Raw genomic sequence first — 144,179 nt, 5'->3', positions numbered from 1 at the left:
CCCGGCTGTACTTCCACAGCAAACAGTTGTCCCAAAACAGTTTTAGGAGGGAGCCAAATATCTGCGTTCAACATTGACTACTGGCACTGCCACAGAACCTAAGTCAATAGAGAGAAGGGCACGAGACATGAGTAAACCACCTGGTAAAGCATTTGCATGTGGTTCAAAAAGTGCAGATGACAAAACTGCTCCAAAGCTGGGATTGCACACAGCTGACACCAACTTAACTGAACCAGCTGGAACCCGTACGGCTGCTCGACCACGAACAGTCACCTGGCCCAGACACCCTGTAGAAGGTAAACACTCCAGACGATGACACTCCGTTAGTGCCTGTTTCCAAGGTTCATCAGCAGACTGAATAAACGAGCTCTGGGAATCACAGGAATAAACCCTGGTCTTTGAAGCCACCACTCGTTCCCCATCTTCCACCCAACGAATAACCTCACCACGAACGTTCTTCCTCTTCTTGATGATCCGGTGCCGCAGTGCAGCCGCTCTCCTAATTAACCACTGTTCTTTCCTTCACCATAAAAGAAGAGTGCCAACTCAAAATACTTGGACTTCACCAAGAGAACTCAAAGCCATCAAGATCCTAATTCACCTTTGAGACTCTGCCAACTACGCCAATAATGTAGGCCCTGCTACTAGCCGGGCCACACAACACACTCCTTTTATTACTTGGGATAAACTAAAAAATTTAATTAAATTAAGCTACCACACCATCTAATGGTTATAAAAGGTTAACCAATCCCACCAGTTCCCACTCAGGTTTGGTATGTAATTACCAGAGGTGTATTAAGATGATGATAACTTTGCACACAATATTCTTTTATTAGAACACTCAGTATGTAAAATTATTGCGCGTAAAAATGAGTAAAAATTAGACAGTGTCGTATTACAACCTCAAGTACCAATTATCCATTTAACTGGAAATATAGGAAGTCAGTAGCACAACCATGAAACAAACACAATGAGATACAAGAATTTAAAGGGCACAACAAAGATAAAATAAAATAAATTAATTAAATAAATAAGTGAACACTACACATTTCACTACAAAACCACCCAATTATAAATACATGTGAATCATACATTCCACAATGACCCAAACCGTTCGAATGAAGTATACCAAGCTGTGCTAAACTTTAACAAGAGCACTTCTCCTGCACATGTCTCTGGCAATAAACCAAACGATAATTGTAGCAGATGTCGCGAGACTTTTAAAGTGTCTTAACGGCGCAAAAATAGCTCCTCATGCTACCTGCACGCGTCCCAAACAATGAACCAAATGATAATTGGGCAAATATCACGAGACTTCGAAGACGGAACTCCTACAAGCCCACAACGTGCTGAGCGTCTTAGAGAGGTGTACCAGCTCTTCTTCTACCGTAATACCCGCAGTATGGGTCACATATTAAAAGATTAGGAGCTACTTTACATCAAGTCAATGAGTAGAATCAACAATAATGGTAATACTAACACTCTACAAAGCCATGACTGTTTTTGCTCACTGTTCATAAAGCAACATCACAGTGTTATTTGCTCAGACAAACAACCCGACCGAGTGGCAGCTCAAACAGAGGAGAGGTAGGCAGTAACGACTTGGTGTTAGGTTGGAGAAACACGATCCAGGTTAGAATGGAGCACAGTCTGCAGATCATCTGTCAGATGATCAAGATCTTTAGGGTGAGATGGGAAGGAGATGGTTAAATATGGAAGGTTATTAATGAAAGCGCTAGCTGTCGAGCCACATTACAGGATATACTAGAAGGCATGACAACAGAGAGGTACAGAGTCACACTGTAAAAGCTACTGAGCAGTTCTTGGCTGATTTATCTCCATATGGAACAGTAAAATGTATTTGTTCAGATAAGGGTACAGAGTTCACAGCAAGGGATTTGCAGTCATCACTCAGTGAGAAGGGCATAAGGCGCGAGACCTCTGCACTTTACTGACCACATCAAAATACAGCTGAGTGGAATTGGAGAACCCTCAGACTGACCAGTCAATGGCGGATGATTTCCATGGGGAGAGGTGTGTATCCCCATGCCAACAGCTAACCATGTTCATCAGACTCCAGAAAAGGTTCAAGAGTCTCAAACTGATGCTCAAGATGGCGCTCAAACAGAGGAAGACAGAGACACGCCTTAGCTGACTGAGTCAGATTTTGAAGACCAGCCACTGACCAACTACTGACTACTGTTCCAGGGTCTGTAATGTACCACAGAGCCAAAGACAACCATGTGTACCATTTGTGTCTGACACAGATGAAATCTGGCCTCCTCCTTTAACCCATCCATGCAGTGAACACACACATACACACCAGTGATCAAACACACACAGTGACAGTGCCTGGAGCGGTGGGCAGCCATTGCTGTGGCACGCAGGGAGCAAAGAGGGTGAAGGGCCTTGCTCAAGGGCCCAACAGTGGCAGATTGTCGAGCCCGGGTATCGAACCCCTGACCCAGTCATCAATAGCTTGGCGCTCCAACCGCTGAGTCACCATTGCCCCCAAAAGGTGTCTTTTGGCAGTGGCAGTTCAAACCCACGCTACCAAAGAGACTGGAGCCTTAATCCAGCCCCTTAGACCAATCAGCCACGCCAACAAAATCACAGCTTTGCATTGATGCTATGAAAGAGGAGAGGACTTCTCTCGGGCTGGAGTGAACGCATGAGTGAACACACATGGGTCTATGATTTAAAACGGTGTAGATGGGTCTGAAACGTACAAAGGGTTACAGTCAAGTAATGACCTTGAGCTCCACCAGGGCATGAAAAAAAAACTAAAAACTAAATGGTAATAAATTGAACCTAAACTCTGCATACAAGGGAAATATGCTGAGAGTAGAAACACTGTAAAGAACACAAGACCATGTCTGTTCTACGTGTGTTACAGAACACCAAACCCAGACTGACCAGGCAATGTCAGATGATGATGATGATTATGATGATTATGATTTCCATGAGGAGAGGTATGTACCCCCCTGCCGACAGCTAACCGTGTAAATTTAGGAGGAGAGTAAAGGAATTACACACTCAGATGAAATTCATTCAGTTAAAGGAAGAAACGCAGTCCGACATCGCTGTATGGAGCAGTTTGGACAAAGCTTATGAACACAAGTGAATCAGGCAGTGGTGGTGTAGTATTGTATTTGTACAACAGGTGGCGCAGTAGAGCTTCAAATGAACCACTTCTGCTTCAACTGGTTAAAAAGCCTCGTTCTGCTCATCCCTGATACAAAGATATGACTGGGAGAAACAAGCAGCAGGAGAGCAGCGCTAGACCTGTCAGCCGGAAGTGACGTGTCTGTCCAGTAGAGACAGATTTCTTCTACAGTGTTAAAGTTTTCATTTCACTTCATTTATTTTTAATAAATTCAATTACATCATGATTTCCAGTACTGAAGTTTACACTTTCTGTCTCTCAGTGTTTTCATCTACAAGCTTTAAAGGCGCTGAGAATTTACCTATTTAATAAAATAATAAAATAATAAAATGTTTAAATCTGTATGATTTACAGTTTTGTACTATAAATATGTATGATGTACTAAATGTGGATTTTAATGAGGCTCTTATTTTCCACGTTGTTGGAAAAGGTCCTGATAAAAACGGACTAACTTTTCTATATTGTTTCATCCGACAACACAGGCTTTCTGCCGTTAGCTGTTTTAGCTGGTCTTGTTGTTTCCTCCAGTAGGAATATTAGTTAGAGTTAATAGCTGATGCTGAGCTGCATTAGCTCTGTTTAACTCAACTTTACCTCACATATTTCATTAGTTCTTATTTAAGTGAGAATTGAAAACTTCCAGGGTCACATTTTAGCTGTGAACCGTAATGAAAAAGTACTGATTTCTTTACAGTGTCTGAAAGTAGTCCTCCTTCTAAGTAGCAGAATTAAACAGCTCCAGAAGCTGCTGCTTGTCTAGATGTTGGGAGGCAGGGGCTAAATCTGGGAGTCCTGCTCATACTTTGGCAACACAAGGTAAAATGAATTTGTGGGTTTTGTTAGATCCTGAAATGTTTTTGCAGAGACACTGAATTAATGTAGTTAATTAGCATGTTTCCTTCTCTGACTAAAATCATTTGGTTTAACCTTAACCTTACTTCTACCTGTGCTGTAGGAGGTTTCCCACGTGAGACTTCGAAACCTGAGCCATTTCCAGTGTCTACAGCAAGTCTGTTTATTTACTATTTTTATCAGACCTCCGTTTATACCAACCAGCCACTTAATGACCTCCCTCTTGTATCTACATGCATTGTCCATATAATCAGCAGAAGCGTCCAGCCAGCAGTAATAAATCTACATGCTTTTTTGGACATTTCTGGGGGGACTTCAGCCATTCTAAGGACAAGATTGTTGACTGCCAATCATCGCCCTCCTACTTTGAGATCCACCTTTCAGTGGCTACATTTGGTTTAGAAATTTGACACTTAGTTTGTTCCCACCCTAATAAGTGTACTCAAGCTCCTCTTTCTCAGGTAAAGTATGGAAAGTGATTCTTTCCATGTCTCCCCTCCCTGTAGCAGACATGGATTGATCCAGTTTATGATTGTGTATCAAGTTCATATACCTAAAACCAGAAGTAAAGAAGTAGTACTGAATTCCACTTGTGACAGATGTAAACGGACACTCACAACAACTGGAATGATTCATAGGATCCTTGATGTGGGTCTCTCCTGATTTGTGCAGTTGTCCTGTTCATTTCAACATTTGAAGGACTGGTAAACATTAAGGTTCAGTTGAAGACACTTCAGTTTTGTCAATTCTTTTATGATCATAATTAAATAAACCGAGCATAATGAATTGCTGAACCCCCTTAATGTTCTAACATTTAGCTTTATCTTCCACCTACAGGGACAAAATGGAAATAGATGAAGTCCTGAGAGGTTTGGGCTGTAAGGTTGTGTCCACATTCAAAGTTACCCCAACTAAGTGGCTATTAAAATAATAGACAGTCCTGATTTCCTGCGCCGGGAAGTGGACGTTCTCCGAATAGTGAACCACCCTCATATTGTTCACGTCCATGAGATCTTGAACGAGACGGGCAGGTGTTCATCGTGATTGAGTCTGACTCAACGGATCTCATGGGGATGTGATCTCCACAAATGGAGTTATGTAATAACTGAAGTTTGGGAGAAGGACCACGCCCAAACTCCTCCCCTCCATTTCTACACACTATAAAACCGCTTCTCTCCCTTCTCGTTCTCGTGATGAAAACTTGCACCGACGAAGCTGTACCCACCTACTCTGTGCGTCTCTCACCTTTGCCTTTCCTGTCATGGACCTCGACATTACTGCCTCGGATGACGAGCTCTTCTCTCTCGACCGGCGTTCTCTCTCTCCTGTCTCTCCTCATTCCGCTATGCAGCTCAGGTCAGTTTGTTTCTGTTCCAGCCACTCCTGCTAGCACAGCCTTGTCCGGCTCTTCTCGACGTGTCCCAGATGTACTGCACCCGCACCTGCTCCTATCGTGTCTCCGGCGCTTCCGGTGCTTCCACGAGCCTCTTCTTCAAAGTCCCGTTCCCCCCGCATCTCGGATTGGACCGCTGTCAAGCTGCAGAAGGTTCTCTGGGACCATAGGGTCTCCTTCGCTCACTCTGCTCCCAAGGCTGAACTTCTTTCTCTGTATCTCTCCTCCTTAGGAGGTAAACAACCCGCTTTTCCCGCCGAGCCTCCCACCTTGCCTCCCACCGTGCCTCCTCCTGGCTCCGCCTGATTTGTATATTCATAATTATTGTCTATTGATTGCTCATTGATTGATTTGTTGTTTGTTTGTGTTTTTTTAATTTCTCATGTATTTTCTTCAGCAGTGAAACTGAAGGATCATCTTTGACTAAGGCTAAAAGTTCTCTAGGGCACAATGTGGTTCAAATAATGGTCTATGGTCGCCTTATTGTATTGTGTTTAGCAATGTCTAAGCTTGGAGGTATCTTTTTGTATTAGTCTATTCTAACTAGCTGAGGTTTTCTTGGGTAAATAGCAAAGCACTTTGTAAGTCGCTCTGGATAAGAGCGTCTGCTAAATGCCGTAAATGTAAATGTAAATGTAAATAAAGACTGTAAGGGCTGCACTGAAACCTAACAGGACAGCGTGAAGTGTTTGGAAAAAAACAGCCGGTATGTTTTATTTTTTTTGATGTTAACACACTGTTTCTGATTTTATTTACTAAGCGCTTTATTCGTCCTGTGTGTATCTTGGCTCCTCCTCTTTTGCAATAATACTATTAGTTCATTACCAAGAGGTAAATAATCAAAGATGACTTATGTTCCACCTCTGTTCTGTCTCCTCTCCAGAATTATAGGCAGTTTTTTTGTGGTGGACGTCGATCAGCTTGAAGGAAACAGCAGAGCTTATTCTGATCGAGACGTCATCCTGCTCCAGTCCACAGAGCAAGAGTCTCAGTCTTCCTCTTTGTGCAGAGAGGCAGAGGCAGAGACTTCAACTGAGAGTCTCTAAAGCCTGAGCTGGAAGACGAGAGCAGTAGAGCTGGTGCAAGTTCAACTTGCAGAAGCGTAGAGGTTGTGGAAGAAGGAGAACGGTTGCTTCTTCTGTAGTCCACTTTGTGCTGCAGTTAAAGGGCAGCTAAGAATTATGTTGTAGCACCAGTTCTCAGAGCCTCCCGGACACTTTGAAGAATACTGACGATGTTTTTCAGGACGAACTCTGTGGTGCACAACGCCTTCTCTTTTTCCCAGCTGGATGCTCATCATTCTGCTTCCTCTGCAGAAGTTTGTGCTTCTTTGTGTTCCCAGCAGGCTTGTGAGGATGTGCTCTGTGGGCCAATGGTGGAGGCAAAAGCTGTTCTCCCACAGTCCACCATGAAGCGAAGAACCAGGAGGCTAAAGTTTAAGGTATGTGAGCTGAGTGCTGAGTAAATATATCTATTTGTTGTTTAATCTTTTTTTTTATTGTGTTCCTCCCACAGATCCTGACGAAGTCGACAAGGGTACACCCCTTGTAGTCCTCTAGCAGGGCTCTAAGTGTTGACCTACTGGGTGGGTTCAATTAGGAAAGTCCTGCTCCATGGGTCGTTGTTGAGATAGAACCTTTGCTCCCACAGTGATGCAGGAAACCAGGAGACCGAGCACGATTCCAGGTAACTTTCAGTGTGTGTTTAAACTGTGGTGAACATCATGAACCCTTTTAACCTCTGAAACTCCACAGGAACTCATTCCTCACTCCTCTAACTTTAGAAGGATTTGGCCAGTGTGTGCTGTATTCCATGTCATTGCTGAATAATAATCCTTAGGATGTCAAAGTATGGGAGTTTAAGAGGTGACGGAATAAAGGCCCTAAGAAGGTTCATGTCTTCTACGTGACACAAATGTCTTTCACAACAGGAGAGATGTCTAACACACAGCTTTCCATTTTCAACTTCAGTTCCAGGGAGCATCAGGTCCTCTCAAGAACCAATCCAGCTACCAGCCTTCATCAGAGAACATCTTCAGAGAAATCCCCCTACTGACATTTATAAGAACTAAATGTGTTGTTGATCAGCTTCACCACCCCAGGAGGTTTCATAATTTTAGAATAGAAAACCTTCAAAGGTAAAACCTGTGCTTGGGTTTGGTATCTACACTGATTCTAACCGTCAGTTCAGTTAGAAAATACGCAGCAACACAACACAGTCTAATCGCTGCTCCTGTCATTGAGAGAGGAGGAGTTGGATCTCAGGCTCTGATCGCTGTGGCCTCCCATGGATCAAAGAAACCTTTTTCACAACAACCCACACACTAACATGCTGTTTGAAGTTTCTGCACATGCTGACGCAGCATTTATCCACAACTGACTAAACTCCTCAACATGCAGTTTTTAAACCAGGAGACCGAGGTTTCCTCTCCTGTATCTAGACTAAGATTCATTTTTAAAGTATGTGAGATATTTCCTCTTATTGAGCATCAGTGTGATCTTCAGTTTAAAATGCAGTCAGTGCAAAAGCTCTATACTCATGCTGCTCAAACACTTGTGGTACTTTTTAATATCAGTGCTGCAATATTTTCATTTCTGCCCCATTGTTTTTTAATAGAAGCGTGTTAGTGTGCAGTGTGTAGAATACACCCTAAATAAACCCTCATAGTTGGAGATGGAAGTGTATGAAGTGTTTAACGTGTGTGTGTGTTTGTGTGTGTGTGTGTGTGTGTGTTTTATACTGTAGGAAGAGAACAGGCTGAGATCCTCCTTTTCATCACAACTCGTCCACAGAGAAGCACACGACTAATCAGTTTATCATTAATACTCACATCAGTGCTGAGCAGTGTCTTCATTTCTACACTTACTTTACACTCCTCCTTAATGCTTCATCTTTTCCAGTTTATATTATTAATATCATGTTCAGGAAAAGAGCCTGAATGATGAGCTGTTCCGCATTTCTGATGTGTTCTGTATGTTTATTTGTTTCTACTCAAAATAAAATCTAAAACTTCTCTCTTTATTTAGTCCAGGTTTATGTTTAGACCTGCTGCTCTCAGAACTGACCCAGAGTCTCTTCAACAGAAGAATTCAGCATTTCTAAGAAATACACTATATGACAAAAGTATTTGGACACCTGCTTATTTGTTGTTTCTTTTGAACTCAAGAGTATTAAAAAGGAGTTTTGTCTGCTTTTGTTGGAGTAACTGTTTCTACTGCCATGGAAGACTTTCTGCTAGATTTTGGAGCATTGCTGTGAGGATTGCATTTAGCAAGAGGAGCCTTGGTGAGGTCAGAATATTGGATGATCACCCAACTTCATCTCCAACTCAAAGTTAAAAGTTTCCCCAGCTCACCCTAGAAGTAAAGGACATCATGAGCACCATCATTCCAGAGAACACAGTTCCACCTCTCCTCAGCTCAATGCTGGGGGGCTTTATACCCCTCTAGCCCACGATTGGCATTAGGCATGGAGCCAATAGGTTCATGTTTATCTGTTCCAGAGAGTCCTATTCTATTGGCAGTACTTCTTTACAGGGACTGTGTCAGCAATGGGTGCAACTGATTGCTGAATGCATTGATTAAAAAATGGTGTCCACAAACATTTGGACATATAGTGTGTTACTGTCAGATAATATAAAGAAAATCTATAATAATTACTTAATAAAATAAAGCTCTGCTGAACTGAGGCTTTATAAAAGTCTAAAAACAGGGCAGATCCTTTATCACAGAAATGAGTCTGTAATCAATCAACCCTTTCATGCAGAAATGAGGGAAAAGTGGTTGGATGCTGCTCAGCTTCACAGCTCTACTGCGCCACCTGTTGTACAAATACAATACTACACCACCACTGCCTGATTCACTTGTGTTCATAAGCTTTGTCCAAACTGCTCCATACAGCGATGTCGGACTGCGTTTCTTCCTTTAACTGAATGAATTTCATCTGAGTGTGTAATTCCTTTCCTCTCCTCCTAAACAAAACAGCATGTTTGACACTATTAGATTAAGGGAAAAACAGCACTGTTGAATGTGCATGTAGACTGTACATCTGTTGAACACAGAAATAGAGCTGTAAAATGTTTTTATTCAGGTCATTTCACATCGTCTCCAGTAAAAAACCTTGAATGCTGAGGAATGTCAATAATTTGATCATGAAAGTGAAGCAAATTCACACATGTTCTGTATTTACGTTTTATTTAAGTACATATTTCAGATGATATGCAGCTCGTCTACAGCGGGACCGGAAACTCACGCGCACTGACCCGTGATTGCGTTCCAGTGACGTAACGAAGCTTCGTTTCCGGCGGTCACGTGATCGTAGGTGTTTTCAGGACACTCTGAGCTGCTGTTTCGATGCGGCCCTGCTTTCAAAGCTCGAGCCGTGATTCCACACAGAGCTTCGACCGGCCATCCTACTTTATAGTCCGTAATGTGAGCTTTGTCTCCTTCATCTTAGGCACTTGTTGGGATCCTTGTGCTGTCTGTGTTACTGTACAGTCCTCTGTCTCACTAACCGGCCTTTGCGTTTTTGTCTGTAGCCTCGAGAAACATGGCGACCGCGGAAAAACCAGCTTTCCAGCCGCTCTGCAAGGAAGTCGTCCAGCTTGACCCGTGACTCCTCCAACGCGGCGTCTGAGCTCCAGCACTACCGGCGCGACGGACACCGAGAGTCGTCGTCTCCACTCCCGCACCGGAGAGGGACTGGCGGCGTCTGCGTGACCCCGGAAAAGCCGAGGAGCTCCTCGACCACCATGGCCGTTTTTCCCTCTGCTAACCGGTTCAGTTCCTCAGTGGAAAGTATGGAGGAAGGACGACTCTGTGCTACACTCACACTTTAGTACTTTTGGGTGAGCTGCGTGATTCTTAGCTAGGGCTGCCTCTTAGCTACAGAACATGTGAAATCCCCACACAAGTTTCTATATGTTTAGTTTCTCTTTCTTAATATGAATAAAAGTATAAATGAGGAGGATTTGGGCTGTGCAGGACTCTCAACAACGTTCATACAAACACTGTCGGACCAAAATGCTTTAAAACTCAAGGGAAATGAGATGAAGTCTCTGAACTGAACTACATGAACTGTACATTTAACAGCATATTTATGAGAATAGCTTGACATTGCAGAATAACCTAAACAAATGCAAGATGCAGTAAATGACAGTAAGTTTAAATTCAGTCAGCAGATGGACAGGAGCTTGAACCGTGTCCTCTGAATGTGTGTGTGAATATTGTAAATGTGTACTGTATGTGTGTTCCAGATTCAGTCCTTGTATCTTGCTGGTGTTTTCACTTGTCTTCCTGACCTTGTGAAGAATGTCTCTCTCTGATGTGTCTCAGGTAAGTCTGATTGTTTTGCAATACCAGTTTCTGCAGGTGGACCAGATTCACTGACCTGCGGCTCGATACAGGAATCTGCAACAACATTGGGTGATACTGATGGAAACTCTTTCAGTCGTCCTGAGGAGGTGTTTTCTGTTTCTCCTACAGGTTCTTCCATCATGTCTCACGTCCTAGTATTGCTGGTACATCACTGTCAACAATGTGAAATTTAATCTTGCATTTTTGACTTGAGTTTTGTTTTAAATCTGATTTGTAGATCTGTGGTGTGATGACATTGTCTTCAAGTTGGACACTGGTGCTGAATGCAAAGTTGTTGTTATTTTCAGTCCAGTTATTCTATTCACTTTTGTTGTGACCGTGTCAATGTTTTTCTAATTTGAGCTTTTCCAATGAATAAACCTCTGCCTTTTGTTCAACTGCATGATTTCTTTTTTCCCTCATTCTGCTCTGATTGGTTTTGTTTTACACATTTTTGGTAAAGTGATTTTCTGTTGCAGGATTTACACACTTGGCCATAGGCAGGACCATGTTTCTCTTTATGTTCATAAACAGTTGGGTTTGAACACAAAAGCAATTCCAAACTAGCTAAGAATGAACAAGCAACAGAAGCAAGCTGCTCCAGATGTGGTTATTTTGTTTGTCGTTCTGTTTTGTTTTTCATTGAGCACTTTTTTCACTTTACTTGATGTCCCTTCATTTGTACAGCAGATATTCATGGTCTTTGTCTATGTCTGATCTGTTTCTCTCAGCAACCTTGCCCACAATTGGTCTTCCCTAATACCACAAGCACTTCTGTCTCTGATTAACGAGTCATGCAACTCACTGAATTCATGGTATATCTCCTTTTTCAGGTCTGTGGAAGAAGCCTCTCTGTATGCCTCTCCTGGATGTGACTCAGGTAAGTCAGGTTGTTTTGCAATACTGGCTTCTACAGGTGGACCAGATTCACTGACCTGCGGCTCGACACAGGAATCTGCAACAACATTGGGTGATGCTGATGCTGATGAGTCGTCCTAAGGAGGTGTTTTCTGTTTCTCCTACAGGTTCTTCAATCATGTCTCATGTTCTAGTATTGCTGGTACATCACCGTCAACAATGTGAAATTTAATCTTGCATTTTTGGCTTTTGTGTTCGCAGGTGAGCGTTAGCTTTCCCAACAGTGACATGCAGTTTCTAGAATATGTGAGCGGTTTTCAAGCTGAATTTTGGGGTTTTGTTTTAAATCTGAGTGACTTGTAGACATTTCATGAGATGACTTTGTTTTCAAGTTGGACACTGGTGCTGAATGCAAAGTTCTTGTTTTATTTTCAGTCCAGTTATTCTTTTCACTTTTGTTGTGACAGTGTTGATGTTTGTCTAATATTCTGTTTTTCTGATTTCAACTGTTCAAATGAAGAAATCTTCCTGCTCTGTCTTTTGTTCAACTGCATGAATTTTTTTCCTCATTCTGCTCTGATTGGTTTTGTTTTATATATTTTTGGTAAAGTGATTTTCTGTTGCAGGATTTACACACCTGACCATAGGCAGGACATCTGGAGCAGCTTGCTTCTGTTGCTTGTTCATTCTTAAACAGTTGGGTTTGAACACAAAAGCAAATCCAAACTAGCTGTTTTGTTTCTGTTCTGTTTTGTATTTCATTGAGCACTTTTTTTACTTCACTTGCTGTCCCTTCATTTGTACAGCAGATATTCATGGTCTTTGTCTATGTCTGATCTGTTTCTCTCAGCAACCTTGCTCACAATTGGTCTTCCCTAATACCACAAGGACTCCTGTCTCTGATTAACGAGTCATGCAACTCACTGAATTCATGGTCTTTCGCCTTTTTCAGGTCAGTGGAAGAAGCCTCTCTGTATGCCTCTCTCGGATGTGACTCAGGTAAGTCAGGTTGTTTTGCATTACCAGTTTCTGCAGGTGGACCGGATTCACTGACCTGCGGCTCGACACAGGAATCTGCAACAACATTGGGTGATGCTGATGGAAACTCTTTCAGTCGTCCTCAGGAGGTGCTTTCTGTTTCTCCTACAGGTTCTTCCATCATGTCTCACGTCCTAGTATTGCTGGTACATCACTGTCAACAATGTGAAATTTAATCTTGCATTTTTGGCTTTTGTGTTCACAGGTGAGCGTTAGCTTTCCCAACAGTGACATGCAGTGTCTAGAATATGTGAGCGGTTTTCAAGCTGAATTCTGGGGTTTTGTTTCAAATCTGATTTGTAGATCTGTGCTGTGATGACATTGCATTCAGCACTAGTGTCCAATCTGAAGACAAAGTTCTTGTTTTATTTTGATTTTCAGTTCTGTTATTTTCACTTTTCTTGTGACAGTCAATGTTTTTCTGATGTATTGAGTTTTTCCAATTTCAACTGTTTTAATGAAGAAATCTTCCTGCTCTGTCTTTTGTTCAACTGCATGATTTATTTATTTATTTTTCTTCATTCTGCTCTGATTGGTTTTGTTTTATATATTTTTGGTAAAGTAATTTTCTGTTGCTGGATTTACACACTTGGCCATAGGCAGGACATTGTTTCTGTTTATGTTCATAACCACATCTGGAGCAGCTTGCGTCTGCTACTTGTTCATTTTTGGCTAGTTTGGATTTGCTCTTGTGTTCAAACCCAACTGTTTGTTTTGTTTCTGTTCTGTTTTGTATTTCATTGAGCACTTTTTTTACTTCACTTGCTGTCCCTTCATTTGTACAGCAAATATCCATGGCCTTTGTGGTATTGGGGGGGGGGGGAAGACCAGTTGTGGGCAAGGTTGCTGAGAGAAACAGATCGGACACTGACAAACACTCCTGTCTCTGATTAACGAGTCATGCAACTCACTGAATTCATGGTCTTTTGCCTTCTTCAGGTCTGTAGTGTACGCGTCAGTGCTTTCAACAGACCAGAGAAAAGCTGAGGGCTCCTCGAACATCACTGCTAACCGGTCCCTCAGTGGTACAGTATGGACGAAGGACGACTCTGTGAGACACTTTATTGTGTTTAGTTTACATGCTTGATTATTACCTATGGGTGCCTCTTTGGTACCTAACGTAGGTGATATCCCCACACAATACTTTTTTTTTTTTTTCCTTTTTTTCTTGCATATATAAGAATGAGAATAGCTTGACATTGTGGAATAACGTAAAGAAATCTAAGATGCAGTAAATGACAGTAAGTTAAAATTCAGTCAGCAGATGGACAGGAGCTTGAACCGTGTCTTCTGAATGTGTGTGTGAATATTGTAAATGTGTACTGTATGTGTGTTCCAGATTCAGTCCTTGTATCTTGCTGGTGTTTTCACTTGTCTTCCTGACCTTGTGAAGAATGCCTCTCTCTGATGTGTCTCAGGTAAGTCTGATTGTTTTGCAGTACCAGTTTCTGCAGGTGGACCAGATTCACTGACCTGCAGCTCGACACAGGAATCTGCAACAACATTGGGTGATGCTGATGGGAACTCTTTCAGTCGTCCTGAGGAGGTGTTTTCTGCTTCTCCTACAGGTTCTTCAATCATGTCTCACGTCCTAGTATTGCTGGTACATCACTGTCAACAATGTGAAATTCAATTTTGCTTTTTTTATTTGAGTTTTGTTTTAAATCTGATTTGTAGATCTGTGCTGTGATGACATTGTCTTCAAGTTGGACACTGGTGCTGAATGCCAAGTTCCTGATGTTTTATTTTCAGTCCAGTTATTCTATTCACTTTTGTTGTGACAGTGTCAATGTTTTTCTAATTTGAGTTTTTCCAATGAATAAACCTCTGCCTTTTGTTCAACTGCATGATTTCTTTCCTCATTCTGCTCTGATTGTTTTGTTTTGCACATTTTTGGTAAAGTGATTTTCTGTTGCAGGATTTACACACTTGGCCATAGGCAGGACATTGTTTCTGTTTATGTTCAGACAGGCTGGGAATAAACTTGGAAAGGTACTGAATCATTACCATAAATTCCATGAGTGCCTGCTTGTTTTCTGGTGTAGGCATGTGTGTTACAGCTCTCACTGTCCCTTGATCTAGATTGAGACCTTCTGCAGAGAGCATATGGCCAGTGTACCGGATTTGTGATGATCTGATTTAATGTTTGATCTGCCAAAATCCTCACCACTGTGACCATGCTGCTTACCCAGTTGTTCGGTTTATGCTGTTTGGTGATTACACCCCTTTTCTCCATTTTGTGTAGCTCATCAATGATTGTTGTCTTTCAGGGCACTCTGGACTTTTCTTGGTGGATGAATCACTGGTGAAACCATGGGATCTACTTGAATGTGGTGATGCCCTGGTAGGAATCCAAGAACAGCGATCAGATCAATATCTTTCAGAATGTCATTTTGCGCTGTGATTCCATGCACTCTTTAAACCACACCTAACATCTCCCATGTCTCACGTCCTAGTATTGCTGATGCGTCACTGTCAACAATGAAATTTAATCTTGCATTTTTTGGTTTTGTTTTACACATTTTTGGTAAAGTGATTTTCTGTTGCAGGATATAAACAGAAACATGGTCCTGCCTATGGCCAAGTGTGTATGTTCATAAGCACATCTGGAGCAGCTTGCTTCTGTTGCTTGTTCATTTTTAGCTAGTGTGGATTTGCTTTTGTGTTCAAACCCAACTGTTTGTTTTGTTTCTGTCGTTCTGTTTTGTTTTTCATTGAGCACTTTTTTTTCACTTCACTTGATGTCCCTTCATTTGCACAGCAGATATTCATGGTCTTTGTCTATTTGTGATCTGTTTCTCTCAGCAACCACAAGCACTCCTGTCTCTGATTAACAAGTCATGTAATTCCCCAAATTCATGATCTTTTGCCTTTTTCAGGTCTGTGGAAGAAGCTTCTCTGTATGCCTCTCTCGGATGTGACTCAGGTAAGTCAGGTTGTTTTGCAGTACTGGCTTCTACAGGTGGACCGGATTCACTGACCTGCGGCTCGACACAGGAATCTACAACAACGTTGGGTGATGCTGATGGAAATTCTTTCAGTCGCCCTGAGGAGGTGCTTTCTGTTTCTCCTATCTTTAAACCACACCTAACGTCTCATTGAAATTCAATATTGCTTTTTTGGCTTTTGTGTTCACAGGTCAGCGTTAGCTTTTCCAACGGTGACATGTGGTTGCTAGAATAAGTGAGCGGTTTGCAAGCTGAATTCTGGAGTTTTGTTTCAAATCTGATTTGACACTTTTGTTGTGACAGTGTTGATGTTTGTCTAATATTCTGTTTTTTTTCTGATTTCAACTGTTCCAATGAAGAAATCCTTTCTGCTCTGTCTTTTTGTTCAACTGCATGATTCTTTTTTTCCTCATTCTGCTCTGATTGTTTTGTTTTACACATTTTTGGTAAAGTGATTTTGCTGTTACAGAATTTGCACACTTGTCCATATGTTCATAACCACATCTGGAGAAGGACAGGAACTTGAACTGTGTCCTGTGAATGTGTGTTCTGTTTTCTGTTTCTTCTATAGGTTCTTCCATCTGGCGTCTGGACTGTGAAGAATCGTGGCTGATCATTATAGCAGGTTGCCCTCTCTGAATTCTCACCTTGTCTCACATGTATATGCTTGGCTGACTCTTTGTCTGTCTGTCATAATAGCTGTTATGCTTGAGTTGTCTTCTCTCCAGCTTGTCTTGAATCTGTATTTTGCTTTTCTGCTTTGAATGTCCAGTATGTTTGGATTTTTCTTATTGGGCCATCCTTCCATGGTCCTTGTGTGTAGTAGCTGCATCTCTGGATCATTTACTGTTGCCTTTCGGAATGTAATTTAGCCACTGGTTTTCCCTCCTGCAGAACTGCTGCTCCGAAGCCTTCTGAGCTCGCATCTACAGATGCTGTACCTGGTATTTTTACATCATAGAGCTTTAGTGTGGGAGCATTTATCAGCAGAGATTTCAGTTTTTTATAGCTATGTGCTCGACTTGCCACGGAGTGTCCTGCTCGAGCAGTTTTCTGAGAGGTGCGCTGACAGTCTGGGAATAAACTTGGAAAGGTACTGAATCATGCCCATTAATCTCATGAGTGCCTGCTTGTTTTCTGGTGTAGGCATGTGTGTTTCAGCTCTCACTGTCTCTCGATCTAGATTGAGACTTTCTGCAGAGAGCATATGGCCAATGTACTGGATTTGTGATGATCTGATCTTGCACTTGTTTTTGTTGAGTTTCAGGTTCCACTGTCTTTCCCTTTTCAGCACTTGAATGAGTCTGCCGTCATGTTTCCTTGACCGTTTCACCCTAGACTAAGATATTGTTCGTAACGTTGACAACACCTTCCAGGCCTTCAATAGTCTGCAATTGACCTTTGGAATACCTCTGAAGCTGAGGACACCCCAAAAGAAGGTCAAAGGAATCTGTATCTTTCAATGGGTATGTTCAATGTTCAGAGCTTGGAACTTTCATCATGAAGTTTGATCTGCCAAAATCCTCACCACTGTGACCATGCTGCTTACCCAGTTGTTCGGTTTATGCTGTTTGGTGATTACACCCCTTTTCTCCATTTTGTGTAGCTCATCAATGATTTTTGTCTTTCAGGGCAATCGGGACTTTTGAATGAATCACTGGTGAGACCATGGGATCTACTTGAATGTGGTGATGTCCTGGTAGGAATCCAAGAACAGCGATCAGATCAATGTCTTTCAGAATGTCATTTTACTTTGTGATTCCATGCACTCTTTAAACCACACCTAACATCTCCCATGTCTCACGTCCTAGTATTGCTGGTACATCACCGTCAACAATATTTGAAATTTAATTTTGCATTATTGGCTTTTGTGTTCACAGGTGAGTGGTAGCTTTCCCAACGGTGACATGCGGTGGCCAGAATATGTGAGTACTGGCTGAATTCTGCAGTTTCTGGTCCCCGAGTTCCTCCCGTACACCTCAGTGCTTTCAGCTGGACCCTGAGCTCTCGTGAAGAACAAATGGTGAACATCGGGTAGGTTCTTTCTTGCCTCTCAGTAATCTCTGAACTTGTTTTTCAGCACATTTCTTGTTTCAGTTTCTTCCTCACTGAATTGTAACATGTTGTAGACCTTCACTGCATCTTCCCCAGCGACGTGCAGAAAGGTGGTGCATTGGAATTTTTCAGGCTCCTCAACAATCCCAGTCTCGGTAAGAAACAGATAAAACTTTTGCACCCACGGTCTCCAATTTTTGACTAGATTGCCTTGCAAGCACAGTGCTAAAGGTGGCTGCAGCTGTGCCACTTGCTTGTGTTCTGCTTGAACTGTGTTGGGCTGCTGTGTCCTGCTTGTGTTCTGCCTGAAAATTGTTACGCTGCTGTGTTCGGTTTTAATTTCGCTGCTGTGTTCTGCTTGATTTGTATTTTGCTGCTGTGTTCTGTTTGATTTGTATTTCGCTGCTGTGTCCTGCTTGATGGGTGTTGGGCTGCTGTGTTCTGCTTGTGTTTTGCCTAAAAATTGTTTAGTTATGCTGCTGTGTTCTGCTTGTGTTTTGCCTAAAAATTGTTTAGTTATGCTGCTGTGTTCTGCTTGAACAATATTTTGCTGCTGTGCCACTTTTTTGTGTTCTGCTTGAACAGTGTTGGGCTGCTGTGTCCTGCTTGTGTTTTGCATGACCGTTCTGCTTGAACAGTGTTCTGTATATTCATTTTGCTGCTGTGTTCTGCTTGAATATTTCGCTGCTGTGCCACTTGCTTGTGTTCTGCCTGATTGATATTTCGCTGCTGTGTCCTGCTTGTGTTTTTCCTCAAAATTGTTACGCTGCTGTGTTCTGCTTGACCGATGTCAATTAACTGTGTTCTGTATGATATAATTATGCTGCTGTGTCCTGCTTGAACCGTGTTGGGCTGCTGTGTCCTGCTTATAAAGTGTCACTTAACCTTGTTCTGTATAATAATTTTGCTGCTGTGTCCTGCTTGTGTCCTGCATCAAAATTGTCACGCTGTTTTCTGCTTGAACGATATTTCGCTGCTGTGCCACTTGCTTGTGTTCTGCTTGAACAGTGTTGGGCTGCTGTTTCCTGCTTGTGTTTTGCATCAAACTTGTTACTCTGCTGTGTTCTGTTTAATTACGCTGCTGTGTTCTGCTTGAACAGTGTCACTTGTTCTATATAATAAATTCGCTGCTGTCCTGGTTGTGTTTTTCATCAAGGTTATGCTGCTGTGTCCTGCTTGAACGGTGTTGGGCTGCTGTGTCCTGCTTGTATTTTGCATGAAAATGGTTACGCTTCTGTGTTCTGTTTAATTACGCTGCTGTGTCCTGCTCGATTGGTATTTCGCTGCTGTGTCCTGCTTGAATGGTGTTGGGCTGCTGTGTTTTGCATGACAGTTCTGCTTGAACAGTGTCCCTTAACCTTGTTCTGTATATTAATTTTGTTGCTGTGTTCTGCTTGAACCGTGTTGGGCTGCTGTGTCCTGCTTGTGTTTTGCTTGAAAATGGTTATGTTGCTGTATTCTGTACAATTTGTTTTGCTGCTTTGTTGTGCTTGAGCGGTGTTACGGTGCTGTTCATATTCATATATAAACCTAAACCATTTCTTCTTTCCCCCTTGCGCTGAGCTGCCCCCTGCTGTCTGCTGGTGCGAGTGCATTTGTGTTTGGCTGCTCTTTCCTACCCTGTCCTGCTGTAACATCTCCCATGTCTCACGTCCTAGTATTGCTGGTACATCAACAATATTTGAAATTTAATTTTGCATTATTGGCTTTTGTGTTCACAGGTGAGTGGTAGCTTTCCCATCGGTGACCTGCGGTGGCCAGAATATGTGAGAACGTTGCTGAATTCTGCAGTTTCTGGTCCCCAAATTCCTCCCGTACGCTTTCAGCTGGATCCTGAGCTCTCGTGAAGAACAAATGGTGAACATCGGGTAGGTTCTTTCTTGACTCTCAGTAATCTCTGAACTTGTTTTTCAGCACATTTCTTGTTTCAGTTTCTTCCTCACTGAATTGTAACATGTTGTAGACCTTCACTGCATCTTCCCCAGCGACGTGCAGAAAGGTGGCGCATTGGAATTTTTCAGACTCCAACAATCCCAGTCTCTGTAAGAAACAGGTAAAACTTTTGCACCAACAGTCTCCAATTTTTTACAAGATTGCCTTGCAAGCACAGTGCTAAAGGTGGCTGCAGCTGTGCCACTTGCTTGTGTCCTGCTTGAACAGTGTTGGGCTGCTGTGTCCTGCTTTTTGTTTTGCATGACCGTTCTGCTTAAACAGTGTCCCTTAACCTTGTTCTGTATATTAATTTTGTTTCTGTGTTCTGCTTGATTGGTATTTCGCTGCTGTGTCCTGCTTGAACAGTGTTGGGCTGCTGTGTCCTGCTTGAACAACATTTCACTACCATGTTCTGCTTTAACCATGTTGGGCTGCTGTGTCCTGCATCAAAATTGTTACACTGTTGTGTTCTGCTTGAATGGTGTTGGGCTGCTGTGTCCTGCTTGAAAATGATTATGTTGCTGTATTCTGTACAATTTGTTTTGCTGCTTTGTTGTGCTTGAGTGGCGTTATAATGCTGTTCATATTCATATATAAACCTAAACCTTATTATTTCTTTTATATATATTTATTTTTTTCCTTCATTTCTTTTCTCTTCTCCATGTGCTGAGCTGCCCCCTGCCCCCTGCCCCCTGCTGGTGTGAGTGCATTTTTTGTTTGGCTGCTTTTGCCTACCTTGTCCTGCTGTAACCCTTCTAAAACGTTTTTGCTCTAATCCCCCCTCTTAACCTTTGTGTTTTCTCTTTCCCATGTGCTGAGATGCCCAGTTTCAACTGTTCCATCGGCAGACCTGGCTCTCTCCACCACTCTCCTGCCTGCTGTCCGGTTCTGGGGCCTCTAATGGAGTCATCCTCCCCTCACTGCATGGCTGTGCTTGTGACCGTGTACCTGCATGGACATTTCACTCATGTGTTCATCTTTTTATGGCTTGACGCCACATTGGCCATATTCCCTTAATTCCGTGTTTTATTCCTGTTTTGCTTTTCATTGTGCTATCCGGTGTCGACCAGAGGAGGATGGGTTCCCTTTTTGAGTCTTGGTTCCTCTCAGGGTTTCTTACTCTTGATCTGAGGGAGTTTTTCCTTGCCACTGTTGCCACTGGCTTGCTCAAAAGAGGCTTGGACCCGGATCTCTGTAAAGCTGCTGTGTGACCACATTTGTTGTGAAAGCGCTGTATAAATAAAATTCATTTGAACTGAATACTGTATTCTGTATGAGTTATGCTCCTCTATGCAGGTTGTGTAGTGTTATGCTACCATTTTCTGGTTGAAGGAGTACTGGTACTGTATTCTATATCAAAATAATGATTCTAATGTCTTCTGAATGAAAGCGTTATGCTACTCTGTTGTGAATGAACAGTTTCAGGCTACTGTGTTCTGTAAGACATCGTTACGCTACTCTATTCTGGTAGAACAGTGTTCTGTTACTGTGGTCTGTAGGAAAGTTCTGCTACTTTTCATACAGAATTCAGTAGCATAGCTGTGAAACATTCAACACAGAGCTTATAGCGCCCCCTATGGATTCTATAAGGGGATTAGCGTAGCCCATTTTTCAGATGACATGATTCACCCTCCTGAAATGTGATCCTAAAAATACCATAAATATCAGAAATCAAACATTTCATACTCCACTGTATCTAGGTTAAAGTACCTGGAACAGAATTTCACACAGTTGAAAAGACCTAAAATAAAATGTTCATTTTCCCACATCCTGTAGTTTAAAGTACCTGACCGAGAACACCAAAAGTTTCCCCCCCACACAGGAGAAATGACCTGAAATGAAATGCTAAATTCTCCACTTCATACATCTGATCCAACTTCACAAATGCTTCACTCCATAGTTAAGAGCTTGAACTTCAGAGAAACGCAGCTAATCAGAACAAAGCTCATTTACATATATCTTAAAGACACTGTAATAAACAAACAGCCAGTTTTAATTGTAAGAGATAAAATGTGATTTATGATTCACAAAACTCCACAAACACTAAGAAGGACTGAAGAGAAAAGAGGAAAAATGGAGTTTATGGTCCTTTACCATAATATTTGGACATTTAGGCCCAGCCCTAGGTGTGTCTTAATCTTCACACATCACTGCTATTACATTATCAAAAAATTGCTTTATTGTGTCCTGCAGCTTGTTTAGGATGGAGAACCTGCAGCTACACGGCACTTTGCAGATAAGACTGAACACCCCTGCAATAAAACGTGCAGGACAGGGGGACTCTACAATGAAGAGAAGAGGAACTATTTTGCTGCATTCTCTCTGATTACACTGAAACTTGCTTTATTGAGGGACTGAGACAGTGGGATTACACCAGTACACCAGTGATAGCTACCACTCAGTGGACGAATCTGCATATTTCCTCCCACACAGAGATCAGATTTTAGTCTGACTAACCGGAGACGCTTTTGATTACCAAGTGTAAAGACATGAGGCTAAAATCTTATCAGGATACAGCCCAGAGCCCAGTTCCATGAAGTGACCAGGAGTAAAAGGGGTCTAAGTGACTACAGCTGTGGTCAGAATTAGATCAAATACAGTAAAATAAAAACACTATGAAAACAGTAAAACTAATCTTTTAGAATAACTGCAAACACAAATACAGTAAAAACATGTATTTTATTAAATGCAGAATAAACACAAACACAGTAAAAACAAAACGTGTGTGTGTGTGTGTGTGTTAAATCAAACAACAAATTAAAGTGTTCTACACATACAGCAGAGGTCCTAGGAGTTCTCCTGGTCAGTCTCTGCATTGCTCATCTTTGAATACAGAATCCGCCATTAACGACCTTCCAAACTTTATAACCATTTAATTTCCTTTGTACACATTACATTTCTACCCTTTAGCTTTTTGCTTCCAGCACAGCAGTTACAGGGTGTTGGTAGTTTACTGCAGAGTATTTTGGTAACAGGCTTCCAGCAGTGTCCAGCATTCTGCTTACTATTTCCATATCAAACTCTTTTAAATGCGTGCAGCATATGTCTATAGATTATTAGACAGCATATCTGCTACCACCATTGTACAAACCTAGCGAGTAAGTTTGACAATTTTCTTTCTTTTCATAGCAATGTAATTAATGATCTTTCCCAGAAACATAATTACATAAACATAATTACTTATGCAGACACATGTTCAAATCACTAAGCTCAAGTCTATGCTTGGCTTTAGGATCCTGAAACATTTATCCTCACTAGTCTATCGCAAGATTAGTCTTGGTGTGAATAACCGAAACACTGCTTGACAATTAATTACTCAGACAAAAGTTTGGAATTACTTGACCTAAGCAAAGTCTAAAACTAAGATCACGGGATATCTTCCTATAAGGCATTAGTCAACCTAATGTCAGCTTAACTCTTAATTAACCTCCTGCAACATGTAATACATACAGTCTAAAACAGACTGTCAACAAAGCCACAAGCCATTGATCAGGAAACAACCTGATTCCCAGGACACCACAAGGGGTCCGTCCACATGTTATATAGACAACATGGTTATTAGTTACCCTGACGCATCAGGTATCCATCCCAGTCAACAAAGCTAACCACTTTCACTAACTTTCCTCTCTATAAGGCTTAATCATGATGTACTGAGGCAGATTTAATTTATTCATGAGACCGATTTCATTTATTAATTGGACTGATTTCATTTATGAGACCGATTTCATTTATTCATGAGACTGATTTCATTTATGAGGCTGATTTCATGTATTAATGGGACTGATTTGTTTAATTATTTGAGAATTCTGAGGCTGGGTATCCAGCCCATTTTATGATGTCATTGTGATTAACATGCCCGTTTCCCCCCTCACTTTCTTTCTCTTCCCTTCTTCTGTCTCTCTCTCATTTCTTTTCTTCTTCACTCTGTCTCTTTCTCTACCCTTCTTCTGTGTCTCTCATTCCCTTCATCTTCATCGTCACTCTGTCTCTCTTTCTCCTCCCTTCTTCTGTCTCTCATTCCCTTCATCTTCATCGTCACTCTGTCTCTCTTTCTCCTCCCTTCTTCTGTCTCTCATTCCCTTCATCTTCATCGTCATTCTGTCTCTCTTTCTCCTCCCTTTTTCTGTGTCTCTCTCATTTCTCCTCATCGTCTCTCTGTCTCTCTTTCTCCTCCCTTCTTCTGTGTCTCTCTCATTCCCTTCAACTTCATCGTCACTCTGTCTCTCTTTCTCTTCCCTTCTTCTGTCTCTCTCATTTTTCCTCATTGTCTCTCTGTCTCTCTCTTCCCTTCTTCTGTGTCTCTCATTCCCTTCATCTTCATCGTTACTCTGTCTCTTTTTCTTCCCTTCTGTCTCTCTCATTCCCTTCATCTTCATCGTCACTCTGTCTCTCTCTTTCTGTTGCCTTCTTCTGTTCCTTTCATTTATTCCCTTTTTTGTTCCCTTCTTCTGTTTCGGTTTCAGTTTCTGTCTCCCTCTCTCACTTCCTCCTTCTGAATGCAGCAGAGAGTTGGCTCCAGAAGCCTTTAAGCCTCGCCCTGCCCTTTCTGGCCTTTCTCTGCTTCTTGGCTGCCTTCTCCTCAGCGGCCCTCTCAGCAGCGGCCCTCCCAGCAGCGGCCCTCCCAGCAGCTGCCCTCTCAGCAGCGGCCCTTTTTGCAGCTGCCCTCTCCGCAGCGGCCCTCTCCTCAGCGGCCCTCTCCGCAGCGGCCCTCTCCTCAACGGCCCTCTCCTCAGCGGCCCTCTCCTCAGCGGCCTTCTCTTCAGTGGCCTTCTCCTCAGCTGCCTTCTCCGCAGCGGCCCTCTCCGCAGCGGCCCTCTCCGCAGCGGCCTTCTCCTCAGCAGCGGCCTTCTCCTCAGCAGCGGCCTTCTCCTCAGCTGCCTTCTCAGCAGCTGCCTTCTCCTCAGCAGCCCTCTCCTCAGCTGCCTTCTCCGCAGCGGCCTTCTCCTCAGCTGCCTTCTCAGCAGCTGCCTTCTCCTCAGCAGCCCTCTCCTCAGCTGCCTTCTCCGCAGCGGCCCTCTCAGCAGCAGTCTTCTGCTTCAGCTCCTCCATCACCCTCTGCTTCTGCATTGCAATGGGAGGAAGAGCCGATACCAGCTTGTATTCCCTGTCCAGCGCCTCTGTCTGAGCCCTTTCATGTTGCAGGACGTCCAGCTCCTGCCTCATCCGCCAGTACCATGCATGCAGCTCCATGTTGCAGGACGTACAGCTGATCTGCGAATGCCCTGAACTCGCTCTCCCTATGTTTGCTGTCTGCCAGGTCCTCACTGACCTGCCGTAGGGCTTCAGTCTTGAAGTCCAGCGAGTCTATTACTTCCTGCTTGGCCTCCTCCAGGTCCTTCAAGCCGGTCAGGAACCTGGCTTGGGGCACAGGTATATTACTCTACTGTTTGCACACACCGGGGCGGTAAGTGGTGCTAGGCAGAGGCCTGCGCTCAGGCAAGGTGTGAGCACCGATCTGTTCCATGGAATAGTACAATAAGCTGATTGATTAGCAGAGATAGAGCTGGAGTTACTGACTGTGCACTGTAGGAAGCGAGCGAGAGAGTGAGAGAGAGAGCGAGCGAGAGACCTTTGTATTTAACTGAATAGCAAAAGCTAATGTGTAAATAGTCACGCATATCCTTTGAAAGTCTTACAACTCACCTATGTACACGACATGTCCAAATATTTGTGGACACCCCTTCTAGTTGCACTTACTGGGACAATTGCTCATTCAGTGTTTCTTTTGACTTTAGTGTTAGTGAGGTCAGGATGTTGGATACTCACCCCAGAAGTACTGGATGGAGCTCCACCACCATCATTCCAGAGAACACAGCTCCTCACTGCTCCACAGCTCAATCCTGATGTGAATTTCTGATTGGTTGTGATGTATGAAGCACAAACATTAAAAAAGGTGAATTATATATAATATATTCATTATATGTTTATACATTTTTGGTCATATCTGATTAGCTTTCTTTACTACTTGGTGCTTCTTTAGCCAACTTTGTGCTAACATAGCACTAAAACAGCATAGGGGTGCTAATGCTAAATGAGTGAGCTCTCTGGCAGTAAGAGGATCCACTCTGGGAACCACACACAGAGCCTGTTCTACCAGATTCTGTTCACACTAGCCACTAAAAAGCATGTCTAGTGTGACCAACCGAGACCCGATTCAGTTTTCCACTTTATTAGTGTATTAATGTGGGCGAAGTCCGTCTCTGACCACACTCATCCAATCAGAATGCGTTCTGGGGTGTTTACACCTGGCTTTTCCTGTGGTCATGTGAAATCCGAACTTGATCTGATCACATTAAAACACATTTTAATGCAAGGTGTACCATAGCAGCCAGCTAGCAACACTGTGGAAACCACCTGTAATACCATAGCAACAGTCTAGCAACTGCCTAGAACTGGAATGCACCGTAGCTTTAGCTCTTAATTTATCTTTTTTTGTCCCAAATGGAAAAACATATATTGAAATGTTATTTATCACCTATGGTTGCAATTAAAATATTATCTTAAATAATCTTAAATAGTATTTTTAAATACATTTGTTTTGGTTCTCAGTTTAAAAACAACATATATACAATATCTTATTGACTATCTTATCTTAATATATATATATATATATATATATATATATATATATATATATATATATATATGTGTGGAATGTAATTGAGCGATATGCATGTTTTTCAAATGTATAAAAAAAGTACATATAATTTGTATTTGGCCGGAGGGCCAGGGGGATTTGGGTCAAGTGCCATGTTGTCATTGTAGATTTCTCAGTCTTTTCCATCTGCCTGGATGTCCATCTTTCCTCCGGGTCACGTTCACCCTCTATGTAACCCGGATGACTACTGCATCTCGAGTGATATTAGTCAGGCGCAGTATGTTATAGTGTACATGGTTAATCCGATCCACATTCTTATTTGGGGTAACTGGAAATATGGCAGAAACAATTGGAATATTTGTGAGGCGTGGCATGAAGGCAATCAGCTTGTGGCGCTGCTGTGATGTTACTGAAGGTTGCTTTGATAGTAGCCTTCAGTTTGTCTGTACTGCTGGGTCGGGGTTTCTCATCTTCCTCTCAACAGGTCTGAAGAGTTGACTGGCTAATCAAGCACAGTGCTATCATGGTCAGCTAAAACCTGCTGGGAGAGGAAATGTGTATCTCCATAAAGCTTGTCAGTAGATAGAAGCATGAAGTGCTCTACGATATCCTAGTAGACTGCTGCACTGACTTGATATTAGGAATGCAGCAGTTGTAGCTCCTTTGTGTGAGACGCAGGTCAGCCCTTTCAACAACGACCTACTCTGGCTTACCCTCCTTGTAAAGGGTGTCAATGACTGCCTCCTGGACAGCTGTGAAGTCAGCAGCCTTCCCCATGATTGTGGTTGCTTATGCTGAACTATACAGAGCGATTCACTAGATTTATACTGTCTGAGCAGTAATTTACTCAAACTAAAATATTCTAATAATTGATTTCTCATTTTTGAGCTATAAGCCATAATGATCAAATGTATAAAAAAAGCCTAAAATATCTGTATTGTTTTTGTGTAATTAATAAATTAAATGAAATTCTGAACAAAAAAATGACTACACTTTCAAAGTTGTCTCCCTTTTACCTTTTTGATTCGAAAAATCATCCAATCCAAAAATCTGAGTTTTGTGATCCGCTTCACCACTAACACAACATTTTAGATGACCACAGATATACATTCGTGTCTTGGTCACAACTGGATGAGGGTCACCATCTTTATCTGAGAAAATGGGTTCTAAAATACAGCCACACATCCTTACTTGATACAGCTTCTGCAAAGCTCTCTCTACAGGCTCTTAGGTTGCACTGTCTGACTGGCCGGTGGTATAGTCCTAATCATATCATTCCTGCATCTACAAACCAAAATGACATTACTTACTGACAATACAATCTTATAATGAATATACCATCATCAATATGTAGTCAATATTTACCTGAGATCATCTTCTGTTTGACAGGTTGAAAGGTGAAGCAATCTTTTCTGCCTCCAACCTTTGGTGTCTTTACCGCAGACAACTGCCCGCTTCTCTTCACAGTCAAGCCATCGATTAGGAAGAACTTCTTCCATTTGCTCTCCATTTTTCTAACCACACTGCTCTTGCGAAAGCTATTGTCTGAAAAGATTACAGTAGATTAAAGTTCTACACTTATCACTACCAAACACACACATTTCATCACATAAAATGATACAGAATAATCAGATTCCAACTGAAAAGAATCAGGATTATAAAGGAAAGTGGTCATAAAACTGATTAACGTATTTATTAGTGCCCCTTCTGCTACTCTGCACCATGCAGGAGAGGGAAAATGGCATAGCCCTCACCACCCTGGAGACAAACTGCAAAGAGCACTGCAAAGGTTTTACCATAAATCCTGGTGCTGTTCTTAACGAAGTACCTCAAAAGTTCTTTTGCATATCCAAAGTAAGCACTGCATACGTCAGCATCAGACTCTAGCAGGATACGATACAATACAGTTAATACAATGGGTCCAGTCTACAGAACGAACTGCCTGAATTCAGTGACTTTCCACCGATTAACTTCCTGTAATGAATGAGGCTGTCTGGTAAATTCAGTGGGCATAGATCCATTCAACCTCAAATTTGTCAGAAATTTCATTTTTCTGTCTAACGCCAGGTATTGGGTTCTCTGCCCGAAAACACAAGCACACATTTCACAACACCTAAACACACCAAATGCATGTAGCCTAATGCAAAACCACTGACAAGGTATTCCAGCTGTAATAAGGGGGCTTTTGTCAAACTGGTGGTTCTCATTGTATGCAAACTGACTGACCTATTTATCTGTTCTTTGATTCAAAGTCTGGTACATTTAAAAATTCTAGCAGGAGCATCACATGGAAATGCTTAGATGTGCCCATTGTAGGCGTTTCCCTGAAAGCTAAACCCTTCATTCTGTAGTTTCCCCAGATCTCCTAGAAAGTCATCGAGGTAGTCCACTAGTGGATGAGGCTTTGACTGTCCACAGAACAGTGCACCTACAAATGGCTCCATGTTGTGGAATTTTACTCAAATAGGCCAAAACTGTGCTGCAAGACTTAAAAATGATAAGCCCATCAACATTCACTACTAAATCTACTGTGCTCTCTGAATGTGTCAGGCATTAACTCTGACCTGGTCTGAGGCAAATGTAGGATTGTAGGCCATAAATACATTGTCCTTCATATTATATTTTGACCTAAACATCTGAAAGGGTTGAAAGCAGAATTCAAGGTTATGTCCAGAAAATCTAGATTCCTACTGGCATTAGTTTACACAGTTACAGCCTCATTATCTTCATTTAGCAGATGGGGTGCCGGCTCAAAAGTTGCTAAAGTGTTTACTTCAGCCATTCAGCTTCTCAATCTTTTCAGATACTGTGTGCTGGATGCCATTTGTAGTTCTGTTGTTAAGAAATATTGATCCAAACCACCAATTAAAAAGGTGTTACGGGACACTCAGAGAGCAGACCCAGGTGCAGAGAGGAAAGCCTGTAAGGACAGGCCTTAATGTGTGATGTAAGGTTAATGTGACTGTGGGTGCTTTTGTGTACTTGTGGGAGAACAGTTGCTCCCAGCTGGGTTTGAACCAGCAACCCTGGCAACGGAGGTCCAACATCTTACCACTGCACCACCAGCAAGCACAGGCAATTGGTGGAGCTGCACCCCTTAAAACAACTAAAAGGAGAAAACCAAACAAAGGAGATGCCAAGATGGCGTAGCTCATACTTAGGACAGTTAGCACTAAAACAACTGAAGAAAAACAAATGCACCCCTCTCTCTGGAGAGGGAACTTCAATGCTCTTTCACTTATGAGCTGTGCTCTCTTCAGCTACTTCATTTTGCAACCCTGTTATCTATTTTTACAACTTTTCTTGTTCCTCCTTTCAAACTTCTCTCTTTCCTTCACTTCTGTGTATCGTACCAGTCACCCCTCTACAACGGTGTGACAGAGAAGGGCTGTTTGTCACAGCCTTAAATGCTGTGACCACCAGGTGTGTCTGATTGGCACTGATTACCCCTAGGATCTCTGGGGATTGGAGTTCCCTTGGGTAACCGTGCCTCTCCGCCGTCGCCCTCTGCTGGTAGGTGGTGGCAGATACAGCCTTAAATGCTGTGCATCCTTACAAAAGGTGAATTAAAAAAAAAAAAAATAATAACAATACTTAATTCTACACAAATTCACTTACCCCAGACTTAAGACATGTTGAAGTTCTGCTTCTCTAGTTTAGCACTGGAGCTACGAGTCTAACGTCACAAACAAACACTAAACAATATTAACCCCAAATCCTCTGAACCCCCCTCAACCCGTTCAAACCACATGTAGGTCTTCATTCAGCCAGTAGACCTGTCAGTATAGTGTAGGACATCGTATGCCTGAGAAATAAAAACCAACAAAATCAATCTGCAGAAATCTTAGACAACACCATGCTTGCAGAGGACTGATCTAGGATCAGTATTCATGACGCACTTCCATAAACACCAGTGAAGATCAGCAATCCTGCTCCTGAGACAGTTTCAGAACACAGAGCCTGATGTCTAAAAAGACCGTCCACAGCATTTGGCTCTGCACTGATGTTCTGTCCATTTTTATGAGTCAATTCTGTTGTCCTCAACCACACTGACGAGTCCGCACAACCTTAATGAAGACCTAGATGCGGTTTGAGAGTTTGAGAGAAGTTATAAGGAAGTATTTCCTGAAACAAGTAGGCGAGTATTGACCTCTATCATTTGTTAGAATCATTAGACTCACAGTTTCTCTGTTCAATTATAGACGCAAAATGTGGACAAATATCTCGGCTGATAAACTACATATTGTGTCATTATCAACAATATTGACAATTGTGTCTTTTTTTCTCTCTAAAAAGGTTTGCAGTCACAAATGATTAAGGAAACATTATACGGTGGAAAACATCTGAACATTAAATGAAGCTGAGGCTGCAGTAATACTCACTGTTCACTGTTAAAGCTCTGCCGGTATGTTGTGGTACAGCAGTCTGTCCCAAGTCCAGTCAGCTCCTGAAACACATATTTCTTAATAAAATGATACAGTCAGCTACAGTTCATTCAGCGTCTCTGCTAATACATCGCAGTGCCTAATAAAACCCACAAACTCATGCTTACCTTGTGCTGCTAAAGCTAAAGATCCAGGTATGAGCAGGAGAGCAAATGTTGTCCTGCTCATCAACATCTAGACAAACAGCCGCTCCTGAAGCTGTTTCATTCTCGCTGCTCCGACTTAGTTTAGGAGGAGAGCTCCTTTCACACACTGTACAACAATCCTTACTTCATTTCAAAGACAGAAATGTGAGGCTGGAGGTTTTAAATTCAGCTTCTTCACACTTTAATAAGAACTGATCAAATCTGGAGGTGAAGTTTAGTGAGACATGGCTAATGCAGCTCAGCTCAGCTCTTCACTCCAGCTGATCTTCACACAGCAGGAGCAGCTCAAACAGCTCAGGGCAGAAAGCCTGTGTTGTCGGATGAAGCACTAAATAAAAGTTAGTCCTTTCTTTTAGAAACGTTCCTAAAAGTTTTTAGAGAAGTTTCTAAGTGAACTCCGTACATCACCACCCGACCACCCGACCACCCACACACATCCTCACCCCCCTGTTCCCTGTGGCCAGCAGGTCTTAACGGAGCTAGCGCTAGCAGGTTAGCTCCTACAGTCGTACAGCTGCAGCACAGACACACACCTAACGATAATACTCATATTTCAAATATTCGCTGTAGCTTTATGGTCTCATATATGGTGAAATATCTGCTTAAAGCAGCTGGCTAACATGAAGTGACCTGGCTGTATCGGAGCGGCTGTGCTGGGAGCCTCCCTGCAGGAGACGGACAGGCTGGAAGGAGCGTTAGCGGGGACTGAGCTGCAGCTTCTTCTGGGTGAAGCTGGAGCGACGATGAGGGATTATTCACTACTAAAATCTCCAGAGTTCATTATTAACATTAAAATATCACACGGACATGCTTTTCATATCCCATAAAACACACTAACATGCTGAAGAGACCCGTATGAAACTGTACATCCACGACTTCATTAGCATATTTAATTTAATTAAGAAAATAAGTCCAGAATATGTCGTAGTTTATTCTGTGGAGTTTAACAAGTTATTTATTTTATGAACAATCCACATTTAATGTAGCAGTGAACCCAGATCAGCACATCATTCATATTTGAACATTTGATCTCTTTTGTATTGGATGAAATAAAGCTTCAGATGTGAGTAAAAGAAAACACTGACAGACAGAAAGGCTTCAGGACGTTTTCCACAGACCTTCAGAAAATGTCCTCGACTGACGGACTGTTCTCAGGCCTGTTTTTAAGCTCTACTGTGGTTCTTCGTTCACTGGGTTGGTCTTTAACTCTGAGCGGTTCAGAAAGATCCAGCGTTTCATCGTGGAGGAGAAATGACTCCCAGCTGTTGGGGGATTCAGGTAAAGGTGGGGGGCTCTCATCAGTTCTCCTGCTGAAGGCTTTGAGGGGGGCTGGAAAGTCTGGGGCAGCAGATCTACCAGCGTCTTCTACACAGTGGTCCAGACTTTGACTTTCCTGCAGTTCACCTTTCTTCTTCACAGGGTTACATTAGACTCGTAGGTCCAACTCTTCTCCATTTTAGACACAGCTGTGGACGGAGACACTGTGGACTGTCTCTCTGTTTCACTTTCAGACACTAATGAAAGCTCAGAGACTTTGTGAGTCCGAACAAGGAGGAGACTCTTCATCTGGAAGCAGTCCGAGCAGAGGCAGAGTGCCTGACTCAGGGGGAAAGAGGAGCGGCTTTTATTCATCAACATTCAGCCGTCAAATGCCCCTAACGTTAGCCAGTGATGCTCCATCATCATCATCATCATCATCATCATCATCATCACCACCATCACCACCACCATCATCATCATCACCATCATCCTCACCATGATCATCCTCATCCTCACCATCATCATCATCATCACCATCATCATCATCATCATCATCATGATTATCATGATTATCATCATCATCACCATCATCATCATCATCATCATCATCATCATCATCACCATCACCACCACCATCATCATCATCACCATCATCCTCACCATGATCATCCTCATCCTCACCATCATCATCACCATCATCATCACCATCATCATCATGATTATCATCATCATCATCATCATCACCATCATCATCATCACCACCACCATCATCATCATCACCATCATCCTCACCATGATCATCCTCATCCTCACCATCATCATCATCACCATCATCATCACCATCATCATCATCATCATCATCATCATGATTATCATCATCATCATCATCATCACCATCATCCTCACCATCACCATCATCATCACCATCATCACCGTTATCACCATCATCATTATCACTATCATCACCATCATCATCATCACGATCACCATCATCATCATCATCATGATCACCATCATCATCATTATCACCATCATTATTATCACTATCACCATCATTATCACTATCATCACCATCATCACCACCATCACCCTCACCATCATCACCATCATCATCATCGTCACCATCATCATCATCATCATCACCGTTATCATCATCACCATCATCATCATCACCATCATCATCATCATCATCATCACCACCATCATCATCATCATCATCACCACCATCATCATCATCATCATCATCATCATCATCACTATCATCACCATCATCATCATCATCATCATCTTCATCATCATCTTCTTCATCTGTATAATTGTATCTTTTCTAGGTCTGAAGATAAATTATCATGATGTCAACATTTGGAGTTTGGATGTTGATCCCATGTTTAGTCGTGAAGCAGTTTCTTAAAAATGTTAGTTTTAGCATTTTATATGGAGAGTTTGTGTGTGTGTGTGTGTGTGTGTGTGTGTGTGTGTGTGTGTGTGTGTGCGGTTACAGTGTAAAAACAGTGTAAAACAGTGTAAAAACTCCCTTTCAGGCTTTTTAACACAGTTGAGGTCAAAGTGCTTCTCAGCTTCTCAGCTCTCCTGCGCCACCTGCTGTTCTAATAAAACACTACACCTCCATCGCCTGATTCACTTGTGTTCATAAGCTTCGTCCAGACTGAAACGGGAGCTCCATACAGTGATGTCTGCCTGTGTTTCTTCTGTTCACTGAATGTCATTTTATCTACATTTAATTACATGTATTTCATCTGAGTGTGTAACTGCTTTGTTCTCCTCGTAAATAAAATAGCCACGTTTGATCATATTTGATGATGTGAAAAATCCCCCTGTTTAATCTGCATGTAGACTGAACATCTGCTGAACATCTGTTGAACAGAAATAAACAGAAACACTTCAGTGTTTTATTAGAGCTCATTTCACATCGTCTCCAGTTAAAAACCCTCCAATACGGAGGAGCTTTATCAAGCACTTTTATTCTCTTTAGTCGGTTTGGAAACAACACCTGACCTTCAGAGAGAAACTACTGCATGTTTTGTCTTTTTAAATGAAAGTCCAGCAGATTCACACAGTTTCTACATTTCTATTTTATTTCAGTTTATTTTCATAAAGTGGAGCAGAAGTAATTCACTATGGAAACTGACTCGCTCCCCTGCTTCTTTACTCCTAGCTTATTTACTGGAACTGAGCTGAAATGATCTTTATTCAGTTAACAACCGCAAGTGCTGTCTGCTCAGTTCAGCTTTATTCATTTTCTAATAATTAATATTATACAAATATTTCTAACACGTTATTATTATTAGATATTTGTACTTGGGGACAGATGAGGAAACAGGAAGCTAATAGGGACAACATTGTATCATCACATGTACGTCTTTTAGGAGCTAAGAAGTCCCTCTACAGGGATGGGCACTGAGCAGGGTGAGGCCACAGCAGCCACATGGGGCTGGTTTGGGGCAGTGCATGCCATCCTGGGAGGCAAACCTTCAGGAGGATCACAGGTGCTCCACTGCCAGCACCACCAGCTGATGTGGCCTCAACAAATAAAGGCTCAGACACAGAGGGGGCCTACAAAGGGGAAGATGACGCGCCCTCCTGTGCCAAGTCTGACCCTGTGAGCCAGTCAGTCCCCTCCAGCAGCAGGAGTGCCTCCTGTCCCCCCTCAGGAACTCCAGCAGCCAAAAGGAAAAGGCGTACTGACTCTGCAGAGGTGCTGGAGTTTCTGAGGGAGGAAGCTGCCAGAGCTCAACGAGAGGAGGCTCAACATGACCATTTCTGTCCTTGTTTAAAAAAGATTGAAGAAATGTGAGGAGTTATTTGGTGAAAATTTTATTTGTGTACATAAAAATATTTTGAGTTAATCCTTCAAATGAATTCTGATCTGTGTCTTTTCCTCTTTTGAGTCCAATACTGTAAAATGAAGTGAACTCCCACACTGTGGCCTCATTCTCAGTAGATTATATATTTAAAGTTTAATAACCTTGAATAATTATTACACAACTCTTAAATGAAGAGGTTTGGAATAACCAGCACTCTTCCTAGCGCTGACCTCCCCACCAGACTAAGTAATCAGGGGAGAAGGGCCTTGGTAAGAGAGGTGACCAAGAACCCAAATGGTCACTCTGGTTCAAAAAGATCCTGTTTGCAGAAACTTCCAGAAGCTCAACCATCACTGCAGCACTCCACCAATCTGGGCTTTATGGCAGAGTGGCCAGATACAGGAGAGCCCCTAAAGGACCCTCAGACTATAAGAAACAAGGTTCTCTGGTCTGATGCAACCAAGATTGAACTTTTTGGCCTCAGTTCTAAGAGTCATGTCTGGTGGAAACCAGGTCCTGCTCATCACCTGCCCAACACCATTCTTTCAGTGGAGCTTCAGGCTGTGGGGGTATTTTTCAGGGTCTGGGACAGGGAGACTGGGTCAGGGTTGAGGGAAAGCTGAATGGAGTACAGATATATTCTTAATGGAAACCTGATCCAGAGCACTCAGGACCTCAGACGGGGCAAAGGTTCACCTTCCAACAAGACAATGACTCAAGACAACACAGGAATGGCTTAGAGACGACTCTGTGAATGCTCCTGAGTGTCCAACCAGAGCCCTGCGTTACACCCTATCAAAAATCTCTGGAGAGCCCTGAGAATTGCTGTCCACCGACGTCCCCATCCAACCTTACGGAGAGGATCTGCAGAGAAGAAAGGCTGAAAATCCCCAAATCCAGGTGAGCAAACCACTGTAATCACTGCCAAAGGTGCTTCAACTAAGTACCAAGTAAAGGGTCTGAATACTTCTGTCACTGCAACATTTTAGTTTTTCTTTTTATTTTAATAAACTTGCAGAAATTTCTAAAACTCTGTTTTCACTTAAAATAAACATGGTGCCAGTGTCTAAAGCTGTATATTTTCCTTCATAATGGCACTGTTATTAAAGATATATGTTTCCTGATTAAGATTATATTAATAAAGTGCCAGTGAAAGAAAAAACTAATCCCAGCAACTCTAAGTATAGAACAATTTCTCCTTTATATCTGTTATTATTTACAGTTATTAATTTGAGTTACTTTTAATAAGCTTTTAAATTGTTGTAAACACTCTGTTTTCTTAAACTAGTTTATCATTTTTAATTTAGAGAGTCAAAAATATTTTTAATCAGGTTTAGGAGGGACTTTTATTTTGACAGAATTTTGTTCGCTGCTCTGGTCAAGTGTTGCTAGCTTCACAATGCTAGCTCGTTGCGCTCGGGGAACTGACGCGCCTTGAAACGTGATTGCGTAACGAAGCGTCACTTCCGGCGATCACGTGATCTCCGGTATGTTTGAGCGCGTGTTTGGACGCGGTTCTGCTTTAGAAGCTCGAGCCGTGATTCTTCACAGAGCGTCGAGCGACCGGCCCTCCTTTCCAGCTTTACTCTCAGCTCTGTCTCCTTCCTCTGAGACAGCTGCTGTGGGCCTGGAGCTCTCTGCTCCCTGTGCTGCTGTACAGCTCTCTGTCTCACGGAGGGTCGTCGTCTCCTCTCCCGCACCGGAGAGGGGCTGGGGGCGTCAGTCTGGCCTGGAAAAGTCGAGGAGCTCGGAGCCCAAAGAGGAACCACGGTCTCCTGTTTTCCAGCTGCCCGTGTGCTGGGCGTCGCCGGGCGGCTTCCCTTGGCGCTATTCTCCGCCAGACGCGGAGGTCCAGAAGGAGCCCTGCCGCTTCGGAAAAACCCAGACGAGAGGATCATCGTCTTCAGCCCCCTGCCCACCTACCAACGAGTGAGCGAGCCGCTTCCCCAGCTCTTCTCGCTCCACTGCTGCTGCGGGACAGGTCCGTCCACGCTGACTCTGTAGAGAACTGGGAGAGCTTTCGGCTGTGTCCGGTCCTCTACCGCAGAGCTGAGCTCCACCCGGTCCGGTCTGGGTCCGGTGCTCAGGTTAGTGAGCTGGACAGTGGGCAGGTGAGTGATTTACATGATTTACTGGATTTAATCATCATTTATTCTGTCATTTCTCTGCTTGTTTTAAAAAGTAATAAATCAGTGTCCCTCATAGTGTCTCAGACAGACCCTGCAGTATGGAGACTGTCTGTCCTCCACATGGTTTATAACTGGAGCTTCAGAAAATCTGCTTTAAAAATCTTATTAGAATTGATCTAAATTCTTTTGCTACACCATCATTCAATACTACTGCTCTTAATGATATTCAGGGATTGTGTTGCTGCTGCCTCCATCCTAAGTGTAGGAAAACTGGTAAATGATCATCAACCCAGATTATCAGTGTTATCCTCCTGATTTCAGTGTAAAGCCGTTTTCATCTAGATAGCGTTTCTGCTCCATCTACAGTTTTAAATCTTAGGCCCACCTTCCCCTCACTGCATGCTCAGCTTCTGGGAGAGGGGTCAGAGTAAATGTGTCATTTTCAATGAGGGAAGTCCTCTCCTCTTTCATAGCTTCAACCCAGAATGTTGATTTAGCTGATTCTCTTTAAAGCTCTGTGGTTCATTACAGACCCTGTAGCAGTAGTCAGTGTTGGTCAGTGTCTGATCTCCAGTATCTGAATCAGTCAGCTAAGTACTGAGGTGCGTTCCTCTCTCTCTTTGGAGAGCGTGTACTATCACTCAGTAGCTTTTATGATTTCATTCTTAGTTTTTAGGAAGTTCGCAGACTGCACCTGAGTAATCCTCAGTAAACGCCAGTTTGATCTCTTGATCAAACGCACAACTTTAGCTTGAACGTTATTTTACATCTCTGCACCGCTGTCTTACTGAAGTACTTATGGCTTAGTAGCTCGAATTGAGACTTCAAGGTTTGTAGCATTTCTCTGAATGATGACTTTTTCTAGACTGAGTTGAATGGAGGCAGCCCCTTCACAATATAACGGGCTCCACTTGTAGCGTGCACTCGCCGTTTTGTGCTGTCATTTGTACTTTGTAACAAGCATTTGTTTTTGGCTATTAATTCAGTGAACTGTTTCTCTGTGGGTCAGAACCAGTTTAGCAAACTGAGCTGGATGATGAGATGTGTTTGCAGATTAGTATTATTTCCACCCTTTGTGGTGATCCGTTTTCTATATAGACTGCTTGTAACACTGTTCACATCTAACGGTTCTCCGTGTTCATCTGGTTATAAACCAAAATATTGCCAAACTGCTGCAGTGACTCCCTTCTTCTTCAGTTGTTCATTTGCATGTACCCAGCATTCTTTAACCACATCTCTACTTTCTAATCTTTAAGTCGTGTTTTAAAAAGTTCATTTGTATCTGTAGTTGATTTTATATTTATGATGCAAAATTAGAATTTTTACTCAAATATTGTAGTCATGCAGAATACAAAAAAATATTTTATTAAAGCTGAATCATCCTATTTCTCCTTTCTAATGTATAATAACTAAAACTGCCCTGGATTCATTTTCAGTACTGTGAACAAACTCTGTAAAACTGTAAACCTGCAGTCATAAACTGTTATTCTTGCTGACCATTAGTAGTAATGATTATAATCTACTCCCTTTAACTAACTGTAACCCTTTAGCAACCACCTTCTGCTGTTTCGATGTGGTCCTGCTTTGAAAGCTTGACACGTGATTCAACACAGAGCAGCAAGCGACCGTCCCTACTTTATAGCCTTTAATATCAGCTCTGTCTTCATCTTCATCACCGTCTCCCTCTGTCTTCCATGTCTATATAATAGACTTAACCCTTTCGGCTGCGTCTGGTCCTCTTGCACAGAGATGCTTTACTTGAGCCGTCTGGGGTCCGCTAGGTCAGTATGTACTAGTTCAAGTACTGCTTTTGCTCATGGATCAGGTTCTGTTTCTATTCTGAGCAGATTTTAATTAATTAATATTTTAGTTCATATGTCTGTTTATATTCATCTCGTTCTGCTCGGGTCTACAGTGGCACCAGGGAGTTGACGCGCTTGAAACGTTACTGTGTGCCTATATAACCTACTGCCCAGGTGTAGGGAATTGGGCTCAATTACTGGCTGGGGTGACTCGAGGCCTCCCCCTGGTGGCAGGGGGAGGCCTTGCCCTAGAGCCACCCCTTACAGATTTATCAAGTCTTCTGTTTACAGACCGTCATTCTTCCTTTTCATGACGGTCTTGAACTGAACTTCATCCAGCTTTTCACATATGTTTTGTTTTGAGATCTGGTTCTTCTCATCCCACCTTCGACCTTTGAGTCGATTTCCAAGTATTTTAAAGCTTACTTTAGAGGTTTTCCAAAATCATCAGTTAACAGATGCTCTAAATTCAGTTCAGGATGAGATTAGAGAGAGGATATAACAAACACAAGATAAGGACTAAAGATCAATTTACCATAGCAGTGTAAATGAATGTGTTCCCCTTTTACTCCCATACTGAATTTATTTATTTCTTCTACATAGTCTGGCATACATAGAGACTAACTCTATAACCAGTAGACTACTATAATAAACACACAAAGAATGATTTAAAGTAAAGCAACAGCAAATGTTATAATATTCATAATAATACATTTAAGTGGAAAATAAGGGATTAAAGACTGCACACACTGCTTTCAGAATATAGAAGAGTATATATGATATACAAGCTTTGACAGCCCCAGTTTCTCTAAAGCAGAAAAGTACACGCAGTTGGCGTCATCACTCAGCTGTACGTTCAAAGTGTCAACAAGTAAGCAAGGCAGCATGGCGCCCCCCGAGGCGGACGTGTTTGTTCGCTCCTCTCCTGGATGTCGCTTTTTTCGCTTTTCTTTTCGTTTTTGTATGTTTTTTCTTCTTGTTTTAGACACAGTACATAAATGCCTTGCGCTACACACCTACAGCAGGCAGGCATTACTGGACATTGCTGCACAAAATTGGAAATTTACTGGACAAATTCCGCCGGAGCTGCAATACATCGTGCGCCCCGAAAGCCACCGCCACCACCCCCATGAAGACCCCGAACCAACGACCTCGAGTGAGTACGCGGACCCCAGAATAGCGCTTCGGAGACGGTGACGCAAGCGAGGCAAGAGAGGCGGGCTCCATGCTAGGCTAAAAGCTCGCGCTAGCCGTCCACCGCTACCCAGCCTCTTGCTAGCTAACGTACGGTCTCTGGAGAACAAGTTGGACGAACTGAGAGCCAGGATTACATCGCAGAGGGAAGTAAGAGAGTGCTGCGCTCTGATTTTCTCCGAGACCTGGCTTTCAGAAACCGTCCCGGACTCCGCTGTACAGCTAGAGACTCATTCATTGCATCGGGGAGACCGGACTGCAGCCTCCGGTAAGATGTCAGGGGGAGGTGTGTGTGTGTGTATGTCAACAACTTGTGGTGTATGGATGTACGGACTGTTTATAAGCACTGTTCCCAAGATCTGGAGTTTTTATTATTGAGATGCTGTCCCTTTTACCTACCAAGGGAATTCACGTGTGTGTTTTTGGCTGCTGTTTACATTCATCCGCGGGCTAACTACACAGCGGCGCTCAGCAAACTCTATGACGTCATCAGCGCATTGGAGACGGCTCATCCTGATGCTGTTTTCATTGTCGCGGGTGATTTCAACCAGTGCAATCTACGGACTGTATTAACTAAATACCACCAGCATGTGGACATTCCCACCCGTGGCAAGAACACCTTAGACCACGTTTACAGCAACATACGTGGTGGACTTAAGGCTGCACGCCACCCCTCATTTGGAGATTCGGACCATATTTCTTTGTTCATGTACCCAGCCTACAGACAAAGACTCAAACAGTCAGACCCTGTCAGCAGACAGGTTCAACTATGGACACCTGAGGCTGAAAGCACTCTACAGGACTGTTTTGCTACAACAGACTGGGATGTGTTTAGAGCTGCAGCCACTCTGGAGGACTCTTCTGTAAGCATAGATGACTATGCTGAGTATGTGACTGGGTACATTCACACCTGTATTGAGAACATTGTACCCATCATACAAGTCCGGAAGTTCCCCAACCAGAAGCCCTGGGTAAACAGTGAGGTACTGCAAATGCTAAGAGCACGCTCTGTCGCATTCAAATCTGGCGACGAGACTGAGCTCAAAGTTGCGCAGTACAAACTGAAGAAGGCCATAAGATCAGCCAAGAGACAGCACAGAGAGAAGACAGAGAGACTGTACTCTACCGCTGACCCCAGGGGAATGTGGCAATGTCTGGACCAAATTACAGACTTCAGGTCCAGGCCCGGCAACATCATCAGCTCATCAGGCAGCCTTCCCGACGACCTCAATGCCTTCTACACGCGCTTTGAGACCCCAACCCCCACCACCCCCACAGAATACACACACACCTCAACCACTCGACCCCCTTCCCCCCCACCAGTCGTCTCATCAGCCCAGGTACACAAAGCCCTGAGGAGGATTAATCCTCGCAAAGCTACAGGACCTGACAACGTTCCTGGACGGGCCCTCAGAGCATGTGCTAACGAGCTGGCTGATGTTTTCACCTCCATCTTCAACCTTTCCCTCAGACAATGCACCGTTCCCACCTGCTACAAGACCACCACTGTTGTCCCCCTCCCTAAGAAGAATCCCCCATCCTGCCTGAATGACTACAGACCAGTAGCACTCACTCCAATCATTATGAAGTGCTTCGAGAGAGTGGTGCTGTCCCACATTCAGAGCAGTATACCGAACACTACAGACCCTCTGCAATACGCATACAGGTCCAACAGGTCTACCTCAGACGCCATTGCCGCCGCCCTTCATGTTTCCCTATCCCACCTGGAAAATAAAGACTCCTATGTTAGGATACTCTTTATTGATTACAGTTCCGCCTTCAACACGGTCGTCCCCCACAGACTCACGTCTAAACTCTCATCTCTTGGACTACATCCCACCCTCTGTGACTGGCTACTGAGCTTCCTGACTGGCAGGCCCCAGTCTGTCAGGATTGGAAACAGGACCTCAGCCATCATCACCACCAACATTGGTACCCCGCAGGGCTGTGTCCTTAGCCCTATCCTCTACACCCTGTTCACCCACGACTGTGTCGCCACCCATCCTGGCAACATCATTCTGAAGTTTGCTGACGACACCGCTGTGATAGGTCGTATCACTGGCGGAGACGAGGCAGCCTACAGGAAGGAGGTGGACAGTCTGGTGGCATGGTGTACCAAAAACAACCTAACCCTCAACACGGACAAGACCAAGGAGATGATAGTGGACATGAGAAAGGAGAGGAGACCTCATCAGCCACTATTTATCCGGGACCTTGAGGTAGAGAGGGTTAGCAGCTTTAAGTACCTAGGGGTCCACATCAGTGATGACCTCACCTGGACACTGAACACCACATATGTGCTAAAGAGGGCTCAGCAGCGGCTGTACTTCCTCAGGAGGCTGAGGAAATTTGGCATGTCACCCAGAATCCTCAGCAACTTCTACAGCTGCATCATTGAATCAATCCTGACCAGCTGCATCACTGTGTGGTATGGCAGCACTACTGTGAAGGACCGCAAACGCCTGCAGAGAGTGGTAAAGACTGCTACCAAAATCACCAAGATGGCACAACCCTCTCTGCAGAGCATCTACAATCTCAGAGTCCACAGGAGAGCTGCCTCCATCATCAAAGATCCCACCCACCCCCAACATGGACTATTTACACTTCTACCTTCAGGTTGGAGGTACAGAAGCGTGAAATGCCGGACTACCAGATTAAAGAACTCTTTCTTTCCCACAGCCATCAGACTCTTAAACAGTTGAGCTGATGGCTCCCCTCATAGACATCACTGTATTTATAACAATTGCACTAACTCATATCATTTTGCACATGAATAGTTGCACTACTGTACTTGACTGTTTGTGTCTGCATACAGCTGCACACATCGTTTTGCACATGTAACTGTTCTTGTATGGTTATATTTCAGCTCATTTTGCACAAACACCACTTTACTACAGACTGTTACAATGTAACTAATGTAGCACATACCTGCACAATGTATATAGCCTGTATAATTCTAAATTGTTTACATTTTATTTTATATATTCTCTGCATGTTTAATTTTTGATCCTTGTTATTTGTCTATTTATATTTATACTTTTTATTCTGACATCCAATGTGGGCAGCAAAGTAAGAATTTCATTGTACAGGGAAACTAGTTTCCTTACCGTGCATATGACAAAGCTTTGAATCTTGAATCTTGAAGTAATAAATAATAGGAAAAGGGAGTGACATTGAAACATTGGCAAAAACTAAACTGATAAAAGGAAAAAAGCATAAATTTTATTTATAAAACAGTTTTCACAACGAATGTCATCACAAAGCAGCTTTACAGAGATCTGGGTATAAATACCTAGAATAAAACCCAGGAATAAAAACAAGAAATCAATACTGAATTAAGAGAATATGGAAATGCGCCGTCAAGCCATTAAAGATGAAACCGTGAGTGAAATGTTAAAGTCCAGACAGGTGAGGATGAATCAACACGAGGCTCCAGAGCAGGACAGTGGGCAGTAGGGTAGTAGAGAGCCAGGTCTGGTGGTACAAGGATGGAACAGCTGGAACTGGGCATCTCAATACATGGTACAGCGCGAGAGAGAGAGAGAAAACAGAAAGGAGGGAAAAACAAGGGGTTAGGAGAGCCAAGAGGTAGAGTGGCCGTCAGATCACGGCAAGCTGAAGAAAAAAAACAAAAACAAAACGCACATCTTAGATAAAAGATCTTAGTTCAATCCTGTTCTGGGTGCATTCCCAACCTACAAATCCACTTCTGTTCCACCACTACTGAAACAAAGCGTCCTGGGTCAGATCTTGTAGGTGGTGGGAAGCGAGCAATACAATCGTTCAAAGGATGCTGAGTCAGGAATTCTCCTGTCACAGTCTTTGACACGCCACACTTTTAGCTCTGAAGGACAGAGTCATCGCAGGCAGCAAAGGCGGCCTGCGATGGTAGGAAGAAGTCAGGATGACTATTTGCCAGCCGTTGCCATTGACTCTTCAGATGGTCATATCATCTGATCACATGCACCTTAAAATCCTAACAATGAAAATGTCACTCAGGTCATTTGAAGTAAGAGAACTGTACAGAATACACTGATTATTGATCAAGTACATACAGTCTGAGTTACATACAGTCAAGCTGGAAAGTCTGCACCCCTTCTCCATGCTTTATGTTATAGACTTATTCTACAGTAGACTGAATTCTACAAAATTGTACACAATGACAACGTGAAAGCAGGGTTTTAGACATTTGTGGTAATTAAAAAAAAAATAATAATAATGTAAAATCTCATATGTACACAAGTTAAAGAGAAAAACCCTGAAAGGAACCAAGACGCAAAAAGGTAACCCATCCTCCTCAAAATAGGGGGATTTACAGTGGGACAAGGCTGACCCAGAGGGTAGGCACCAGCACCCAACAACGAATGGACTCACGTCAGCAGCGAGCAGCTCAGCACAAGGAGAAAGAAGAAAAATAAGAAAGGGATTTAGGAGTATGTGTAGACTGGTGTTCTGAAGTGGGAAACTGATAGTGGTCCAGAATCCTGCAAAAGAAATGTACGTTACTGGTTGTAGGGTTTAAGAAGTTCTCCAAGATGCTGTGGGGACAAGCAAACAATCGAGAGACTTAAGTCAGAAGGAGTATTTTATAATCAACGTGGAATTTAACTGGAATCCAGTGCAGGGATGAGAGAATAAGACAGACGTGGTCACAATTTTAAGCTCTAGTGAGCAGTCAAGCCGCTGCATTCTGAACTTATTTAATGACCCTGAGCTTATTTAATGATTTGTATAAACTTCCTACCAGAGTGGCATTACATTAATTCAATCTTGAGTTTATAAATCCTTATAAATGCAATACATATCCTTTTAATTTAAAATATACTTTATGACTTTAACAATACTGTAATTGTGTGCGTCAGTGACACAGCAGCAGATGGACAGCTTTGTATATACATTTTCCTTTGACTTGCTGCATAAATTCAATATCACTAGAACTTACCTGGAAGTATTCGGCTGTGTCCTTGTGGTGAAGTGTCCTTCGCATCTGCCACATCACAGCCAGAGCTACAGACTTGTGGACGGGTAAACTAGAACAAGTGGCAGAACAACAGACAGTCAGACAGCATTGCAGCCAGAGTGAGTCTAAACAGAATGAATTGCAGATTCATAGCCAGAAAGGTATAGATTGACAGACAGCAGAACAGCCAGAGCAGCACACAGCCAGAGATGCAATCGCATAGTCAGAAAGACATCCATCATGGCAGACAGCAGAACACAGGGAACTAAGGGAATGAGGATGCTGGTGAGTGGGTCTTCTAGGAGCCGGCAGTATCCACAGTTAACCTATAAAGGGGAAAAACACATCAATGACATTAGGATAGGTCAAACATCTAGCTTAACTCACCAGTATACATCAGCATGGCCAAACAAGACATGTAAATAATGTCGTATTGTCATTTTAGGATGAGATGACCACCCCTATAGTGGGCACTTTGTTCACTCCAGGCTAAGCAAAGGATGAGCGCCTGGCTTAGAAGGACTGTGTAGAAAGAAATATGGGGTCAGTTGGTGCAGATTATGCTGAAATCATGGTAGATGTGAGGCTTTGCAGAATGTGCGACTTGGCTCCTTTATGTTCCATTTTCACTTTGGACAGACAGCGAGCTACAGTCTTGTAGACAGATAAAACAGAACCAGTTGCAGATTATTCTGCTGCAGACTGAAGAATAAATACAGAGCAACAGATTTATAGACAGACAGTTGCAGAATTAGTTTCACATAGACAGCCAAACAGCGTTGCATATGGACTGAGCTGCAGCAAGTCTAAACTGAATTGCAGATGAACAGGCAGCCAGAGAAAGGTGCACAAAGTTGCAGAGGAACAAACACAGCCAAACATAGTTGCAGATGCATAGTCGGATAAATAGCCAGCCAGCCAGAACTGCACATGGAAAGACAGCCAGCCAGAGTTGCACATTGAAAGAAAGTTAGCCACTGAATTGCACATGCATATGGACATGCAGACACACACACACACAGTTGCAGCAAGATTGCCAGACACTATTGCAGATAAATACATCCAGTCAAAGTTGCAAATGGATAGTCAGACAGTTTCAAATGGATAGACAGCGTTGCACATGGATAGGAAGCCAGAGTTGGTGCCAGAGCCTTAGCAGAAGAAATAGCAGAGTTTTAGATGGAGAGAGATAATGATTCAGAACGGTAAGAAGCCAGTGAGCCAGCCAGAGAATTACACATGGAAAGAAAGCCAGCCAGCCACAAAGCTGCACATGGACATGCAGACAGCGCCACACACAGTTTAAAATGGACAGCCACCCAGTCAACCAGTTGCAGATGGTAAGACAGTCAGAGTTGAAGCCAGAGTCTAAACAGAACGATTCGCAGATTTACAAACAGCCAGTGTTGTAGATGGACAGACAGCCAGAGTTGCAGATCAACATACACACTGCCAAACAGTCAGAAACAGTCACACAGTCAGAAAGACAGCCAGCCATTGCACATGGTTAGACCACCAACACTGCACTGAACTGCACATGCATGGATCGTCAGCCAGAGTTGCAGACAGATAGTCAGTTTCACATTCATAAACAGCCAGCCATCACAGGTTAAACAGAACGAACAGATTTATAGACAGCCAAAGAGTGTTGGACATCAACACAGCCAAATAAAGTTGCAGACGCACAGTCAGAAAGACAGCCAGCCACAGAGTTGCAGATGGATTGACAGAAAGAGTCTAGGCAAAACCAGTTTTAAAAACTATAAAAAGAATTAGCTTACCATAGATTGTGTCTACGCCGCTGCCACAACCAGACCTGCGAAGGAAACTGTAATAGTTAAAACATGTGGGAGTGGATTCATTCAGGGCTATGGATTCATTAGACATGGTGAACTAAGGTGGCTATCACTAATGACTTCATTGATGATTATTGTTGGACCAACACAGGTTAGATACTGCAAGATTTGTCAGAAATATTATGAACTAGTGACAATGTTTTAATACAAGCAGAGAAATGGCAGAATGAATGATTGGAATAAAGTAAATCATGTAAATCACTTACCTGACTGGTGTGACTGGGTAGGGCCAGTCCTGGCATAGCACCTTCTCAATGTTCCTGGAGAACGAAGCCTTTTTTTGCCGGACGTCAAACCTGCAGCCAGCAGTGGAGCACCATGAGTCAGCTGAACGGCATGCTCCCTCGTCAGTAGGTGGACATGGGACTAGAGACAACCATCCTGGCAATGGTCTTCTTCCATATGGTGTCTGGAAGCGTGCAGTAGTGGTCCCTCCAGGACACCGGCACCTTTGAGTTATCCTTTGTGACAGATATTAATTACTGTTTTAGAAGAAAATCTCCAACAATGAGAACACTGCCAGTTGAACCTTGTTGGCCAGATACACCTTCAGGAAGAGAGGGGGTCATAGAAACAGAATGATCATCTACAGTACAGGCCAAAAGTTTGGACACACCTTCTCATTCAATGCGTTTTCTGTATTTTCATGACTATTTACATTGTAGATTCTCACTGAAGGTATCAAAACTATGAATGAACACATGTGGAGTTATGTACTTAACAAAAAAAGGGGAAATAACTGAAATCATGTTTTATATTCTAGTTTCTTCAAAATAGCCACCCTTTGCTCTGATTACTGCTTTGCACACTCTTGGCATTCTCTCAATGAGCTTCAAGAGGTAGTCACCTGAAATGTTTTTCCAACGGAGTTCCCAGAGGTGTTTAGCACTTGTTGGCCCCTTTGCCTTCACTCTGCGGTCCAGCTCACCCCAAACCATCTCGATTGGGTTCAGGTCCGGTGACTGTGGAGGCCAAGTCATCTGCCGCAGCACTCAATCACTCTCCTTCTTGGTCAAATAGTCCTTACACAGCCTGGAGGCGTGTTTGGGGTCACTGTCCTGTTGAAAAATAAATGATAGTCCAACTAAACGCAAACCAGATGAGATGGCATGTCGCTGCAGGATGCTGTGGTAGCCATGCTGGTTCAGTGTGCCTTCAATTTTGAATAAATCCCCAACAGTGTCCCCAGCCAAACACCCCCACACCATCACAGCTCCTCCTCCATGCTTCACAGTGGGAACCAGGCATGTGGAATCCATCCGTTCACCTTTTCTGTGTCTTACAAAGACACGGCGGGTGGAACCAAAGATCTTGTGTTTTTTTAGCCCAAACAAATCTCTTCTGCTTGTTGCCTCTCCTTAGCGGTGGTTTCCTAGCAGCTATTTGACCATGAAGGTCTTCTTAACAGTTGTTCTAGAGATGGGTCTGCTGCTAGAACTCTGTGTGACATTCAACTGGTCTGTGATCTGAGCTGCTGTTAACTTGCTATTTCTGAGGCTGGTGACTCGGATAACCTTGTCCTGAGAAGCAGAGGTGACTCTTGGTCTTCCTTTCCTGGGTCGGTCCTCGTGTGTGCCAGTGTCGCTGTAGCGCTTGATGGTTTTTGTGACTCCACTTGGGGACACCTTTAGTTTTTGCAATTTTCCGGACTGATTGACCTCAATTTCTTAAAGTAATGATGGCCACTCGTTTTCTTTAGTTAACTGATTGGTTCTTGCCATAATATGAATTTTAACAGTTGTCCAATAGGGCTGTCGACTGTGTAGTAACCTGACTTCTGCACAACACAACTGATGGTCCCAACCCCATCGATAAAGCAAGAAATTCCACTAATTAACCCAGATAAGGCACACCTGAAAACCATTAAAGGTGACTACCTCTTGAAGCTCATTGAGAGAATGCCAAGAGTGTGCAAAGCAGTAATCAGAGCAAAGGGTGGCTATTTTGAAGAAAGTAGAATATAAAACTTGTTTTCAGTTATTTCCCCTTTTTTGTTAAGTACATAACTCCACATGTGTTCATTCATAGTTTTGATGCCTTCAGTGAGAATCTACAACGTAAATAGTCATGAAAATACAGAAAACGCATTGAATAAGAAAGGTGGGTCCAAACTTTTGGCCAGTACTGTATCTGTTACACAGTTGCATACGAAAAGTTAGCCTCACACAGTACAGATGCAAAAATGGGGTTCAAGGGAACCAAATAACCTGCAAATAAGAAAATTAATACATGTATAGAAACTAAATGATCAACTACCTGTTACACAGATGCAAACAAATGGTCAGCCTCACATAGTTGATGGACACACAGACAAAGAAGCAGATGGACAGTTAGCCAGTCAGCAAGAGTCAGGGAGTCATGAGGACCTGTGTGGCAATAAAAGAAAGTTAATACATGTAAAGAAACTGAATGATCACCTACCTGCTACACAGTTGCAAACAAATGGTCAGCATCACACAGATGCAGATGGACACACAGACAAAGAAGCAGATGGATAGTTAGCCAGTGAGCCAAAGTTCCAGATGGAGATGCAGATGAAGATACCCTTTTTGGCTGGATCCATCTTCAGGGACAGGAGTCATGGAGTCATGAGGACCTGAAAGATCACCTACATGTTTCACAGTTGCGTATGCATAGTCAACATCACAGATGCAGATGTACACACAGACAGAAGCAGATGGATAGTTAGCCAGACAGCCAAAGTTCCAGATGGAGATGCAGATGGATAGACCATGGTTAGCCCGATCCATCTTCAGGGATAGGAGTCAGGTAGTCATGAGGACCTGTGTGGCAAAAAAGAAAGTTAATACAGGTATTGAAACTGAACAATCACCTACCTGCTACACAGTTGCGTATGCATTGTCAACATCTCAGATGCAGATGGACACACACAGAGAGAAGTAAATTGATAGTAAGCCAGTCAGTCAGAGTCAGGGAGTCATGAGGACCTGTGTGGCAAAAAAGAAAGTTAATACAGGTATTGAAATTGAATGATCACCAGCCTGTTACACAGTTGCAAACACACTGTCAACATCACAAAGTTGAAGATGGACACACAGACAAAGAAGCAGATGGATAGTTAACCAGTCAGCCAGAGTCAGGGAGTCATGAGGACCTGTGTGGCAATAAAAGAAAGTTAATACATGTATAGAAACTGAACGATCACCTACCTGCTACACAGTTGCAAACAAATTGTCAGCCTCAAACAGATGCAGATGGACACAGACAGAAGCAGATGGATAGTTAGCCAGTGAGCCAAAGTTTCAGATAGAGATGCAGATGAAGATACCCTTTTTGGCTGGATCCATCTTCAGGGATAGGAGTCAGGGAGTCATGAGGACCTGTGTGGTAAAAAAAAAAAAGTTAATACAGGTACTGAAACTGAATGATCACCTACCTGCTACACAGCTGCAAACAAATTGTCAGCCTCACACAGATGCAGATGGACACAGACAAAGAAGCAGATGGACAGTTAGCCAGACAGCTAGAGATTTATGAGGACCTGTGTGGCAAAGAAGAAGTTTAATACATGTATAGAAACGGAATTAACACCTACCTCCTACACAGTTGCGTAAGCATAGACAACATCACAGATGCAGATGGACATAAAGACAGAGAAGCAGATGGAAAGTTAGCCAGACAGCCAGAGAGTCATGAGGACCTGTGTGGCAAAGAAGAAATTAAATACATGTATAGAAACGGAATGATAACCTACCTGCTACACAGTTGCGAATGCATGGTTAATATCACAGATGCAGATGGACACTCAGACAGAGAAGTAGATGGATAGTTAGCCAGACAGCCAGAGAGTCATGAGGACCTGTGTGGCAAAGAAGAAAGTTAATACATATATAGAAACGGAATGATCACCTACCTGCTACACAGTTGCGTATGCATGGTCAACATCACAGATGCAGATGGACAAACAGACAGAGAAGCAGATGGATAGTTAGCCAGTCAGCCAGAGTCAGGGAGTAATGAGGACCTGTGTGGCAATAAAAAAGTTAATACAGGTATTGAAAATGAACGATCACCTACCTGTTACACAGTTGCAAACACATTGTCAACATCACAAAGTTGAAGATGGACACACAGATAGAGAAGCAGATGGATAGTTAGCCAGTCAGCAAGAGTCAGGGAGTCATGAAGACCTGTGTGGTAAAAAAGAATGTTAATACAGGTATTGAAACAGAAAGATCACCTACCTGCTACACAGTTGCAAACAAATTGTCAGTCTCACACAGATGCAGATGGACACACAGACAGAAGCAGATGGATAGTTAGCCAGTGAGCCAAAGTTCCAGATAGAGATGCAGATGAAGATACCCTTTTTGGCTGGATCCATCTTCAGGGATAGGAGTCAGGGAGTCATGAGGACCTGTGTGGCAATAAAAGAAAGTTAATACATGTATAGAAACTGTATGATCACCTACCTGCTACACAGTTGCGTATGCATAGACAACATCACAGATGCAGATGGACACAAAGACAGAGAAGCAGATGGATAGTTAGCCAGTCAGCCAGAGAGTCATGAAGACCTGTGTGGTAAAAAAGAAAGTTAATACAGGTACTGAAAATGAACGATCACCTACCTGCTACACAGTTGCGTATGCATAGACAACATCACAGATGCAGATGGACACACAGACAGAGAAGCAGATGGATAGTTAGTCAGACAGCCAGAGAGTCATGAGGACCTGTGTGGCAAAGAAGAAAGTTAATACATGTATAGAAATGGAATGATGACCTACCTGCTACACAGTTGCGTATGCATAGTCTACATCACAGATGGAGATGGACACACAGACAGAGAATCAGATGGATAGTTAGCCAGTCAGCCAGAGTCAGGGAGTAATGAGGACCTGTGTGGCAATAAAAAAGTTAATACAGGTATTGGAAATGAACGATCACCTACCTGTTACACAGTTGCAAACAAATTGTCAGCCTCAAACAGTTGCAGATGGACCCAGACAGAGAAGCAGATGGACAGTTAGCCTGACAGCTAGAGATTCATGAGGACCTGTGTGGCAAAAAAGAAAGTTAATACATGTATAGAAACTGAATGATCACCTACCTGTTACACAGTTGCGTATGCATAGTCAACATCACAGTTGCAGTCAGGGAGTCATGAAGACCTCTGTGGTAAAAAAGAAAGTTAATACAGGTATTGAAACAGAAAGATCACCTACCTGCTACACAGTTGCGTATGCATAGACATCACAGATGGAGATGGACACACAGACAGAGAAGCAGATGGATAGTTAGGCAGACAGCCAGAGAGTCATGAGGACCTGTGTGGCAAAGAAGAAAGTTAATACATGTAAAGAAACTGAATGATCACCTACCTGCTACACAGTTGCAAACAAGTTCTCAGCCTCACACAGATGCAGATGGACACACAGACAGAAGCAGATAGTTAGCCAATCAGCCAGAGTCAGGGAGTCATAAGGACCTGTGTGGCAATAAAAGAAAGTTAATACATGTAAAGAAACTGAACGATCACCTACCTGCTACACAGTTGCGTATGCATAGACAACATCACAGATGCAGATGGACACACAGAGAGAGAAGTAAATTGATCGTTAGCCAGTCAGTCAGAGTCAGGGAGTCCTGTGGGGACCTGTGTGGGGAAAAAAGAAAGTTAATACAGGTATTGAAACTGAACGATCACCTATCTGTTAAACAGTTGCAATCAAATTGTCAGCCTCACACAGATGCAGATGGACACAAAGAAAGTAGCAGATGGATAGTTAGCCAGACAGCTAGAGATTCATGAGGACCTGTGTGGAAAAAGAAAGTTAATACAGGTACTGAAACTGAAAGATCACCTACCTGCTACACAGTTGCGTATGCATAGAAAACATCACAGATGCAGATGGACACACAGACAGAGAAGCAGATGGATAGTTAGCCAGTCAGCAAGAGTCAGGGAGTCATAAGGACCTGTGTGGCAATAAAAGAAAGTTAATACAGGTATTGAAACTGTATGATCACCTACCTGCTACACAGTTGCGTATGCATTGTCAACATCACAGTTGCAGTCAGGGAGTCATAAGGTCCTGTGTGGCAAAAAAGAAAGTTAATACATGTATAGAAACTGTATGATCACCTACCTGCTACACAGTTGCGTATGTATAGACAACATCACAGATGCAGATGGACACACAGACAGAGAAGCAGATGGATAGTTAGCCAGTCAGCCAGAGTCAGGGAGTAATGAGGACCTGTGTGGCAATAAAAAAGTTAATAGAGGTATTGGAAATGAACGATCACCTACCTGTTACACAGTTGCAAACAAATTGTCAGCCTCAAACAATTGCGGATGGACACACAGACAGAGAAGCAGATGGACAGTTAGCCAGACAGCTAGAGATTCATGAGGACCTGTGTGGTAAAAAAGAAAGTTAATACATGTATAGAAACTGTATGATCACCTACCTGTTACACAGTTGCGTATGCATAGTCAACATCACAGTTGCAGTCAGGGAGTCATGAAGACCTGTGTGGTAAAAAATAAAGTTAATACAGGTATTGAAACAGAAAGATCACCTACCTGCTACACAGTTGCGTATGCATAGACATCACAGATGCAGAAGGACACACAGACAGAGAAGCAAATGGATAGTTAGCCAGTCAGCAAGAGTCAGGGAGTCATAAGGACCTGTGTGGCAATAAAAGAAAGTTAATACAGGTATTGAAACTGAATGATCACCTACCTTCTACACAGTTGCAAACACATTTCCAGCCTCGCACAGATGCAGATGGACACACAGACAGAAGCAGATGGATAGTTAGCCAGTGAGCCAAAGTTCCAGATAGAGATGCAGATGAAGATACCCTTTTTGGCTGGATCCATCTTCAGGGATAGGAGTCAGGGAGTCATGAGGACCTGTGTGGCAATAAAAGAAAGTTAATACATGTATAGAAACTGTATGATCACCTACCTGCTACACAGTTGCGTATGCATAGACAAAATCACAGATGCAGATGGACACACAGATAGAGAAGCAGATGGATAGTTAGCCAGTCAGCAAGAGTCAGGGAGTCATGAGGACCTGTGTGGCAATAAAAGAAAGTTAATACAGGTATTGAAAATGAACGATCACCTACCTGCTACACAGTTGCGTATGCATTGTCAACATCACACTTGCAGTCAGGGAGTCATAAGGTCCTGTGTGGCAAAAAAGAAAGTTAATACATGTATAGAAATGGAATGATCACCTACCTGCTACACAGTTGCGTATGTATAGACAAAATCACAGATGCAGATGGACACACAGATAGAGAAGCAGATGGATAGTTAGCCAGTCAGCAAGAGTCAGGGAGTCATGAGGACCTGTGTGGCAATAAAAGAAAGTTAATACAGGTATTGAAAATGAACGATCACCTACCTGCTACACAGTTGCGTATGCATTGTCAACATCACACTTGCAGTCAGGGAGTCATAAGGTCCTGTGTGGCAAAAAAGAAAGTTAATACATGTATAGAAATGGAATGATCACCTACCTGCTACACAGTTGCGTATGTATAGACAAAATCACAGATGCAGATGGACACACAGATAGAGAAGCAGATGGATAGTTAGCCAGTCAGCAAGAGTCAGGGAGTCATGAGGACCTGTGTGGCAATAAAAGAAAGTTAATACAGGTATTGAAAATGAACGATCACCTACCTGTTACACAGTTGCAAACAAATTGTCAGCCTCAAACAATTGCGGATGGACACACAGACAGAGAAGCAGATGGACAGTTAGCCAGACAGCTAGAGATTCATGAGGACCTGTGTGGCAAAAAAGAAAGTTAATACATGTATAGAAACTGTATGATCACCTACCTGTTACACAGTTGCGTATGCATAGTCAACATCACAGTTGCAGTCAGGGAGTCATGAAGACCTGTGTGGTAAAAAAGAAAGTTAATACAGGTATTGAAACAGAAAGATCACCTACCTGCTACACAGTTGCGTATGCATAGACATCACAGATGCAGATGGACACACAGACAGAGAAGCAGATGGATAGTTAGCCAGACAGCCAGAGAGTCATGAGGACCTGTGTGGCAAAGAAGAACGTTAATACATATATAGAAACGGAATGATCACCTACCTGCTACACAGTTGCGTATGCATGGTCAACATCACAGATGCAGATGGACAAACAGACAGAGAAGCAGATGGATAGTTAGCCAGTCAGCAAGAGTCAGGGAGTCATGAAGACCTGTGTGGCAATAAAAGAAAGTTAATACATGTAAAGAAACTGAATGATCACCTACCTGCTACACAGTTGCGTATGCATAGACAACATCACAGATGCAGATGGACACACAGACAGAGAAGCAGATGGAAAGTTAGCCAGGCAGCCAGAGTGTCATGAGGACCTGTGTGGCAAAAACAGAAAGTTAATACATGTATAGAAACGGAATGACCACCTACCTGCTACACAGTCGCATATGCATAGTCAACATCACAGTTGCAGTCAGAGAGTCATGAGGACCTGTGTGGCAATAAAAGAAACTTAATACATGTAAAGAAACTGAATGATCACCTACCTGTTACACAGTTGCAAACAAATTGTCAGCCTCACACAGATGCAGATGGACACACAGACAGAAGCAGATGGATAGTTAGCCAGTCAGCCAGAGTCAGGGAGTCATGAAGACCTGTGTGGGGGAAAAAAGAAAGTTAATACAGGTATTGAAACAGAAAGATCACCTACCTGCTACACAGTTGCGTATGCATAGTCAACATCACAGATGCAGATGGACACACAGACAGAGAAGCAGATGGATAGTTAGCCAAACAGCTAGAGATTCATGAGGACCTGTGTGGCAAAGAAGAAAGTTAATACATGTATAGAAATGGAATGATGACCTACCTGCTACACAGTTGCGTATGCATAGACATCACAGATGGAGATGGACACACAGACAGAGAATCAGATGGATAGTTAGCCAGTCAGCCAGAGTCAGGGAGTAATGAGGACCTGTGTGGCAATAAAAAAGTTAATACAGGTATTGGAAATGAACGATCACCTACCTGTTACACAGTTGCAAACAAATTGTCAGCCTCAAACAGTTGCAGATGGACCCAGACAGAGAAGCAGATGGACAGTTAGCCAGACAGCTAGAGATTCATGAGGACCTGTGTGGCAAAAAAGAAAGTTAATACATGTATAGAAACTGCATGATCACCTACCTGTTACACAGTTGCGTATGCATAGTCAACATCACAGTTGCAGTCAGGGAGTCATGAAGACCTCTGTGGTAAAAAAGAAAGTTAATACAGGTATTGAAACAGAAAGATCACCTACCTGCTACACAGTTGCGTATGCATAGACATCACAGATGGAGATGGACACACAGACAGAGAAGCAGATGGATAGTTAGGCAGACAGCCAGAGAGTCATGAAGACCTGTGTGGTAAAAAAGAAAGTTAATACAGGTACTGAAAATGAACGATCACCTACCTGCTACACAGTTGCGTATGCATAGTCAACATCACAGTTGCAGTCAGGGAGTCATGAAGACCTGTGTGGTAAAAAAGAAAGTTAATACAGGTATTGAAAATGAACGATCACCTACCTGCTACACAGTTGCGTATGCATAGACAACATCACAGATGCAGATGGACACACAGACAGAGAAGCAGATGGATAGTTAGTCAGACAGCCAGAGAGTCATGAGGAACTGTGTGGCAAAGAAGAAAGTTAATACATGTATAGAAATGGAATGATGACCTACCTGCTACACAGTTGCGTATGCATAGACATCACAGATGGAGATGGACACACAGACAGAGAATCAGATGGATAGTTAGCCAGTCAGCCAGAGTCAGGGAGTAATGAGGACCTGTGTGGCAATAAAAAAGTTAATACAGGTATTGGAAATGAACGATCACCTACCTGTTACACAGTTGCAAACAAATTGTCAGCCTCAAACAGTTGCAGATGGACCCAGACAGAGAAGCAGATGGACAGTTAGCCAGACAGCTAGAGATTCATGAGGACCTGTGTGGCAAAAAAGAAAGTTAATACATGTATAGAAACTGCATGATCACCTACCTGTTACACAGTTGCGTATGCATAGTCAACATCACAGTTGCAGTCAGGGAGTCATGAAGACCTCTGTGGTAAAAAAGAAAGTTAATACAGGTATTGAAACAGAAAGATCACCTACCTGCTACACAGTTGCGTATGCATAGACATCACAGATGGAGATGGACACACAGACAGAGAAGCAGATGGATAGTTAGGCAGACAGCCAGAGAGTCATGAGGATCTGTGTGGCAAAGAAGAAAGTTAATACATGTAAAGAAACTGAATGATCACCTACCTGCTACACAGTTGCAAACACATTGTCAGCCTCACACAGATGCAGATGGACACATAGACAGAAGCAGATGGTAATTTAGCCAGTGAACCAAAGTTCCAGATAGAGATGCAGATGAAGATACCCTTTTTGGCTGGATCCATCTTCAGGGATAGGAGTCAGGGAGTCATGAGGACCTGTGTGGTAAAAAAGAAAGTTAATACATGTATAGAAACTGTATGATCACCTACCTGCTACACAGTTGCGTATGCATAGACAACATCACAGATGCAGATGGACACACAGATAAAGAAGCAGATGGATAGTTAGCCAGTCAGCAAGAGTCAGGGAGTCATGAAGACCTGTGAGGCAATAAAAGAAAGTTAATACAGGTATTGAAAATGAACGATCACCTACCTGTTACACAGTTGCAAACAAATTGTCAGCCTCAAACAATTGCGGATGGACACACAGACAGAGAAGCAGATGGACAGTTAGCCAGACAGCTAGAGATTCATGAGGACCTGTGTGGCAAAAAAGAAAGTTAATACATGTATAGAAACTGTATGATCACCTACCTGTTACACAGTTGCGTATGCATAGTCAACATCACAGTTGCAGTCAGGGAGTCATGAAGACCTGTGTGGTAAAAAAGAAAGTTAATACAGGTATTGAAACAGAAAGATCACCTACCTGCTACACAGTTGCGTATGCATAGACATCACAGATGCAGATGGACACACAGACAGAGAAGCAGATGGATAGTTAGCCAGACAGCCAGAGAGTCATGAGGACCTGTGTGGCAAAGAAGAAAGTTAATACATATATAGAAACGGAATGATCACCTACCTGCTACACAGTTGCGTATGCATGGTCAACATCACAGATGCAGATGGACAAACAGACAGAGAAGCAGATGGATAGTTAGCCAGTCAGCAAGAGTCAGGGAGTCATGAAGACCTGTGTGGCAATAAAAGAAAGTTAATACATGTAAAGAAACTGAATGATCACCTACCTGCTACACAGTTGCGTATGCATAGACAACATCACAGATGCAGATGGACACACAGACAGAGAAGCAGATGGAAAGTTAGCCAGGCAGCCAGAGTGTCATGAGGACCTGTGTGGCAAAAACAGAAAGTTAATACATGTATAGAAACGGAATGACCACCTACCTGCTACACAGTCGCATATGCATAGTCAACATCACAGTTGCAGTCAGAGAGTCATGAGGACCTGTGTGGCAATAAAAGAAACTTAATACATGTACTGAAACTGAATGATCACCTACCTGTTACACAGTTGCAAACAAATTGTCAGCCTCACACAGATGCAGATGGACACACAGACAGAAGCAGATGGATAGTTAGCCAGTCAGCCAGAGTCAGGGAGTCATGAAGACCTGTGTGGGGGAAAAAAGAAAGTTAATACATGTAAAGAAACTGAACAATCACCTACCTGCTATACAGTTGCGTATGCATAGTCAACATCACAGATGCAGATGGACACACAGACAGAGAAGCAGATGGATAGTTAGCCAAACAGCTAGAGATTCATGAGGACCTGTGTGGCAAAGAAGAAAGTTAATACATGTATAGAAATGGAATGATGACCTACCTGCTACACAGTTGCGTATGCATAGACATCACAGATGGAGATGGACACACAGACAGAGAATCAGATGGATAGTTAGCCAGTCAGCCACAGTCAGGGAGTAATGAGGACCTGTGTGGCAATAAAAAAGTTAATACAGGTATTGGAAATGAACGATCACCTACCTGTTACACAGTTGCAAACAAATTGTCAGCCTCAAACAGTTGCAGATGGACCCAGACAGAGAAGCAGATGGACAGTTAGCCAGACAGCTAGAGATTCATGAGGACCTGTGTGGCAAAAAAGAAAGTTAATACATGTATAGAAACTGCATGATCACCTACCTGTTACACAGTTGCATATGCATAGTCAACATCACAGTTGCAGTCAGGGAGTCATGAAGACCTGTGTGGTAAAAAAGAAAGTTAATACAGGTATTGAAAATGAACGATCACCTACCTGCTACACAGTTGCGTATGCATAGACAACATCACAGATGCAGATGGACACACAGACAGAGAAGCAGATGGATAGTTAGTCAGACAGCCAGAGAGTCATGAGGATCTGTGTGGCAAAGAAGAAAGTTAATACATGTAAAGAAACTGAATGATCACCTACCTGCTACACAGTTGCAAACACATTGTCAGCCTCACACAGATGCAGATGGACACATAGACAGAAGCAGATGGTAATTTAGCCAGTGAACCAAAGTTCCAGATAGAGATGCAGATGAAGATACCCTTTTTGGCTGGATCCATCTTCAGGGATAGGAGTCAGGGAGTCATGAGGACCTGTGTGGTAAAAAAGAAAGTTAATACATGTATAGAAACTGTATGATCACCTACCTGCTACACAGTTGCGTATGCATAGACAACATCACAGATGCAGATGGACACACAGATAAAGAAGCAGATGGATAGTTAGCCAGTCAGCAAGAGTCAGGGAGTCATGAAGACCTGTGAGGCAATAAAAGAAAGTTAATACAGGTATTGAAAACGAACGATCACCTACCTGCTACACAGTTGCAAACAAATTGTCAGCCTCACACAGTTGCAGATGGACACCCAGACAGAGAAGAAGATGGATAGTTAGCCAGTCAGCCAGAGTCAGGGAGTCATAAGGACCTGTGAGGCAATAAAAGAAAGTTAATACATGTATAGAAACGGAATGATCACCTACCTGCTACACAGTTGCGTATGCATGGTCAACATCACAGATGCAGATGGAAAAACAGACAGAGAAGTAGATGGATAGTTAGCCAGTCAGCCAGAGTCAGGGAGTAATGAGGACCTGTGTGGCAATAAAAAAGTTAATACAGGTATTGAAAATGAACGATCACCTACCTGTTACACAGTTGCGTATGCATAGACAACATCACAGATGCAGATGGACACAAAGACAGAGAAGCAGATGGATAGTTAGCCAGACAGCCAGAGAGTCATGAGGACTTGTGTGGCAAAGAAGAAAGTTAATACATGTATAGAAACGGAATGATCACCTACCTGCTACACAGTTGCGTATGCATAGTCAACATCACAGTTGCAGTCAGGGAGTGATGAGGACCTGTGTGGTAAAAAAAGAAAGTTAATACATGTAAAGAAACTGAATGATCACCTACCTGTTACACAGTTTCAAACACATTGTCAACATCACAAAGTTGAAGATGGACACACAGACAAAGAAGCAGATGGACAGTTAGCCAAACAGCTAGAGATTCATGAGGACCTGTGTGGCAAAGAAGAAAGTTAATACATGTATAGAAATGGAATGATGACCTACCTGCTACACAGTTGCGTATGCATAGACATCACAGATGGAGATGGACACACAGACAGAGAATCAGATGGATAGTTAGCCAGTCAGCCAGAGTCAGGGAGTAATGAGGACCTGTGTGGCAATAAAAAAGTTAATACAGGTATTGGAAATGAACGATCACCTACCTGTTACACAGTTGCAAACAAATTGTCAGCCTCAAACAGTTGCAGATGGACCCAGACAGAGAAGCAGATGGACAGTTAGCCAGACAGCTAGAGATTCATGAGGACCTGTGTGGCAAAAAAGAAAGTTAATACATGTATAGAAACTGCATGATCACCTACCTGTTACACAGTTGCATATGCATAGTCAACATCACAGTTGCAGTCAGGGAGTCATGAAGACCTGTGTGGTAAAAAAGAAAGTTAATACAGGTATTGAAACAGAAAGATCACCTACCTGCTACACAGTTGCGTATGCATAGACAACATCACAGATGCAGATGGACACACAGACAGAGAAGCAGATGGATAGTTAGTCAGACAGCCAGAGAGTCATGAGGATCTGTGTGGCAAAGAAGAAAGTTAATACATGTAAAGAAACTGAATGATCACCTACCTGCTACACAGTTGCAAACACATTGTCAGCCTCACACAGATGCAGATGGACACATAGACAGAAGCAGATGGTAATTTAGCCAGTGAACCAAAGTTCCAGATAGAGATGCAGATGAAGATACCCTTTTTGGCTGGATCCATCTTCAGGGATAGGAGTCAGGGAGTCATGAGGACCTGTGTGGTAAAAAAGAAAGTTAATACATGTATAGAAACTGTATGATCACCTACCTGCTACACAGTTGCGTATGCATAGACAACATCACAGATGCAGATGGACACACAGATAAAGAAGCAGATGGATAGTTAGCCAGTCAGCAAGAGTCAGGGAGTCATGAAGACCTGTGAGGCAATAAAAGAAAGTTAATACAGGTATTGAAAACGAACGATCACCTACCTGCTACACAGTTGCAAACAAATTGTCAGCCTCACACAGTTGCAGATGGACACCCAGACAGAGAAGAAGATGGATAGTTAGCCAGTCAGCCAGAGTCAGGGAGTCATAAGGACCTGTGAGGCAATAAAAGAAAGTTAATACATGTATAGAAACGGAATGATCACCTACCTGCTACACAGTTGCGTATGCATGGTCAACATCACAGATGCAGATGGAAAAACAGACAGAGAAGTAGATGGATAGTTAGCCAGTCAGCCAGAGTCAGGGAGTAATGAGGACCTGTGTGGCAATAAAAAAGTTAATACAGGTATTGAAAATGAACGATCACCTACCTGTTACACAGTTGCGTATGCATAGACAACATCACAGATGCAGATGGACACAAAGACAGAGAAGCAGATGGATAGTTAGCCAGACAGCCAGAGAGTCATGAGGACTTGTGTGGCAAAGAAGAAAGTTAATACATGTATAGAAACGGAATGATCACCTACCTGCTACACAGTTGCGTATGCATAGTCAACATCACAGTTGCAGTCAGGGAGTGATGAGGACCTGTGTGGTAAAAAAAGAAAGTTAATACATGTAAAGAAACTGAATGATCACCTACCTGTTACACAGTTTCAAACACATTGTCAACATCACAAAGTTGAAGATGGACACACAGACAAAGAAGCAGATGGACAGTTAGCCAGACAGCTAGAGATTCAGCGCATCATCAGGACAGCAGAGAGGATCATTGGATGTAACCTGCCATCACTTCAGCAGATCTACACCAGCAGGATGAGGAAGCGGGCTGGCAAGATTACATCTGACCCCTCGCATCCTGGACACCACCTCTTCCAGACACTCCCCTCTGGTAGAACACTGCGGTCCATCAAAACCAGCACAACACGTCATGCTAGCAGCTTCTTCCCCAGAGCTGTAGCGCTCCTCAACCACAGTGGACACCTCCCACTGTAAACCTCAAAACATACAACTGAACTGTACCAAACCGGACTGAACAGCTATTTTGCACTCTGCCTATTTGCACACTGTACAGATGTTCTTGTAAATATCAGCTATTTATTACCTTTAGTACTTTTTACTTTTTTAATTTAACCCCTACCCTATTTATTGTTTAGTGTCAATTTTCTTTAGTTTAAGACTGTGTTCTGTGTTTTTTGTTACTTGTCATAAGTGTTGCTCTCACCAAGACAAATTCCTTGTATGTGTAACATACATGGTGAAATAAAGATATTCTGATTCTGAAACTGAATGATCACCTACCTGCTACACAGTTGCAAACAAATTATCAGCCTCAAACAGATGCAGATGGACACACAGAGAGAAGCAGATGGATAGTTAGCCAGTGAGCCAAAGTTCCAGAGAGAGATGCAGATGAAGATACCCTTTTTGGCTGGATCCATCTTCAGGGATAGGAGTCAGGGAGACATGAGGACTTGTGTGGCAATAAAAGAAAGTTAATACATGTATAGAAACACAGTTGCAAACAAATCGTCAGCCTCACACAGATGCAGATGGACACACAGACAGAGAAGCAGATGGACAGTTAGCCAGACAGCTAGAGATTCATGAGGACCTGTGTGGCAATAAAAGAAAGTTAATACATGTAAAGAAACTGAATGATCACCTACCTGCTACACAGTCGCAAACAAATTGTCAGCCTCACACAGATGCAGACGAACACAGACAAAGAAGCAGATGGACAGTTAGCCAGACAGCTAGAGAGTCATGAGGACCTGTGTGGCAAAGAAGAAAGTTAATACATGTATAGAAACGGAATGATCACCTACCTGCTACACAGTTGCGTATGCATGGTCAACATCACAGATGCAGATGGACACACAGACAGAGAAGCAGATGGATAGTTAGCCAGACAGCCAGAGAGTCATGAGGACCTGTGTGGTAAAGAATAAAGTTAATACATGTATAGAATTGGAATGATCACCTACCTGCTACACAGTTGCGTATGCATAGTCAACATCACAGATGCAGATGGACACACAGACAGAGAAGCAGATGGATAGTTAGCCAGTCAGCCAGAGTCAGGGAGTAATGAGGACCTGTGTGGCAATAAAAAAGTTAATACAGGTATTGGAAATGAACGATCACCTACCTGTTACACAGTTGCAAACAAATTGTCAGCCTCAAACAATTGCGGATGGACACACAGACAGAGAAGCAGATGGACAGTTAGCCAGACAGCTAGAGATTCATGAGGACCTGTGTGGCAAAAAAGAAAGTTAATACATGTATAGAAACTGCATGATCACCTACCTGTTACACAGTTGCGTATGCATAGTCAACATCACAGTTGCAGTCAGGGAGTCATGAAGACCTCTGTGGTAAAAAAGAAAGTTAATACAGGTATTGAAACAGAAAGATCACCTACCTGCTACACAGTTGCGTATGCATAGACATCACAGATGGAGATGGACACACAGACAGAGAAGCAGATGGATAGTTAGGCAGACAGCCAGAGAGTCATGAGGATCTGTGTGGCAAAGAAGAAAGTTAATACATGTAAAGAAACTGAATGATCACCTACCTGCTACACAGTTGCAAACACATTGTCAGCCTCACACAGATGCAGATGGACACATAGACAGAAGCAGATGGTAATTTAGCCAGTGAACCAAAGTTCCAGATAGAGATGCAGATGAAGATACCCTTTTTGGCTGGATCCATCTTCAGGGATAGGAGTCAGGGAGTCATGAGGACCTGTGTGGTAAAAAAGAAAGTTAATACATGTATAGAAACTGTATGATCACCTACCTGCTACACAGTTGCGTATGCATAGACAACATCACAGATGCAGATGGACACACAGATAAAGAAGCAGATGGATAGTTAGCCAGACAGCCAGAGAGTCATGAGGACCTGTGTGGCAAAGAAGAAAGTTAATACATGTATAGAAACGGAATGATCACCTACCTGCTACACAGTTGCGTATGCATAGTCAACATAACAGAGGAAGTCAGGGAGTCATGAGGACCTGTGTGGCAAAGAAGAAAGTTAATACAGGTACTGAAACTGAATGATCACCTACCTGCTACACAGTTGCGTATGCATAGTCAACATCACAGACGCAGATGGACACACAGACTGAGAAGCAGATGGATAGTTAGCCAGTCAGCAAGAGTCAGGGAGTCATGAAGACCTGTGTGGCAATAAAAGAAAGTTAATACAGGTAAAGAAACTGAACGATCACCTACCTGCTACAGAGTTGCGTATGCATAGTCAACATCACAGTTGCAGTCAGGGAGTCATGAAGACCTGTGTGGTAAAAAAGAAAGTTAATACAGGTATTGAAACTGTATGATCACCTACCTGCTACACAGTTGCGTATGCATAGACATCACAGATGCAGATGGACACACAGACAGAGAAGCAGATGGACAGTTAGCCAGACAGCTAGAGATTCATGAGGACCTGTGTGGCAAAAAAGAAAGTTAATACATGTATAGAAACTGTATGATCACCTAACTGTTACACAGTTGCGTATGCATAGTCAACATCACAGTTGCAGTCAGGGAGTCATGAAGACCTGTGTGGTAAAAAAGAAAGTTAATACAGGTATTGAAACAGAAAGATCACCTACCTGCTACACAGTTGCGTATGCATAGACATCACAGATGCAGATGGACACACAGACGGAGAAGCAGATGGATAGTTAGCCAGACAGCCAGAGAGTCATGAGGACCAGTGTGGCAAAGAAGAAAGTTAATACATGTATAGAAACGGAATGATCACCTACCTGCTACACAGTTGCGTATGCATAGTCAACATCACAGAGGAAGTCAGGGAGTCATGAAGACCTGTGTGGTAAAAAAGAAAGTTAATACAGGTATTGAAACTGAATGATCAACTACCTGTTACACAGTTGCAAAAAAATTGTCAGCCTCACACAGATGCAGATGGACACAGACAAAGAAGCAGATGGACAGTTAGCCAGACAGCCAGAGAGTAATGAGGACCTGTGTGGCAAAGAAGAAAGTTAATACATGTATAGAAACGGAATGATCACCTACCTGTTACACAGTTGCAAACAAGTTCTCAGCCTCACACAGATGCAGATGGACACACAGACAGAAGCAGATGGATAGTTAGCCAGTGAGCCAAAGTTCCAGATAGAGATGCAGATGAAGATACCCTTTTTGGCTGGATCCATCTTCAGGGATAGGAGTCAGGGAGTCATGAGGACCTGTGTGGCAATAAAAGAAAGTTAATACATGTAAAGAAACTGAATGATCACCTACCTGCTACACAGTCGCAAACAAATTGTCAGCCTCACACAGATGCAGACGAACACAGACAAAGAAGCAGATGGACAGTTAGCCAGACAGCTAGAGAGTCATGAGAACCTGTGTGGCAAAGAAGAAAGTTAATACATGTATAGAAACTGAACGATCACCTACCTGCTACACAGTCGCGTATGAATAGACAACCTCACAGATGCAGATGGGCACACAGACATAGAAGGAGATGGATAGTTAGCCAGACAGCCAGAGAGTCATGAGGACCTGTGTGGCACAAAAAGAAAGTTAATACATGTAAAGAAACTGAATGATCACCTACCTGCTACACAGTTGCAAACAAATTGTCAGCCTCAAACAGATGCAGATGGACACAGACAAAGAAGCAGATGGACAGTTAGCCAGACAGCTAGAGATTCATGAGGACCTGTGTGGCAAAGAAAGTTAATACATGTATAGAAACGGAATGATCACCTACCTGCTACAAAGTTGCGTATGCATAGTCAACATCACAGACGCAGATGGACACACAGACCGAGAAACAGATGGATAGTTAGCCAGTCAGCAAGAGTCAGGGAGTCATGAAGACCTGTGTGGCAATAAAAGAAAGTTAATACATGTAAAGAAACTGAACGATCACCTACCTGCTACACAGTCGCGTATGAATAGACAACCTCACAGATGCAGATGGGCACACAGACATAGAAGCAGATGGATAGTTAGCCAGACAGCCAGAGAGTAATGAGGACCTGTGTGGCACAAAAAGAAAGTTAATACATGTAAAGAAACTGAATGATCACCTACCTGCTACACAGTTGCAAACAAATTGTCAGCCTCACACAGATGCAGATGGACACAGACAAAGAAGCAGATGGACAGTTAGCCAGACAGCTAGAGAGTCATGAGGACCTGTTTGGTAAAAAAGAAAGTTAATACATGTATAGAAACTGTATTATCACCTACCTGCTACACAGTTGCGTATGCATAGACAACATCACAGATGCAGATGGACACACAGATAGAGAAGCAGATGGATAGTTAGCCAGTCAGCAAGAGTCAGGGAGTCATGAAGACCTGCGTGGCAAAAAAGAAAGTTAAGACATGTAAAGAAACTGAATGATCACCTACCTTTTACACAGTTGCGTATGCATAGTCAACATCACAGTTGCAGTCAGGGAGTCATGAGGACCTGCGTGGTAAAAAAGAAAGTTAATACAGGTATTGAAAATGAACGATCACCAACCTGTTACACAGTTGCAAACAAATTGTCAGTCTCACACAGATGCAGATGGACACACAGCCAGTCAGCAAGAGTAAGGGAGTCATGAAGACCTGTGTGGTAAAAAAGAAAGTTAATACAGGTATTGAAACTGAATGATCAACTACCTGTTACACAGTTGCAAAAAAATTGTCAGCCTCACACAGATGCAGATGGACACAGACAAAGAAGCAGATGGACAGTTAGCCAGACAGCTAGAGATTCATGAGGACCTGTGTGGCAATAAAAGAAAGTTAATACATGTTTAGAAACTGAATGATCACCTACCTGTTACACAGTTGCAAACAAATTGTCAGCCTCAAACAGATGCAGATGGACGCAGACAAAAAAAGCAGATGGACAGTTAGCCAGAGAGCTAGAGATTCATGAGGACCTGTGTGGCAAAAAAGAAAGTTAATACATGTATAGAAACGGAATGATCACCTACCTGCTACACAGTTGCGTAAGCATAGACAACATCACAGATGCAGATGGACACACAGACATAGAAGCAGATGGAAAGTTAGCATGTCAGCAAGAGTCAGGGAGTCATGAGGACCTGTGTGGTAAAAAAAAAGTTAATACAGGTATTGAAACTGAACGATCACCTACCTGTTACACAGTTGCAAACACATTGTCAGCCTCACACAGATGCAAATGGTCACACAGACAGCAGCAGATGGATATTTAGCCAGAGAGCCAAAGTTCCAGATAGAGATGCAGATGAAGATACCCTTTTTGGCTGGATCCATCTTCAGGGATAGGAGTCAGGGAGTCATGAGGACCTGTGTGGTAAAAAAGAAAGTTAATACAGGTACTGAAACTGAATGATCACCTACCTGCTACACAGTTGCGTATGCATAGTCAACATCACAGTTGCAGTCAGGGAGTCATGAGGACCTGTGTGGTAAAAAAGAAAGTTAATACAGGTACTGAAACTGAATGATCACCTACCTGCTACACAGTTGCGTATGCATAGTCAACATCACAGTTGCAGTCAGGGAGTCATGAGGACCTGTGTGGTAAAAAAGAAAGTTAATACAGGTACTGAAACTGAAGGATCACCTACCTGCTACACAGTTGCAAACACATTGTCAACATCACAAAGTTGAAGATGGACACAGACAAAGAAGCAGATGGATAGTTAGCCAGACAGCTAGAGATTTATGAGGACCTGTTTGGCAAAGAAGAAAGTTAATACATGTATAGAAACTGAACGATCACCTACCTGCTACACAGTTGCGTATGCATAGTCAACATCACAGATGCAGATGGACACACAGATAGAGAAGCAGATGGATAGTTAGCCAGTGAACCAAAGTTCCAGATAGAGATGCAGATGAAGATACCCTTTTTGGCTGGATCCATCTTCAGGGATAGGAGTCAGGGAGTCATGAGGACCTGTGTGGCAATAAAAGAAAGTTAATACATGTATAGAAACTGTATGATCACCTACCTGCTACACAGTTGCGTATGCATAGTCAACATCACAGTTGCAGTCAGGGAGTCATGAGGACCTGTGTGGTAAAAAAGAAAGTTAATACATGTAAAGAAACTGAATGATCACCTACCTGCTACACAGTTGCGTATGCATAGTCAACATCACAGTTGCAGTCAGGGAGTCATGAGGACCTGTGTGGTAAAAAAAAAAAAGTTAATACAGGTACTGAAACTGAATGATCACCTACCTGCTACATAGCTGCAAACAAATTGTCAACCTCACACAGATGCAGATGGACACAGACAGAGAAGCAGATGGACAGTTAGCCAGACAGCTAGAGATTCTTGAGGACCTGTGTGGCAAAAAAGAAAGTTAATACATGTAAAGAAACTGAATAATCACCTACCTGCTACACAGTTGCGTATGCATAGTCAACATCACAGATGCAGATGGACACACAGATAGAGAAGCAGATGGATAGTTAGCCAGACAGCCAAACTTCCAGATAGAGATGCAGATGAAGATACCCTTTTTGGCTGGATCCATCTTCAGGGATAGGAGTCAGGGAGTCATGAGGACCTGTGTGGCAAAAAAAGAAAGTTAATACATATATAGAAACGGAATGATCACCTACCTGCTACACAGTTGCGTATGCATGGTCAACATCACAGATGCAGATGGACAAAAAGACAGAGAAGCAGATGGATAGTTAGCCAGTCAGCCAGAGTCAGGGAGTAATGAGGACCTGTGTGGCAATAAAAAAGTTAATACAGGTATTGAAACAGAAAGATCACCTACCTGCTACAAAGTTGCGTATGCAAAGACAACATCACAGATGCAGATGGACACACAGACAGAGAAGCAGATGGATAGTTAGCCAGTCAGCCAGAGTCAGGGAGTCATGAGGACCTGTGTGGCAATAAAAGAAAGTTAATACATGTAAAGAAACTGTATGATCACCTACCTGTTACACAGTTGCAAACACATTGTCAACATCACAAAGTTGAAGATGGACACAGACAAAGAAGCAGATGGATAGTTAGCGAGTCAGCAAGAGTCAGGGAGTCATGAAGACCTGTGTGGCAATAAAAAAGTTAATACAGGTATTGAAACTGAAGGATCACCTACCTGCTACACAGTCGCAAACAAATTGTCAGCCTCACACAGATGCAGATGGACACACAGACAGAAGCAGATGGATATTTACCCAGAGAGCCAAAGTTCCAGATAGAGATGCAGATGAAGATACCCTTTTTGGCTGGATCCATCTTCAGGGATAGGAGTCAGGGAGTCATGAGGACCTGTGTGGTAAAAAAGAAAGTTAATACAGGTACTGAAACTGAATGATCACCTACCTGCTACACAGTTGCGTATGCATAGTCAACATCACAGTTGCAGTCAGGGAGTCATGAGGACCTGTGTGGTAAAAAAAAAAAAAGTTAATACAGGTACTGAAACTGAAGGATCACCTACCTGCTACACAGCTGCAAACAAATAGTCAGCCTCACACAGATGCAGACGAACACAGACAAAGAAGCAGATGGACAGTTAGCCAGACAGCTAGAGAGTCATGAGGACCTGTGTGGCAAAGAAGAAAGTTAATACATGTATAGAAACGGAATGATCACCTACCTGCTACATAGTTGCAAACAAATTATCAGCCTCAAACAGATGCAGATGGACACACAGAGAGAAGCAGATGGATAGTTCCAGAGAGAGATGCAGATGAAGATACCCTTTTTGGCTGGATCCATCTTCAGGGATAGGAGTCAGGGAGACATGAGGACTTGTGTGGCAATAAAAGAAAGTTAATACATGTATAGAAACACAGTTGCAAACAAATCGTCAGCCTCACACAGATGCAGATGGACACACAGACAGAGAACGAAAATGAACGATCACCTACCTGTTACACAGTTGCAAACAAATAGTCAGCCTCACACAGATGCAGACGAACACAGACAAAGAAGCAGATGGACAGTTAGCCAGACAGCTAGAGAGTCATGAGGACCTGTGTGGCAAAGAAGAAAGTTAATACATGTATAGAAACGGAATGATCACCTACCTGCTACACAGTTGCGTATGCATGGTCAACATTACAGATGCAGATGGACACACAGACAGAGAAGCAGATGGATAGTTAGCCAGACAGCCAGAGAGTAATGAGGACCTGTGTGGTAAAGAATAAAGTTAATACATGTATAGAAACTGAATAATCAGCTACCTGCTACACAGTTGCAAACAGATTGTCAGCCTCACACAGATGTAGATGGACACAGACAAAGAAGCAGATGGATAGTTAGCCAGACAGCAAGAGTCAGGGAGTCATGAGGACCTGTGTGGCAATAAAAGAAAGTTAATACATGTAAAGAAACTGAACGATCACCTACCTGCTAAAAAGTTGTGTATGCATAGACAACATCACAGATGCAGATGGACACAAAGACAGAGAAGCAGATGGATACTTAGCCAGTCAGCAAGAGTCAGGGAGTCATGAGGACCTGTGTGGCAATAAAAGAAAGTTAATACATGTAAAGAAACTGAACGATCACCTACCTGCTAAAAAGTTGTGTATGCATAGACAACATCACAGATGCAGATGGACACACAGATAGAGAAGCAGATGGATAGTTAGCCAGACAGCAAGAGTCAGGGAGTCATGAGGACCTGTGTGGCAATAAAAGAAAGTTAATACATGTAAAGAAACTGAACGATCACCTACCTGCTAAAAAGTTGTGTATGCATAGACAACATCACAGATGCAGATGGACACAAAGACAGAGAAGCAGATGGATACTTAGCCAGTCAGCAAGAGTCAGGGAGTCATGAGGACCTGTGTGGCAATAAAAGAAAGTTAATACATGTAAAGAAACTGAACGATCACCTACCTGCTAAAAAGTTGCGTATGCATAGTCAACATCACAGTTGCAGTCAGGGAGTCATGAGGACCTGTGTGGCAATAAAAGAAAGTTAATACATGTAAAGAAACTGAACGATCACCTACCTGCTACACAGTCTCGTATGAATAGACAACCTCACAGATGCAGATGGGCACACAGACATAGAAGCAGATGGGTAGTTAGCCAGACAGCCAGAGAGTCATGAGGACCTGTGTGGCAATAAAAGAAAGTTAATACAGGTACTGAAACTGAATGATCACCTACCTGTTACACAGTTGCAAACAAATTGTCAGCCTCACACAGATGCAGATGGACACACAGACAGAAGCAGATGGATAGTTAGCCAGTCAGCCAGAGTCAGGGAGTCATGAGGACCTGTGTGGCAAAGAAAGTTAATACATGTATAGAAACGGAATGATCACCTACCTGCTACACAGTTGCGTAAGCATAGTCAACATCACAGACGCAGATAGACACACAGACAGAGAAGCAGATGGATAGTTAGCCAGTCAGCAAGAGTCAGGGAGTCATGAAGACCTGTGTGGCAATAAAAGAAAGTTAATACATGTAAAGAAACTGAACGATCACCTACCTGCTACACAGTTGCGTATGCATAGACAACATCACAGATGCAGATGGACACACAGAGAGAGAAGTAAATTGATCGTTAGCCAGTCAGCAAGAGTCAGGGAGTCATGAAGACCTGTGTGGGAGGAAAAAAGAAAGTTAATACAGGTATTGAAACTGAACGATCACCTATCTGTTACACAGTTGCAAACAAATTGTCAGCCTCACACAGATGCAGATGGACAAAAAGAAAGAAGCAGATGGATAGTTAGCCAGACAGCTAGAGATTCATGAGGACCTGTGTGGAAAAAGAAAGTTAATACAGGTACTGAAACTGAAAGATCACCTACCTGCTACACAGTTGCATATGCATAGACAACATCACAGATGCAGATGGACACACAGACAGAGAAGCAGATGGATAGTTAGCCAGTCAGCAAGAGTCAGGGAGTCATAAGGACCTGTGTGGCAATAAAAGAAAGTTAATACATGTATAGAAACTGTATGATCACCTACCTGCTACACAGTTGCGTATGCATAGACAACATCACAGTTGCAGTCAGGGAGTCATAAGGACCTGTGTGGTAATAAAAGAAAGTTAATACATGTATAGAAACTGTATGATCACCTACCAGCTACACAGTTGCAAACACATTTCCAGCCTCGCACAGATGCAGATGGACACACAGACAGAGAAGCAGATGGACAGTTAGCCAGACAGCTAGAGATTCATGAGGACCTGTGTGGCAATAAAAGAAAGTTAATACATGTAAAGAAACTGAATGATCACCTACCTGCTACACAGTCGCAAACAAATTGTCAGCCTCACACAGATGCAGACGAACACAGACAAAGAAGCAGATGGACAGTTAGCCAGACAGCTAGAGAGTCATGAGGACCTGTGTGGCACAAAAAGAAAGTTAATACAGGTAATGAAACTGAATGATCACCTACCTGCTACACAGTTGCGTATGCATAGACAACCTCACAAATGCAGATGGACACACAGACATAGAAGCAGATGGATAGTTAGCCAGAGAGCCAGAGAGTCATGAGGACCTGTGTGGCAAGAAAAGAAAGTTAATACATGTAAAGACATTGAATGATCACCTACCTGCTACACAGTCGCAAACAAATTGTCAGCCTCACACAGATGCAGATGGACACACAGACAGAGAAGCAGATGGATAGTTAGCCAGTCAGCCAGAGTCAGGGAGTCATGAGGACCTGTGTGGCAATAAAAGAAAGTTAATACATGTAAAGAAACTGAACGATCACCTACATGCTACACAGTTGCGTATGCATAGTCAACATCACAGAGGCAGTCAGGGAGTCATGAGGAGCTGTGTGGCAAAAAAGAAAGTTAATACATGTAAAGAAACTAAATGATCACCTACCTGCTACACAGTTGCGTATGAATAGACAACATCACAGATGCAGATGGATACACAGACAGAGAAGCAGATGGATAGTTAGCCAGTCAGCAAGAGTCAGTGAGTCATGAAGACCTGTGTGGCAATAAAAGAAAGTTAATACAGGTATTGAAACTGAACGATCACCTATCTGTTACACAGTTGCAAACAAATTGTCAGCCTCACACAGATGCAGATGGACAAAAAGAAAGAAGCAGATGGATAGTTAGCCAGACAGCTAGAGATTCATGAGGACCTGTGTGGAAAAAGAAAGTTAATACAGGTACTGAAACTGAAAGATCACCTACCTGCTACACAGTTGCATATGCATAGACAACATCACAGATGCAGATGGACACACAGACAGAGAAGCAGATGGATAGTTAGCCAGTCAGCAAGAGTCAGGGAGTCATAAGGACCTGTGTGGCAATAAAAGAAAGTTAATACATGTATAGAAACTGTATGATCACCTACCTGCTACACAGTTGCGTATGCATAGACAACATCACAGTTGCAGTCAGGGAGTCATAAGGACCTGTGTGGTAATAAAAGAAAGTTAATACATGTATAGAAACTGTATGATCACCTACCAGCTACACAGTTGCAAACACATTTCCAGCCTCGCACAGATGCAGATGGACACACAGACAGAGAAGCAGATGGACAGTTAGCCAGACAGCTAGAGATTCATGAGGACCTGTGTGGCAATAAAAGAAAGTTAATACATGTAAAGAAACTGAATGATCACCTACCTGCTACACAGTCGCAAACAAATTGTCAGCCTCACACAGATGCAGACGAACACAGACAAAGAAGCAGATGGACAGTTAGCCAGACAGCTAGAGTCATGAGGACCTGTGTGGCACAAAAAGAAAGTTAATACAGGTAATGAAACTGAATGATCACCTACCTGCTACACAGTTGCGTATGCATAGACAACCTCACAAATGCAGATGGACACACAGACATAGAAGCAGATGGATAGTTAGCCAGAGAGCCAGAGAGTCATGAGGACCTGTGTGGCAAGAAAAGAAAGTTAATACATGTAAAGACATTGAATGATCACCTACCTGCTACACAGTCGCAAACAAATTGTCAGCCTCACACAGATGCAGATGGACACACAGACAGAGAAGCAGATGGATAGTTAGCCAGTCAGCCAGAGTCAGGGAGTCATGAGGACCTGTGTGGCAATAAAAGAAAGTTAATACATGTAAAGAAACTGAACGATCACCTACATGCTACACAGTTGCGTATGCATAGTCAACATCACAGAGGCAGTCAGGGAGTCATGAGGAGCTGTGTGGCAAAAAAGAAAGTTAATACATGTAAAGAAACTAAATGATCACCTACCTGCTACACAGTTGCGTATGAATAGACAACATCACAGATGCAGATGGATACACAGACAGAGAAGCAGATGGATAGTTAGCCAGTCAGCAAGAGTCAGTGAGTCATGAAGACCTGTGTGGCAATAAAAGAAAGTTAATACAGGTATTGAAACTGAACGATCACCTATCTGTTACACAGTTGCAAACAAATTGTCAGCCTCACACAGATGCAGATGGACAAAAAGAAAGAAGCAGATGGATAGTTAGCCAGACAGCTAGAGATTCATGAGGACCTGTGTGGAAAAAGAAAGTTAATACAGGTACTGAAACTGAAAGATCACCTACCTGCTACACAGTTGCATATGCATAGACAACATCACAGATGCAGATGGACACACAGACAGAGAAGCAGATGGATAGTTAGCCAGTCAGCAAGAGTCAGGGAGTCATAAGGACCTGTGTGGCAATAAAAGAAAGTTAATACATGTATAGAAACTGTATGATCACCTACCTGCTACACAGTTGCGTATGCATAGACAACATCACAGTTGCAGTCAGGGAGTCATAAGGACCTGTGTGGTAATAAAAGAAAGTTAATACATGTATAGAAACTGTATGATCACCTACCAGCTACACAGTTGCAAACACATTTCCAGCCTCGCACAGATGCAGATGGACACACAGACAGAGAAGCAGATGGACAGTTAGCCAGACAGCTAGAGATTCATGAGGACCTGTGTGGCAATAAAAGAAAGTTAATACATGTAAAGAAACTGAATGATCACCTACCTGCTACACAGTCGCAAACAAATTGTCAGCCTCACACAGATGCAGACGAACACAGACAAAGAAGCAGATGGACAGTTAGCCAGACAGCTAGAGAGTCATGAGGACCTGTGTGGCACAAAAAGAAAGTTAATACAGGTAATGAAACTGAATGATCACCTACCTGCTACACAGTTGCATATGCATAGACAACCTCACAAATGCAGATGGACACACAGACATAGAAGCAGATGGATAGTTAGCCAGAGAGCCAGAGAGTCATGAGGACCTGTGTGGCAAGAAAAGAAAGTTAATACATGTAAAGACATTGAATGATCACCTACCTGCTACACAGTCGCAAACAAATTGTCAGCCTCACACAGATGCAGATGGACACACAGACAGAGAAGCAGATGGATAGTTAGCCAGTCAGCCAGAGTCAGGGAGTCATGAGGACCTGTGTGGCAATAAAAGAAAGTTAATACATGTAAAGAAACTGAACGATCACCTACATGCTACACAGTTGCGTATGCATAGTCAACATCACAGAGGCAGTCAGGGAGTCATGAGGAGCTGTGTGGCAAAAAAGAAAGTTAATACATGTAAAGAAACTAAATGATCACCTACCTGCTACACAGTTGCGTATGAATAGACAACATCACAGATGCAGATGGATACACAGACAGAGAAGCAGATGGATAGTTAGCCAGTCAGCAAGAGTCAGTGAGTCATGAAGACCTGTGTGGCAATAAAAGAAAGTTAATACAGGTATTGAAACTGAACGATCACCTATCTGTTACACAGTTGCAAACAAATTGTCAGCCTCACACAGATGCAGATGGACAAAAAGAAAGAAGCAGATGGATAGTTAGCCAGACAGCTAGAGATTCATGAGGACCTGTGTGGAAAAAGAAAGTTAATACAGGTACTGAAACTGAAAGATCACCTACCTGCTACACAGTTGCATATGCATAGACAACATCACAGATGCAGATGGACACACAGACAGAGAAGCAGATGGATAGTTAGCCAGTCAGCAAGAGTCAGGGAGTCATAAGGACCTGTGTGGCAATAAAAGAAAGTTAATACATGTATAGAAACTGTATGATCACCTACCTGCTACACAGTTGCGTATGCATAGACAACATCACAGTTGCAGTCAGGGAGTCATAAGGACCTGTGTGGTAATAAAAGAAAGTTAATACATGTATAGAAACTGTATGATCACCTACCAGCTACACAGTTGCAAACACATTTCCAGCCTCGCACAGATGCAGATGGACACACAGACAGAGAAGCAGATGGACAGTTAGCCAGACAGCTAGAGATTCATGAGGACCTGTGTGGCAATAAAAGAAAGTTAATACATGTAAAGAAACTGAATGATCACCTACCTGCTACACAGTTGCATATGCATAGACAACCTCACAAATGCAGATGGACACACAGACATAGAAGCAGATGGATAGTTAGCCAGAGAGCCAGAGAGTCATGAGGACCTGTGTGGCAAGAAAAGAAAGTTAATACATGTAAAGACATTGAATGATCACCTACCTGCTACACAGTCGCAAACAAATTGTCAGCCTCACACAGATGCAGATGGACACACAGACAGAGAAGCAGATGGATAGTTAGCCAGTCAGCCAGAGTCAGGGAGTCATGAGGACCTGTGTGGCAATAAAAGAAAGTTAATACATGTAAAGAAACTGAACGATCACCTACATGCTACACAGTTGCGTATGCATAGTCAACATCACAGAGGCAGTCAGGGAGTCATGAGGAGCTGTGTGGCAAAAAAGAAAGTTAATACATGTAAAGAAACTAAATGATCACCTACCTGCTACACAGTTGCGTATGAATAGACAACATCACAGATGCAGATGGATACACAGACAGAGAAGCAGATGGATAGTTAGCCAGTCAGCAAGAGTCAGTGAGTCATGAAGACCTGTGTGGCAATAAAAGAAAGTTAATACAGGTATTGAAACTGAACGATCACCTATCTGTTACACAGTTGCAAACAAATTGTCAGCCTCACACAGATGCAGATGGACAAAAAGAAAGAAGCAGATGGATAGTTAGCCAGACAGCTAGAGATTCATGAGGACCTGTGTGGAAAAAGAAAGTTAATACAGGTACTGAAACTGAAAGATCACCTACCTGCTACACAGTTGCATATGCATAGACAACATCACAGATGCAGATGGACACACAGACAGAGAAGCAGATGGATAGTTAGCCAGTCAGCAAGAGTCAGGGAGTCATAAGGACCTGTGTGGCAATAAAAGAAAGTTAATACATGTATAGAAACTGTATGATCACCTACCTGCTACACAGTTGCGTATGCATAGACAACATCACAGTTGCAGTCAGGGAGTCATAAGGACCTGTGTGGTAATAAAAGAAAGTTAATACATGTATAGAAACTGTATGATCACCTACCAGCTACACAGTTGCAAACACATTTCCAGCCTCGCACAGATGCAGATGGACACACAGACAGAGAAGCAGATGGACAGTTAGCCAGACAGCTAGAGATTCATGAGGACCTGTGTGGCAATAAAAGAAAGTTAATACATGTAAAGAAACTGAATGATCACCTACCTGCTACACAGTCGCAAACAAATTGTCAGCCTCACACAGATGCAGACGAACACAGACAAAGAAGCAGATGGACAGTTAGCCAGACAGCTAGAGTCATGAGGACCTGTGTGGCACAAAAAGAAAGTTAATACAGGTAATGAAACTGAATGATCACCTACCTGCTACACAGTTGCGTATGCATAGACAACCTCACAAATGCAGATGGACACACAGACATAGAAGCAGATGGATAGTTAGCCAGAGAGCCAGAGAGTCATGAGGACCTGTGTGGCAAGAAAAGAAAGTTAATACATGTAAAGACATTGAATGATCACCTACCTGCTACACAGTCGCAAACAAATTGTCAGCCTCACACAGATGCAGATGGACACACAGACAGAGAAGCAGATGGATAGTTAGCCAGTCAGCCAGAGTCAGGGAGTCATGAGGACCTGTGTGGCAATAAAAGAAAGTTAATACATGTAAAGAAACTGAACGATCACCTACATGCTACACAGTTGCGTATGCATAGTCAACATCACAGAGGCAGTCAGGGAGTCATGAGGAGCTGTGTGGCAAAAAAGAAAGTTAATACATGTAAAGAAACTAAATGATCACCTACCTGCTACACAGTTGCGTATGAATAGACAACATCACAGATGCAGATGGATACACAGACAGAGAAGCAGATGGATAGTTAGCCAGTCAGCAAGAGTCAGTGAGTCATGAAGACCTGTGTGGCAATAAAAGAAAGTTAATACAGGTATTGAAACTGAACGATCACCTATCTGTTACACAGTTGCAAACAAATTGTCAGCCTCACACAGATGCAGATGGACAAAAAGAAAGAAGCAGATGGATAGTTAGCCAGACAGCTAGAGATTCATGAGGACCTGTGTGGAAAAAGAAAGTTAATACAGGTACTGAAACTGAAAGATCACCTACCTGCTACACAGTTGCATATGCATAGACAACATCACAGATGCAGATGGACACACAGACAGAGAAGCAGATGGATAGTTAGCCAGTCAGCAAGAGTCAGGGAGTCATAAGGACCTGTGTGGCAATAAAAGAAAGTTAATACATGTATAGAAACTGTATGATCACCTACCTGCTACACAGTTGCGTATGCATAGACAACATCACAGTTGCAGTCAGGGAGTCATAAGGACCTGTGTGGTAATAAAAGAAAGTTAATACATGTATAGAAACTGTATGATCACCTACCAGCTACACAGTTGCAAACACATTTCCAGCCTCGCACAGATGCAGATGGACACACAGACAGAGAAGCAGATGGACAGTTAGCCAGACAGCTAGAGATTCATGAGGACCTGTGTGGCAATAAAAGAAAGTTAATACATGTAAAGAAACTGAATGATCACCTACCTGCTACACAGTCGCAAACAAATTGTCAGCCTCACACAGATGCAGACGAACACAGACAAAGAAGCAGATGGACAGTTAGCCAGACAGCTAGAGAGTCATGAGGACCTGTGTGGCACAAAAAGAAAGTTAATACAGGTAATGAAACTGAATGATCACCTACCTGCTACACAGTTGCGTATGCATAGACAACCTCACAAATGCAGATGGACACACAGACATAGAAGCAGATGGATAGTTAGCCAGAGAGCCAGAGAGTCATGAGGACCTGTGTGGCAAGAAAAGAAAGTTAATACATGTAAAGACATTGAATGATCACCTACCTGCTACACAGTCGCAAACAAATTGTCAGCCTCACACAGATGCAGATGGACACACAGACAGAGAAGCAGATGGATAGTTAGCCAGTCAGCCAGAGTCAGGGAGTCATGAGGACCTGTGTGGCAATAAAAGAAAGTTAATACATGTAAAGAAACTGAACGATCACCTACATGCTACACAGTTGCGTATGCATAGTCAACATCACAGAGGCAGTCAGGGAGTCATGAGGAGCTGTGTGGCAAAAAAGAAAGTTAATACATGTAAAGAAACTAAATGATCACCTACCTGCTACACAGTTGCGTATGAATAGACAACATCACAGATGCAGATGGATACACAGACAGAGAAGCAGATGGATAGTTAGCCAGTCAGCAAGAGTCAGTGAGTCATGAAGACCTGTGTGGCAATAAAAGAAAGTTAATACAGGTATTGAAACTGAATGATCACCTACCTGCTACACAGTTGCAAACAAATTTTCAGCCTCACACAGATGCAGATGGACACAGACAAAGAAGCAGATGGACAGTTAGCCAGACAGCTAGAGATTCATGAAGACCTGTGTGGTAAAAAAGAAAGTTAATACAGGTATTGAAAATGAACGATCACCAACCTGTTACACAGTTGCAAACAAATTGTCAGCCTCACACAGATGCAGATGGACACACAAACAGAAGCAGATGGATAGTTAGCCAGTCAGCAAGAGTCAGGGAGTCATGAAGACCTGTGTGGTAAAAAAGAAAGTTAATACAGGTATTGAAACAGAAAGATCACCTACCTGCTACACAGTTGCGTATGCATAGACAACATCACAGTTGCAGTCAGGGAGTCATAAAGTCCTGTGTGGCAAAAAAGAAAGTTAATATATGTATGGAAACTGTATGATCACCTACCTGCTACACAGTTGCGTATGCATAGACAACATCACAGATGCAGATGGACACACAGACAGAGAAGCAGATGGATAGTTAGTCAGACAGCCAGAGAGTCATGAGGACCTGTGTGGCAAAGAAGAAAGTTAATACATGTATAGAAATGGAATGATCACCTACCTGCTACACAGTTGCGTATGCATAGTCTACATCACAGATGCAGATGGACACACAGACAGAGAAGCAGATGGATAGTTAGCCAGTCAGCCAGAGTCAGGGAGTCATAAGGACCTGTGAGGCAATAAAAGAAAGTTAATACAGGTATTGAAAACGAACGATCACCTACCTGCTACACAGTTGCAAACAAATTGTCAGCATCAAACAATTGCGGATGGACACACAGACAGAGAAGCAGATGGACAGTTAGTCAGACAGCCAGAGAGTCATGAGGACCTGTGTGGCAAAGAAGAAAGTTAATACATGTATAGAAATGGAATGATCACCTACCTGCTACACAGTTGCGTATGCATAGTCTACATCACAGATGCAGATGGACACACAGACAGAGAAGCAGATGGATAGTTAGCCAGTCAGCCAGAGTCAGGGAGTCATAAGGACCTGTGAGGCAATAAAAGAAAGTTAATACAGGTATTGAAACAGAAAGATCACCTACCTGCTACACAGTTGCGTATGCATAGACATCACAGATGCAGATGAACACACAGACAGAAGCAGATGGAAATTTAGCCAGTGAACCAAAGTTCCAGATAGAGATGCAGATGAAGATACCCTTTTTGGCTGGATCCATCTTCAGGTATAGGAGTCAGGGAGTCATGAGGACCTGTGTGGCAAAAAAAAAAAGTTAATACATGTATAGAAACTGTATGATCACCTACCTGCTACACAGTTGCATATGCATAGACAACATCACAGATGCAGATGGACACACAGATAAAGAAGCAGATGGACAGTTAGCCAGACAGCTAGAGATTCATGAGGACCTGTGTGGCAATAAAAGAAAGTTAATACATGTATAGAAACGGAATGATCACCTACCTGCTACACAGTTGCGTATGCATGGTCAACATCACAGATGCAGATGGACAAACAGACAGAGAAGCAGATGGATAGTTAGCCAGTCAGCCAGAGTCAGGGAGTAATGAGGACCTGTGTGGCAATAAAAAAGTTAATACAGGTATTGAAAATGAACGATCACCAACCTGTTACACAGTTGCAAACAAATTGTCAGCCTCACACAGATGCAGATGGACACACAGCCAGTCAGCAAGATTAAGGGAGTCATGAAGACCTGTGTGGTAAAAAAGAAAGTTAATACAGGTATTGAAACTGAACGATCACCTACCTGCTACACAGTTGCAAACAGATTGTCAGCCTCACACAGATGTAGATGGACACAGACAAAGAAGCAGATGGATAGTTAGCCAGACAGCCAGAGTCAGGGAGTCATGAGGACCTGTGTGGCAATAAAAGAAAGTTAATACATGTATAGAAACTGTATGATCACCTACCTGCTACACAGTTGCGTATGCATAGACAACCTCACAGATGCAGATGGACACACAGACAGAGAAGCAGATGGATAGTTAGCCAGTCAGCAAGAGTCAGGGAGTCATGAAGACCTGTGTGGCAATAAAAGAAAGTTAATACATGTAAAGAAACTGAACGATCACCTACCTGCTACACAGTTGTGTATGCATAGACAACATCACAGATGCAGATGGACACAAAGACAGAGAAGCAGATGGAAAGTTAGCCAGACAGCCAGAGCGTCATGAGGACCTGTGTGGCAAAGAAGAAAGTTAATACATGTATAGAAACGGAATGATCACCTACCTGCTACACAGTTGCGTATGCATAGACAACATAAAAGATGCAGATGGACACAAAGACAGAGAAGCAGATGGATAGTTAGCCAGTCAGCAAGAGTCAGGGAGTCATAAGGACCTGTGTGGCAATAAAAGAAAGTTAATACAGGTATTGAAAATGAACGATCACCTACCTGCTACACAGTTGCGTATGCATAGACAACATCACAGTTGCAGTCAGGGAGTCATAAGGACCTGTGTGGCAATAAAAGAAAGTTAATACATGTATAGAAACTGTATGATCACCTACCTGCTACACAGTTGCGTTTGCATAGACAACATCACAGATGCAGATGGACACAAAGACAAATAAGCAGATGGACAGTTAGCCAGACAGCTAGAGATTCATGAGGATCTGTGTGGCAAAAAAGAAAGTTAATACATGTATAGAAACTGTATGATCACCTACCTGCTACACAGTTGCGTATGCATAGTCAACATCACAGAGGCAGTCAGGGAGTCATGAGGACCTGTGTGGCAAAAAAGAAAGTTAATACATGTATAGAAACGGAATGATCACCTACCTGCTACACAGTTGCGTATGCATGGTCAACATCACAGATGCAGATGGACACACAGACAGAGAAGCAGATGGATAGTTACTCAGACAGCCAGAGAGTCATGAGGACCTGTGTGGCAAAGAATAAAGTTAATACATGTATAGAAATGGAATGAACACCTACCTGCTACACAGTTGCATATGCATAGTCTACATCACAGATGCAGATGGACACACAGACAGAGAAGCAGATGGATAGTTAGCCAGTCAGCCAGATTCAGGGAGTCATAAGGACCTGTGTGGCAATAAAAAAAGTTAATACAGGTGTTGAAAATGAACGATCACCTACCTGTTACACAGTTGCAAACGGACACAAAGACAGAGAAGCAGATGGACAGTTAGCCAGACAGCTAGAAATTCATGAGGACCTGTGTGGCAAAAAAGAAAGTTAATACATGTATAGAAACTGTATGATCACCTACCTGTTAGACAGTTGCTTATGCATAGTCAACATCACAGTTGCAGTCAGGGAGTCATGAGGATCTGTGTGGCAAAAAAGAAAGTTAATACATGTAAAGAAACTGAATGATCACCTACCTGCTACACAGTTGCAAACACATTTCCAGCCTCACACAGATGCAGATGGACACACAGACAGAAGCAGATGGATAGTTAGCCAGTGAGCCAAAGTTCCAGATAGAGATGCAGATGAAGATACCCTTTTTGGCTGGATCCATCTTCAGGGATAGGAGTCAGGGAGTCATGAGGACCTGTGTGGCAATAAAAGAAAGTTAATACAGGTGTTGAAAATGAACGATCACCTACCTGTTACACAGTTGTAAACAAATTGTCAGCCTCACACAGATGCAGATGGACACACAGACAGAGAAACAGACGGACAGTTAGCCAGAAAGCTAGAAATTCAGGAGGACCTGTGTGGCAAAAAAGAAAGTTAATACATGTATAGAAACTCTATGATCACCTACCTGTTACACAGTTGCATATGCATAGTCAACATCACAGTTGCAGTCAGGGAGTCATAAGGACCTGTGTGGCAATAAAAGAAAGTTAATACAGGTATTGAAACTGAAAGATCACCTACCTGCTACACAGTTGCGTATGCATAGACAACATCACAGATGCAGATGGAAACACAGATAAAAAAGCAGATGGATAGTTAGCCAGTCAGCAAGAGTCAGGGAGTCATGAAGACCTGTGTGGCAATAAAAGAAAGTTAATACATGTATAGAAACGGAATGATCACCTACCTGCTACACAGTTGCGTATGCATAGACAACATCACAGATGCAGATGGACACACAGACCGAGAAGCAGATAGATAGTTAGCCAGTCAGCAAGAGTCAGGGAGTCATGAAGACCTGTGTGGCAATAAAAGAAAGTTAATACATGTAAAGAAACTGAACAATCACCTACCTGCTACACAGTTGCGTATGCATAGACAACATCACAGATGCAGATGGACACACAGAGAGAGAAGTAAATTGATCGTTAGCCAGTCAGTCAGAGTCAGGGAGTCCTGTGGGGACCTGTGTGGGGAAAAAAGAAAGTTAAAACAGGTATTGAAACTGAATAATCACCTACCTGCGACACAGTTGCGTATGCATAGTCAACATCACAGTTGCAGTCACGGAGTCATGAGGACCTGTGTGGTAAAAAAGAAAGTTAAAACAGGTACTGAAACTGTATGATCACCTACCTGTTACACAGTTGCAAAAAAATTGTCAGCCTCACACAGATGCAGATGGACACACAGACAGAGAAACAGATGGACAGTTAGCCAGACAGCTAGAAATTCAGGAGGACCTGTGTGGCAAAAAAGAAAGTTAATACATGTATAGAAACTGTATGATCACCTACCTGCTACACAGTTGCGTATGCATAGACAACATCACAGTTGCAGTCAGGGAGTCATGAGGACCTGTGTGGTAAAAAAGAAAGTTCACCTACCTGTTACACAGTTGCAAACGGACACACAGACAGAGAAGCAGATGGATAGTTAGCCAGTCAGCAAGAGTCAGGGAGTCATGAAGACCTGTGTGGCAATAAAAGAAAGTTAATACATGTAAAGAAACTGAACGATCACCTACCTGCTACACAGTTGCGTATGCATAGACAACATCACAGTTGCAGTCAGGGAGTCATAAGAACCTGTGTGGCAATAAAAGAAAGTTAATACATGTAAAGAAACTGAACAATCACCTACCTGCTACACAGTTGCGTATGCAAAGACAACATTACAGATGCAGATGGACACACAGATAGAAAAGCAGATGGATAGTTAGCCAGTCAGCAAGAGTCAGGGAGTCATGAGGACCTGTGTGGCAATAAAAGAAAGTTAATACAGGTATAGAAACTGAACGATCACCTACCTGCTACACAGTTGCGTATGCATAGACAACATCACAGATGCAGATGGACACACAGACAGAGAAGCAGATGGATAGTTAGCCAGACAGCCAGAGAGTCATGAGGACCTGTGTGGCAAAGAAGAAAGTTAATACATGTATAGAAACTGTATGATCACCTACCTGCTACACAGTTGCAAACACATTTCCAGCCTCACACAGATGCAGATGGACACACAGACAGAAGCAGATGGATAGTTAGCCAGTGAGCCAAAGTTCCAGATAGAGATGCAGATGAAGATACCCTTTTTGGCTGGATCCATCTTCAGGGATAGGAGTCAGGGAGTCATGAGGACCTGTGTGGCAATAAAAGAAAGTTAATACACGTAAAAAAAACTGAATGATCACCTACCTGCTACACAGTCGCAAACAAATTTTCAGCCTCACACAGATGCAGATGGACACAGACAAAGAAGCAGATGGACAGTTAGCCAGAAAGCTAGAGATTCATGAGGACCTGTGTGGCAAAAACAGAAAGTTAATACATGTAAAGAAACTGAACGATCACCTACCTGCTACACAGTTGCGTATGCATAGACAACATCACAGATGCAGTCAGGGAGTCATGAGGACCTGTGTGGCAATAAAAGAAAGTTAATACATGTATAGAAACTGTATGATCACCTACCGGTTACACAGTTGCAAATGGACACAGACAGAGAAGCAGATGGATAGTTAGCCAGTCAGCAAGAATCAGGGAGTCATGAAGACCTGTGTGGTAAAAAAGAAAGTTAATACAGGTATTGAAAATCAACGATCACCTACCTGCTACACAGTTGCAAACAAATTGTCATTCTCACACAGATGCAGATGGACACACAGACAGAGAAGCAGATGGATAGTTAGCCAGTGAGCCAAAGTTCCAGATAGAGATACAGATCAAGATTCCCTGACTCCTATGCCTGAAGATGGATCCAGCCAAAAGGGTATCATGAGGACCTGTGTGGTAAAAAAGAAAGTTAATACATGTATAAAAATTGAATGACCATCTACCTGCTACACAGTCGTGTATGCATAGACAACCTCACAGATGCAGATGGACACACAGACAGAGAAGATGGACAGTTAGCCAGACAGCTAGAGATTCATGAGGACCTGTGTGGCAATAAAAGAAAGTTAATACATGTATAGAAACTGAATGAGCACCTACCTGTTACACAGTTGCAAACAAATTGTCAGCCTCACACAGAAGCAGATGGATAGTTAGCCAGTCAGCCAGAGTCAGGGAGTCATGAAGACCTGTGTGGGGAAAAAAGAAAGTTAATACAGGTATTGAAAATGAACGATCACCTACCTGCTACACAGTTGCAAACATTACAGATGCAGATGGACACACAGATAGAGAAGCAGATGGATAGTTAGCCAGTCAGTTAGCCAGTCGGCCAGAGTCAGGGAGTCATGAAGACCTGTGTGGCAAAGAATAAAGTTAATACATGTATAGAAACAATGATCACCTACCTGCTACACAGTTGCGTATGCATAGTCAACATCACACAGTTGCAGATGTATAGGCAGAATAATGTGGCATGGTAGCACTTCACCAGTGAAAATTATTATCTAGAGTAGAAAATAATACATTATTAGTTAAATGCATTATTTTGCTGCAGTGATTGTCAGAGGGCAATAGGAAGGCACTGAAAATTGGGGCACCTTACCCATATTGGCCAGATCCACCTTCAGAATGGAGAGGCTCCTCACAATCTGTATTACAAAAACATACATACAAGTCAATACATATAAAGACAGAAGAAGTTGAAGATAGCCAGAAGTTGAAGGTGGATAGAAAGACAGATATACAGTGTTGATTGTATGGATAGAATTGAGCTTTTCATCATAAATTGCGTCTACACCGCCACCAACACAAGAACGGTGTGGGTAACTAATAGCTAATACATAATACTGAATGAATCCACTCTGCCAGGTTTTAGACACAGTGAACTAAGGTGGTTATCAATAATACCTTTATTGAAAATGACTGCTTTAGCTGCCAGAGACTGTTTATGTAACAGCCCAAATTTAAATTTAATGTGAGAGTTACTGGTTCTCATAAGAATTGATATATATGCTTCCTTTTTATCCAAGATTGTCCCCCCACATAGTTTGTGATTATAGATGTCAGAAAATGAGTTATGACAGACAGACAGTCTCGATACTGCAGGGTTTAAAATATGAGCAAGTGATCCTGATATTACTTTAATACAAGCAAAGAAATGGCAGAATAAATTATTTAAATAGAGTAAATCAATACTTATCTGACTGGTGTGACTGGGTAGGGCCAGTAAGTCCAGACATAGCACCTTCTCAAACGTTCCCAGAGAGCACGACAGATCCCAGACAGCACAGGTGAAACCTTTCTAGGTGGTAGAGGACCGGACATCCAACTTGCAGTCAGCAGTGGGGCACAAAAAGTCATCTGAACGGCTGAAGCCAACAAGCCAAAGCTAATATTAAAGGAATATAAAGAAATGAATAGGAGTAACAAGCAACATGAGAGCTAGCAAACAGCAAAAATGCAAGAGAAGACCTATCAGCAGAGATCCAGACAGGAAAGCAACCTACATAGACTTACTAAACTCAGTTAACATGGCTGCGCCTAATCTCACCCCCATACCCAAGCTCATCAATTTCACCGGCGGTACCATTTCCATATATTTCTAAGACTAGGAGAAGCTGCATTTGAAAGAACAAAGATCATACAAAAGATCACACAACAGTATTACACATGTGAATTATGACAACCAGCTTTCAGGGTCTCTTCAGAAAACACTAGCAAATTAAACTTCACTGGAGTGAATCGGGTTGTCTTACTAATGAGCCAAAAAACCCTACAGTCGTTCCTTTGTACATCCAAGCACATTTTCACTTGAGTTTGGGGAGCTCAATCCGGTTAGTTTGATATTGGATCAGCAGATGTTCATTTCATCCTTCCTCTCACTCACAATGTTGTTTAAAAAAAGATCTGAGATTTTAAGACAATCATTATATTTCCTCAACATTTCCAGTCTTTCCATTTTGACAAGGATATTTATTCGAAATAGCCAGAATTCCTGCAGCAGGTGCCATAGATGGTAAAAGCCCGTCTATAAAGTGCGAAAACCTAAAAACACTCAGAGAGAAGGAGCCGCTGGTGTTCGTTCTAAAGACAACCAAATCTACTGAAGAACAGAGATGATATGAAAAACAATAATAATAATACAAATAATATATATACATAAAATATGCCCATTTTAACCATTTGTAATGTAATATTGTTCCAGTAAAACATCCAGATAGCACATAAATCCAAAATCAGTAGTGTACAGAGACACATCTGAAATATAATACTACTCTTGGAATAACCCGATTACAATTTGCAAACAAGTACTTAAGAGAGCCTGCAGAATTCTGGAGAAAGGTCTTGTGAACAGATGAGACTAAAGATTAACCTATATTAGAATGATGAAAACATTTGGGAAAACCTTTGGGATAAATTTTACACACAGAAGACAATGTCCATATGAAGATCAAGTTAGTTGTAAGGAGTGCAAATAGAGAAATAAACAAAGAACAAGAAAAAGAGAAGCTTCCTGCAAAAGCACAACAGCACAAAACCTCATGAATAAAAGTCATACACAAAGCTTGACTGAATATATAAAGAACTAAATGATGGCAAACTTACAATGAGTATTAGAACCTATAGTTCCTTCATTCAGTCTTCATTACAGTGAGGCCTAAAGTGAGCCACAACTAAACCTCTACTACTGCATGGTCCTTTTGGCTCATAATTTGGCCTACGTCCAATATACTGCCACAAAGTGGATGGAGTAGAAATTACCATAAATAAACATGCCATCGTCTCAACACTGGAGTCATATAGGTGTCAGCTATGGCTTCAAGTAGGCCTAAGCTGTAGGATTGTTTTTATGCCACAACCACAACAGGCCCAATGAGACCCAAAGAACCAACACAATAGGCCCAATGAGACTAGAGATGCATCCATCTGATATTAGGGTTGGATATTGGTCCCGATATAAACACTTCTCACTTCTCTTTGGTCTCACAGACTTCACATTTCAGAATACAAGCCCTGAGCAAACACTGCTAAATACAAAATCACACACCTAATTATCAAAATGATTGATTATTCTGTTACTCGTCATCTCATAAGAAGATGTATTAGAATAGGCTAATAGTATCTTTAGAAAATAACAAAATCTGGCATGTGTGACTGCCCCCTATTAATACTTTGTCATTGTAAGGCGAATGCTGTGCCAAGGTCCTGCACAACTGTTTCTTATTTTAGTAACAAATAAATAGCAATTTATAACACTGCTAACATTATAACATATAGCACCTCAGTATTTAGCTGACTAGGTCAGATATTAAAGATCAGGATAATTACTGATATTGACTTCTGTTAGAGGGTCTGTAATGTACCACAGAGCTTCAAAGAGGCAAGGAGTTCAACAAAATCACAGTTTTGGGTTGATGCAGATGAACAGCACTGTATGACCTTCAGCTCCACCAGATGGAGGTTACAACAGCCTACTTGAATCAACTAGAGGGATTTAAAGGAAAATCAGGTGAAATGGTTTTCTGTAAACTGAATAGGTCATTGTATGCTCTCTTGACAGTGACTTCGTTATGGTCTAGAGATCATATATATTTAACAGCCCAAATTCAATGCGGGAGCTGCTTGTACTCTGAAAGCCTAACTTTTTAAAGATGTAAGTATTTGTATCAGCATACAATGGTTACAAAACATGATATGATGAAAAACACGACAGATAGAAGCAACTCAAAATGTGAAAGGAAAGAACAAGTCAATGACAATGACAGTCCATCATACCTAGTTTACTATCCAGACACAGAAAAAAAAAAAATAATCCATAAACACAGACTGGTGAAATTTCTTACAGAGTGTGTTACAGAACACCAAACCCAGATTGACTAGTCAACATGGAGAGAGGCGTGTACCCCCATGCTAACAGCTAACCGCGTTGATCAGACTTCAGTTTGAGACTCTTGATCCTCTTCTGATGTTCAAGAAGACTTTTAAAGAGACAAAGAGACAGGAAGGCACCTCAGTATTTAGCTGACTGTGTGTCAGATATTAACCTTGAGCTCTACCAGGTGGACGTTACAACAGCCTATTTGCATGCACTGATTGATGGAGAGATGTACAGTGAGGGATAAAAAGTATTTAGTCACCAATTATGCAAGTTCTCCCACTTATAAAGATGAGAGAGGCCTGTAATTGACATCAGAGGTAGACCTCAACTATGAGAGACAAAATGAGAAAGAAAATTCTGAAAATCACATTGTCTGATTTTTAAAGAATTTATTTGCAAATAATGGTGGAAAATAAGTATTTGGTCACCTACAAACAAGCTAGATTTCTGGCTGTACCTTCTTTAAGAGGCTTCTCGGTCCTCCACTCATTACCTGTATTAATGGCACCTGTTTGTTAACAGTATACAAGACACCTGCCCACAACCTCAAACAGTCACACTCCAAACTCCACTATGGTGAAGACCAAAGAGCTGTCGAAGGACACCAGAAACAAAATTGTAGACCTGCACCAGGCTGGGAAGACTGAATCTGCAATAGGCAAGCAGCTTGGTGTGAAGAAATCTACTGTGGGAGCAATAATCAGAAAATGGAAGACCTACAAGACCACTGCTAATCTCCCTCGATCAGGGGCTCCACGCAAGATCTCAGCCCGTGGGGTCAAAATGATCACAAGAACGGTGAGCAAAAATCCCAGAACCACACGAGGGGACCTAGTGAATGACCTGCAGAAAGCTGGGACCAACATTACAAAGGCTACCGTCAGTAACACCACACCGCCAGTGCCAGACGTGTTCCCCTGCTTAAGCCAGTACATATCCGGGCGCGTCTGAAGTTTGCTAGAGAGCATTTGAATGTTCCGGAAGAGTATTGGGAGAACGTCTTATGGTCAGATGAAACCAAAGTAGAGCTGTTTGGTACAAACACAACTCGTTGTTTGGAGGAGAGTGAATGCTGAGTTGCATCCAAAGAACACCATACCAACTGTGAAGCATGGGGGTGGCAACATCATGCTTTAGGGCTGTTTCTCTGCAAAGGGACTAGGACGACTGGTCCGTGTACATGAAAGAATGAATGGGACCATGTATTGTGAGATTTTGAGTGCAAACCTCCTTCCATCAGCAAGGACATTGAAGATGAAACATGGCTGGGTTTTTCAGCATGACAATGATCCCAAGCACACTGCCAGGGCAACAAAGGAGTGGCTTCATAAGAAGCATTTCAAGGTCCTGGAGTGGCCTAGCCAGTCTCCAGATCTCAACCCCATAGAAAACATTTGGAGGGAGCTGAAAGTCTGTGTTGCCCGCCGACAGCCCCAAAACATCACTGCTCTAGAGGAGATCTGCATGGAGGAATGGGCCAACATACCAGCAACGGTGTGTGCCAACCTTGTGAAGACTTACAGAAAACGTTTGACCTCTGTCATTGCCAACAAAGGATATATAACAAAGTATTGAGATGAACTTTTGTTATTGACCAAATACTTATTTTCCACCATTATTTGCAAATAAATTCTTTAAAAATCAGACAATGTGATTTTCTGAATTTTGTTTCTCATTTTGTCTCTCATAGTTGAGCTCTACCTATGATGTCAATTACAGGCCTCTCATCTTTTTAAGTGGGAGAACTTGCACAATTGGTGATTGACTAAATACTATTTTTCCCCACTGTATATGGAGCAACCAGAGGGATTTAAAGGAAAATCAAATACATGTGAAAAGGTTGTCTGTAGGATAATACTGATCATCTGGATTGATGATCTCATCATTGCTGCCAGTGACAATGACTTGCTCATGGAGGTGAAAAAGAGGTCAACAACATTCAAGATGAAAACTTTTCTAGGAAAGAATCATTTTCTAGATACTGATTTTCAAGGTCAAGGTCAACCTCATGTAGGATCAACAGAATCACTACTTGTTACACTGTGACTTTTGTTCACAAGATCTCGCAAAGCAGCAGGTAGATTGACTCATGAGAAGAGCCAAAAAGGGGGCGGTTAGGTCATTATGACATCTGAAGTATAAACACCTCAGTGAGAGTGATCCTACTGCTGTTTTTGGATCATTCCAATAGACAAAGTATGAAAGAACCATTAAAAGAACTGGTGGATGTTTGTATGTTTTGTTATGTTTTCAGTGGGTTTGTGGTGCAAGTTAACAAAATAACACTTAGTGGATGGTTCTCTCTGCACTCCTTTCTTTTTCATTTCAAGACTACTTACAAAGCCGTAACCGTTACGAGTACAAGACATGATCCAAGTTGTACAGTCAGTAAACTGTTGCAGTTCATTTGGCTCAGACAAGTACAACACTGGACTGCAGTCAAGCATGTAATGAGGTACTTAAAGGCTTCTACTGATCATTGACTGCGTTACCAGAAGAGCTCTGGTTTAGGTCTAACTAAAGACGGTCCCGTTTCTCCTGCTCGGTCTACATGTAAAGGAGAATATATGGCTCTGACTGCAATCATTCAGGAAAGCTTGTACCTCACACAGCTACTAAATACCATGAACAGTGATCACCAACATGCACCTGTGAAAATACCTGAAGACAGCGCAATCACTCTTTCCATGAACGCTGTATGTTAAAGATAGAACACATCCACATTAGACAGCACTTCATTCGATCAGAGCTCCATGAGTGTAAAATAACTGAACTCTGTCCCACAGCAGATATGGTTGCAGATGCTATGACAAAACTTTCTCCAGCTTGAGCTTAGTTGCAGGTAAAGAGCTTTGTGTTTGGGATGTAAACGGGTAAGTGTTGTGCTGTGGAATGCCATGTACAGTGAGAGCAAGTGAGACTCGAATCAACAAGAGCTTAAATAGCTGTTTGTAAACCACCTCCATACGACATGCTGACAGAGAGAAAGCCTAACCTAGACTCAAAGTGTTAAAGGGAATCTTTGTAAGGTACGACAAGAACAGTCCAACATACCTAGTCTACTATCCAGACACAGAGAAAGCCCATAAACACAGACTGGTGAAATTTCTTACAGAGTGTGTTACAGAACACCCAACCCAGACTGACCAGTCAATAGCAGATGGAGAGGCATGTACCCCCATGCTAACAGCTAACCGTGTTGATCAGACTCCAAAAGAGGTTCAAGAGTCTCAAACTGATGTTCAAGAAGGAGACAGACATAGCACACGCCACCCAAAGAGAGACAGGAAAGTCAGCTAAATACTGAGGTCCTGGGTGAGATATTAGTGACCAGACACTGACCACTGACCACCAGATACTGACTACTGTTACAGGGTCTGTAATGTACCACAGAGCTTCAAAGAGGAGTTCAACAGCACAGTATGACCTTCAGCTCAACCAGATGGACGCTACAACAGCCTACTTGAATGCTTTAATTAATTGTGAGATGTATATGGAGCAACCAGAGGGATTTGAAGGGAAATCAAATACAGGGGAAAAGGTTTTCTGTAAACTGAATAAATCACTGTATGCTCTCAAACAGTCTGGAAGAACCTGGAACAACATGTTACCTGATTATCCAGATGAAAATGGCTTTACACAGAACCTAGATGACCATTGGGTCTACAACAAACCCCCTGAACACAGGGTTAGATGTTCCTTCATGGAGTACAGTAAGCTAGCTGTGATGCTGTTGGTTATCATGATCACAGGTGTGTATTTATTGTCTCAGGAACAGACTGGCTCCTTTACGAGTGTGTTGGCTACAGTATCTGTACATAAAGGCTCTATATAACATGACATTGTGGTCAGAAGTCCATCAAAATGCCAAAAGCCTCAACTTCCAGAGGGAGCGATTCTATGTCCCCCACCAATGTGAAAATCACTCCTAGGCCCTTGATTCAGAGCGATGCTCATCAGTCAGAACTTCACTGACCGTGACTTCTTTAGGGGCTAGAGATCCTATATTTAACAGCTCAGATTCAGTACAGAAGCTGCTTGTACTCGGAAAGCTGAATGAATCTGAATCAATTCTAATAAAGTTGATAAAGAGGATTTTCTGATGTTACGATTATAAATCATGCAGGGACACAGACACAGTCTCCATACTGAAACACTATGAGTGACTCTGATATATTACTGTTTAACACAAGCAGAGAAATCACAGAATTAATGCTGATAAAATGGAGGAAATCCTCTTAAACTAACCTGACTGGTGGGACTGGGAAGGGCCAGTCAGTCCTGGCGTAGCAGCTTCTCGATGTTCCCGGAGAGAACGACGGACCCCAGGCCGCTCGGGTGAACCTCTCTGCGGAAGAGGACCTGCCGCTCCCCAAAGATCTCCTGTCCGGCAGCCAGCAGTGGAGCACGAAGAGCCGGTAAACGCTCCCTTACTCGTCGGTAGGTGAGCAGGGGGCCGAAGACGATGATCCAGGTGTCTGTCTTTTTCCAAACAGGGCCGAAGCCGCTGAGAGGAGCCGCCACGCTGCCGCTGAGGGGAAGCCGCCTACCGACGTCCAGGACACCTAGAAAACAGGAGACCGTGGCGTTGCTCTTTGGTCCGATACTCTGAAGTGATTTACAGTCTCCAACAACGAGAGCACCGCCCTGAGGAGCTGTACTCGGTGCCGGAGCAGGTGAAGGCGAAGTGGAAGAGCTGTGGTGGTGGAGGAGCTGCCGACTTTTCCTGACCACGCCGACGCCCCCAGACCCTCTCCGGTGCGGGAGTGGATGTGACGAACCTCGGGGTCTTCCGCTCCGGTAGCGCTGGAACTGAGACCGCCGCGTTGGAGACGTCGCGGGCTGCCTCTGGCCTCGTCTTCCGTCAGACTGCCGGTCCAGCTGGACGAGCTCCAAGCTGAGCATCTGGAGAGCTCGTTCCTCCGCGGTCTCCATGTTCCTCTCTGAGTCGACTCACGTCTCGAACAGCGGTTCAGAGTCTCGCTCAAAATACCGGAAATCACGTGATCCGAACCGAAGCTTCGTTACGTCACTTCACCGTCCCGCTGTAGACCCGAGCGCAACGAGCTGAATATAAACTGAAATATGTACTTAAATAAAATATAAATGTAGAAAATGAGTGAATTTGGTTGACTTTCATTTTAAGAGAAAACAAAACATGAACATAATTTTTTTTTGAACATCAGGTGTTGTTTCCAAACCGACAAAAGAGATAAAAGTCCTTGACAAACCTCCGTATTCGAGGGTTTTTAACTGGAGACGACGTGAAATTACCTCTAATAAAACATTAAAAGGAACAATAAGGACTAAATGACAGCAATCGTTTAAAATGTCTACCGCAGTCCAATTTCCAGACCCTGGAGAGAGGGGTCTGCCCCGCCCCCTCAACCCCAGACCCGCAGCTCGAGCGGGTTGCCAGGTTGAGGACACTGAACCTGCAGGAACGAGCGCGAGACGAGTTCAATAACTTTTACAATGACAAGCGACGACGAGTCATATTCTGTAAGATGATCAGTAAATATACTCGCTTGATCTGTTTTTATTGTCTGTTCATTATAAAGCAGCTCATGAGGATTTTATACAACTCTGTCAGCTGTTAGCGAGCTGGATGCAGCGCTGCCGGCTTTATCCAGAGCCAAGCTCGTTCTCCTGAACACAAAAGCCCACTGCTCCTAAAATCCACTCTGGAGCTGGAATTACTCATTTACACATCCTGACAACATACTGCTCAGTTTAACAGATCATATACACACTTTTCTCAGAGTAGGAGCTGCTGTAGACCTCAGTTATGAAGGACCCTCACTGGAGCTTCACCACACAAACCTTCTGGACGCAGGAACATCATCAGGGCTTCCAGCTCTTCAGCTTTCATTCATCACCAGCTCCCTCCATTTCATGTAGTTACTGTTACACATCAGTTTATTTCACATTGTCTTTACCCTGATTTACGTCAAATTAAAGTCAAATTGTTAATGAACAATGCTGTTGTAACAAAGTATGACTTATGAGTTGATGAAAAAGACCAGATGAAAATGAACCATTTTATTAAACAGTTGTATGCATTTCCTATTTACAGAGTAATAAGGGTTTATAAGAGTAAGTAACAAAATAGTAATCAGATTGTTTAAAATGGTTATGATCAACATGATTTACAGTATTGAAAAGTGAACATTTCATATTATATCATTAATAAAACCAGAAATGCTGAGATCAGTATACAAACTCCAATCAGTGCAACAACCTTATTATAAAAATAATTCAAAACAAGGTTTAGCAACAGATATGAATAAATATAGTAAAATATATCAAATGGACTTTAAAGGGACTTGAGAGATGTGCAGCTCTTCCTCCAGTGGGAACTGCTGCTCATTAGACTGTCTGGACGCTGCACTGTGGAGAAGAACTGAAGTTATTACACAAAAAATGTAGTTATTGTTTTGTGGGCTAGTTCTTCAGCACAGTGTGATGTAGAAAAGAAAGGATGGTTTATAGCTGTGGAGCATACGGTCAAGCCTGGGTTTGCTTGAGTTCCTCTATGGTTGGTGCCGGGACAGGTAGAAGCAGGCCAAACCTTCTGGGGTCATCAGGGTGAAGCAGCTACTATTTTCTCTGTCATGTTTAGTAATAAACTATAGTTACCTCTTCTCCAAAGCTTCAGAGACATCCATGGTGCTCTCCAGAGCTTCAATCCCTTCTTCTATAAGTGGTAGATCTTCTCTGTAGAGATAAAACTGTTCTGTTTGTGAAAATGTAGGCCAGCAGTAATACTGTACTTCTGTATTAATATTAGGATCTATAATTCACAATGTGGTCTGAAATCATATTAGTTCAGATCCTGAATACTGACCGGTCTGAAAGTGCTCCACTTGATGGACACCCAATACTGGACAGGGGCATCAAATGATGCTTCCTCTACTGCCTCTTACTAGGGGTGGAGGAGCTTGAACATTCAAAGCTAAAAAGAAAATCCCATAATCAACTTATTTACACAGAAAAGTGAAGATCATTTCACCACAATATCAAACCTGAGTGATCTCTACTAAAAAGGGCTTTATGGACTCTATTAGATACGACGGATAAACAGCTAACGTCTGCTAGACACTGTGCACACGTTTAAAACATTATTTTAGACGATTCTGAACAAACGAGCACAATTTAAACGATGGAATAAACAATAAGATGTAGATGTGATTATATAATACACTTCAATCAAGAACTAACATTAAAAACACAATAAAACATTATAAACACCAAGTTATCTGACTGCACTGATGAAATGCAGAAAGTCCAGGTAGGATGAAATTATGGGCGAACCGTCAATCACAGAAATGTTCCACAAGCTAAAAAGCCTCGGCCTTCGTCTAAAAAGCTCCATGAGCAGAGACGGAGTAAAAGCAGAGGAAATACTGGCGATGCGTTTGCATTAATATTGAGCTGGCAGCTCTAGTCTGGAGCACTTTAGCTACCTAGCTCTCTCAAACACGCGCTGCCTTCATAACCCAGCTGCACTCGGACCACTGGGTAGAAATGAAGCCCTCCAATGTTTAGAGCACTGAAAAAGCCCATCTCTACTAGTGGCTGTAAGAAATGATCTAGATGAGGTTAGCTAAACTTAGCTGAAGCTCAGTGCTCACCTGTTCAGGAGGAAATCAGCCAGTTCGGTCCGGTTTGAGTCCTTCTGGGCTCTAAGCTGTCTCCATCTATCAAACGCATCGCCAGTATTTCCTCTGGTTTTACTCCGTCTCTGGTCAGGGAGCTTTTTAGATGAATGCCGAGGCTTTTTAGGTTGTGTAACACCTAATGATCCAGGTCCAGGTCGCTTCCTCGCCTCCATGGCTGCAGCTCGCTGTGTTTCCTTGCTGTTGTTTTTCCATATCTGGCAACCCGGGGTGTGGCAGTAGGACTGGGGGGGTGGGGGAGTGGGGCAGTGGGGCAATGGGCGGGATAGGAAGCTACAGCACGACCAGAGATCCGCTCCGTACCTGACCCCTCAAAGACCACCATACAGGTAGAAGCACTGCGGTCAAGAAATGCTGGAGCTGAAACCTGTGTGTTTCTTTAATATCTGGAGACACATCCTGATCATTTTATCAGTTAGTACAGAAAATGTAACACTTAAAGAGCTTTAACTGATCAAATGGAGGTTTGTGATTTCTACTAGAGTTTAGAAGTCGTCAGCTCTTAAACTCAGGTCTCTAAATGAGTTTAATGAAGTGGACATTTGGAGTCAGATGAACTTCACACTGTGAGCTATGGCTGTGTCTAACAGTCCGGCTGTGTCTCACTGTATTAATGCGCCACAGGAGGAGCGCTTTTTTAGAGACAACAAATGAGTAATATATTGATCCTTTCTGGTAAAATACATCATCTTACAGATATTCCACAAACAATACTAATTAATAATATAGAGAGCTCTAAGTGAAACACTGAGATCTGCAGAAGAACAAGTGACCTGAAGGAACTAGACCAGGCGGCGGATGACTACATTTTGAGGACCCGCTGATGAAGTTCAGCTCGATCAGGCTGGAGGGAGAAGGTCCGCTATCAGAGAGAGGAGAGTGAGGCTTTATCACCGGGGGAGGAAACTAGTCTGAATCCCAGCACTTCAGTGTATGTAGACTACAATAATCACTTCCATGATATTAAAGTATTAAATAATCAGATAAAGCTCCCATTAGTTTATTGTTGTTGTAGATTGTTAGTTAATTAAGAAGGACGTTGGCAGATCTAGCTAGATAGTTGGGTAGCTCGGCTAATTAGCTGTTAGCTTTCACTGAACTCCAGCTTTCCTTCCTCCACAGTTGATTCAGGTCAGAGAGCTTTTAGACAACAAATCCACGCCCTTCCATCAGAGTTTTATACGAGTCTCTAAATGTAGATTTAGTCTCCTTCACCAGCACTAACTCTTCTGATGAGTCTGTTTTTGTTCAGCAGTAAGAAGATAGTAAATGAATGAAATTAAAACATTTAGTTTAGAATAAACTGCTTTAAAACCGGTGCAAAGGAACAAAACCCTGTGATATTGAACTTTTTTGTGAATAGAGGATAGAGGTAAGCTTTAGTGTTTCAGGATTCTTCGATATGTCTGATAAAGACATTTAGTTATTTCCAGCATTTTTCTGTATGATGTTGAAACAGTTGTTTCATTGGAGAAATGGAGCTGAGCTGCTACTGCAGGTGAGGGCTCTTCATCTCTGTGATAGCAGCTGAGCTTGAGGACTAGCTAGCTAGCTAACTACCATGTGTTCATTGAAAGGTCAGCATTTTTATTAATGGAAACACAAATAACTTAAGAAAGAAATCAACAGTGAATAGAAAGTCATTTGCATGAAATCATACAGAATTTTCTCTGTGGAGGATATTTCATTATTTTTACTTAGAAAACAAAGCAGGATTTCTCAGTCAGGGAGCTTAAGCTCATAGAGGAGGATTTTCTATGATTGATAGAAATGATTTTTTATGAGTTTACATAGGATACATCTGATTTAGTTAGTTGAACAGAATTACTGGACACATTTGATTGATGTTGTTGCTCTTGGTGTGCAGGTATCCCACCAATGCAGAGTATGTCCAAGTTGCAAAGCTTTAATGGTGAAGAGCTCTTTCCTGAGGGATGTTGAGGAGAGCGGTCATGTAAGTTTGTTTAAGAATGATTTTATTATGGTTGATCACAGAAGAGTAGTTGGTGTAATATTGGTGGAGAGATTTGAGTAATTCTCTTTTTTTGGTTGGGACTGATAACTTATGGTATCTTTGAAGGAATCCTGCGTTGTTGGAGAGGATGCTACGCCTGAGGCCCACATTGAGGTATCGCATGAAAAATACAGGGAGACACAACCTGATTTGTTGATTGTGAAGGACCACTTGAAGAAGACCATTGAAGACTCTTGGAAGATTCTCAGGGGTAAGTAGAATAAAGTAATGGGAGGTAAAACAGTATAGCCATCAAATGTGATGTGATGAACCAACTTCATATGAATAATTTTGTCTTTTATAGTCTATTATAAATATTTATGACTGTTCTAGGGTTTTTACTCTTCACTACTGCCTTCATCTCTACTCTTTATTGCAACATCATAATGAAGCTTTTGTGTATTTTCTGCTTTTGTCTTACAGTGTATGATGAGGTTGATGCCATCCACCCTGTGATGTGAACACTTGTCACTGCTTCAGCTGAAACAGTGCTGGGAGTTTCCTCTAAAGGACTCCTAGGTGATCTTCAAGAGATGCTCAGCAAAAGTGTAAGCACCCCACTTTCATCTCCACCAGCAGACCTGCAGAAGACTCTTAAATTCAGTCATGCTCTCAGAGGTGTACAGGTTCAAGGGGAGGTGCTTCAGTGTGTATCTAATATTACACTAAATTATGTAAGTACTCCCTTGATGATGTTGGTGTAACGGGCCGTCTGCATACTGAAGTGATTCCATTGGTTTGGAACGTCACATACTTACTAAACATAGACACTGTGTGGGTTCTGTGTGGTAAAATGTTGCTTCTGGTTTCTGGTGGGTGTTTTTCTTTTTAATAAGGCTGAAATTCGCTTATATAAGTGGAACCTACATTATGTACATTTTGCCGTGTCAGGATGAATTTTTTTTTTTTTTTTACTTAGTTTCATTGTTTTATTTGATGTTAATGTCATATTGTAATGGTATGGAGTGCAGTTTCTTTTAATTTCATCTTCATAAACGTTGTTCATGTTTTCCTATTTCTGTTGCTCTTTCAATTAATGCTAAAGTTCAGTATGTTTACTATTTACTTTCTATAAATAAACAGTATAGAAAGACATTTTGATCATGAATGGATATTTCTGGTACTCTTTAGTCACTATAGGGTCCAAAATGGCTTGTCAATGGGGTGGTACCTCTAAAAGCAAATGCCCTCAACTGACTACACATTCGAAACACCTATATCTGTATGCTGTTCTTTGATTTTTCCTCCACCTTCAAAATGGTCATCCCCACCAGACCTGGAAATCAACACCTGCATTTGTAATTGTCCTGCAGACTCTCTGTGTGACAGTGGAATACGGCAGCTCCACTGTGGCAGACTAAGGCTCCAATAGGTGGTGAAAAAATCCCCAGGACATCTTATCTGGCACAAGGTCCCCTTCCATGAGAGACGTTCCTCACCAGCACTGTGTGTGGAAGGAGATTGCAGCTTCATTAGGGACACCTTCCACTCCAGCCACACACTGTATAACCACCTACCATCCAGGAGGAGATGAACAAACCAGTGAGATGAGACTGTCAGTGTTTGTGTTGTAATATTTCACATTAAAATCTAGGTCAGTCAGTTCTCTCATTTCTTGGAAAAGTCCTCTTTATGAAAGTTGGCACTAGTTTAGTGTTTTTGATGGACTTTCATGAAGTAATGTGAAGGAAAGGACGCTCTCCCTCTCTATGGAGTTCACTTTTATAAAGCAAAAACACACAACATCAGCTTCTGTACTCGGGAGTCTAATACAATGTCTTTAATATTCAGCCTCCAATCACTCACTATTAGGGCACAGAAGCCGTTCACTTGAATAGAAGAGTGCACTTCTACACTGTGTGCAGAATTATTAGGCAAATGAGTATTTTGATCACATCATCCTTTTTATACATGTTGTCCTACTCCAAGCTCTATAGGCTTGAAAGCCAACTACCATGAATTGAGGAAAATCAAGCGTGAAGCTGCCAAGATGCCATTTGCCACTAGTTTTGCCCTATTTCAGAGCTGCAACGTTACTGGAGTATCAAAAAGCACAAGGTGTGTGATACTCAGGGACATGGCCAAGGTAAGGAAGGCTGAAAAACGACCACCTTTGAACAAGAAACATAAGATAAAACGTCAAGACTGGGTCAAGAAATATCTTAAGACTGATTTTTCAGGTTTTATGAACTGATGAAATGCGATGGGCCAGATGGATGGGCCCGAGGCTGGATCAGTAAAGGGCAGAGAGCTCCACTCCGACTCAGACGCCAGCAAGGTAGAGGTGGGGTACTGGTATGGGCTGGTATCATCAAAGATGAACTTGTGGGACCTTTTCGGGTTGAGGATGGAGTACAGCTCAACTCCCAGACCTACTGCCAGTTTCTGGAAGACACCTTCTTCAAGCAGTGGTACAGAAAGAAGTATCCTTCAAGAAAAACATGATTTTCATGCAGGACAATGCTCCATCACATGCATCCAAATACTCCACAGCATGGCTGGCCAGTAAGGGTAAAAATGATGACATGGCCCCCTTGTTCACCTGATCTGAACCCCATAGAGAACCTGTGGTCCCTCATGAAATGTGAGATCTACAGGGAGGGAAAACAGTACACCTCTCTGAACAGTGTCTGGGAGGCTGTGGTGTCTGCTGCACGCAATGTTGATCATAAACAGATCAAGCAACTGACAGAATCTATGGATGGATGGCTTTTGAGTGTCATCGTAAAGAAAGGTGGCTATATTGGTCACTGATTTGTTTTTGGTTTTGTTTTTAAATGTCAGAAATGTTTATTTCTAAATTTTGTGTTATATTGGTTTACCTGGTGAAAATAAACAAGTGAGATGGGTATATATTTGTTTTTTATTAAGTTGCCTAATAATTCTGCACAGTAATAGTTACCTGCACAAACAGATATCCTCCTAAGATAGCCTAATCTAAAAAAAAAAACACTCCAACTTCTAAAAAATATTAAGCTTTGATATTTATGAGTCTTTTGGGTTGATTGAGAACATAGCTGTTGTTCAATAATAAAAAGAATCCTCTCAAATACAACTTGTCTAATAATTCTGCACACACTGTATATAGTGAGAAGGAATCCCTTTGGAATTGACCTCATGGATGGAGCTTGGATGTCACCATGTGGTCAAACTGACAAACTGCAAGAGTTATAAATAGATGCACTTCAGACAAAATATGAATGAATGGACTACGTTTAAAATCTGTTTTAAAAAATAAATCAACACAAAAATATATTAAATTATTAATCTACTTGGAACAGTGACATGCTCTATAGCCATGATGAAGGATCTGCCTGAGATGTTCCTATCACATGTGGTTTCAGATTTCTCCTTGAATGTAGTTCGATTGCAGATTGTTTGATAAACTTCAGAATCTTTAGAAACCAAATTCAGATTCAAGCTTAGATTTTAAATGAAGGTTTCAGACAGCATTATTGCAGACTCATTGATTTTCTTTATTACAACCCACAGAAAACCCAAACACCTACCTTCAGAGAAGACCCGTCTTCATTCCAGTTCTGATCATTTGTAATAGCAACTGCAAGCTGGCCTTTGGGTCTACACCTGTAACAACCTTTCCAAAAGCAAACACTGACACAGGTGAGCTCTATCTTTTAGCACACTACTACACATTTCATCTGACCTGTCCAAAGTGCCTCACAACACTCCTGTCAATACTTCAGACAGAAGTTCTGCAGGATGCCATTCATGATCGGGATGCAGCTTCATCCTACAAAAAAGCTTTTGTCAGCGTGGAGAAAGATCATTGGTGAGTAGTGAAAAGTGCCATGTGGTCAAGCAGCAGTGGCTATCATTGTCAGCAGGGGTGTAACAAATTCTAACAGTTACAGAGCTGGTTGTTTACTAAGTTTGGTGTTTCATAAATTCAGCTGTGTTACATATCTTATTCAATAAAAATTCTCTTAGAGGTTTGATTGTTAAAAAAACAGTGTAACACATTCAGGAACATGGAGTTATTTAGTTCAACTAAGCTAAAAGTGAAATGTTACTTTTTGTTGAAGTTTCAAAAACAGGTTGACTCACCAGCACCATGTATAATGCATACATGTCTTTCATTAAGTGCTATGTAGCAGCATTTCTACCTATTTTAATGTCTCTGGAGTTTGTGCCATACTGGATGTGGTTGTTTTTACTGTTCCTCATGTTGAGTACAACATTATGAAATATGAAATCATTATTATAAAATTACTGTCTTAAATTAGAATGATTTGGAAGTCATTTTTGTTTATTTAAACTCCATATTGAGTGTAAAGTGCATTAAATGATTCTAATTTTATTTTTTTAACAAATGAGGTTTTATGAAAAAGCTTAAAACAAGATTAGTGTGCTAGTTTTGTCACTTTATGGATGACTTTTATGATTTGTGATTAAGTGAGTCTCTAAACCTAGTCATAATGCCTTACAATGATTCATTTTTACTGTTTTTCATTTACAGTGCAGTTTTCTCACTATATTGGCAGATAATTTTGCTTGATTCAAGCATTTCTTTTCTTATTTTGCTTTAATTCATCTTAGTTTTTGACACTGATGTTTTGCAGTGCATTGGTGCTGTGGAGACAGTGGACATGTAGTGTAGACTATAGACATATAAAACAGTAGTAAGATAAATATACTGTAAGATAAATATATTGTGAGGGGAACAGGCAGTTTTACCAGTGTTCTTTAAAGCTTGTCCACCATAGCAACAGTTACTAATGACAGAACAAAGGGCATGGACAGGTCAATTATGACATCACAGGGTTGGAAGTGTATAAATGGCAGGAGCATCTTCACTCGGCTCATTCACAGCTTTCTGCTGTTGGAGATCAGCTACTCCTTTAAACATGAGCTTTGAGTACATCCTCCCATCCTGGCAGACAGCCAGCCAGAAAAAGCCAGGATACAGCTTCGATGTGAAAGATCCAGGCAACTTCGAAGCTCGATTGAGGGCAATGATAGCGGCTCAGGCCAACGACAGTAAGATGAGTGAGAGAGAGACAGATAGTGAGAAGAGCAAGAAGAGAAGGAGAGAGACAGACAGTGAGAAGAGCAAGAAGAGAAGGAGAGAGACAGACAGTGAGAAGAGCAAGAAGAGAAGGAGAGAGACAGACGGGGAAAGGAATACTAAGAGAAGGAGAGAGACAGACAGTGAGAAGAGCAAGAAGAGAAGGAGAGAGACAGACAGTGAGAAGAGCAAGAAGAGAAGGAGAGAGACAGACAGTGAGAAGAGCAAGAAGAGAAAGAGAGAGACAGACAGTGAGAAGAGCAAGAAAAGAAGGAGAGAGACAGACAGTGAGAGGAATACTAAGAGAAAGAGAGAGACAGACAGTGAGAGGAAGGTGAAAAAGAGGAGAGAAGGAGGAGAACAGAGCTCAGGGCGATCTGTCTGCAGAGATGCTACTCCTGCTGAGGAGAGCAAGTCCAGTCTAAAGACCACACCCAAACAGAGACTGGTTCACAGACTGAATCAGGAAGTCCAGGTCCTCCACAAACTCGGCCCCAGAACTGCTGAAGGTTGTTCAGCAAATAAAAAAACTAAAGATCTGCTGAAGTTAGAACTACAGCCAAGTCAGGAGCACAAACTAACCAGACAGTCCAGTTCAGAGTCCGGCTGCATTCAGTCCTGCACAGATAAGTGGTGCCTGATGAATTTCGTGAATCAGCTGGGCCTTAAGCTTCCAAACTGGAAGTGAACTAGAGGCCCTGAAACCACCTGCAGTTGTAGAGGAGACTAGAGGAAAGTCAACAGAAACAGAAACAGAAACAGAAACAGAAACAGTCTAATGAAGCTCAGAGAAAATCAGAGGACAGTCAAAGGGAGTCAGAGGAGTGAGGGTGTCAGAGGAAGGCCAAAGGAAACTGTAGAGTGTAATAGAGAGTCAGAGGACAGACCGAGGAAACTCATTGAAAGTTAGAGGAAGTCGGAGGCCAGTCAAAGGAACGTCTGAGGAAGTGAGAGGAAATACAGAAGAAGGTCAGAGGAAGTTAGACACAGTCTCCAGATCAGTGTGCAGGCATTGTTGGTCCACCTGTGACTCAAAGCTCCTCTGCCTCTGATCCAGACTCTGAGAGTTGTCCCCCATACCTCCTCTGCATAGCAAACCACACCTCAACAGAGCGCTCAGCTCTAAACTGAGGATGAGGCTTGAGACGTTGTGCTGGTTCAGCTTCCTGTGAGGCTATAATGTAAATGTAGAGTGGGGGGCATAGCCAGAGGGGGGCGGACCATTCTTTCTCTTAATTGCATTTACTGTGTTCTTGTTTTAAGTCTATTTATCTCAACCATTGGCCAGCCAGGGGATGATCCTCCTCACTACTAGTATTACTATTCCAAGGTTGACCTTCATCACCACTTATCGGGCTATTACTCCTCAAAGGAGTAGTGTGAAATGAACCTTCTCTCTAAGCCAGGACCCTCTACAGGTACAACTGAATACACCCTTCCTTTCCCATCAAGGCAACGGGTGACACAGTATTTTGTACTAGCCCATACATCCTGAATTTTATTGCGGCCTAGCAAATGATTTTTTCTGTAGACTACCGTTCCTACTGGCAGAATATCAACCTCTCCGACTTCATACTGTCGTACACGCTGGGCTGCAGCATTCTCCAATTGCTTTTTGACATGAACATAGACAGTACACGCAGGTGTTCTTGGTGGTATTCAACCCATCCTTCCACAGAACCCCCAATAAGATCTTTGCCTACCCCCAAGAGGGAGTCTACTGGTAACCGTAGCTGGCGACCAAACATTAGTTCATTAGACGAATGGGCCGGAATCTGATGTACAGTGGTGTTATAGGCAAAAAGGAGTTGTGGTAGGTGCTTGGGCCATCTTCTCTTTTGTTCAGGTGGAAGAGTGCGCAGCAGATCGTGCATTGTGCGATTAAAACGCTCACACTGTCACACTGTCCCTGTGGATGGTAAGCGACTCTTTTGAGCACCATAGATTTTACACAAACTTTAAGAGATCTCCTTCAAAACTCCGGCCCTGGTCAGAGTGTATGCGCTGGGGAACACCATACACGTAGAACCATGTCTCCAACAACACCTGGGCCACTGTACTGGCTCTTTGATCCGGTGTAGGAAAAGCCTGTGTAAACTTGGAAAAGACGTCGTTGATCACAAGCACATTATCTCTTCCATCACTGGCTCTGTCCATCAAAGTAAAGTCAATGGCTACAATTTCCAATGGCTTTGCAGCAGATAGATTTCCCATATAAGTTCATATTTTTGGCTGCCCCACTTTTGCCACCACACAACGAGAACACTCTTTGTACCACTGTTCAATCATCCTCCACATTTGAAGCCAGAAACATCTCTGCCTTACCAGACTTGCTGTTCTTTCTGCCCCTTAATGGCCATGATTATCATGAAGAGGACGAAGAGGAACCGCATCCATCATACATACTGTAACTTTGGCAGCACCCACCTGTACAGGAATAGTTCTCAAGTCATGTTGCAAACATAATTCAGTCCTGCAGATTTCACCTGTACAACATCCAGAGAATTCGACTCTTCCTCTCTAGAGAGGCCACCCAGGTGCTTGTTCAGTCTCTCGTCACTTCCAGACTTGACTACTGCAATTCTCTTCTGGCTGGTTTCCCTCTGCGCACCATCAGGCCCCTGCAACTCATCCAGAATGCAGCGGCACGGGTAGTCTTCAATGTCCCCATGTCACTCCACTGCTGCGTTCTCTTCACTGGCTTCCTGTAGCTGTTTCCCGCATCAGATTCAAAACCCTGACGCTGGCCTACAAAGCCAAGAATGGACCAGCCACTCCGTACTTGATGGCAATGATCAAAAGCCGATCCGCACCAAGAGCCCTTCGAGCTTCAAGTGTGGCTCGGCTCGACCCGCCATCCCTCAAAATCCAAAGAAGACAAGCGTCCAGACTTTTTTCTGTTCTGGCACCAAAGTGGTGGAACGAACTTCCCCTGGGTGTCCGAACAGCCGAGTCGCTCGCTGTCTTCAAACGCAGACTGAAGATCCACCTCTTCTTAGAATACTTGGGTGAATAGAGTACTATGGTCACCTTATTGTCTTGTGTTTAGTAATGTCTAAGCTTAAAGGTATCTTTGAACTATTAGTCTACTCTAACTAGCTAAGGTTTTCTTGGTTAAATAGCAAAGCACTTTGTAAGTCGCTCTGGATAAGAGCATCTGCTAAATGTCGTAAATGTAATGAAATGTGAATGCCAGGAGCAGTTTCTTGAAGGGACGGTGGTGTGGGACAAATAGGCAACCGAGACAGAGCATATGCATTCCGATTGGACAACCTGGGCCAATACTTAACATCAAAGTTGAACAGTGCTAGTTGGGATACCCAGCGCTGTTCCACCGCTTCAAGTTTGGCTGTTTGTAAATATCTTAAGGGGATGTTATCTATGAAAACTGTGAATTTTGCACCCAATAGGTATTCACAAAACTTCAGCCCACTTCAGGCCAAGCAGTTCGAACTTCATGGAACTATAATTTGACATGTTCCTCTCACTTCCCCGCAGTCCGCGGCTGGCATATGCTATTGGCTCGCGACCGCCTTCTTGATCTTGAGATAAGACAGCCCCAAGTCCCACATGACTAGCGTCGATCTCCAATACAACACGGGTGCACTCACTAGCTTAGATTTCAATGTCTTAAAAGCTTCCTCACAGATATCACTCCATTGTCCTTCCACAAAGCATATTTGTCAAAGCCTTCCACAAACCTACGATAGTAGGACGCAAACCCAAGGAAAGATCGGAGTTCTGTTACCCTCTGGGGGCGCTCCCACTCAGCCACAACTTTACTCAGCCGATGATATCACGTGCCCCAAATATTTGACCTGGGATTGAAAAAAATGGCACTTTAATGTCAATTTAAGCTTCAGATTGTTTTGCTGTAACCGCTTAAGCACAACCTCCAGACGCTCAAAAGTGGAAGAAAAAATGACTGAAACCGCTCATCACCAAAAATGCGTTCCATCAATGGCTGGAACGTGCTTGGAGCATTGCATAATCCAAAAGGCATACGATTAAATTCAAAAAGTCCAAACTGTGTGCAGAATGCAGTTTTAGCTTTATCACCTTCTGCCATAGGGACTTGATTGTAGCCACTGGCCAGGTCCAATGTTGAGAAAAACTGGGCACCCCCTAATGCATCCAATGACTCTTCAATGTGTGGCAGAGGATAAGCATCCTTACGAGTCTTTAAATTTAGTTGTCTGTAATCCACACACAACCTGATGGTAGCATCCTTGTTTTGAACTACCACAACAGGTGAAGAGTAAGGACTACAGCTTGCTCGAATTACCTTACGATCTAAAAGCTCTTGAATGTGATCTTTAACCAGCTCATACTGGGAAGGGGAGAGGCGCCTATAACGCTGTTTAACTGGGACATCATCAACAAGAGAAATCTCATGTTCAATAAGGCTAGTGCACCCCAACTCACCCTCAGGCTGGCTAAGAACAGAACTATAACGTTGCAAAAGGCCTTTCCCTAACTGCACTTGTCCAGAAGTAAGAGTAGGCCATGAAACAAGTTAAATCTAGAGAATTGTCCGCCACAGTCGAAGACTGAACTACAGCCACCTGTTCAAAACCATGAAAGAGTTCGTCTACCTTACTAGTGGAAGACCCCGGCTGTACTTCCACAGCAAACAGTTGTCCCAAAACAGTTTTAGGAGGGAGCCAAATATCTGCGTTCAACATTGACTACTGGCACTGCCACAGAACCTATAAGTAAACCATCTGGTAAAGCATTTGCATGCGGTTCAAAAAGTGCAGATGACAAAACTGCTCCAAAGCTGGGATTGCACACAGCTGACACCAACTTAACTGAACCAGCTGGAACCCGTACGGCTGCTCGACCACGAACAGTCACCTGGCCCAGACACCCTGTAGAAGGTAAACACTCCAGACGATGACACTCCGTTAGTGCCTGTTTCCAAGGTTCATCAGCAGACTGAATAAACGAGCTCTGGGAATCACAGGAATAAACCCTGGTCTTTGAAGCCACCACTCGTTCCCCATCTTCCACCCAACGAATAACCTCACCACGAACGTTCTTCCTCTTCTTGATGATCCTCTCCTAATTAACCACTGTTCTTTCCTTCACCATAAAAGAAGAGTGCCAACTCAAAATACTTGGACTTCACCAAGAGAACTCAAAGCCATCAAGATCCTAATTCACCTTTGAGACTCTGCCAACTACGCCAATAATGTAGGCCCTGCTACTAGCCGGGCCACACAACACACTCCTTTTATTACTTGGGATAAACTAAAAAATTTAATTAAATTAAGCTACCACACCATCTAATGGTTATAAAAGGTTAACCAATCCCACCAGTTCCCACTCAGGTTTGGTATGTAATGACCAGAGGTGTATTAAGATGATGATAACTTTGCACACAATATTCTTTTATTAGAACACTCAGTATATAAAATTATTGCGCGTAAAAATGAGTAAAAATTAGACAGTGTCGTATTACAACCTCAAGTACCAATTATCCATTTAACTGGAAATATAGGAAGTCAGTAGTACAACCATGAAACAAACACAATGAGATACAAGAACTTAAAGGGCACCACAAAGATAAAATAAAATAAATTAATTAAATAAATAAGTGAACACTACACATTTCACTACAAAACCACCCAATTATAAATACATGTGAATCATACATTCCACAATGACCCAAACCGTTCGAATGAAGTATACCAAGCTGTGCTAAACTTTAACAAGAGCATTTCTCCTGCACATGTCTCTGGCAATAAACCAAACGATAATTGCAGCAGATGTCGCGAGACTTTTAAAGTGTCTTAACGGCGCAAAAATAGCTCCTCATGCTACCTGCACGCGTCCCAAACAATGAACCAAATGATAATTGGGCAAATATCACGAGACTTCGAAGACGGAACTCCTACAAGCCCACAACGTGCCGAGCGTCTTAGAGCCGCCACCCCCCCTACCAGGTAAACCTTAGAGAGGTGTACCAGCTCTTCTTCTACCGTAATACCCGCAGTATGGGTCACATATTAAAAGATTAGGAGCTACTTTACATCAAGTCAATGAGTAGAATCAACAATAATGGTAATACTAACACTCTACAAAGCCATGACTGTTTTTGCTCACTGTTCATAAAGCAACATCACAGTGTTATTTGCTCAGACAAACAACCCGACCGAGTGGCAGCTCAAACAGAGGAGAGGTAGGCAGTAACGACTTGGTGTTAGGTTGGAGAAACACGATCAAGGTTAGAATGGAGCACAGTCTGCAGATCATCTGTTAGATGATCAAGATCTTTAGGGTGAGATGGGAAGGAGATGGTTAAATATGGAAGGTTATTAATGAAAGCGCTAGCTGTCGAGCTACATTACAGGATATACTAGAAGGCATGACAACAGAGAAGTACAGAGTCACACTGTAAAAGCTACTGAGCAGTTCTTGGCTGATTTATCTCCATATGGAACAGTAAAATGTATTTGTTCAGATAAGGGTACAGAGTTCACAGCAAGGGATTTGCAGTCATCACTCAGTGAGAAGGGCATAAGGCGCGAGACCTCTGCACTTTACTGACCACATCAAAATACAGCTGAGTGGAATTGGAGAACCCTCAGACTGACCAGTCAATGGCGGATGATTTCCATGGGGAGAGGTGTGTATCCCCATGCCAACAGCTAACCATGTTCATCAGACTCCAGAAAAGGTTCAAGAGTCTCAAACTGATGCTCAAGATGGCGCTCAAACAGAGGAAGACAGAGACACGCCTTAGCTGACTGAGTCAGATTTTGAAGACCAGCCACTGACCAACTACTGACTACTGTTCCAGGGTCTGTAATGTACCACAGTGCCAAAGACAACCATGTGTACCATTTGTGTCTGACACAGATGAAATCTGGCCTCCTCCTTTAACCCATCCATGCAGTGAACACACACATACACACCAGTGATCAAACACACACAGTGACAGTGCCTGGAGCGGTGGGCAGCCATTGCTGTGGCACGCAGGGAGCAAAGAGGGTGAAGGGCCTTGCTCAAGGGCCCAACAGTGGCAGATTGTCGAGCCCGGGTATCGAACCCCTGACCCAGTCATCAATAGCTTGGCGCTCCAACCGCTGAGTCACCATTGCCCCCAAAAGGTGTCTTTTGGCAGTGGCAGTTCAAACCCACGCTACCAAAGAGACTGGAGCCTTAATCCAGCCCCTTAGACCACTCAGCCACGCCAACAAAATCACAGCTTTGCGTTGACGCTACGAAAGAGGAGAGGACTTCTCTCAGACTGGAGTGAACGCATGAGTGAACACACATGGGTCTATGATTTAAAACGGTGTAGATGGGTCTGAAACGTACAAAGGGTTACAGTCAAGTAATGACCTTGAGCTCCACCAGGGCATGAAAAACTAAAAAAACTAAATGGTAATAAATTGAACCTAAACTCTGCATACAAGGGAAATATGCTGAGAGTAGAAACACTGTAAAGAACACAAGACCATGTCTGTTCTACGTGTGTTACAGAACACCAAACCCAGACTGACCAGGCAATGTCAGATGATGATGATGATTATGACGATTATGATTTCTATGAGGAGAGGTATGTACCCCCCTGCCGACAGCTAACCGTGTAAATTTAGGAGGAGAGTAAAGGAATTACACACTCAGATGAAATTCATTCAGTTAAAGGAAGAAACGCAGTCCGACATCGCTGTATGGAGCAGTTTGGACAAAGCTTATGAACACAAGTGAATCAGGCAATGGTGGTGTAGTATTGTATTTGTACAACAGGTGGCGCAGTAGAGCTTCAAATGAACCACTTCTGCTTCAATTGGTTAAAAAGCCTCGTTCTGCTCATCCCTGATACAAAGATATGACTGGGAGAAACAAGCAGCAGGAGAGCAGCGCTAGACCTGTCAGCCGGAAGTAACGTGTCTGTCCAGTAGAGACAGATTTCTTCTACAGTGTTAAAGTTTTCATTTCACTTCATTTATTTTTTTAAATATTTATTACTTGTAGATGAAACTGAAGAGCACATTAAACACCTACTTTTTGCCTGAAAGGAGAATAAAAATATTCTGGAAAAACGTCCTGATTTCTCCTCATGAAGGTGCTCATGGTGCTCATAACGTCTAGGTTGATCTGGGAAAAGTTTTGAGCTTGGGGTTGGGGATGAGAAGTACAATACTGAGGAGCTGCGGTTTTCTCTCTGATGATATTAGTAGTAATAAGTTCCACTTTATGCCAAAAAGATTTACGACCGTGGGAATGTGATGTATCTTGGGGGTGTGACGTCATGCAGGAATTGTCCCACGTGACATCATCGAGTAGGTAGGTGTCTGCAAAACGGTGGAAGTGTGGGAAATGTTTCTAATTCTTTGTCCACGGTACGACTTTTCTTCCTAATTTGTTCCTACCACAGGATTATGTAGGAGTGTGTGAAATTTAAGATAATTCTTTATTAATCCCACATCAACAAATCTAATATGTTTTAAGGAATATACAGACAACATAAAAATATATATACCATCGTCTGAGACTAGACTCTGTCTGAAGGAGTTCCCCAAGCAACATACGGCGGATTCCTGTCCTACTTTAGCTTTTTGTTTTCTCATGTTAGGTATTTCCTACACGACAGCTGTACTGAAGACCCACAGTGTAGTCAGAAACAAGATCCTAACTTTTTATGCTTTGACGTTTGCAAGAAACATAATACGGTTAAGCCTTCCCAGTGTGTGTGTGTGTGTGCGCATGCAGGCACCGAAGACCCTTAGTCAGAGAGATCGTAAATTTGTTTGGTTGGACGTTTGGGTTTGCGTATGTGTATCTGAAAACAACCAAGGCAGGTGCAATCGCTGTGTCCAAAACCCTGTATGTCACCAAAGATGCAAACACGTCCACATTAGACACCACTTGAATGTAAAGAGCTGAGTGCTGAGCATGGTGGTTATGAGAAGACCTGCAACTGAGCTCAAGCTAGAGAAAGTTAAGAGCTTTGTGTTTGGGAGGGAAACGGGTCAGTGTTATTCTGTGGAATGTCGTGTACAATGTGAGAGCAAGTGGGGTGTTGACAATTTATTCAGGTGGGCTCTCAGTGTGATCTTACTGTGGGGGTCTTATTTTGGAAAACAGGAGAGCGTGGTGTTACTCTTTGGGGCCGATACTTTAAAGTGTTTTAGAGTAGAATATCCAACAATGAGAACACCGCCCTGGGGAGTCGTCCTCGGTGCCGGAGCAGGTGACGGTGAAGTTGAAGAGCTGAGGATCTTGAAGTGGTTAGCAGTGTTGGAGGCGTCACAGGCTGCTTCCAGCCACGTCTTCTGTCAGGAGAGTTTGGACTGCCTCTACAACGGCAACTGGATCTGCCGGTCAAGCTGGACGTCCCCTTCCTCTGTGGTTTTCCACGGAAACGCAAACGACAGACAGTGTACAGTGTTCAAGTTTTCACTTCTCTTCAATTATTGTAGCTGAACGCTGAAGTGCATGCTGACCTCCTGAGTGGAGACACAAATCCCTCATAAAAGTTTAGAAATAAAATAAATAAAAATAAGAACTCTGTGCTGCAGATCAACAGGAACCTATTGGCATCAAGCCTAATGCCAAGTGTGGGCTAGAGGGGTTTAAGAGAAGTACAATACTAAGTAGCTGCGGTTTTCTCTCTGATTACACTGAAACTTGCTTTATTGAGGGACTGAGACAGCGGGGTTACACCAGTACACCAGTGATAGCTACCACTCAGTGGACGAATCTGCATATTTCCTCCCACACAGAGATCAGATTTTAGTCTGACTAACCGGAGACGCTTTTGATTTACAAGTGTAAAGACATGAGGCTAAAATCTTATCAGGATACAGCCCAGAGCCCAGTCCCATGAAGTGACCAGGAGTAAAAGGGGTCTAAGTGACTACAGCTGTGGTCAGAATTAGATCCTGGTTGAAGGGGAAATGCTGGGAACATCCCTGCTTTTAATAAATGAATACATAAAAGGGTATAAATTCAGTGTATTCATGATTTATGTACATGTGAAGATGTACACATCCCTTAAACGTTTCTAATGAAATAAAAAAGCTGTATTAGAATATAAAATAAACACAAATACAGTAAAAAGAACACTATGAAAACAGTAAAACTAATCTTTTAGAATAACTGTAAACACAAATACAGTAAAAACATGTATTTTATTAAATGCAGAGTAAACACAAATACAGTAAAAAGAAAAAAAACACTGAATGTTGTGTGTGTGTGTGTGTGTGTTATAAATCAAACTGCAAATTAAAGTGTTCTACACATACAGCAGAGGTTCTAGGAGGTCTCCTGGGCAGTCTCTGCATTGTTCATCTTTGAATACAGAACAAAGGATAAATACATTACAAATGCATATATACATAAAGGACACGCTCATAAAAGATACGTCCCAAATGTGTCCTTCTTGGTTAGCAATGGCTGAAGTTACTGCCCTTTTCTAAATACACCCATCATTCAACCCAACACAATTAGGAAAGTCTCCACTCCATGTTTAAAAATGTTCCAACTCCAGCTAAACATGACGCTCATTTTTAAGGAGGCAACCAATAAAATGAGAGTAAGGGTGAGACAGATTTACTCATGTTTATGTCTAAATCATTTGAAGCAAACATGACCCGACCTACCTCTGCACCGTCTTCCCCTCCAATTACCTGCCGACTGTGTTCCATCTCTCCCGCTCAAATTAGACGAGGTCCTGATCCTTTTCTTCAGTCACTGTTCAGAATCACATCGTGGCTTTGTGTTGGAAAAATTACACATCTTTAAGGAACAAATGACTTCATTTGTTTATTCTAGTAATAAATGAATATGATATTTGGTCTGTATATTTTAAAAAGTAATAAATCTTTTTATTATCAGTGTGATATTTAATATATATATTGCCTAAATGTGTAAATAAGTGCCAAGGATAGTCAAGGATAGTCATTCATGTAGTTGTCAGTAATATTCGTCTGTGGACATCTGAAGTGACTAAGGATAATATTAAAGAGGAGAGTACACTGGTCCAGGCGATGTCGTAATATGCTCTGCTGCCATCCCAATGAGGCGCGACCCTCAGGCTTACAGCAGACTCACAGCGCTAAACCGCCGGATGTCCAAGTGGTGTTCAGAATATCATGTGGGCTTCATAGACAACTGGATAAAGTATGAGGACAAGCCTGGTTTTATAGTCAGGGATGGTGGAGTCCACTCCACGTGGGAGGGTGCTGCCTTACTTTCATGCAGCAAAGCCCACAGTCTTTTAGTTAGTCTGCAGAGTAGAGTATTCCTCACTCAGGTTCAACCGTATTGAGACTGAAATCTATTAAAAAAATAAATAAATAAAAACTTATAAGCAAGTCAGTGGCAGCTGTGGCAATGAAAAACTTGGGGGAACCAAGGCTCAAAAGTTAAAGATTACCCTATCCTCTTCTGGTGGACAACAGATAGCAAAAAAGCGTGGATAGTCGGGCCAGGGTAGCACCAAGGCAAACAGCATTTCAGAGACTAAGTTAAGAGGGTGTCGTGGAATTCTGTCAAGAATCGATAAGGCAGACAAGAATATGCATTGAGTAGCAAAGTTTTATTGAGTCTGTTAGCAGTTCGAAACCACAGTGCAGACTGAGGTAAAAACATTTAACATACATATTTATAGTATAGATTAGGAAGTTGAGAAAAGGCAGGAGGAGAGGGTGTGCGTGCCACACCGACGTCTGAAGAGATACATTGTTCAGGTCGCTGTGACCCATAGATCAGAGTGCTGGCGCCTGAGAGGACACATTGTCCGGGTCGAGAGGTTACTAGCAGGTCAAGATAGGCTGTAAATACGTCAGGTGCACTCCCAATGCAGCTGTAATCTATGCTAGGAAAAAACAATAGTGTTTCATGGAAAGAGAAGAGCGATTTAACATATGCCGTGCAGGCAGTTGCAAGGCCAACACATGATTATAGTTAGCACACACTATCACCAGGCTAAGCATGATTACAATGAATGAGTAGATTTTAAATGAGTCTATTATGAATCAACATATAATTATAATATAATTTTCCATAACAAGGGTTATGGTAAATAAGGTGAATTTAACAGTAAGAGAACAAAGGAGAAACTGGTCCAGAAGGCGGGAACACACCGCCACTACAACCAGTTCTGCACAGGTTACTGTAACAGCTAAAACCTGAAGCAGTAGTTTTATTATTTATTACATTTGTTTACCCCATGTTTTAAAGATGGGGAGAAATTACTTACAGTAATCAGTGACTATTTTATTCAAACAAAATAGGCCAATTGCAAAAGGATTGCTTTTCACTGTAAAAAAGTGCAGCTATTCCCTTAATGATGAGCGAATATGAGGCTGACTATCAACAACACTGTGTTATGCTCTCAAGTACAGAAGCAACTGTTTCTGCCAGTGTTCACAAAGGCGACTTCTCCAAGTAAAGTGTTCATGTTGGTAATGTCTAGTGATGGTTTTAAATGAGAAATGAGTCGAGGCAGATTAAGTAGACTGTACTATTAGAGTGTGTACTGTACAATTTAGACAGTTTTGAAAATCATATAATTTGTCATTATGGGCATCTATTTATAAACATTGCAGTTTCTCTGATTAGCCACACGATGGCATCCAAGCACCATCCACCAAATGTGTCGTTTGCAACAGGTCAATATTAAATATCTATTTAGTGCTTCTCACTACATTGAAGTTCACTTTTCTATACAACTGAATGGCTTGTGTGTCCTTAATAATGAGTGAAATTAAACTATTAAAGAAATTTGTATTATACTCTCGAGTACAGAAGCCGTTGTTGTGTGTATTTATTTTATAAGTGAAATGGAAGGGGAGGGGGATTGTTTATTATTTTTGTCTTTTACATTACTTTATTAAGGTAACCATAGTTCATGCTGCTTTTTTGCCAGTGTTCACAAAGGCGACTTTTCCAAGAAAACACACAAGCAAAAACAACGCGACAGTGAGGCGGACACTGGTAGGAGGCTCTAAAAAACTGTTGGGTATTTTGGTAAAACTAACTGGCCCTTTCTCCAAGACCCAATTACGAAAGAACCCCAGTGAGCAGCCAAAGGCAACAGTGGCAAGAAAACAACTCCGTCAGAGCTGGAGGAGGAAACCTTGGCAGGAACCAAGACTCACAAGGGTGATCCATCCTCCTCTGGTCAGAACTGTTTATAAATTATTAATAAAAGTTACCAAACCATCTATACTGTTGAAGTGCTCTGGTGTGCAACATTTTGATCATCATAATATAATAATCATGGTGTAGAATAACTTAATATAGTCATGGCAGTGATGGTCAGAGTAATGAGAGTAATGATAGTTAATAGTGGTGATATTAAAAGTGACAGATAGTTAAGAGTCCATTTAGGTTTTAACATGGTCACTAGGCAGGTAGCAGTGGTAGGAGGGTGTGTTGCTGGTCTGGCATGGGTGGTGGGTGAACCTGGTGGTCAGACTGGTGGGTGGCAACGTCATTGTTGAGCAGTGTCAGTTTATAGAGAGTGTGTCAGACGACTCCAGCAGGTCTGACTATAAAAACCTAATTAAAACATTTATTTACATTTACGGCATTTAGCAGACACCCTTATGCCGAGCAACTTATAAAAGGGCTTTGCTATTTACCCGAGAAAAAGCTAGTTTGAATAGGCTAAAAATTCAAAGATACCTCTAAGTTTAGACACTACTAAACACAAGTCAATAAGGTGACCATAGTACTCTAAAGCACTAGCCAGAAGGTAACACAGACACGGGAGCACCCTGAAACGCTAGCGTACATCTGCTCCACTGTCCACAAACCTGAGTGATCAAAAGCTAAACCAAACAGATGAGTTTTCAGCCGATTTGAAAATTGAACCTGTGTCTGAGCCCCAAACATTATCTGGAAGGTCATTTCAGAATTGAGTTTTTTATAAGAAAAGGCTCTTCCTCCTGCTGAGGTTGCTAATAGAACTGGACTGATATGGTCAAATGTTCTAGGTTTAGTAAGGACCCTGGCTGCAGCATTTTGAACTATTCAAAGTTTTTTGAGGTTCCTGCTGGAACAACCTGACAAAAGTGCATTACAGTAATCTAGTCTTGAGGTAATAAAAGCGTGTACTCGCTTTTCTGCATCCTGTAGAGATAAGGAGTTTCTTAGTTTGGCAATGTTCCGAAGATGCACAAAGGCTGTCGTACTAATATTAGCTGCATGTTGCTCAAATGATAAATCTGAATTAAATATGATACCAAGATTTTTAGCTGCTAGACCAGGAATAATGGAAACATCAGCCAAGTTTAACATTAAGTCTGATCCTTTATTTCTAGTGTCTTTTGGACATAAAAGGAGAACCTCTGTTTTGTTACTGTTAAGAAGAAGGAAGTTATGTGACAGCCAGAGTTTTATATCTTTACACATTCCTCTGTTTTCTTTAAACTAAATTTATCATCAGGTTTGGCTGATATATAGAGAGCTGTGTGTCATCTGCATAACAATGGAAATTAACATCATGTCTGTTTATAACTGAGCCCAGTGGTAACATGTATAATAACAGTCCTAAAATAGAGCCTTGCGGAACTCCATATGTTAAAAACAGGCCATGCTAATCCTCTTAAAGAAACCATAGGGGGCGCTACAAGCTCTATGTTGAATGTGAAGCGCAACACTGTTGTGTCCCGTATTCAGAGCTTGAAACTGTTCATTCACAACAGAGTAGCATAACGCTTTCATTCAGAAGACATTAGAATCATTATTTTGATATAGAATACAGTACCAGTACTGTTTCAACCAGAATACGGTAGCATAACACTACACAACCAGCATAGAGGAGCATAACTCATACAGAATACAGTATTCAGTTCAAATGAATTTTATTTATACAGCGCTTTCACAACAAATGTGGTCACACAGCAGCTTTACAGAGATCCGGGTCCAAGCCTCTTTTGAGCAAGCCAGTGGCAACAGTGGCAAGGAAAAACTCCCTCAGATCGAGAGGAAGAAACCCTGAAAGGAACCAAGACTCAAAAAGGGAACCCATCCTCCTCTGGTCGACACCGGATAGCACAATGAAAAGCAAAACAGGAATAAAACACGGAATTAAGGGAATATGGCCAATGTGCCGTCAAGCCATAAAAAGATGAACACATGAGTGAAATGAAGTCCATGCAGGTACACGGTCACAAGCACAGCCATGCAGTGAGGGGAGGATGACTCCATTCGAGGCCCCAGAACCGGACAGCAGGCAGGAGGGTGGTGGAGAGAGCCAGGTCTGCCGATGGAACAGTTGAAACTGGGCATCTCAGCACATGGGAAAGAGAGAAAACACACAAAGGGTTAGAGGGATCACAGCAAAAACTTTTTAGAAGGGTTACAGCAGGACAGGGTAGGCAAGAGCAGCCAAACACAAATGCACTCGCACCAGCAGACAGCAGGGGGCAGCTCAGCACATGGAGGAGAGGGAGAGAGAAGACATGAAGAAAAGAAAAAAAAAAAGTTTAGGTTTATATATGAATATGAACAGCACTGTAACACCACTCAAGCACAACAAAGCAGCAAAACAATTTATACAGAACACAGCAGTGTAACCATTTTCCTGCAGAACACAAGCAGGACACAGCAGCGAAAAACCAATCAAGCAGGACACAACAATGTAATTAAACAGAATACAGCAGCGCAAGAACGATCATGAAAAACACAAGCAGGACACAACAGCCCAACACAATTTAAGCTGAACACAAGCAGGACACAGCAGCTAAACACAGTTCAAGCAGAACACAAGCAAGTGGCACAGCTGCAGCCACCTTTAGAACTGTATTTTTTATATATATATATATATATATATATATATATATATATATATATATATATAATAATGAAGAAAAGATTTAGAATTATATATGAATATGAACAGCATTGTAACGTCGCTCAAGCACAACAAAGCAGCAAAACAAATTGTACAGAATACAGCAGCATAACCATTTTCAAGCAAAACACAAGCAGGACACAGCAGCATAATCATCATACAGAACACAGTTAATTGACATCGGTCAAGCAAAACACAGCAGCGTAACAATTTTGATGCAGGACACAAAAGTGGCACAGCAGCGAAATATTGTTCAAGCAGGACACGGCAGCATAATTATCATAAAGAACAAGGTTAAGTGACACTGTTCAAGCAGGACACAGCTGCATAACCTTGATGAAAAACACAACCAGGACAGCAGCGAATTTATTATATAGAACAAGTGACACTGTTCAAGCAGAACACAGCAGAGTAACAAGTTTGATGCAGGACACAAGCAGGAAACAGCAGCCCAACACTGTTCAAGCAGAACACAAGCAAGTGGCACAGCAGCGAAATATCGTTCAAGCAGAAAACAGCGTGACAATTTTGATGTAGGACACAAGCAGGACACAGCAGCAAAATTATTATACAGAACAAGGTTAAGTGACACTTTATAAGCAGGACACAGCAGCCCAACACGGTTCAAGCAGGACACAGCAGCATAATTATCATACAGAACACAGTTAATTGACATCGGTGAATCAGAACACAGCAGCGTAACAATTTTGAGGAAAACCGCAGGCAAGACACAGCAGCGAAATATCAATCAGGCAGAACACAAGAAAGTGGCACAGCAGCCAAATATTCAAGCAGAACACAGCAGCAAAATTAATATACAGAACAAGGTTAAGTGACACTGTTCAAGCAGAACGGTCATGCAAAACACAAGCAGGACACAGCAGCCCAACACTGTTAAAACAGGACACAGCAGCGAAATATTGTTCAAGCAGAACACAGCAGCATAACTAAACAATTTTTAGGCAAAACACAAGCAGGACACAGCAGCCCAACACCCATCAAGCAGGACACAGCAGCGTAACAATTTTCAAGCAGAACACATGCAAGTGGCACAGCTGCAGCCACCTTTAGCACTGTGCTTGCAAGGCAATCTTGTAAAAAATTGGAGACTGTTGGTGCAAAAGTTTTACCTGTTTCTTACAGAGACTGGGATTGTTGAGGAGTCTGAAAAAGTCCAATGCACCACCTTTCCGCACGTCGCTGGGGAAGATGCAGTGAAGGTCTACAACATGTTACAATTCAGTGAGGAAGAAACTGAAACAAGAACTGTGCTGAAAAACAAGTTCAGGGATTACTGAGAGGCAAGAAAGAACCTACCCGATGTTCACCATTTGTTCTTCACGAGAGCTCAGGATCCAGCTGAAAGCACTGAGGCGTACGGGAGGAATTTGGGGACCAGAAACTGCAGAATTCAGCCAGTACTCACATATTCTGGCCACCGCATGTCGCCGATGAGAAAGCTACCACTCACCTGTGAACACAAAAGCCAATAATGCAAAATTAAATTTCAAATATTGTTGATGTACCAGCAATACTAGGACGTGAGACATGGGAGATGTTACAGCAGGACAGGGTAGGAAAGAGCAGCAAAACACAAATGCACTCGCACCAGCAGACAGCAGGGGGCAGCTCAGCGCAAGGGGGAAAGAAGAAATGGTTTAGGTTTATATATGAATATGAACAGCACCGTAACACCGCTCAAGCACAACAAAGCAGCAAAACAAATTATACAGAATACAGCAATATGACCATTTTCAAGCAAAACACAAGCAGGACACAGCAGCCCAGCACCGTTCAAGCAGGACACAGCAGCATAACCTTGATGAAAAACACAACCAGGACAGCAGCGAATTTATCATATAGAACAAGTGACACTGTTCAAGCAGAACACAGCAGCGTAATTAAACAGAACACAGCAGAGTAACAAGTTTGATGCAAAACACAAGCAGGACACAGCAGCCCAACACTGTTCAAGCAGAACACAAGCAAGTGGCACAGCAGCGAAATATCGTTCAAGCAGAAAACAGCGTGACAATTTTGATGTAGGACACAAGCAGGACACAGCAGCAAAATTATTATACAGAACAAGGTTAAGTGACACTTTTCAAGCAGGACACAGCAGCATAATTATATCATACAGAACACAGTTAATTGACATCGGTCAAGCAGAACACAGCAGCGTAACAATTTTGAGGAAAAACACAAGCAAGACACAGCAGCGAAATATCAATCAGGCAGAACACAAGCAAGTGGCACAGCAGCGAAATATTCAAGCAGAACACAGCAGCAAAATTAATATACAGAACAAGGTTAAGAGACACTGTTCAAGCAGAACGGTCAGGAAAAACACAAGCAGGACACAGCAGCCCAACACTGTTCAAACAGGACACAGCAGCGAAATATTGTTCAAGCAGAACACAGCAGCATAACTAAACAATTTTTAGGCAAAACACAAGCAGGACACAGCAGCCCAACACCCATCAAGCAGGACACAGCAGCGAAATACAAATCAAACAGGACACAGCAGCGTAACAATTTTCAAGCAGAACACAAGCAGGACACAGCAGCGTAACAATTTTCAGGCAGAACACAAGCAGGACACAGCAGCCCAACACTGTTCAAGCAGGACACAAGCAAATGGCACAGCTGCAGCCACCTTTAGCACTGTGCTTGCAAGGCAATCTAGTCAAAAATTGGAGACCGTGGGTGCAAAAGTTTTACCTGTTTCTTACAGAGACTGGGATTGTTGAGGAGTCTGAAAAATTCCAATGCACCACCTTTCTGCACGTCGCTGGGGAAGATGCAGTGAAGGTCTACAACATGTTACAATTCAGTGAGGAAGAAACTGAAACAAGAACTGTGCTGAAAAACAAGTTCAGAGATTACTGAGAGTCAAGAAAGAACCTACCCGATGTTCACCATTTGTTCTTCACGAGAGCTCAGGATCCAGCTGAAAGCACCGAGGCGTACGGTAGGAATTTGGGGACCAGAAACTGCAGAATTCAGCCAGTACTCACATATTCTGGCCACCGCATGTCACTGTTGGGAAAGCTACCACTCACCTGTGAACACAAAAGCCAATAATGCAATTTATTAAATTAAATTTCAAATATTGTTGACGGTGATGTACCAGCAATACTAGGACGTGAGACATGGGAGATGTTAGGTGTGGTTTAAAGAGTGCATGGAATCACAAAGTAAAATGACATTCTGAAAGACATTGATCTGATCGCTGTTCTTGGATTCCTACCAGGACATCACCACATTCAAGTAGATCCCATGGTCTCACCAGTGATTCATTCAAAAGTCCTGATTGCCCTGAAAGACAACAATCATTGATGAGCTACACAAAATGGAGAAAAGGGGTGTAATCACCAAACAGCATAAACCGAACAACTGGGTAAGCAGCATGGTCACAGTGGTGAGGATTTTGGCAGATCAAACTTCATGATGAAAGTTCCAAGCTCTGCACACTGAACATACCCATTGAAAGATACAGATTCCTTTGACCTTCTTTTGGGGTGTCCTCAGCTTCAGAGGTATTCCAAAGGTCAATTGCAGACTATTGAAGGCCTGGAAGGTGTTGTCAACGTTATGAACAATATCTTAGTCTAGGATGAAACGGTCAAGGAAACATGACGGCAGACTCATCCAGGTGCTGAAAAGGGAAAGACATTGGAACCTGAAACTCAAAAAAAAAAAAAAAAAACAAGTGCAAGATCAGATCACAAATCCAGTACATTGGCCATATGCTCTCTGCAGAAGGTCTCAATCTAGATCGAGAGACAGTGAGAGCTGTAACACACATGCCTACACCAGAAAACAAGCAGGCACTCATGAGATTAATGGGCATGATTCAGTACCTTTCCAAGTTTATTCCCAGACTGTCAGCGCACCTCTCAGAAAACTGCTCGAGCAGGACACTCTGTGGCAAGTCGAGCACAAAGCTATAAAAAACTGAAATCTCTGCTGATAAATGCTCCCACACTAAAGCTCTATGATGTAAAAATACCTGGTACACCATCTGTAGATGTGAGCTCAGAAGGCTTCGGAGCAGCAGTTCTGCAGGAGGGAAAGCCAGTGGCAACGGCAAATAATCCAGAGATGCAGCTACTACACACAAGGACCATGGAAGGACGGCCCAATGAGAAAAATCCAAACATACTGGACATTCAAAGCAGAAAAGCAAAATACAGATACAAGACAAGCTGGAGAGAACAAAACTCAAGCAGAACAGCTATTATGACAGACAGACAAAGAGTCAGCCAAGCATATACATGTGGGACAAGGTGAGAATTCAGAGAGGGCAACCTGCTATCATGATCAGCCACGATTCTTCACAGTCCAGGCGCCAGATGGAAGAACCTATAGCAGAAACAGAAAACAGAACACACATTCACAGGACACAGTTCAAGTTCCTGTCCTTCTCCAGATGTGGTTATGAACATATGGACAAGTGTGCAAATTCTGTAACAGCAAAATCACTTTACCAAAAATGTGTAAAACAAAACAATCAGAGCAGAATGAGGGGAAAAAATAAAATAAAATAAAATCATGCAGTTGAACAAAAAGACAGAGCAGGAAGGATTTCTTCATTGGAACAGTTGAAATCAGAAAAAAACCCCAGAATATTAGACAAACATCAACACTGTCACAACAAAAGTGTCAAATCAGATTTGAAACAAAACTCCAGAATTCAGCTTGCAAACCGCTCACTTATTCTAGCAACCACATGTCACCGTTGGAAAAGCTAACGCTGACCTGTGAACACAAAAGCCAAAAAAGCAATATTGAATTTCAATGAGACGTTAGGTGTGGTTTAAAGATAGGAGAAACAGAAAACACCTCCTCAGGGCGACTGAAAGAGTTTCCATCAGCATCACCCAATGTTGTTGTAGATTCCTGTGTCGAGCAGCAGGTCAGTGAATCTGGTCCACCTGCAGAAACTGGTACTGCAAAACAATCAGACTTACCTGAGACACATCCGAGAGAGACATTCTTCACAAGGTCAGGAAGACAAGTGAAAACACCAGCAAGATACAAGGACTGAATCTGGAACACACATACAGTACACATTTACAATATTCACACACACATTCAGAGGACACGGTTCAAGTTCCTGTTCATCAACATCACTCGATTACTGTGACGAGCCACAGGTCAGTGAATCCGGTCCACCTGCAGAAGCCGGTATTGCAAAAGGCGAAAGACCATGAATTCAGTGAGTTGCATGACTCGTTAATCAGAGACAGGAGTGCTTGTGGTATTAGGGAAGACCAATTGTGGCCAAGGTTGCTGAGAGAAACAGATTGCACATAGACAAAGACCATGAATATCTGCTGTGCAAATGAAGGGACATCAAGTAAAGTGAACAAAGTGCTCAATGAAATGCAAAACAGAACGACAGAAACAAAACAAACAGTTGGGTTTGAACACAAAAGCAAATCCAAACTAGCTAAAAATGAACAAGCAACAGAAACAAGCTGCTCCAGATGTGGTTATGAACATAAACAGAAATAATGTCCTGCCTATGGCCAAGTGTGTAAATCCTGAAACAGAAAATCACTTTACCAAAAATGTATAAAACAAAACCAATCAGAGCAGAATGAGGAAAAAAATTCATGCAGTTGAACAAAAGACAGAGCAGGAAGATTTCTTCGTTGGAACAGTTGAAATCAGAAAAACAGAATATTAGACAAACATCAACACTGTCACAACAAAAGTGAAAAGAAAAACTGGACTGAAAATCTTGAAATAAACAACAAGAACATTGTTTTCAAGTTAGACACTGGTGCTGAATGCAAAGTCATCTCAAGAAATGTCTACAAGTCACTCAGATTTAAAACAAAACCCTAGAATTCAGCTTGAAAACCGCTCACATATTCTAGACACTGCAGGTCACTGTTGGGAAAGCTAACGCTCACCTGTGAACACAAAAGCCATAAAATGCAAGATTAAATTTCATTGTTGACAGTGATGTACCAGCAATACTAGGACGTGAGACATGGGAGATGTTAGGTGTGGTTTAAAGATGGAAGAACCTGTAGGAGAAACAGAAGACACCTTCTCAGAATGACTGAAAAACAGTTCCCATCAGCATCACCCAATGTTGTTGCCAATTGCTGTGTTGAGCCGCAGGTCAGTGAATCTGGTCCACCTGCAGAAACTGGTATTGCAAAACAATCTGACTTACCTGAGACACATCCAAGAGAGGCATTCTTCACAAGGTCAGGAAGATAAGAAAACGCCAGCAAGATACAAGGACTGAATCTGGAACACACATACAGTACACATTTACAATATTCACACACACATTCAGAGGACACGGTTCAAGCTCCTGTCCATCAGTATCACCAAATGTTGTTGCCTATTCCTGTTTCAAGCGGCAGGTCAGTGTATCCAGTCCACCTGTAGAAGCTGGTATTGTAAAACAATCAGACTTGCCTCTCTGTATGGTTCTCTCAGATGTGCCTCAGGTTTCTTCCACAGACCTGAAAAAGGCAAAAGATCATGAATTTGGGGAGTTAAATGACTCCTTAATTAGAGAGACATGAGCGTCAGTGTCCGATCTGTTTCTCTCGTCAACCTTGCCCACAATTGGTCTTCCTTAATACCACAAGCAAAGGCCAAGAATATCTGCTGTGCAAATGAAGGGACATCAAGTGAAGCGAACAAAGTGCTCAATGAAATACAAAACAGAACAGAAACAAAACAAACAGTTGGGTTTGAATACAAAAGCAAATCCAAACTAGCTAAAAATGAACAAGCAACAGAAGCAAGCTGCTCCAGATGTGGTTATGAACAGAAACAGAAATAATGTCCTGCCTATGACCAAGTGTGTAAATCCTGAAACAGAAAATCACTTTACCAAAAAAATATAAAACAAAACCAATCAAAGCAGAATGAGGGAAAAAAAAAATCAGTTGAACAAAAGACAGAGCAGGAAGATTTCTTCATTGGAACAGTTGAAATCAGAAAAACAGAATATTAGACAAACATCAACACTGTCACAACAAAAGGGAAAAGAATAACTGGACTGAAAATCTTGAAACAAACAACAAGAACATTGTTTTCAAGTTGGACACTGGTGCTGAATGCAAAGTCATCTCAAGAAATGTCTACAAGTCACTCAGATTTAAAACAAAACCCCAGAATTCAGCTTGAAATCCGCTCACATATTCTAGACACTGCATGTCACTGTTGGGAAAGCTAACGCTCACCTGCGAACACAAAAGCCATAAAATGCAAGATTAAATTTCACATTGTTGACAGTGATGTACCAGCAATACTAGGACGTGAGACATGATGGAAGAACCTGTAGGAGAAACAGAAAACACCTCCTCAGGACGACTGAAAGAGTTTCCATCAGAATCACCCAATGTTGTTGCAGATTCCTGTGTCGAGCCGCAGGTCAGTGAATCTGGTCCACCTGCAGAAACTGGTACTGCAAAACAATCAGACTTACCTGAGACACATCCGAGAGAGGCATTCTTCACAAGGTCAGGAAGACAAGTGAAAACACCAGCAAGATACAAGGACTGAATCTGGAACACACATACAGTACACATTTACAATATTCACACACACATTCAGAGGACACGGTTCAAGCTCCTGTCCATCTGCTGACTGAATTTAAACTTACTGTCATTTACTGCATCTTACATTTGTTTAGGTTATTCTGCAATGTCAAGCTATTCTCATAAATATGCTGTTAAATGTACAGTTCATGTAGTTCAGTTCAGAGACTTCATCTCATTTCCCTTGAGTTTTAAAGCATTTTGGTCCGACAGTGTTTGTATGAACGTTGTTGAGAGTCCTGCACAGCCCAAATCCTCCTCATTTATACTTTTATTCATATTAAGAAAGAGAAACTAAACATATAGAAACTCAAGTGTGGGGATTTCACATGTTCTGTAGCTAAGAGGCAGCCCTAGCTAAGAATCACGCAGCTCACCCAAAAGTACTAAAGTGTGAGTGTAGCACAGAGTCGTCCTTCCTCCATACTTTCCACTGAGGAACTGAACCGGTTAGCAGAGGGAAAAACGGCCGTGGTGGTCGAGGAGCTCCTCGGCTTTTCCGGGGTCACGCAGACGCCGCCAGTCCCTCTCCGGTGCGGGAGTGGAGACGACGACTCTCGGTGTCCGTCGCGCCGGTAGTGCTGGAGCTCAGACGCCGCGTTGGAGGAGTCACGGGTCAAGCTGGACGACTTCCTCGCAGAGCGGCTGGAAAGCTGGTTTTTCCGCGGTCGCCATGTTTCTCGAGGCTACAGACAAAAACGCAAAGGCCGGTTAGTGAGACAGAGGACTGTACAGTAACACAGACAGCACAAGGATCCCAACAAGTGCCTAAGATGAAGAGGACAAAGCTCACATTACGGACTATAAAGTAGGATGGCCGGTCGAAGCTCTGTGTGGAATCACGGCTCGAGCTTTGAAAGCAGGGCCGCATCGAAACAGCAGCTCAGAGTGTCCTGAAAACACCTACGATCACGTGACCGCCGGAAACGAAGCTTCGTTACGTCACTGGAACGCAATCACGGGTCAGTGCGCGTGAGTTTCCGGTCCCGCTGTAGACGAGCTGCATATCATCTGAAATATGTACTTAAATAAAACGTAAATACAGAACATGTGTGAATTTGCTTCACTTTCATGATCAAATTATTGACATTCCTCAGCATTCAAGGTTTTTTACTGGAGACGATGTGAAATGACCTGAATAAAAACATTTTACAGCTCTATTTCTGTGTTCAACAGATGTACAGTCTACATGCACATTCAACAGTGCTGTTTTTCCCTTAATCTAATAGTGTCAAACATGCTGTTTTGTTTAGGAGGAGAGTAAAGGAATTACACACTCAGATGAAATTCATTCAGTTAAAGGAAGAAACGCAGTCCGACATCGCTGTATGGAGCAGTTTGGACAAAGCTTATGAACACAAGTGAATCAGGCAGTGGTGGTGTAGTATTGTATTTGTACAACAGGTGGCGCAGTAGAGCTTCAAATGAACCACTTCTGCTTCAACTGGTTAAAAAGCCTCGTTCTGCTCATCCCTGATACAAAGATATGACTGGGAGAAACAAGCAGCAGGAGAGCAGCGCTAGACCTGTCAGCCGGAAGTGACGTGTCTGTCCAGTAGAGACAGATTTCTTCTACAGTGTTAAAGTTTTCATTTCACTTCATTTATTTTTAATAAATTCAATTACATCATGATTTCCAGTCCTGAAGTTTACACTTTCTGTCTCTCAGTGTTTTCATCTGCAAGCTTTAAAGGCGCTGAGAATTAACCTATTTAATAAAACAATAAAATATATAAAATGTTTAAATCTGTACGATTTACAGTTTTGTAATATAAATATGTATGATGTACTAAATGTGGATTTTTCATCAAATAAACAACATAGAAATACTATGGCAGCATATTCTGGACTTTCTAAATGAAATCAAATCTGCTGATTAAACAGTGTGTGTACAATTGCATATGAGAGTACAGTGTTTAAAGCGTTATCTAAATGAGGGGCTTTAGCAGTGTTGAGTTTCTGGAAGATTTTCCATCTGCAATCCTCATCGTCGCTCCAGCTTTGCCCAAATGAAGCTGTAGTCCAGTTCTGTTGGGACGAGGCGCGTCACCGGTATCGCCCCTTCCAGTCTGTCAGTCTACTTCAAGGAGGCTCCCAGGACAGACGTTCCCGATAGAGCCAGGTGAGTTCATGTGAACTAGCTGCTTTTAAGCTGATCTTTTACCTTATATGTGACCATAAACGTACAGTGAATGTTTGAAAGCTTGGTTTTCTGGTTTCGTGTGTGTTTGTACTTCAGCTGTACGACTGGAGGAGCTAACTTGCTAGCGCTGCTGATGTGCGGCGTTAACTTAGAAACTTCGGGAGCTCTAACCTTTCTAAAAGAGGCTCTTATTTTCCACGTTGTTGGAAAAGGTCCTGATAAAAACGGACTAACTTTTCTATATTGTTTCATCCGACAACACAGGCTTTCTGCCGTTATCTGTTTTAGCTGGTCTTGTTGTTTCCTCCAGTAGGAATATTAGTTAGTTAATAGCTGATGCTGAGCTGCATTAGCTCTGTTTAACTCAACTTTACCTCACATATTTCATTAGTTCTTATTTAAGTGAGAATTGAAAACTTCCAGGGTCACATTTTAGCTGTGAAACGTAATGAAAAAGTACTGATTTCTTTACAGTGTCTGAAAGTAGTCCTCCTTCTAAGTAGCAGAATTAAACAGCTCCAGAAGCTGCTGCTTGTCTAGATGTTGGGAGGCAGGGGCTAAATCTGGGAGTCCTGCTCATACTTTGGCAACACAAGGTAAAATGAATTTGTGGGTTTTGTTAGATCCTGAAATGTATTTGCAGAGACACTGAATTAATGTAGTTAATTAGCATGTTTCCTTCTCTGACTAAAATCATTTGGTTTAACCTTAACCTTACTTTTACCTGTGCTGTAGGAGGTTTCCCACGTGAGACTTCGAAACCTGAGTCATTTCCAGTGTCGACAGCAAGTCTGTTTATTTACTATTTTTATCAGACCTCCATTTATACCAACCGGCCACTTAATGACCTCCCTCTTGTATCTACATGCATTGTCTATATAATCAGCAGAAGCGTCCAGTCAGCAGTAATAAATCTACATGCTTTTTTGGACATTTCTGGGGGGACTTCAGCCATTCTAAGGACAAGATTGTTGACTGCCAATCATCGCCCTCCTACTTTGAGATCCACCTTTCAGTGGCTACATTTGGTTTAGAAATTTGACACTTAGTTTGTTCCCACCCTAATAAGTGTACTCAAGCTCCTCTTTCTCAGGTAAAGTATGGAAAGTGATTCTTTCCATGTCTCCCCTCCCTGTAGCAGACATGGATTGATCCAGTTTATGATTGTGTATCAAGTTCATATACCTAAAACCAGAAGTAAAGAAGTAGTACTGAATTCCACTTGTGACAGATGTAAACGGACACTCACAACAACTGGAATGATTCATAGGATCCTTGATGTGGGTCTCTCCTGATTTGTGCAGTTGTCCTGTTCATTTCAACATTTGAAGGACTGGTAAACATTAAGGTTCAGTTGAAGACACTTCAGTTTTGTCAATTCTTTTATGATCTTAATTAAATAAACCGAGCATAATGAATTGCTGAACCCCCTTAATGTTCTAACATTTAGCTTTATCTTCCACCTACAGGGACAAAATGGAAATAGATGAAGTCCTGAGAGGTTTGGGCTGTAAGGTTGTGTCCACATTCAAAGTTACCCCAACTAAGTGGCTATTAAAATAATAGACAGTCCTGATTTCCTGCGCCGGGAAGTGGACGTTCTCCGAATAGTGAACCACCCTCATATTGTTCACGTCCATGAGATCTTGAACGAGACGGGCAGGTGTTCATCGTGATTGAGTCTGACTCAACGGATCTCATGGGGATGTGATCTCCACAAATGGAGTTATGTAATAACTGAAGTTTGGGAGAAGGACCACGCCCAAACTCCTCCCCTCCATTTCTACACACTATAAAACCGCTTCTCTCCCTTCTCGTTCTCGTGATGAAAACTTGCACCGACGAAGCTGTACCCGCCTACTCTGTGCGTCTCTCACCTTTGCCTTTCCTGTCATGGACCTCGACATTACTGCCTCGGATGACGAGCTCTTCTCTCTCGACCGGCGTTCTCTCTCTCCTGTCTCTCCTCATTCCGCTATGCAGCTCAGTTCAGTTTGTTTCTGTTACTAGCCACTCCTGCTAGCACAGCCTTGTCCGGCTCTTCTCGACGTGTCCCAGATGTACTGCACCCGCACCTGCTCCTATCGTGTCTCCGGCGCTTCCGGTGCTTCCACGAGCCTCTTCTTCAAAGTCCCGTTCCCCCCGCATCTCGGATTGGACCGCTGTCAAGCTGCAGAAGGTTCTCTGGGACCATAGGGTCTCCTTCGCTCACTCTGCTCCCAAGGCTGAACTTCTTTCTCTGTATCTCTCCTCCTTAGGAGGTAAACAACCCGCTTTTCCCGCCGAGCCTCCCACCTTGCCTCCCACCGTGCCTCCTCCTGGCTCCGCCTGATTTGTATATTCATAATTATTGTCTATTGATTGCTCATTGATTGATTTGTTGTTTGTTTGTGTTTTTTTAATTTCTCATGTATTTTCTTCAGCAGTGAAACTGAAGGATCATCTTTGACTAAGGCTAAAAGTTCTCTAGGGCACAATGTGGTTCAAATAATGGTCTATGGTCGCCTTATTGTATTGTGTTTAGCAATGTCTAAGCTTGGAGGTATCTTTTTGTATTAGTCTATTCTAACTAGCTGAGGTTTTCTTGGGTAAATAGCAAAGCACTTTGTAAGTCGCTCTGGATAAGAGCGTCTGCTAAATGCCGTAAATGTAAATGTAAATGTAAATAAAGACTGTAAGGGCTGCACTGAAACCTAACAGGACAGCGTGAAGTGTTTGGAGAAAAACAGCCGGTATGTTTTATTTTTTTTGATGTTAACACACTGTTTCTGAATTTATTTACTAAGCGCTTTATTCGTCCTGTGTGTATCTTGGCTCCTCCTCTTTTGCAATAATACTATTAGTTCATTACCAAGAGGTAAATAATCAAAGATGACTTATGTTCCACCTCTGTTCTGTCTCCTCTCCAGAATTATAGGCAGTTTTTTTGTGGTGGACGTCGATCAGCTTGAAGGAAACAGCAGAGCTTATTCTGATCGAGACGTCATCCTGCTCCAGTCCACAGAGCAAGAGTCTCAGTCTTCCTCTTTGTGCAGAGAGGCAGAGGCAGAGCCTTCAACTGAGAGTCTCTAAAGCCTGAGCTGGAAGACGAGAGCAGTAGAGCTGGTGCAAGTTCAACTTGCAGAAGCGTAGAGGTTGTGGAAGAAGGAGAACGGTTGCTTCTTCTGTAGTCCACTTTGTGCTGCAGTTAAAGGGCAGCTAAGAATTATGTTGTAGCACCAGTTCTCAGAGCCTCCCGGACACTTTGAAGAATACTGACGATGTTTTTCAGGACGAACTCTGTGGTGCACAACGCCTTCTCTTTTTCCCAGCTGGATGCTCATCATTCTGCTTCCTCTGCAGAAGTTTGTGCTTCTTTGTGTTCCCAGCAGGCTTGTGAGGATGTGCTCTGTGGGCCAATGGTGGAGGCAAAAGCTGTTCTCCCACAGTCCACCATGAAGCGAAGAACCAGGAGGCTAAAGTTTAAGGTATGTGAGCTGAGTGCTGAGTAAATATATCTATTTGTTGTTTAATCTTTTTTTTTATTGTGTTCCTCCCACAGATCCTGACGAAGTCGACAAGGGTACACCCCTTGTAGTCCTCTAGCAGGGCTCTAAGTGTTGACCTACTGGGTGGGTTCAATTAGGAAAGTCCTGCTCCATGGGTCGTTGTTGAGATAGAACCTTTGCTCCCACAGTGATGCAGGAAACCAGGAGACCGAGCACGATTCCAGGTAACTTTCAGTGTGTGTTTAAACTGTGGTGAACATCATGAACCCTTTTAACCTCTGAAACTCCACAGGAACTCATTCCTCACTCCTCTAACTTTAGAAGGATTTGGCCAGTGTGTGCTGTATTCCATGTCATTGCTGAATAATAATCCTTAGGATGTCAAAGTATGGGAGTTTAAGAGGTGACGGAATAAAGGCCCTAAGAAGGTTCATGTCTTCTACGTGACACAAATGTCTTTCACAACAGGAGAGATGTCTAATACACAGCTTTCCATTTTCAACTTCAGTTCCAGGGAGCATCAGGTCCTCTCAAGAACCAATCCAGCTACCAGCCTTCATCAGAGAACATCTTCAGAGAAATCCCCCTACTGACATTTATAAGAACTAAATGTGTTGTTGATCAGCTTCACCACCCCAGGAGGTTTCATAATTTTAGAATAGAAAACCTTCAAAGGTAAAACCTGTGCTTGGGTTTGGTATCTACACTGATTCTAACCGTCAGTTCAGTTAGAAAATACGCAGCAACACAACACAGTCTAATCGCTGCTCCTGTCATTGAGAGAGGAGGAGTTGGATCTCAGGCTCTGATCGCTGTGGCCTCCCATGGATCAAAGAAACCTTTTTCACAACAACCCACACACTAACATGCTGTTTGAAGTTTCTGCACATGCTGACGCAGCATTTATCCACAACTGACTAAACTCCTCAACATGCAGTTTTTAAACCAGGAGACCGAGGTTTCCTCTCCTGTATCTAGACTAAGATTCATTTTTAAAGTATGTGAGATATTTCCTCTTATTGAGCATCAGTGTGATCTTCAGTTTAAAATGCAGTCAGTGCAAAAGCTCTATACTCATGCTGCTCAAACACTTGTGGTACTTTTTAATATCAGTGCTGCAATATTTTCATTTCTGCCCCATTGTTTTTTAATAGAAGCGTGTTAGTGTGCAGTGTGTAGAATACACCCTAAATAAACCCTCATAGTTGGAGATGGAAGTGTATGAAGTGTTTAACGTGTGTGTGTGTGTGTGTGTGTGTGTTTTATACTGTAGGAAGAGAACAGGCTGAGATCCTCCTTTTCATCACAACTCGTCCACAGAGAAGCACACGACTAATTAGTTTATCATTAATACTCACATCAGTGCTGAGCAGTGTCTTCATTTCTACACTTACTTTACACTCCTCCTTAATGCTTCATCTTTTCCAGTTTATATTATTAATATCATGTTCAGGAAAAGAGCCTGAATGATGAGCTGTTCCGCATTTCTGATGTGTTCTGTATGTTTATTTGTTTCTACTCAAAATAAAATCTAAAACTTCTCTCTTTATTTAGTCCAGGTTTATGTTTAGACCTGCTCCTCTCAGAACTGACCCAGAGTCTCTTCAACAGAAGAATTCAGCATTTCTAAGAAATACACTATATGACAAAAGTATTTGGACACCTGCTTATTTGTTGTTTCTTTTGAACTCAAGAGTATTAAAAAGGAGTTTTGTCTGCTTTTGTTGGAGTAACTGTTTCTACTGCCATGGAAGACTTTCTGCTAGATTTTGGAGCATTGCTGTGAGGATTGCATTTAGCAAGAGGAGCCTTGTTGAGGTCAGAATATTGGATGATCACCCAACTTCATCTCCAACTCAAAGTTAAAAGTTTCCCCAGCTCACCCTAGAAGTAAAGGACATCATGAGCACCATCATTCCAGAGAACACAGTTCCACCTCTCCTCAGCTCAATGCTGGGGGGCTTTATACCCCTCTAGCCCACGATTGGCATTAGGCATGGAGCCAATAGGTTCATGTTTATCTGTTCCAGAGAGTCCTATTCTATTGGCAGTACTTCTTTACAGGGACTGTGTCAGCAATGGGTGCAACTGATTGCTGAATGCATTGATTAAAAAATGGTGTCCACAAACATTTGGACATATAGTGTGTTACTGTCAGATAATATAAAGAAAATCTATAATAATTACTTAATAAAATAAAGCTCTGCTGAACTGAGGCTTTATAAAAGTCTAAAAACAGGGCAGATCCTTTATCACAGAAATGAGTCTGTAATCAATCAACCCTTTCATGCAGAAATGAGGGAAAAGTGGTTGGATGCTGCTCAGCTTCACAGCTCTACTGCGCCACCTGTTGTACAAATACAATACTACACCACCACTGCCTGATTCACTTGTGTTCATAAGCTTTGTCCAAACTGCTCCATACAGCGATGTCGGACTGCGTTTCTTCCTTTAACTGAATGAATTTCATCTGAGTGTGTAATTCCTTTACTCTCCTCCTAAACAAAACAGCATGTTTGACACTATTAGATTAAGGGAAAAACAGCACTGTTGAATGTGCATGTAGACTGTACATCTGTTGAACACAGAAATAGAGCTGTAAAATGTTTTTATTCAGGTCATTTCACATCGTCTCCAGTAAAAAACCTTGAATGCTGAGGAAAGTCAATAATTTGATCATGAAAGTGAAGCAAATTCACACATGTTCTGTATTTACGTTTTATTTAAGTACATATTTCAGATGATATGCAGCTCGTCTACAGCGGGACCGGAAACTCACGCGCACTGACCCGTGATTGCGTTCCAGTGACGTAACGAAGCTTCGTTTCCGGCGGTCACGTGATCGTAGGTGTTTTCAGGACACTCTGAGCTGCTGTTTCGATGCGGCCCTGCTTTCAAAGCTCGAGCCGTGATTCCACACAGAGCTTCGACCGGCCATCCTACTTTATAGTCCGTAATGTGAGCTTTGTCTCCTTCATCTTAGGCACTTGTTGGGATCCTTGTGCTGTCTGTGTTACTGTACAGTCCTCTGTCTCACTAACCGGCCTTTGCGTTTTTGTCTGTAGCCTCGAGAAACATGGCGACCGCGGAAAAACCAGCTTTCCAGCCGCTCTGCGAGGAAGTCGTCCAGCTTGACCCGTGACTCCTCCAACGCGGCGTCTGAGCTCCAGCACTACCGGCGCGACGGACACCGAGAGTCGTCGTCTCCACTCCCGCACCGGAGAGGGACTGGCGGCGTCTGCGTGACCCCGGAAAAGCCGAGGAGCTCCTCGACCACCACGGCCGTTTTTCCCTCTGCTAACCGGTTCAGTTCCTCAGTGGAAAGTATGGAGGAAGGACGACTCTGTGCTACACTCACACTTTAGTACTTTTGGGTGAGCTGCGTGATTCTTAGCTAGGGCTGCCTCTTAGCTACAGAACATGTGAAATCCCCACACTTGAGTTTCTATATGTTTAGTTTCTCTTTCTTAATATGAATAAAAGTATAAATGAGGAGGATTTGGGCTGTGCAGGACTCTCAACAACGTTCATACAAACACTGTCGGACCAAAATGCTTTAAAACTCAAGGGAAATGAGATGAAGTCTCTGAACTGAACTACATGAACTGTACATTTAACAGCATATTTATGAGAATAGCTTGACATTGCAGAATAACCTAAACAAATGTAAGATGCAGTAAATGACAGTAAGTTTAAATTCAGTCAGCAGATGGACAGGAGCTTGAACCGTGTCCTCTGAATGTGTGTGTGAATATTGTAAATGTGTACTGTATGTGTGTTCCAGATTCAGTCCTTGTATCTTGCTGGTGTTTTCACTTGTCTTCCTGACCTTGTGAAGAATGTCTCTCTCTGATGTGTCTCAGGTAAGTCTGATTGTTTTGCAATACCAGTTTCTGCAGGTGGACCAGATTCACTGACCTGCAGCTCGATACAGGAATCTGCAACAACATTGGGTGATGCTGATGGAAACTCTTTCAGTCGTCCTGAGGAGGTGTTTTCTGTTTCTCCTACAGGTTCTTCAATCATGTCTCACGTCCTAGTATTGCTGGTACATCACTGTCAACAATGTGAAATTTAATCTTGCATTTTTGACTTGAGTTTTGTTTTAAATCTGATTTGTAGATCTGTGCTGTGATGACATTGTCTTCAAGTTGGACACTGGTGCTGAATGCAAAGTTGTTGTTATTTTCAGTCCAGTTATTCTATTCACTTTTGTTGTGACAGTGTCAATGTTTTTCTAATTTGAGCTTTTCCAATGAATAAACCTCTGCCTTTTGTTCAACTGCATGATTTCTTTTTTCCCTCATTCTGCTCTGATTGGTTTTGTTTTACACATTTTTGGTAAAGTGATTTTCTGTTGCAGGATTTACACACTTGGCCATAGGCAGGACCATGTTTCTCTTTATGTTCATAAACAGTTGGGTTTGAACACAAAAGCAATTCCAAACTAGCTAAGAATGAACAAGCAACAGAAGCAAGCTGCTCCAGATGTGGTTATTTTGTTTGTCGTTCTGTTTTGTTTTTCATTGAGCACTTTTTTTCACTTTACTTGATGTCCCTTCATTTGTACAGCAGATATTCATGGTCTTTGTCTGTCTGATCTGTTTCTCTCAGCAACCTTGCCCACAATTGGTCTTCCCTAATACCACAAGCACTTCTGTCTCTGATTAACGAGTCATGCAACTCACTGAATTCATGGTATTTCTCCTTTTTCAGGTCTGTGGAAGAAGCCTCTCTGTATGCCTCTCCTGGATGTGACTCAGGTAAGTCAGGTTGTTTTGCAATACTGGCTTCTACAGGTGGACCAGATTCACTGACCTGCGGCTCGACACAGGAATCTGCAACAACATTGGGTGATGCTGATGCTGATGAGTCGTCCTAAGGAGGTGTTTTCTGTTTCTCCTACAGGTTCTTCAATCATGTCTCATGTTCTAGTATTGCTGGTACATCACCGTCAACAATGTGAAATTTAATCTTGCATTTTTGGCTTTTGTGTTCGCAGGTGAGCGTTAGCTTTCCCAACAGTGACATGCAGTTTCTAGAATATGTGAGCGGTTTTCAAGCTGAATTCTGGGGTTTTGTTTTAAATCTGAGTGACTTGTAGACATTTCATGAGATGACTTTGTTTTCAAGTTGGACACTGGTGCTGAATGCAAAGTTCTTGTTTTATTTTCAGTCCAGTTATTCTTTTCACTTTTGTTGTGACAGTGTTGATGTTTGTCTAATATTCTGTTTTTCTGATTTCAACTGTTCAAATGAAGAAATCTTCCTGCTCTGTCTTTTGTTCAACTGCATGAATTTTTTTCCTCATTCTGCTCTGATTGGTTTTGTTTTATATATTTTTGGTAAAGTGATTCTGTTGCAGGATTTACACACCTGACCATAGGCAGGACATCTGGAGCAGCTTGCTTCTGTTGCTTGTTCATTCTTAAACAGTTGGGTTTGAACACAAAAGCAAATCCAAACTAGCTGTTTTGTTTCTGTTCTGTTTTGTATTTCATTGAGCACTTTTTTTACTTCACTTGCTGTCCCTTCATTTGTACAGCAGATATTCATGGTCTTTGTCTATGTCTGATCTGTTTCTCTCAGCAACCTTGCTCACAATTGGTCTTCCCTAATACCACAAGCACTCCTGTCTCTGATTAACGAGTCATGCAACTCACTGAATTCATGGTCTTTCGCCTTTTTCAGGTCTGTGGAAGAAGCCTCTCTGTATGCCTCTCTCGGATGTGACTCAGGTAAGTCTGATTGTTTTGCAGTACCAGTTTCTGCAGGTGGACCGGATTCACTGACCTGCGGCTCGACACAGGAATCTGCAACAACATTGGGTGATGCTGATGGAAACTCTTTCAGTCGTCCTCAGGAGATGTTTTCTGTTTCTCCTACAGGTTCTTCCATCATGTCTCACGTCCTAGTATTGCTGGTACATCACTGTCAACAATGTGAAATTTAATCTTGCATTTTTGTCTTTTGTGTTCACAGGTGAGCGTTAGCTTTCCCAACAGTGACCTGCAGTGTCTAGAATATGTGAGCGGTTTTCAAGCTGAATTCTGGGGTTTTGTTTCAAATCTGATTTGTAGATCTGTGCTGTGATGACATTGCATTCAGCACTAGTGTCCAATCTGAAGACAAAGTTCTTGTTTTATTTTGATTTTCAGTTCTGTTATTTTCACTTTTGTTGTGACAGTGTTGATGTTTGTCTAATATTCTGTTTTTCCAATTTCAACTGTTCTAATGAAGAAATCTTCCTGCTCTGTCTTTTGTTCAACTGCATGACTTATTTATTTTTTTTCTTCATTCTGCTCTGATTGGTTTTGTTTTATATATTTTCGGTAAAGTAATTTTCTGTTGCTGGATTTACACACCTGACCATAGGCAGGACATTGTTTCTGTTTATGTTCATAACCACATCTGGAGCAGCTTGCGTCTGCTACTTGTTCATTTTTAGCTAGTTTGGATTTGCTCTTGTGTTCAAACCCAACTGTTTGTTTTGTTTTTGTTCTGTTTTGTATTTCATTGAGCACTTTTTTTTACTTCACTTGCTGTCCCTTCATTTGTACAGCAAATATCCATGGCCTTTGTGGTATTGGGGGGGGAAAGACCAGTTGTGGGCAAGGTTGCTGAGAGAAACAGATCGGACACTGACAAACACTTCTGTCTCTGATTAACGAGTCATGCAACTCACTGAATTCATGGTCTTTTGCCTTCTTCAGGTCTGTGGTGTACACGTCAGTGCTTTCAACAGACCAGAGAAAAGCTGAGGGCTCCTCGAACATCACTGCTAACCGGTCCCTCAGTGGTACAGTATGGACGAAGGACGACTCTGTGAGACACTTTATTGTGTTTGGTTTACATGCTTGATTATTACCTATGGGTGCCTCTTTGGTACCTAACGTAGGTGATATCCCCACACAATACTTTTTTTTTTTCCTTTTTTTCTTGCATATATAAGAATGAGAATAGCTTGACATTGTGGAATAACGTAAAGAAATCTAAGATGCAGTAAATGACAGTAAGTTTAAATTCAGTCAGCAGATGGACAGGAGCTTGAACCGTGTCTTCTGAATGTGTGTGTGAATATTGTAAATGTGTACTGTATGTGTGTTCCAGATTCAGTCCTTGTATCTTGCTGGTGTTTTCACTTGTCTTCCTGACCTTGTGAAGAATGCCTCTCTCTGATGTGTCTCAGGTAAGTCTGATTGTTTTGCAATACCAGTTTCTGCAGGTGGACCAGATTCACTGACCTGCTGCTCGACACAGGAATCTGCAACAACATTGGGTGATGCTGATGGGAAATGTGTTTCAGTCATTCTGAGGAGGTGTTTTCTGTTTCTCCTACAGGTTCTTCAATCATGTCTCACGTTCTAGTATTGCTGGTACATCACTGTCAACAATGTGAAATTTAATCTTGCATTTTTGACTTGAGTTTTGTTTTAAATCTGATTTGTAGATCTGTGCTGTGATGACATTGTCTTCAAGTTGGACACTGGTGCTGAATGCCAAGTTCCTGATGTTTTATTTTCAGTCCAGTTATTCTATTCACATTTGTTGTGACAGTGTCAATGTTTTTCTAATTTGAGCTTTTCCAATGAATAAACCTCTGCCTTTTGTTCAACTTCATGATTTCTTTCCTCATTCTGCTCTGATTGTTTTGTTTTGCACATTTTTGGTAAAGTGATTTTCTGTTGCAGGATTTACACACTTGGCCATAGGCAGGACATTGTTTCTGTTTATGTTCATAACCACATCTGGAGAAGGACAGGGACTTGAACTGTGTCCTGTGAATGTGTGTTCTGTTTTCTGTTTCTACTATAGGTTCTTCCATCTGGCGTCTGGACTGTGAAGAATCGTGGCTGATCATTATAGCAGGTTGCCCTCTCTGAATTCTCCCCTTGTCTCACATGTATATGCTTGGCTGACTCTTTGTCTGTCTGTCATAATAGCTGTTCTGCTTGAGTTGTCTTCTCTCCAGCTTGTCTTGAATCTGTATTTTGCTTTTCTGCTTTAAATGTCCAGTATGTTTGGATTTTCTCATTGGGCCATCCTTCCATGGTTCTTGTGTGTAGTAGCTGCATCTCTGGATCAGTGCGCTGACTTCAGACAGGCTGGGAATAAACTTGGAAAGGTACTGAATCATGACCATAAATTCCATGAGTGCCTGCTTGTTTTCTGGTGTAGGCATGTGTGTTACAGCTCTCACTGTCCCTTGATCTAGATTGAGACCTTCTGCAGAGAGCATATGGCCAGTGTACCGGATTTGTGATGATCTGATCTAGTGTTTGATCTGCCAAAATCCTCACCACTGTGACCATGCTGCTTACCCAGTTGTTTGGTTCATGCTGTTTGGTGATTACACCCCTTTTCTCCATTTTGTGTAGCTCATCAATGATTGTTGTCTTTCAGGGCACTCGGGACTTTTCTTGGTGGATGAATCACTGGTGAAACCATGGGATCTACTTGAATGTGGTGATGCCCTGGTAGGAATCCAAGAACAGCGATCAGATCAATGTCTTTCAGAATGTCATTTTGCGCTGTGATTCCATGCACTCTTTTAACCACACCTAACATCTCCCATGTCTCACGTCCTAGTATTGCTGATACGTCACTGTCAACAATGAAATTTAATCTTGCATTTTTTGGTTTTGTTTTACACATTTTTGGTAAAGTGATTTTCTGTTGCAGGATATAAACAGAAACATGGTCCTGCCTATGGCCAAGTGTGTATGTTCATAAGCACATCTGGAGCAGCTTGCTTCTGTTGCTTGTTCATTTTTAGCTAGTGTGGATTTGCTTTTGTGTTCAAACCCAACTGTTTGTTTTGTTTCTGTCGTTCTGTTTTGTTTTTCATTGAGCACTTTTTTCACTTTACTTGATGTCCCTTCATTTGCACAGCAGATATTCATGGTCTTTGTCTATTTGTGATCTGTTTCTCTCAGCAACCACAAGCACTCCTGTCTCTGATTAACAAGTCATGTAATTCCCCAAATTCATGATCTTTTGCCTTTTTCAGGTCTGTGGAAGAAGCCTCTCTGTATGCCTCTCTCGGATGTGACTCAGGTAAGTCAGGTTGTTTTGCAGTACTGGCTTCTACAGGTGGACCGGATTCACTGACCTGCGGCTCGACACAGGAATCTACAACAACGTTGGGTGATGCTGATGGAAATTCTTTCAGTCGCCCTGAGGAGGTGTTTTCTGTTTCTCCTATCTTTAAACCACACCTAACGTCTCATTGAAATTCAATATTGCTTTTTTGGCTTTTGTGTTCACAGGTCAGCGTTAGCTTTCCCAACGGTGACATGTGGTTGCTAGAATAAGTGAGCGGTTTGCAAGCTGAATTCTGGAGTTTTGTTTCAAATCTGATTTGACACTTTTGTTGTGACCGTGTTGATGTTTGTCTAATATTCTGGTTTTTTTTCTGATTTCAACTTTTCCAATGAAGAAATCCTTCCTGCTCTGTCTTTTTGTTCAACTGCATGATTTTTTTTTCCTCATTCTGCTCTGATTGTTTTGTTTTACACATTTTTGGTAAAGTGATTTTGCTGTTACAGAATTTGCACACTTGTCCATATGTTCATAACCACATCTGGAGAAGGACAGGAACTTGAACTGTGTCCTGTGAATGTGTGTTCTGTTTTCTGTTTCTTCTATAGGTTCTTCCATCTGGCATCTGGACTGTGAAGAATCATGGCTGATCATGATAGCAGGTTGCCCTCTCTGAATTCTCACCTTGTCTCACATGTATATGCTTGGCTGACTCTTTGTCTGTCTGTCATAATAGCAGTTCTGCTTGAGTTTTGTTCTCTCCAGCTTATCTTGTATCTGTAGTTTGCTTTTCTGCTTTGAATGTCCAGTATGTTTGGATTTTTCTTATTGGGCCATCCTTCCATGGTTCTTGTGTGTGTAGTAGCTGCATCTCTGGATCATTTACTGTTGCTTTTCGGAATGTAATTTAACCACTGGCTTTCCCTCCTGCAGAACTGATGCTCCGAAGCCTTCTGAGCTCACATCTACAGATGCTGTACCTGGTATTTTTACATCATAGAGCTTTAGTGTGGGAGTATTTATCAGCAGAGATTTCAGTTTTTTATAGCTTTGTGCTCGACTTGCCACAGAGTGTCCTGCTCGAG

This window comes from Salminus brasiliensis, chromosome 24, assembly GCF_030463535.1.
Source record: "Salminus brasiliensis chromosome 24, fSalBra1.hap2, whole genome shotgun sequence".
Classification (NCBI taxonomy): domain Eukaryota; kingdom Metazoa; phylum Chordata; class Actinopteri; order Characiformes; family Bryconidae; genus Salminus; species Salminus brasiliensis.
Note: the sequence above shows the minus strand (reverse complement) of the source record.